Source organism: Oncorhynchus tshawytscha, linkage group LG13 (assembly GCF_018296145.1).
Source record: "Oncorhynchus tshawytscha isolate Ot180627B linkage group LG13, Otsh_v2.0, whole genome shotgun sequence".
NCBI classification, from domain to species: Eukaryota; Metazoa; Chordata; class Actinopteri; order Salmoniformes; family Salmonidae; genus Oncorhynchus; species Oncorhynchus tshawytscha.
In genome coordinates, this window is record NC_056441.1 from 35,931,993 (window position 1) to 36,074,493 (window position 142,501).

The window sequence follows — 142,501 nt, forward strand, 5'->3', positions numbered from 1 at the left end:
GGTAGCTACCCTGCTTCACCCGTGTTACGGTCAACTCCGTGACCAACTGGGTTACGGTCAACTCTGTGACCAACTGGGTTACGGTCAACTCTGTGACCAACTGGGTTACGGTCAACTTGTGACCAACTGGGTTACGGTCAACTTGTGACCAACTGGGTTACGGTCAACTTGTGACCAACTGGGTTACGGTCAACTCTGTGACCAACTGGGTTACGGTCAACTCTGTGACCAACTGGGTTATGGTCAACTCGTGACCAACTGGGTTACGGTCAACTCTGTGACCAACTGGGTTATGGTCAACTCGTGACCAACTGGGTTATGGTCAACTCTGTGACCAACTGGGTTATGGTCAACTCTGTGACCAACTGGGTTATGGTCAACTCGTGACCAACTGGGTTATGGTCAACTCTGTGACCAACTGGGTTATGGTCAACTCGTGACCAACTGGGTTATGGTCAACTCTGTGACCAACTGGGTTATGGTCAACTCTGTGACCAACTGGGTTATGGTCAACTCTGTGACCAACTGGGTTATGGTCAACTCGTGACCAACTGGGTTATGGTCAACTCGTGACCAACTGGGTTAAGGTCAACTCTGTGAGCAACTACAATTCAGAGAATTCATTAAAACGGTGTTCATAAATTGGATGTCCTCAAAATATGTAGGAAATAAGTAGAACAAACAATAAAATCTCTGTACGTCTCCTTCCATCTCAGGCTACCTTTCCCATAGCCGCTTCCTGAACGACAGCGAGATCCTCACTGCATCCGGTGACACCACTTGTTGCCTGTGGGATCTGGAGACTGGCAAGCAGAAGGTGATCTACAAGAGCCACGTGGGTGACTGTATGTGTCTGGCCTTGTCACCAGACCAGAACACTTTCATCTCAGGGGCCTGTGACTCCAGCGCCAAGCTGTGGGACATAAGAGATGGTGGCTGCAAGCAGACCTTCATTGGCCACACGAGTGACATTAATGCCATTGCGGTGAGCACATAAATCCTGGTCAGAATGACTCTTCTTTTTCTAAAAATTTTAGTGACCTTAACCCAACAACTAGCGACCTCATCAATGTGTTGGGTTGCAGTTACAAGATCCTGGGTTCAAGCTCCGGTTGAGACTACCCCCCCGACTACAATATAAGCAAAACATGCTGAAATAGCCCTCTCCTCTTCTTTTTTCCCCCTACCCCAGTTCTACCCTAGTGGCACTGCAGTTATCACGGGATCCGATGACTGCACCCTCAAAATGTATGACCTCCGTGCCGACCAGGAGGTCAATGGCTACCAGGACGCTGCGTTGAATGCAGGCGTCACGTCAGTCTCCCTCTCCAGCTCTGGACGCCTCATCTTCGCCGGCTACGACAACTTCAACTGCAACATCTGGGATTCCCTGAAGGCCGAGAAAGTCGGTGAGTAAAAGTGGGAGAGAAAAGAGCGGGAGAGAGGGGAGGGGACTGAGGGGATATGTGGGGGAAAAAAGAGAGTAGAGGCAGAGAAAACCGAAGGGAGAACAGTCAATGTAAACAGAGGGAGGCAGACCAAGAGATAGATGGCATAAGTGGGTGGTTGAAACAGAGGCAATGAAAGGGAGAAAGTGGATTGTTAAAAAAAAAAGTCTGGATGAGATGTTTGTGGAGGCAGTCAATTAAAGAAATACGGGTGAAAAAGGAATATAAAATAGAACTGCATAATTTGCATCAGTGTGTATGACTTCTCCTCTCATCTCTCTCTCTCTCTCTCTCTCTCCCTCTCTCTCTCTCTCTCTCTCTCTCTCCTCTCTCTCTCTCTCTCTGTCTCTCTCTCTCCCCCCTCTCCCCCTCTCTCTCTCTCTCTCTCTCTCTCTCTCTCTCTCCCCCTCTCTCTCTCTCTCCCTCTCTCTCTCTCTCTCTCTCTCTCTCTCTCTCTCTCTCTCTCCCTCTCTCTCTCTCTCTCTCTCTCTCTCTCTCTCTCTCTCTCTCTCTCTCTCTCTCTCTCTCTCTCAGGTGTTCTATCTGGCCATGACAACAGAGTGAGCTGCATTGGGGTGCCAGACGATGGCTTGGGTATCTGCACAGGATCCTGGGATAGCTTCCTGAAGATCTGGAACTGAGCTGGTGCTCCAGAGGCGACATTAGGAGAGGGAGAGGGGGGATGGATGGAACTCGAGGAGGAGAGGAGAAGGGGGGACGGTTGGAACTAGAGGAGGAGAGGAGAAGGGGGGAATCACAAGCCTGAGAAATAAGGATGCTCATTTTGGGATTGGGGAGATACCAGGAGGAGGATGTTTGCCATAACATTTCACGTCATTTGTAACCGCTAGATCTTCCCTTCTCTTGCTCCCTCTTTCTCAGCTATGTGTTGAAATGTGGGAGGTGGTGAATGGGACTTCATAGAACATGCTGCATAAATGGCATCGACAACAGCACAAGATGCAGTCCCGCCGCATGTACACCAGAGTTTTGAAGTTATGGTTGACACTAACAATATCTAGACAATGACAAACACCAAAAAAAATAGGATATTTGAAGTCATTACTTGAAATAACAAATTAATAAAATAAAATAAATGCTCTACTTGTGTCTAAGGTGAGAAATATAATGCACATCAGTAACGATTTAGTATTACGGATACATTTTTATTGTTTTGAGATCTTTGATTAATAAAGCCCGCAGATAGTAGCTGAAAGTTGATATGTACATTTATTTGTGTGATTTCTGTTTGGTCATACATATCCGATGTATGTGTCCCACAGGAATATGACTATCGCCATTTTGGACCTATGATGACACATGCTAACCAGCAGCACCCTCTGACTTTGCCCCAAAAAGGCTGCAATCACCAGGCAAATCCATGATGTAAAAACAAAATGCAACGCCTGTATTATACTTCAGGGAAAAGCGCTGTTGAGGTGTTACATATCAGATACCAATACATTCCCTCCCAACTGCATTTTGTAGCACATTTACACATCTGCAGTATCTATGTAAAAAAAAATGGATTGCTTGTTGAAAAACCTTTCTAATAAACATTGACTTCTGCATTAACACCATGTCTGTGTATTTGTGCTTTGATGGTCAACCATTTAGAAACAAGTTTGTCTCAAAGTTTGTCATCTGCAAACCTCTTGCTGGAGGACTTATTGTAGAAAAACATGCCCGGGGCATGAATCGAGTCCCATCACTGTCCTCCAAGAGTTGCTGAATTGTCTCTTCCCTAAAGTCTGGTTTATTGCAAGGTATATGTAGAGCAGGGTTTCCGTTATGTAAATGTGGCATGGGACATTTGACCGGCAGCATTTCAATTTACCGGACCCATGTGCATTTGGTGCGTAACGTGATTAGTGTGTCCACCCACGTTGCTCAGAATGACAGAAATCACATTTAGATTATGATAATCACTCTCAACAGAACAGCCAAGTCGAGGATGCAACGACGAGTGTCCTTACCGTGAATTTTGAAGATGTTAGAATCAGTGGAGGCGCCTCAGAGGAGGAGGACCATCCTAATCATTAAATTTCATAAAAATGTTAAAACATTTCAAAAGTTATTTTTTTAGATAAAACTATACTATATGATGCGTTGTGTTTTGAAGTCCACAAGTGAAGGGAAAAGGTGAGAGGAGGAGAGCGCAGAGATGCGAGAAGGAATACAATGTGGCTGCTATGAAAGTGAACTGTGTTTTTGTGTGACCAGGGGTGTATTCAATCTGCCGATTCTGTTGAAAAACGTTTCTAAAATGGAAGCAAATGGAATGAAACGGGGATAAACATACCTGCATTTGTCCAATAGAAACTCTCATTTGCTACAGTTGGACTAATGATTACGCCCTAGATCAGCTAGATGCAGGCAAGAGTGTGCAAGGAGGTATTGAATGTGTCACTGTCTGTCCATGTGTCACTGTCACCTCCAATTTTTCTCTCGACCTGTGTGCACCTACGTTGTAAACTTCCATTCATAGGCTAGGTTGTAGCTACCTCATGATGGGTATAGGGAAAATTAGAGTATCATGTAGTAGCCTAAACCTATCCATGTTACATTGAACTGGGTGAATGGAATATGAATGACAGCCATCCAATATACTGTAATAGAAATAAGGCTATGCTCATGAAAAAAAAGTGTCCTCCCTCATCTTAAACAGCACCGACCGCCACTGGTTAGAGTAACTTTTCCTCAGCCAACAAGAGGATTAAAGAAAAGCATTGTGTGAGTTTGAAGTTTGGGGAAGCACATTTTCACCTTAAAAATGCACCTTTATAATAGAGCATTCCATGCATTATCGCATTTGCAAACGTGTGTAAAATAGCCTACTATTCGTAATGTAATGAGTAGATTGGATAATCCTAATTTAACAATATAACTCAATCACTGTTCACAAAAAAAGACTGTGTAATGCATGGCTGAGTTTGTATAGTGGAGAGACCTGGGCTATCGGCTCTATCAGATACTTTTCTTCTTTCTTTCCATGTGGAAAAACACATTTCATGCAATTCTACTGCACTTTATATGACCGGAGAATATTTTTTGAATAATACAATTACAGGGTAGCCCACTCTGTTGACACTGACAAAGGTCAATGAAAACGTTTTTGTCCGTATAATAGGCCTATGAGACGGGGAGACAAATATAATATGACGTCCATCTAAACTGTCCAAATACAAACTTTTAACTGGCACTGAACCAACAATGATAATGAGTGAATATGCACAGTGCCCACTCACCAGACCACCAGGCGTGAGCCAGGTGCCCCGGTCTGGCTCACAAAACAAAAGTGATGTAGGTTAAGCACGTGAAGTAATGAGCAGGGTTCTGTGTTTTCATGTCCAAAAGTGATTGATTTGGATAAAAGCAATTTATCTGCCTTCCCAATAAAACGAGTTTGCACGTTTCTGAACAGTGCAACATACTGCATTGTTGACAACATGACCGAGCAGGGAGCGCCTCCCTCACCGTTTTCGCCCAGTCATGTGACTGGCCATAGCCCAGTTCAACTTTTGGGCAGCTTAATCGAATTCCCTCACTGTTGTTGTAAGAGTCGAATAGGGCAGTTGCTTAGAGAAAAGACAGGAGGAGATCTACTATTGGAGGTATTAATGTTATTGTGGAGAATTGAGAGACTGGGTGTCGTAGTGAAATTCTTCTGGATCCCAGAACATTCGGGTGTGGAAGGGAATGAAATTGTAGACCAGTTAGTCAAAAGAGCTTTGAGTCGAGATATAATTGTTCCACTGGGTAGAGGTGAGGTGAAATCAAATCAACATCAAATCAAATTTGATTGGTCACATACACGTGTTTAGCAGATGTTATTGCGGGTGTAGCGAAATGCTTGTGTTTCTAGCTCTAACAGTGCAGTAATATCTAACAATTAATATCTAACCATTTCACAACAATACACACAAATCCAAAGTAAAGGAATGGAATTTAGAATATTATCAGGTATGATGGTAAGACGCAGATGCAGACGTCGAATGAATGCAGACGTATTGTTCACGTCGAATGAACAATAGTTTAATGTTCCAACAGGAGCAGGCAATAGACAGGTCAAGGCAGGCAGCGGTCAGTAAACCAACGGTGGGGTAACGGTACTGGGTGGGGCAACGGTACTGGGCGGCAGGCAGGCTCAGGGTCAGGGTAAGGCAGAGGTCGGTAATCCAGGGGGGCAAAGGTACAGGTCGGCAGGCAGGCTCAGGCAGAGTGGTCAGGCAGGCGGGCTCGGAGTCAGGACAGGCAAGTGTCATACCAGGTGGTGATGCAACCGGTCAGGATGCTCTCGATGGTGCAGGACCATCCTAATCATTAAACTTTTTGAGGATCTGAGGACCCATACCAAATCTTTTCAGTCTCCTGAGGGGAAAAGGTGTTGTCGTGCCCTCTTCACGACTGTCTTGTTGTGTTTGGACCATAATAGTTTGTTGGTGATGTGGATTCCAAGGAACTTGAAACTCTCGACCCGCTCCATTACAGCCCCGTCGATGTTAATGGGTGCCTGTTAGGCCTGTCTTTTCCTGTAGCCCGCGATCAGCTCCTTTGTCTTGCTCACATTGAGGGAGAGGTTGTTGTCCTGGCACCACACTGCCAGGCCTCTGACCTCCTGTTGAAGAGAGGGAAAGATTGAACTGTAGGGTCATTGAGGTTGGACGGGGTTGGACAAGGGTTGGAAAGGATTTGGGGGATGGGGGATGGGGGAGGGTCTATTAGAAGTCAGTAGGACTCTTTTTTATTTTCTCAGAAGTACTGAGTTAGAAGTGTTGTCAACCGTGATTGACCACACACTCCAGCACATTAGGTGGCACCTTTGACGTTTGTTTGCAAAGCCCCATTATATCATAGAAGAAGAAGAAGAAAAAGAAGAAGAAGAAGACGGGGGTAGGGGTGCTCATGTTTCTGGGGTTCCAAAGTGTCCGGTGCGAGAGAGGAAGGTTGAAGTGGCCAGAGTCAGAGTAGTGCAGAGGATGTTGAAGGCTGATGCAGTGAAGAAAGTAGAGCAGGATGGGTCAAGGGTGAGGGATCCTATTGAGTAGTAGATTTGAGGGATAGGGTAACGAGTGAGTTATGCTTCAGTAAAGTTGGCTTCTTAGCGTTCATAGCAATCACAGAGAAAAGATGTTGTGGTGGCAGCTGGGGTATATGAGATTTGACATCAGAAGAGTTACAGGGTGTGTTGAGGGGTAGTTTCCCATCCTCCCAGGCCGTTGGCATGGTGCAGAAGCAGATAGTGTAAAGGTAATGGAATGGGGGTGGTGGGTTTTAGTGTAGGTGGTAGCTGCAGTAAAATAGGCTACCTGTTTACATGTAAGTATTTTATTGCAGAAGAGGTGATTTGTATTTTTATGAAATAGTGTTATTTAGGTGTAGGGTTAGTTGTTGGGGCAAGTTTTTCCTTTTAGGGACAGGAATAATTAAATTAATTTGACTGGCCTCACACTTTGGTACAGTAGGTGGCGGTGTATGCACCTTTAAATTGGATGCGATCCGCAAACCAATCCCAAAGAAGAAGAAAAAGACAGCTTCCGTTTGCCCGCTGTTCGTATCAAAAGCATCACCTCCTAGGCCCGTGTCGTCGTTTTTCTAGTATCATCTACCGCCCAGCCATCATGTCGTCCAGAACATTTTTCGTAGGAGGAAACTGGAAGATGAACGGTGACAAGAAAAGCCTGGGCGACCTCATAACGACCCTGAACACCGCAAGCCTCCACGATGAAACCGGTATACAATGTTTTTTTGTCTCAAAGTATCTTGTCTAGAATTAACCCTAATACGTTGTTTACAGTTCATTCTGACTGATACCAATATCCAATACTTGCATGTAAAGAGTAAATGTGAAATATTTTTTTAACACTATGCGTCAAACGACACCATAACATTGTAGTTTCGTGACATGTATATTTTGACCGCTCCATCCATGCAGGGTTGTTGGCCTAGCGCAAGCTGTGCTCATTGGCCTGAGCATAGTTTATCATATCTGAGTGCATCGATGACACCTGGGCTTTGAATTCCCAATAAGCCTGCTTGTCTGTAATGCCTTTTGACTTGAGAGTGACTGGCTGAACACTGGTCCTGAGTCAATTTGACCACAGTCCTAATCATCTGTCACTTGCAAAGAAACCTTATGCTTGGCCAGTGTTTATGGGATAGGCCAGGGTTCCCCAACTGGTGGGCCGAATTTGGCCCGCGGGTGATTTTTCATGGGTCCCCATGTTTTCAGATTTAATTAAAAAAAAAATGTATGTCATTGTTGGCCATGAAGACTAAAATCTAGAGGTTGACCGATTATGATTTTAATGCTGATACCGGTTTATTGAGCTATATATATATATATATATATATATATATATATATATATATATATATATATATATATATATATATATATATATATTTTGTAATAATGACAATTACAACGATACTGAATGAACAAGGAACACTTAAAAAAAAAAAAAAAAAAAAAACTTAAATCAAATTTAGTCTCAAATAAATAGGGAAACATGTTCAATTTGGTTTAAATAATGCAAAAACACAGTGTTGAAGAAGTACGTAAAAGTGCAATATGTGCCATGTAAAAAAGATAACGTTTAAGTTCCTTGCTCAGAATGTGAGAGCATATGAAAGCTGGTGGTTCAATATTCCCAGTTCTTCAATATTCCCAGGTAAGAAGTTTTAGGTTGTAGTTATTATAGGAATTATGACGCGTCGACTATTTCTGTCTATACCATTTGTATTTCATATACCTTGACTATTGGATGTTCTTATAGGCCCTTTAGTATTGCCAGCGTAATCTCTGGAGTTAATAGGCTTGAAGTCATAAACAGAGCTGTGCTTCAAGCATTGCTAAACACTGCTGGCAAACGCAGTAAAGTGTTGTATGAATGAATGCTTACGAGCCTGCTGCTGCTTATCACCGCTCAGACTGCTATCACATATCAAATCATAGACCTAATTATAATATAATAAACACAGAAATACAATAAACACAGAAATACGAGCCTTAGGTCATTAATATGGTCAAATCCGGAAACTATAATTTCAAAAACAAAACGTTTATTCTTTCAGTGAAATACGGAACCGTTCCGTATCTTATCGAACGGGTGGCAACCCTAAGTCTAAATATTGCTGTTCAATGTTATGTCATAATTATGTAAAAATCTGGCAAATTAATTATGGTCTTTGTTAGGAAGAAATGGTCGCATATACCCTGACTCTGCTTGCACTGAATGCAAGAGAAGGGACACAATTTCCCTAGTTAATATTGCCTGCTAACATGAATTTCTTAACTAAATATCCAGGTTTAAAAAAACATACTTCTGTGTATTGATTTTAAAAAATGCATTGATGTTTATGGTTAGGTACATTTGTGCAATGATTGTGTTTTTTTCGCAAATGCGCTTTTGTTAAATCATCACCCGTACAGAAGTGGCCGTACAGAATATACAGCCTCTGCAGAAGTCAGGGCTTTCATACTTCTTAAAAAAAAAATAATAATAATAATTTAACTAGGTAGGTCAGTTAACAACAAATTCTTATTTACAATGACAGCCTACCAAAAGGCCTCTTTTGTCCTATATTTTTTTATTTAAAACGCATCACGACAAGAGACAATGCAACACTACATAAAGAGAGACATTAGACCGCAACATAACATGGCAGAAACACATGACAACACAGCATGGTAGCAGCACAACATGACAACATGGTAGCAGCACAACATGGTAGCAGCACAAAACAGACATTGTTGGGCACAGACAAAGGGCAAGAAGGTAGAGACAACAGTACATCATGCAAAGCAGCCACAACTGTCAGTAACAGTGTCCATGATTGGGTCTTTGAATGAAGAGATTGAGATAAAACTGTCCCGTTTGAGTGTTTGTTGCAACTTGTTCCAGCCACTAGCTGCAGCCAACTGAATAGACAAGCAACCCCGGGATGTGGGTGCTTTGGGGACCTTTTAACAGAATGTGACTGACAGAACAGAAGCACCTACATCCCGGGGTTGCTTGTCTATGTGGAGGATGAGTGCTGCGGTAGATATCTCAGATAGGGGGGGATGAGGCCTAAGAGGATTTTATAAATAAGCAACAACCAGTTTGTCTTGTGACGGGTATACAGAGATGACCAGTTTACAGAAGAGTATAGAGTGCAGTAATGTGTCCTATAAGGAGCATTGGTGGCAAATCTGATGGCCAAATGGTAAAGAACATCTAGCCTCTCGGGAGCACCTTTACCTGCCGATCTAGAAATTACGTCTCCATAATCTAGCATGGGTAGGATGGTCATCTGAATCAGGGTTAGTTTTGCAGCTGGGGTTAAAGAGAAGCGATTACGATAGAAGAAACAGTCTAGATTGAACTTTAGGCTGCAGCTTTGATATGTGCTGAGAGAAGGACAGTGCACCGTGTAGCCATACTCCCAAGTATTTGTATGAGGTGACCACCTCAAGCTCTAAACCCTCAGAGGTAGTAATAACACCTGTGGGGAGAGAGGGGCAATCTTCTTACCAAACCACATGACCTTTGTTTTGGAGGTGTTCAGAACAAGGTTAAGGGCAGAGAAACTTGTTGGACACGAAGAAAGCTTTGCAGAGCTGTTGTGAAAGAAGTTGTCTAGGTGAGTTTGTGTTTATACAGGACCTCCAGCCCCCACCTACCGTCAACCAGTCATGTCAATGCGAAGCTATAAGGTGCCCTCCGCATAGTCAAAACATTTGGGAGGCGTACAACGATGCGGTACGGAGCTCCGTTTGGCCTCCGGAGGCTCTGCGATTGCATCACACCCTCTGTACGCAGCCTACAGATTGCATTTCTGGGGCAAGGATGAATTGGCTTTTAAAGTGCCTCTCAACTGATGACTATGTGGGCGATGAAACTATGGAAAGCCCTTCATTTCCAAGCGAAGTGGGCGGAGGACTGTTTGGGCGACGCGAGCATGGGCAAGGGACGTGAACTGGGTTGGACCAAAGTTGGGGAAAGCTGAACTTTATGCAAATACTTTGTGACATCACTAGGGTTGCACATTTGTGGAATATTCAGAGGTAGAAACTTTCTATGGGAATAAATGCAAATTAATACCATTTTAAATGTAGATTTATTTTGCATTGGACATATTTACCATATCATAAAGAGACAGAAACATAAACCTTTTACCTTAAGTAGACATAATTGTAAATGTTTAAGTCCTTCCAATATAAATAACAATTTAGTTACGAATTGAACTTTAATTAAATTAGTTGACTCTTCATATGGGATGATTTCACTGAACAACAAAAGAAAGGGAATATTGAATGATCCCCAATGATCCAACGCATCTCCCAAAAACGTTTTCAACATGCATCTGTAAAATGATAGTCTAGAAACTAAAGCTTTGGTTATCTTCCTCTCAGGCTTCCATGTCTTCTCCCTGGACCTCCTCAATGTCTACCTCTTGAACATCAGACTCTAAGGCCTCATTTTCACTGTCACTTTCTTTTTCATCAATTTTTCAACCCTTGTATTGGTCAGCCTGTTGCATGCTTTGGTGTGTGTGTGTTCCCAAACAAGGACCAGTTGCACTCTGAGGTGGCTGATATTGGTGGGATTTGGATGATGATGGAGGCAACAGGAGAAAGAGCCTAAGATTCACAAAGGCCCTTCCACCAGGTGGCTGATGAGATATGTTGGCACGACTGCCATATTGCATCTCTATCCCAAAGACCTTGGTTGGAAGTGTACTTCGTCAGACTGCCAAGAAACTTGCCCTCTTCCAAGCCAAGGTGGCCAGACACGGTAGTGATGACACCATAGGTCTTGTTTATCTATGCACCAGACAGGATGCTCTTGCCAGCATTCTTGGGTCCAACATGTACGCTGCGGCGTATATGGACTTCAGGCAGAAGTCTTCACGCTTTTTGATGCATTTCAGAACTGCAGTTTTTGCAATAGTCTGCTTTCTCAATGATTTGCTTGATCTTCACTTGAACTCTGCATCCAGCAAATTAGTATATAAAGCATGTCTGATTGGAGGGGTGTATGCTGGGCGAAGAACATAAAAAAATCTCTTCCGATACACATTGTCTGTGAGCATCAATGTCAACCAGTTGCATACACAGCTTGAGCAAGACATTCATTAGTATTTATCTGACTACATTCCTCCATTGAGTCAAAAAAAACTTCTGATTTCAGGAGGACCATGAGCTGTTGCTATCGATAAGGTGTCTGATTAATAATTTTCACCTCGAATAGAAGTAGAGGGACTTTTGTCAGAGGTTACTTGTTGTGAGCGCTGAAGGAACTTTATGTACTTGGCCAGATGATTCTGCATCTTTGTTGCATTCTTCACATATGATTTGGCACAGTATTTGCAAATGTACACAACTTTTTCTTCTACATTGGCTGCAGTGAAATGTCTCCACACATCAGATAGTGCCCGTGGCATTTTCCTGTAAACATTAGAAAAAGAAGTTTAAACATTTACACTATTCTGTGTACAGATAAATAGTTAAGCAGTTAGATTAAACAACTCCTTTGTAAGATAAATGTTTTAAAATGAAAGGGAACACTAAAATAACACATCCTAGATCTGAATGAATGAAATATTCTTATTAAATACTTTTTTCTTTACATAGTTGAATGTACTGACAACAGAATCACACAAATTATCAATGGAAATCAAATTTATCAACCCATGGAGGTCTGGATTTGGAGTCGCACTCAAAATTAAAGTGGAAAACCACACTACAGACTGATCCAACTTTGATGTAATCTCCTTAAAACAAGTCAAAATTAGGCTCAGTAGTGTGTGTGGCCTCCACGTGCCTGTATGACCTCCCTACAAGCCTGGGCAAGCTCCTGATGAGGTGGCGGATGGTCTCCTGAGGGATCTCCTCCCAGACCTGGACTAAAGCATCCTACAACTCCTGGACAGTCTGTGGTGCAATGTGGCGTTGGTGGATGGAGCGAGACATGATGTCCCAGATGTGCTCAATTGGATTCAGGTCTGGGGAACGGGCGGGCCAGTCCATAGCATCAATGCCTTCCTCTTGCAGGAACTGCTGACACACTCCAGCCACATGAGGTCTAGCATTGTCTTGCATTAGGAGGAACCCAGGGCCAACCGCACCAGAACATGGTCTCACAAGGGGTCTGAGGATCTCATCTCGGTACCTAATGGCAGTCAGGCTACCTCTGGCGAGCACATGGAGGGCTGTGCGGCCCCCCAAAGAAATGCCACCCCACACCATGACTGACCCACCGCCAAACCGGTCATACTGGAGGATGTTGCAGGCAGCAGAACATTCTCCAAGGAGTCTCCAGACTGTCATGTCTGTCACATGGGCTCAGTGTGAACCTGCTTTCATCTGTGAGGAGCACAGGGCGCCAGTGGCGAATTTGCCAATCTTGGTGTTCTCTGTCAAATGCCAAACGTCCTGCACAGTGTTGGGCTGTAAGCACAACCCCCACCTGTGGACGTCGGGCCCTCATACCACCCTCATGGAGTCTGTTTCTGACCGTTTGAGCACATTTGACACATGCACATTTGTGGCCTGCTGGAGGTCATTTTGCAGGGCTCTGGCAGTGCTCCTCCTGCTCTTCCTTGCACAAAGGCGGAGGTAGCGGTCCTGCTGCTGGGTTGTTGCCCTCCTACGGCCTCCTCCACGTCTCCTGATGTACTGGCCTGTCTCCTGGTAGCGCCTCCATGCTCTGGACACTACGCTGACAGACACAGCAAACCTTCTTGCCACAGCTCGCATTGATGTGCCATCCTGGATGAGCTGCACTACCTGAGCCACTTGTGTGGGTTGTAGACTCCATCTCATGCTACCACTAGAGTGAAAGCACCGCCAGCATTCAAAAGTGACCAAAACATCAGCCAGGAAGCATAGGAACTGAGAAGTGGTCTGTGGTTATCACCTGCAGAACCACCCCTTTATTGGGGGTGTCTTGCTAATTGCCTATAATTTCCACCTGTTGTCTATTCCATTTGCACAACAGCATGTGACATTTATTGTCAATCAGTGTTGCTTCCTAAGTGGACAGTTTGACTTCACAGAAGTGTTATTGACTTGGAGTTACATTGTGTTTAAGTGTTCCCTTTATTTTTTTGAGCAGTGTATATTCACCCCACCCAGTATTGTAATCAAAACTTACCAGAAAGCATGTGGTCCTTGGCTCAGACAGTATAGTAGTGTGGGCTCAATAGCATCTCATTAGTGTGCAAGATTTTGAGAATCAGCTGTACATGTGATGGAAGAATGCACTGTGCATGCAGAGGGTTGCAATTCCATTTAATTGGGGATAGTTTAACCAAAATATACCACAAGACCTAGAATTTCCTTAAGTGTATCCCACAAAAAAGGTTCACTGTTATAAGCAAACTTCTTTTATGAATTTAAGCAAAATACCCGGGCTTAACTTCCCATGGAAAAATTACAGAAATATACCGGAGAGTTTCCAACCCTTTGCAACCCTAGATGTGACAAATGCAATTTGATTTGATTTCTTCTGATGTTCTCCTAACTCCTCCTACTGTCTCCCTCTCTTGTCTCCTCACCCCCACCGTTGTCTCCCTCTTATACACTCACACAGAGGTGGTGTGTGGCGCTCCCACCGTCTACCTCGACTTTGCCCGCTCGAACCTGGATGCCAGGATCGGTGTGGCCGCACAGAACTGCTACAAAGTCGCCAAGGGGGCTTTCACTGGCGAGATCAGGTAAGGCTCCACACTTGCGTATGACGACACGTCTTCCACTTTGAGACAGAATCTGTGACAGAAAACTTGTTAAAGATGGCCTCCTTATTGGGCGATTTATTTATTTTTCGGTTCTCAGATTGTTCCTGGTTGTTCCTGTAAAAGGAACTTCATTGGGAAAAAAAAAAAGTATCATAATGAAATTGGCCTATTTAGACCTAACCATGCGTCCTGTAAGATCCTATGTTCTGTGGACCGTACATGATACAGACAACATCTTGGCGTTATTATACTCCTTATAGTTTTAGACATATGTATTTTTGAATCTAGACATACTCCATATTTTCACATTAATATTACTCATTTTCACCCAGCTACTTTTCCCACCAGAGATGCGTTTCCATCAAACAGACTTGTTGCGGATAAAAGGCTGTGCGTGAACACGTAGTGCACATAAACATTTTTCCCGTTAAATTCCTATGTACCGAATGTGAAAAATACCAGTTAAATGGGTTTCCGTGGCATTTTCAACTCTACCGATGGTTTCGTCACAACAGATGTTGCGTTATGTAGCGAATGTGCTCACTCTGGTCTTGATATGTGCTCTCTAGCCAACAGCTGGCCGATACAGTGAGGGTAGGCTACTCTACATGATGGCATTTAATTATGGATATGAGCGAGATCATTTTTATTTGTCAAATGCCAGCCAAGCATGGATCATCATGTCACCAGAGTAAGACCCTGGATATTTATTGGTAAGGAGCATCGTGCTCATTACCGTGCACTTTCACCACGCTGTGAGGTTGACCACGACTTATTTAATCTGTAGCCTAATAAATGTTTTTTTTTTTTTCCTGAGTCCTAGTGGGAGGAGCTCTTGACTCTTAGTTTACTTCGACATGATGGTTATTACATCAATATTTGCGCAAAAAGGCATATCCACCTCTATTTCTCGCTCATTTTATTTAACAGAAACCAGATCCTTCACCATGTCTGTTGGCATTTCTAAAATTGTAACGGCATTTCATGTTTCCATCTGCCCGGTCGTGACTTTTTTTCCCCATGCGTCAGGTAATTAATCCACATGAAATGGTTTGCCTGCAACCTGTTTAGTGAATTTGAGGGCTCTACAGTGCGACCATTATACTCACAATATTAAAAATAGATGTGTGCGAACTGAAAAAGTAAAGTATGAGCACATGCGCGACTTATGATTTCATAACAACAAAGTATTTCTGCCGTTTGTTTCATAAGTGGTAGCTAATCACACAAAGAACCATAGAAATAAGATTGGTTTCTTATTTCTATGCCAGGAACTACGTAGGGTCCCATATATCCCACCTGGCGTGCAGCAACAGTGCCTGGACCGCAGCAACAGTGCCTGGGGTGCTGTGCACACTGAGTGAAGTTGGTTGAATTTACCCAAAAGTCTACTAAAGTGACTTGTTGCTTGGCTATTTACATTATTTTGTTCATACACTAGGTTGTTATTCATAATTTGAAGAGCAGGCATTGTGGCTATTCATATTTTGCAGTAAAACTGTAAATAAGAAAATCTCAAGAGTAGACAGGTTAAAGGTGCAATATGTAGAAATCGATCTGGCATTTCCTGGCTGCTAGAATCCTAATAGTTAGCCTAATTTCAGTTTGTGACAAAAACAAGCTCTCATTATGCAGAGAATCTTTGTACCATCTAAACCGCTGTGAAATATATTTTCCAGAACCCAAAATATTGTATTTTCAGTTTGAAGCTGGTGTACAAAACCGCAAGTTAAAGATGCAAAAACGTACGAATGGGAAGCATGGAAATGGCGCACCTAGAACACATCTACCGCTTCTTAGACTTGCTTTCAATGCAAATGACAGATCTATAACTCACATTTTTATGTGAATTTGGTCTGGTTGCCAAAAAAAGTGACATACTGCAGCTTTAAATGTTTTAATGTGCTTTTACTTAGAAAATAGTCCTGATCATATAGGCCTAGACAATATCCAAAATAACTACAAATACACTGAATTCATACATTTCCTGTAATTTAAATGGTAAAGTCATGTCCTTCTACAAACAATGCCACAACTGTTTCCAATCTGGATGGTACATTTGATAATGTATTAAATTTTGCGGTGTTTTTCAGATGCAATCGAGGCATTAGAATGTACCAGAGGCCACCAAAATATAGGTCATTTGGCCCGGGAAGGCCTGGCTCACAGCCCTCCTTTAGGATTGCACATTCAGCAAGTCACCAGCAGAGGGAGTTACCTTTTTTGAATCCATTTTCCCATTCACTGTGTTGATGGTGCACATAACATTGATCATACCTTCAGACTTAGCAGAGAGCCCGCACTGGAAATGGGATGTACCTGTAGAGTGTATTGTTCCAAACAATACCTTTTAAAATGAGCACAATCAAAACGGGTAGTTGACAATTCCCACATTGAACAAATGAATGTGAAAATGTAATTTCAGAATCAAAAATGGCCACTTTCATCATGATTTAAAAAAAAATACAAATGGTTTGATACAAATGTAATAAAGCATTTCAAACATCCTTCCTCCCAATGATGTTTGTGAGAATTGCCAGAAAAATATGAGATACCAAAAATGTACTTTGTGCTATTTTCAATTAAATCTACCATTAGTGGATGTATTGAGTCTCCCTCTCTCGCTTCCTCAGCCCTGCGATGATAAAGGACTGTGGTGTGGAGTGGGTGATTCTGGGCCACTCGGAGAGGCGTCATGTGTTCGGGGAGAGCGACGAGCTGATTGGTCAGAAGGTGGCCCACGCCCTGGAGAGTGACCTGGGGGTGATCGCCTGCATCGGAGAGAAGCTGGAGGAGAGGGAGGCTGGAACCACAGAGGATGTGGTGTACGCCCAGACCCAGGCCATTGCAGGTAACAGCTGGGATCGAACCCTGGGTCTGATGTGCGTCACAGGACTGTTAGTCCTGTGACTAACACGGTAATCTTTCTTGTGATACACCACACCAGCACATGATGTACAGTACATACCCATTGTTTTCTCCACTGAATCATTCCGTGTGATTTAAAAAAAATGTATTTTTAATGTCCATGAAAGCTCAATTGTATCTCTTCTACCCACTCTAGATTCAGTTATCCAGCTCCGCATAGCACTGTTGCGCACCTTCCAATTTTTTTTCCAAAACCTTCCAATTTCGGTTTAAGTGGAAAATGTTAGTCTCAAAGGGTACATTTGGGGGAATTTTGTGCCTGTTATTCAGGAGGTAGTCAAAGGGGTTGGCAGTAGTTCACTAAACGGTGGTGTTGCATGAATGGAACCCTTGCCTGAGACCTAAAAATTGGTTTACCTACCTTGCCTTATCATTATCTTACCATTATCTACATACAGTGCCGTCCATTATCTTGATAATAAGCTGTTGTGTTGTAGACAACGTGAAGGACTGGAGCAAAGTGGTGCTGGCTTACGAGCCTGTGTGGGCCATCGGTACCGGCAAGACGGCCTCACCCGAGCAGGTACGACTCATCACCGTTTCTTAACAATATTGACTTATTTCCATACGTTGTGCATACTTTACTATGTTATTTAATAGTTACAAGCCGCTCTGTGGGGGGATGCATATTGGTTTTGCCCTCCCCACTCAGACCACACCCAGACAGTCCTAGAAAAATTATTGCTTGAGGAATTGCTCTTTGCTATGAAGACGTTTGTTTTCAATTTTTTTTAAATAATAAAATCACAGTAAAGTACTTAATTGTTAACCAGGAATGATTTGATATTGAGATGGCTGCATTGGACCTTTTCAATCTTTATTTATCCAGGATAGTCTCAGAGAATCTATTTCTCAAGAGACCCGGTCCAAGAGAGATCTGGTTCAAGTGTGCATGAACCTATTTACTATACAGTGCATTCAGAAAATATCCATACCCCTTTTACTTTTTCCATATTTTGTTATTTTAGACTTAATCTAAAATTGATTTAAATATTTTTCCCTCAATCTACACATAATACCCCATAATGACGAAGCGAAAACATGTTTTTAGAAATGTTTGCACATTTTTTTTTTTTTTTTAAATGTACACAACTCATTACATTTACATAAGTATTCACACACTTCACTCAGTACTTTTTTGAAGGACCTTCGGCAGTGATTACAGCCTTGAGTCTTCTTGGGTATGACACTACAAGCTTGGCACACCTGTATTTGGGGAGGTTCTCTTATCTGCAGATCCTCTCAAGCTCTGTCAGGTTGGATGGGGAGTGTTGCTGCACAGCTATTTTCAGGTCTCTCCAGAGATGATCGATTGGGTTCAAGTCCGGGCTCTGGCTGGGCCACTCAAGGACATTGAGACTCGTCCCAAAGCCACTCATGCGTTGCCTTGGCTGTGTGCTTAGGGTCGTTGTTCTGTTGGAAGGTGAACCTTGACCCCAATCTGAGCTCCTGAGTGCTCTGGAGCAGCTTCTCTCTGTACGTTGCTCCGTTCATCTTTCCCTCGATCCTGACTAGTCTCCCAGTCCCTGCCGCTGAAAAATATCCCCACAGCGTGATGCTGCCATCACCATGCTTCACCGTAGGGATGGTGCCAGGTTTCCTCCAGACGTGATGCTTGGCATTCAGGACAGTTGAATCTTGATTTTCATCAGACGAGAGAATCTTGTTTCTCATTGTCTGAGAGTCCTTTAGGTGACTTTTTGCAAACTAAGCAGGCTGTTATGTGCCTTTTACCGAGGAGTGGCTACCGTCTGGCCACTCTACCATTAAGGCATGACTGGTGGTGTGCTGCCGAGATGGTTGTCCTTCTGGAAGGTTCTCATGTCCACAGAGGAGCTCTGGAGCTCTGTCAGAGTGACAAAGGTCGTGACCAAGGCTCTTCTCCCCCGATTGCTCAGTTTGGCCGGGCGGCCAGCTCTAGGAAGAGTCTTGGTGGTTCTAAACTTCTTCCATTTAAGAATGTTGACGGCCACTGTGTTCTTGGGGACCTTCAATACTGCATTCATTTTTTTGGTACCTTCCCCAGATCGGTGCCTCGACACAATCCTGTCTCGGAGCTCTACAGACAATTCCTTCGACCTCATGGCTTGGTTTTTGCTCTGACATGGACTGTCAACTGTAGGACCTTTTTATATAGACAGGTGTGTGTCTTTCCAAATCATGTCCAATCAATTGAATTTACCACAGGTGGACTCCAATGAAGTTGTAGAAACATCTCAAGGATGATCAATAGAAACGGGACGCACCTGAGCTTAATTTCAAGTCTCATAACAAAGGGTCTGAATACTTATGTAAATAGGTTAATTGTTTTTTATGTTTAATAAAGGTGCAAACATTTCTAAACCTGTTTTTTTGCTTTTGCTTTGTCATTGAGGTATTGTGTGTAGATTGATGAGGAAAAACATTTCATAATAAGAATGTAACGTAACAAAATGTGGAAAAGGTCCAGGGGTCTGAATACTTTCCAAAAACACTGTACATTTGTGTGTGTGTGTGTGTATTTCTCGTCTCGCGCCAGGCCCAGGAGGTGCATGAGAAACTGAGGGAGTGGATCAGGGCCAACGTCTCTGAGGCCGTGGCCGACTCTGTCCGCATCATCTACGGAGGTCAGTATGGGACACCCTGTACCCAGCGCTGGGAACCTTATCTTATCAGAGGGTCTCTTCCATTCTCTACAAGGCTGCTGATAGCTAAGAGATAATCCCCAGAGACACTGTTCCTAATGGAAATGTAAAGTATGTATTAGGCTGAGTAGAGATGGGGACAATTAACACTGACAATCAAATGGAGTTTAGAGCATGTATAACGTATAACATTACTTTGGTGGGTATGTACATTGGTATCTTGAGAATGATATTAATTAGTGTTCCTAAACCTTTGCTATGCAAGAATTTCATCAGTTTTTTTATAATATATGTACAGACACATGCTTGTGAAGTTATTTTGTTTATCCAAAGTCCCTCCCTTCTCCTCCAGGCTCAGTTACAGGGGCCAACTGCAAAGAGCTGGGCTCCCAAAACGACGTGGACGGCTTCCTGGTTGGCGGAGCCTCCCTCAAGCCAGAGTTTGTTGACATCATCAACGCGCGTGCCTAGAGCGCACAAGAGCAACCTAACCTGCTGCTAGTAGTGTTCTGTGACTGTCCCTCTTCCCAGAGTCTCTGTGTGACAATGTCTTACCTGTGTTTTTGTGTCTGTCAACAAGGGACTATTTGACTCACTTTGTACTACACTGTAGTTTAGGCCCGCCACAGTAAAAGTCTCCATTGGTTGATGCAGATGGTATTCTATGTGTTGAGGATGGGACTTTTTACATTGGAACGGCCCTTTGGATGCAAGTTCCTAACAACTGCTATATCAGTATACATTCTAAAATGTATTCTTCTGATATATTAATAAGCACTGCACTTGATGTTCCACACTGGATATGTGTTCACTCACAACTGTAGAGGGACCAGTACTTAGTGTATTGCTAGTGACTGTACAAGTTGCATTAGTCACTAGAAGCAGTCATGCACGCGCTTGGTTTAGTCCTGCCCTTTCTCTCCTATTGGTTGAAGCACATGTCAATAACTTTTTCCAGCAAAAGACTGTCAAGACAAACCCACAAGGCTGAAGACTACTTGAATAAATGGTTTAGTCTGTGCTGTGAACTTGCCTGTGTTCTCCCTCCTTTGAGTCTGTCCTCCGTTTCTGTGGCTTTTTATTGTCATGGTGTCGACCTTGAGGCATTGCATCATTTATTAGAGCCAACTGAAGTCTCTCCAGTTACTGCATGACTCTAGTAGAAATGACTCCTTCCATCCACCAAAAGCACACTGGATAATCCTTTCTTATAAACAAAACGATTGAAAAGGAAAAGGTGGAACAATCACTCACTATTAAGATGTATTTCTGTTTAAACAATTTAAAAGCTTGATGTTTCAGCCATCAAATGCCTCCATCAGAACCTTTACAATGATTGTGTTTTGTCTGCACCTCTACTCACCTGGTTGAGCACCCTCCACTTCTTTCCATTCTAAACAATCAGGATTTTAGTTTTTCCTATATTCATTTAGCAGCAGTGTGCTGCTTATAAGATCAGAGTAACAAGTTAAATATCTTCCTCAGAGAAACCTCCAAGGTAACTAGCAAGTTGTCTTGTAATCCTGAAAGTGTATTCAACCCAATTTAAAGGGATACTTTGAGAATTTTGTCTACTTCCCCAGAGAGGTGAACTCGTAGATACCATTTTTATGTCTCTGCGTTCAGATTGAAGGAAGCTGCTAACTAGTGTAGCACAAATGCTTACTAGGGTTAGCGCAATGACTGGAAGTCTTTGGGGAACCACTAGCTGTTCCTGTAGACTTCCAGTCATTGCGCTAACGCTAGTTAGCATTTGCTCATGAAACTACCTCCAATGGTTGCATTTACACAGGCAGCCCAAACTCCCTTCAAAGGGCTTCATTGCTAACATCCTGAAATATCCCTTCTTGATATTTTAGAATTGTTAGCTAAGATACAGTAACTTTACACTAGCTAAATAGTTTACAAAATGGTATAATCAATTCACTTGCCAAACATCAGGAAGTGTTTGTCATCTGTTCTGTATTTACATGGGAAAGTTGTGTGTGTGTGGGATAGTCGGAGCATACTGTGGCATCCAGCACCGTAAATTGGGAACTACACGTACAGCACACAGAATGTGCATTGGTTGTAGAACCAGAAAAGGTTTTAACATCAGTAATTTACATTTGTGTGTAGGAAGAGATTGCCCCCAAATGCTGATCTGTCATTTTTGTATAGCAAAAGCGGGGGCGGTTGTAAGCCGATCCTAGATTTGTTAAACACTTTATTAATACAAAAAAAGAGAATGTCAGTGTGGTTGAAACTGTAAATTACCATTTTATTTCACACATGTCCTTTCATGACAGGCTTTCTGTCTTTCAACACAGCAATTCTGTTGCCAGGGTAACCAAAGGAAAGCAGAAACGGGGACAAGCATGGAGGAACAGGCCAATTCCTGCAAACATAGCAACACCAGGAGAGCCTTTTGAAGTAACCAAGAAACAACAACAAAAACGAGGGATGACTGCAGAGCCAGGAAAGGAAAGTGGAGAAGAGGACGAAGGAGGGAGAGCGCCGTTTTGGGTCGTCATGGGTGAATGAGAGCAAACAACTGCAAAATACAACGCATGTTCTTTTTATTCTCAGTCAGCCTGTAGTTAGTGTGTCCTTGTCAGCCATCAGTCGGAGTGTTGCTTTTTTTTGTATACAGCGCTGTGTGTTTCATTTTCTCTTTGACGCCCTTCAGGCTTCATATCTACACTTGTGTGTCTCTATGTGCACGTTTGTGTGTGTCGGTCGGTCTCTTTATATCTTGATCTGTCCATCTGTCTTTGTGTCTCCAAGTAACTGTGCATCTGGTTGGCGGCGATGTGTCGGTCTGTCTGGTCTCACAGGGCAGTGGGGTTTCTGAAGTTATAGCCTGCAAAGCGAGCTTGATCCCCCAACTCCTCCTCGATCCTAAAGAGACCAACAGAATGGACAAGGAGGGAAAATTAAAAAAAACGGTAAATGCATGTGAACAGAATTTGAATCTGACATCCATTTGCTCAAGGTAAAAGCCTGGGCAATCTGATCCTAGATCTGTGGTTAGGTTAGGGGGTGACTTCTACCTGCAGCTATAAACCCAGTGATCAGGGAGTTATAGTAGCTGTTAATGCTGCTGTGGGTGGGCATTCAGATCCTAGATCTGTGGTTACATACACCTCCACCCGCAACTATTAACCCTGTGATCATCATGGGAGATGTTATTAGGGGGTCATGCAATCTGATTCTAGATCTGTAACTCCTAACTGGAACCATTAACCCAGTGGCCAGGGTGTTATAATGGCTGCTAATGGTGCTGTGATTGGGTAAGAGGCCCTCCCTCCCCTGTCCTGTTAAGAGCCCAATGGGATTACACTGAGCGGATCCTAGGTGCTCTCCGTGCTCTGACTGGCTCTCACACATGGGGTGACACCGGCGTGTCGTTAGCATGCGCGTCACAGCAATTAGCTTGGCGACGCTTGTTTAGAATGGGATATGTGGGAATATGCTCTTGGCTACACTCTGGGCTACGGTCTTATATGTAGATACAGGACTAGATTCAGTTTACTGTAACTGAGTACTAACCTTGAACCATTGAGGGTGGATGGTGAAACTGACCTTAGATCAGTGTCTTGGGGCAACATTGTCCTTCTCCTATTCTTCCTTTTAGGGATTGTTGACCAGGAGCTTGTTGGTCTCTACATAGTCCAGCTATAGTATATGCTTGTGTAGCACGTGGGGATGTGTGAAACCTACTCCTCAGTCTGAACTGTCCTGCTTGCGCCGCCTCATTTGAGACGCTGGAGGGAGGACGGTCACATGTGTTTTTGAGGCAGAGGTCCCGAGTTCGTGCCAGGTATGGGCCGAATCGGGAGAAAGGGGTACTCGAAGCAAGCAGCGTGACGTCCTTTACACTTACAGTTGAAGTTGAAGTCAGAAGTTTACATACACCAACACAGGTTGGAGTCCTTAAAACTAGTTTCTCAACCACTCCTCAAATTTCTTGTTAACAAACTATAGTTTTGGCAAGTCGGTTAGGACATCTACTTTGTGCATGACAAGTCATTTTTCCAACAATTGTTTACAGACAGATTATTTCACTTCACTGTATCACAATTCCAGTGTTTCAGAAGTTTACATACACTAAGTTGACTGTACCTTTAAACAGCTTGGAAAATTCCAGAAAATTATGTCATGGCTCTAGAAGCTTCTGAAAGGCTAATTGACATCATTTGAGTCAATTGGAGGTGTACCTATGGATGTATTTCAAGGTCTACCTTCAAACTCAGTGCCTCTTTGCTTGACATCATAGGAAAATCAAAAGAAATCAGCCAAGATCTCAAAAAAATTGTAGACCTCCACACATCTGGTTCATCCTTGGGAGCAATTTCCAAATACCTGAAGGTACCACGTTCATCTGTACAAACAATAGTACGCAAATATAAACACCATGGGACCAAGCAGGCCATCATACCGCTCAGGAAGGAGACGCGTTCTGTCTCCTAGAGATGAACGTACTTTGGTGCAGAAAATGCAAATCAATCCCAGAACAACAGCAAAGGATCTTGTGAAGATGCTGGAGGAAACAGGTACAAAAGTATCTGTATCCACAGTAAAACGAGTCCTATATCGACATAACCTGAAAGTCCGCTCAGCAAGGAAGAAGCCACTGCTCCAAAACGGCCATAAAAAAGCCAGACTATGGTTTGCAACTGCACATGGGGACAAAGTACTTTTTGGAGAAATGTCCTCTGGTCTGATGAAACAAAAATAGAATGGTTTGCCCATAATGACCATCGTTATATTTGGAGGAAAAAGGAGGTGAAGAACATCATCCCAACCGTGAAGCACAGGGGTGACAGCATCATGTTGTGGGGTGCTTTGCTGCAGAAGGGACTGGGGCACTTCACAAAATAGATGGCATCATGAGGAGGAAACTATGTGGATATATTGAAGTAACATCTCAAGATCCCATTCTATGGTTTTTACTAGTTTTTCATGTTGTTTGTCTGTCATTTTTGTAATGACTTGGTGCTACCTATCTTGGTCAGGACGCTCTTGAAAAAGAGATTTGAAATCTCAATTAGCCCTTCCTGGTTAAATAAAGGTTAAATAAAACATTTAAATTTAAAAAGTCATCAGTCAGGAAGTTAAAGCTTGGTCGCAAATGGGTCTTCCAAATGGACATTGACCCCAAGCATACTTCCAAAAGTTGTGGCAAAATGGCTTAAGGACAACAAAGTCAAGGTATTGGAGTTGCCATCACAAAGCCCTGACCTCAATCCCATAGACAATTTATGGGCAGAACTTAAAAAGCGTGTGTGAGCAAGGAGGCCTACAAACCTGACTCAGTTACACCAGCTCTGTCATGAGGAATGGGCCAAAATTCACCCAACTTGTGAGAAGCTTGTGGAAAGCTACCCGAAATGTTTGACCCAAGTTAAAAATTGTAAAAGCAATGATACTAAATACTAATTGTATATGTAAACTTCTTACCCACTGGGAATGTGATGAAAGAAATAAAAGATTAAATAAATAATTCTCGACTATTATTCTGACATTTCACATTCTTAAAATAAAGTGGTGATCCTAACTGATCTAAGACAGCAAATTTTACTAGGATTAAATGTCAGGAATTGTGAAAAACCGAGTTCAAATGTATTTGGCTAAGGTGTATGTAAACTTCCGACTTCAACTGTACATGCAAAAATACACATACAAGTATATTATCATTCCTTTCCGATGCAGTATTTATTATGGAAAGATGATGATTTATGGTTGAGGTGCAGTATGCTTTCACAAGAAGCAATAGAAGCCACTGAGTACAATTTGGAGGGATAGCTAAAGAGGATCATGTTTGACCACTGACCTCATGAGCTGGTTGTACTTGGCCAGCCTTTCAGATCTACATGGGGCTCCTGTCTTAATCTGAGAGAGAGAGAGAGAGAGAGAGAGAGAGTGAGAGAGAGAGACATAATTAGAACAGATTTAGTGAAAGCAATACAATGTTGTGGTCAGATTTGTATAATGGTTGGGGTCTTCTGTATGGGATGCTCTGCATGTCTTTTTGAGTGAGCGAGTGCGTGTGTACCTGTCCAGTGCAGAGCCCCACCACCAGGTCAGCGATGAAAGTGTCCTCTGTCTCTCCTGAACGGTGACTGACCATCACCCCCCAGCCATTGGCCTGGGCTAGCTTACACCTGAGAGAGAGAGAGAGAGAGACAAAGGTGGGGGCTCGGAGACAAAAGGGAGGGAGAGTAAGATTAGAATAAGCATGAGGGTACTAAAAGGAGATGAAAGTAAATGTATGATTGATGGCTATATTAATACATTTTAATTGAACGACTTTGAATGACTGTTGGCTGTACTTACGGCCAAGATTATTGACAACAGTTATAGATGATGGATAGCTGTAAAATGTCAATGATTGATGGCTATGAGTGTTGTAACATTTGACAAGTATATACAGTGGTGCAAAAAAGTATTTAGTCAGACACCAATTGTGCAAGTTCTCCCACTTAAAAAGATGAGAGGCCTGTAATTTTCATCATAGGTACACTTCAACTATGACAGACAAAATGAGGGAAAAAATGTTCAGAAAATCACATTGTAGGATTTTTAATGAATTTATTTGCAAATTATGGTGGAAAATAAGTATTTGGTCAATAACAAAAGTTTATCTCAATACTTTGTTATATACCCTTTGTTGGCAATGACAGAGGTCAAACGTTTTCTGTAAGTCTTCACAAGGTTTTCACACACTGTTACTGGTATTTTGGCCCATTCCTCCATGCAGATCTCCTCTAGAGCAGTGATGTTTTGGGGCTGTTGCTGGGCAACACGGACTTTCAACTCCCTCCAAAGATTTTCTATAGGGTTGAGATCTGGAGACTGGCTAGGCCACTCCAGGACCTTGAAATGCTTCTTACGAAGCCACTCCTTCGTTGCCCGGGCAGTGTGTTTGGGATCATTGTCATGCTGAAGACCCAGCCACATTTCATCTTCAATGCTCTTGCTGATGGTAGGCTTTGTTACTTTGGTCCCAGCACTCTGCAGGTCATTCACTAGGTCCCCCTGTGTGGTTCTGGGATTTTTGCTCACCGTTCTTGTGATCATTTTGACCCCACGGAGTGAGATCTTGCGTGGAGCCCCAGATCGAGGGAGATTATCAGTGGTCTTGTATGTCTTCCATTTCCTAATAATTGCTCCCACAGTTGATTTCTTCAAACCAAGCTGCTTACTTATTGCAGATTCAGTCTTCCCAGCCTGGTGCAGGTCTACAATTTTGTTTCTGGTGTCCTTTGACAGCTCTTTGGTCTTGGCCATAGTGGAGTTTGGAGTGTGACTGTTTGAGGTTGTGGACAGGTGTCTTTTAGACTGATAACAAGTTCAAACAGCTGCCTTTAATACAGGTAACGAGTGGAGGACAGAGGAGCCTCTTAAAGAAGAAGTTACAGGTCTGTGAGAACCAGAAATCTTGCTTGTTTGTAGGTGACCAAATACTTATTTTCCACCATAATTTGCAAATAAATTCATTAAAAATCCTACAATGTGATTTTCTGGATTTCTTTTTCTCATTTTTTCTGTCATAGTTGAAGTGTACCTATGATGAAAATTACAGGCCTCTCTCATCTTTTTAAGTGGGAGAACTTGCACAATTGGTGGCTGACTAAATACTTTTTTGCCCCACTGTAGATGGAAGTAAAGTGTTGGCTATATTAAATATGGCTGATTGATGATCATACAAATGTAAAAATAAAGCTCATTATTTTCTTAATTCAATTATCTTTTATTTAAGTAGGTAACTGCCATTGAGATTGGCATCTCTTTTTCAAGGACTCCCAACCTGGCCAAGAGACAGACTTGATGACTACGGCTACATAAATGTGCATGACTGACGTCACACTTTACTTGAACCCTACCTACGTCATAAGGACTACATAACCTTGTTAAAGATCATCGTAGTGTTTCTCCTATATATTACCAGTTAATCTCTTTTTCAAGGACAACTTAGCCCTGCCTAGTGACTGAGATTGACAGATTGACTTGATAATTGACATCTATATATCAAAGTGATTTAGTGACCGGTCATGTGATGTGGGGTCATGTGATGTGGGTCACTTACGCCTGGATGGCTTCAGTGACAGAGCCGATCTGGTTGACTTTGAGCAGTAGGCAGTTGCAGGCCCGCTTCTCGGCAGCCTTCTCTATCCTCTTGGGATTGGTCACCGTCAGGTCGTCCCCGACAACCTGGATGCCCACGGAAGCCGTGAGGCGGGACCAGGCGGCCCAGTCATCCTGATCAAACGGGTCCTCGATGGACACCACTACAAAGAGGATAAGGGGAGAAGGGTTTAGTGGAGTGCACACTCAGTTAGGACGTGTACTCAGTCGTGGTTTGGAACAGAGGTTTTTCTATAGGGAGCAAAGTCGTAGACAGCCATAGTGTTGTAAGAGGAAATGTGTCGTGGGATCTTTCAACGTGAAGGTAGATATGACCTTGAACTTCTCTTTTGAATGTAAATGTAGGATCAGCCTGTTGCCTCTATAATTGTATTTACATTTTTTTCCCATAAATAGTGGGTATATTGTCCATACCTGCGCACAGCCCACACTGGTGAGTGTAGGCTATACGCAGGTATAAACCATACACCCACCCCCTTTTTCTCCCCAATTTCGTAGTATCCAATTATAAGTAGTTACTATCTTGTCTCATCGCTACAACTTCCGTACGGGCTCGGGAGAGACGAAGGTCGAAAGTCATGCATCCTCCGAAACACAAACCAACCAAGCCGCACTGCTTCTTAACACAGCGCCTACCTGGGTAGTCGTTAACGAAGCCTTGGTAGATGTCTGACAGCTCCTCTCCGCTGATGTGCCTGTCAGCGTCCGGAGGAGACTTGAAGTCCAGGTCGTACTTCCCCTTGCGGTAGAACTCGGACGCCGCCACATCCATCCCGATCACCACCTTATCCGTGAAGCCCGCTTTCTCGATGGCTGTCTTTATCAGCTCCAACGCTGAGGGGAGAGACGGAAAGAGGGAGGGGAGAGATGGGAGGAAAGAAAGGCGATAAGTGATGGGCGGAGGTAGAGAACGAGAGAGGAAGGCTGTACGGGTAGACTCTACCTAGCCTGTGAACCACTCTGTTTCTGCTCTGGCCTACTTGTCTTGTTGCTTGTTTGGTGACATGATACTGCTGTGTTGCTGAATGCAGAAATAGTCAAGTATCCAGGCTAGAGTGTTGGTCGAGAGTGAGTCAGAAAGGTTGCAAGACTACACACACCATTCTGTTCTCGATACTTGAGAGATACTACAGAGCAAAATCTATTCTAAGAGCCTACAGTTGACAGTCCTTTAGGCTTTTCACACTTCTTTTTGATCTTGCCAGGGTTTCAACTTCCTGTCACACCTAGCTACTTCTTCAATAGTGGGATCGCGGTATCACTTTTTCCCCAAGGCCCAGGGTTATCTCGCTCTCTCACTTACTCACACGCTCCTCACACGCTCGCTCACTCACTCACACGCTCACACACTCACTCACTCACACACCTTGGCTGTTGGGAAATGTGAGAGAAGAAAGTCTTGAGGAGGACACATTGTGACAAACATACAGATGGGCAGACACTGTACCAGAGGCAGGTTGGAAACTCATTAAAGCATACCACCTTGGATTTATGATTTTATCTCTAACACTATTTTAGATTTATTGCTGCTGTTGTCCCATAGACATTGCAGCAAAGACTAGATTGTGGGTGAAACGATTTGTCTATTGGTGTAAATGCCCATACAAGAATGTGGGCAACCAAAATATTAATATTGGTACAGTCCACTATTTTCAGTGCCCCCAACTATGGCTGTGGTGGCCACGGAATTTCGTCAGCCGGTGATTGTCAAGGAAATAACTGTCGGTCTCGCTGTAATTGACCGTTAATTAACAAACACATTTAGCATCTCCAGGCTTCCACACACAGCCTACAAGCCACTGATGCAGACCTTTGGAACATCTACATTTTAAAAAGTCTAATAAATCCATGTAATATAGCCTACACCTTCACAATAAACCCATTATTTATTTTAGACAGGTCTAAAGAAGCATGATATGAAGACAATTTCATCTATTTCAGAAGAACAGAATAGCATAGCAGTTGTCCTTATGTTAGGTCCTGATCTGGCTATGCCAAATGGCTGTGGGCTACATTAGTTCATTTAGCAGACAAGATTTTCTTAGAATTCCATGGCATTATTTTATAGTATGAAGTATACAATTGAACAAAGCTGAATAAAAGAGAAAGATATTTTCTCCAAACTATTTGAGGGAGTGCGCACATGCGACTATTCTTTGTTGAGCGGTTAACTTAGAAATAGGTACTCCTATATGCCTAATTTAGAGTAATGTAACTTTAGTTGTTCTACAAACGTTTTGATTGGTAATACATTGTAAGACTGCATGATGAGACTCTTAATTATGATTTGAAAAATCATCCGGCCGTGATTGGGAGTCCCATAGGGCAGCGCACAATTGGCCCAGCGTCGTCCGAGTTTGGCCTGGATAGGCCGTCATTGTAAATAAGAATTTGTTCTTATCCGAGTTGCCTAGTTAAATAAAGGTTAAATAAAATAAAAACATTTGGCTATTTCTTCACATTATAAGCGCAGCAATGTGTACACGACAGTAGGCTATAAGCATTAGCGGGAAAACAGCATTATCAAAATGTGATTATGCATGTAATGCTTTTATTATAAAGGTGCATGTGAATTTTGTTAAATAGCAAATGGGAGGACCGCTTCTGCCTTGATTATTTTTCATGCCATCTAGGTAGGCTATACTCCTGTTGTAAAGATAAGCAATGGTGCTTAGTATTAGGAAAGTTGAGAAATAAACATAGTAGGCCTAGCTGATTGGACCCTCCTCTTTTTAATAGAGGCCATCACACGCGCAATTGCATAGTCTATAGAAATGTTGAGCAACATGAGCTGTCATTAAGTGTTTGATTAGATAGTCGATGGCATTTGCATTGATGTCAGAGTGATTAGAGGGACAGTAGAGTGCTGAGTACCAGGCAGTTAGCAAATTTGCTACTAATGACCATCAACAGCATTAGAGCTTGGAGAAGCCTAATTACCGTGACTAAACGGTGCAACAGTCCTACCCCCAAGAGCATGTATCATTTAAACCCTGGTTAAAGTGTTACCAGAGTCGTGTTCAATGGGGCACACAGCAAAATGTTTTGAAACAGAAAACAAAAACGGAGTAGTCCATACTGCTTTCTTATGTTTGGTACGTAATGAACATGACCCAAGATAGAGGTAAAGTGCCATGGATATCCTATGGTTGGATTTGTACCGTAGATGTCTTGCTCGGGTACGAAGGTGAACTGTACTTCCGGCGCCGACAGAGATGGCCGCCTCGCTTCGCGTTCCTAGGAAACTATGCAGTTTTTTGTTTTTTTACGTGTTATTTCTTACACTAGTACCCCAGGTCATCTTAGGTTTCTTTACATACAGCCGAGAAGAACTACTGAATATAAGATCAGCGTCAACTCACCATCAGTACGACCAAGAATATGTTTTTCGCGATGCGGATCCTGTGTTCTGCCTTACAACCAGTGTAACGGAGTGGATCACATGCAGCGACCAAAAAAAAAAAACGACTCAGAAAAAGAGGGAAACGAAGCGGTCTTCTGGTCAGACTCCGGAGACGGGCACACCGTGCACCACTCCCTAGCATTCTTCTTGCCAATGTCCAGTCTCTTGACAACAAGGTTGATGAAATCCGAGCAAGGGTAGCATTCCAGAGGGACATCAGAGACTGTAACGTTCTCTGCTTCACGGAAACATGGCTAACTGGAGAGACGCAATCCGAAGCGGTGCAGCCAGCGGGTTTCTCCACGCATCGCGCCGACAGAAACAAACATCTTTCTGGTAAGAAGACAGGCGGGGGCGTATGCCTTATGGCCAACGTGACATGGTGTGATGAAAGAAACATACAGGAACTCAAATCCTTCTGTTCACCTGATTTAGAATTCCTCACAATCAAATGTAGACCGCATTATCTACCAAGAGAATTCTCTTCGATTATAATCACAGCCGTATATATCCTCCCCCAAGCAGACACATCGATGGCTCTGAACGAACTTTATTTAACTCTCTGCAAACTGGAAACGATTTATCCGGAGGCTGCATTCATTGTAGCTGGGGATTTTAACAAGGCTAATCTGAAAACAAGACTCCCTAAATTTTATCAGCATATCGATTGCGCAACCAGGGGTGGAAAGACCCTGGATCATTGTTACTCTAACTTCCGCGACGCATATAAGGCCCTGCCCCGCCCCCTTTCGGAAAAGCTGACCACGACTCCATTTTGTTGATCCCTGCCTACAGACAGAAACTAAAACAAGAAGCTCCCACGCTGAGGTCTGTCCAACGCTGGTCCGACCAAGCTGACTCCACACTCCAAGACTGCTTCCATCACGTGGACTGGGAGATGTTTCGTATTGCGTCAGACAACAACATTGACGAATACGCTGATACGGTGTGCGAGTTCATTAGAACGTGCGTTGAAGATGTCGTTCCCATAGCAACGATTAAAACATTCCCTAACCAGAAACCGTGGATTGACCACTGCTTTTAATCAGGGCAAGGTGTCTGGTAACATGACTGAATACAAACAGTGCAGCTCTTCCCTCCGCAAGGCTATCAAACAAGCTAAGCGCCAGTACAGAGACAAAGTAGAATCTCAATTCAACGGCTCAGACACAAGAGGTATGTGGCAGGGTCTACAGTCAAACACGGACTACAGGAAGAAACCCAGCCCAGTCACGGACCAGGATGTCTTGCTCCCAGGCAGACTAAATAACTTTTTTGCCCGCTTTGAGGACAATACAGTGCCACTGACACGGCCTGCAACGGAAACATGCGGTCTCTCCTTCACTGCAGCCGAAGTGAGTAAGACATTTAAACGTGTTAACCCTCGCAAGGCTGCAGGCCCAGACGGCATCCCCAGCCGCGCCCTCAGAGCATGCGCAGACCAGCTGGCCGGTGTGTTTACGGACATATTCAATCAATCCCTATACCAGTCTGCTGTTCCCACATGCTTCAAGAGGGCCACCATTGTTCCTGTTCCCAAGAAAGCTAAGGTAACTGAGCTAAACGACTACCGCCCGTAGCACTCACATCCGTCATCATGAAGTGCTTTGAGAGACTAGTCAAGGACCATATCACCTCCACCCTACCTGACACCCTTGACCCACTTCAATTTGCTTACCGCCCAAATAGGTCCACAGACGATGCAATCTCAACCACACTGCACACTGCCCTAACCCATCTGGACAAGAGGAATACCTATGTGAGAATGCTGTTCATCGACTACAGCTCGGCATTCAACACCATAGTACCCTCCAAGCTCGTCATCAAGCTCGAGACCCTGGGTCTCGACCCCGCCCTGTGCAACTGGGTACTGGACTTCCTGACGGGCCGCCCCCAGGTGGTGAGGGTAGGCAACAACATCTCCTCCCCGCTGATCCTCAACACTGGGGCCCCACAAGGGTGCGTTCTGAGCCCTCTCCTGTACTCCCTGTTCACCCACGACTGCGTGGCCATGCACGCCTCCAACTCAATCATCAAGTTTGCGGACGACACAACAGTGGTAGGCTTGATTACCAACAACGACGAGACGGCCTACAGGGAGGAGGTGAGGGCCCTCGGAGTGTGGTGTCAGGAAAATAACCTCACACTCAACGTCAACAAAACTAAGGAGATGATTGTGGACTTCAGGAAACAGCAGAGGGAACACCCCCCATCCACATCGATGGAACAGTAGTGGAGAGGGTAGCAAGTTTTAAGTTCCTCGGCATACACATCACAGACAAACTGAATTGGTCCACTCACACAGACAGCATCGTGAGGAAGGCGCAGCAGCGCCTCTTCAACCTCAGGAGGCTGAAGAAATTCGGCTTGTCACCAAAAGCACTCACAAACTTCTACAGATGCACAATCGAGAGCATCCTGGCGGGCTGTATCACCGCCTGGTATGGCAACTGCACCGCCCTCAACCGTAAGGCTCTCCAGAGGGTAGTGAGGTCTGCACAACGCATCACCGGGGGCAAACTACCTGCCCTCCAGGACACCTACACCACCCGATGCTACAGGAAGGCCATAAAGATCATCAAGGACATCAACCACCCGAGCCACTGCCTGTTCACCCCGCTGTCATCCAGAAGGCGAGGTCAGTACAGGTGCATCAAAGCTGGGACCGAGAGACTGAAAAACAGCTTCTATCTCAAGGCCATCAGACTGTTAAACAGCCACCACTAACATTGAGTGGCTACTGCCAACACACTGTTAATGACACTGACTCTACTCCAGCCACTTTAATCATGGGAATTGATGGGAAATGATGTAAATATATCACTAGCCACTTTAAACAATGCTACCCTATATAATGTTACTTACCCTACATTGTTCATCTCATATGCATACGTTGATACTGTACTCTATATCATCGACTGCATCCTTATGTAATACATGTATCACTAGCCACTTTAACTATGCCACTTGGTTTACATACTTATCTCATATGTATATACTGTACTCGATATCATCTACTGTATCTTGCCTATGCTGCTCTGTACCATCACTCATTCATATATCCTTATGTACATATTCTTTATCCCCTTACACTGTGTATAAGACAGTTTTTTTTGGAATTGTTAGTTAGATTACTTGCTCGTTATTACTGCATTGTCGGAACTAGAAGCACAAGCATTTCACTACACTCGCATTAACATCTGCTAACCATGTGTATGTGACAAATAAAATTTGATTTGATTTGATTTGGGTAATCCAACGTTTTAACCATTAAATCAACTATAAAATCCCTGTAGACCGAGGGTGACAACTGCGCTTACAGGTCACAAGACTGTGTTTCAAAATTAACTCTGCTGCACTTACCCTCACTGTTCTCCAGGATATTGGGGGCAAACCCCCCCTCGTCGCCCACGTTGGTAGCGTCCTGGCCGTACTTCTCCTGGATCACCCCCCTGAGCGTGTGGTACAGCTCGGAGCCCACCCGAAGCGCGTCCCTGAAAGACTCCGCCCCGACAGGAAGTACCATGAACTCCTGCATGGCTAGCTTGTTGCCCGCGTGGGAGCCTCCGTTGATCACGTTGAACGCCTAGGAAGGAGATAAGGGGAATTAGCAGTTAGGTCAATACCCATGTTCAGCAGATACTGGTACAGTTTCTAATTTCCTATATACAGCATCTGTTGTTTTTATCATACATACCATTATGGTAAAACCATTCACACAATGACTGTTTCAGTGTTGAATCATCGTTATTATGCTTCTGCTACACCTTCTCTGGTATAACCGTTATATAAGTAGTATCTTACTGGAACTGGCAGCACCAGCTCTGTGTTTCCTGCCAGGTCAGCGATGTGACGGTACAGGGGGACCTCTTTTTCTGCTGCACCAGCCTTGCAGATGGCCAGGGAGACTCCCAGGATAGCATTAGCACCAAACTGAGCTGTCGACGAGGAAGGAAATGTGACAAATTTCAAAAAGGTCTACCAAAATCCGGGTTCAGACAAAAGCCCATTCTCTCAGTTGATGGTGGACCTGAATTGATTGGGGGATACATCTTGACACATCTGATCTGTTTCTTTGGTAGGAACCGGGAGACTCACACTTGTTCTCTGTGCCGTCCATTTCAATCATCGTGTTGTCCAGTTGCTCCTGCTCCACAACACTGATACCCTATGGGACACGTCATTTTTACAACTCATTTATAAGCATATTAAAACGTTCATTAATATTGGTAAGTCATCGGGGACCAATTCTCTAATTCAACAAATGGATGGATGACCCGCGACATATCTGCACACAAGAAATATCTCATATTTGCAGCCACCTATGAGCCAAACCCTCAAAAGTACATATCATAGATATAACCGATTGGATTGTATAGAATCAGAGGTACACCATCATTGAGTTGCAAGATGTTCAGCTTATTTCTATATCTACGTTCTACAGCCGCAGCCCAATGTCTCTCTCATCTGCAAATCAATATGCACTCACACGAAAACATGACTGTCACCCTAGCTGACAAAACACGTCCAAATCACAGTCCCCAACTCACCGATGCTATGAGAGCAGGAGCCAGAGTGTCATTGATGTGGCCCACTGCCTTGAGCACACCTAGAGCAGAGAAAGAAGGCAGATGGGGGAAAGGAAGGACAAACATCATTCTGTTTACTCCAGCATTAGATGCACGTGCGCACACACACAAACAAACCTTTGCCCCTGTAGCGGCTCTTGTCTCCATCCCTCAGCTCTAGAGCCTCATAGATGCCTGTGGACGCTCCACTGGGCACTGCAGCCCTGAAAAGACCTGAGAGAGACAGAGAGAGAGGAAGGGAGGTGTAAGAGATGGCAACAGAGAGAGTGACGTTAGAGGGGAATGATCCGGGAAATCGTACGAGGCCTTGGACGGCGACGCTCTTCAGAATTTTATTGTAGCTTTTGGCTAATCTTAAGGCTCTTTGTACAGTGCGATACTATGCTTTGTAGACAGGCTTGAGAGGGGTCACCTTTCTCTGTGCACAGGTCCACCTCCACAGTGGGGTTTCCCCGGGAGTCTAGGATCTCCCTCGCAACGATGCTGACAATCGACATCCTGTGAAAGAGAGAGAAGGGGGAGAGAGAGAGAAGGGGGAGAGAGAGAGAAGGGGGAGAGAGAGAGAAGGGGGAGAGAGAGAGAGAAGGGGGGAGAGAGAGAGGGGGAGAGAGGGGGGGGAGAGAGAGAGAAGGGGGAGAGAGAGAGAGAGGGGGGAGAGGGAGAGAAGGGGGGAAAGAGGGGGGAGAGAGAGAAGGGGGGAGAGAGAGAAGGGGGAGAGAGAGAAGGGGGGAGAGAAAGCGAGAGAGATCAAGTGCCTCTATTTTTACCATTGCATTTGCACATACAGTAAGGAAGTGCATAATGGGAGTGCAAACGAAGTGTGCAGAGAGTGACATTACGGTTGCTGTAAACCATCATGATTTATGAAAGAGTTTCCCCATGTGAAGTTGGAATTGAATAGATTTTACAATGCTTCATGTACCAGGAGGTCAGATGGAGCTATTACCACGATAAAAGGACCAGACTAAAATCTATTCCCATGATGCTAAAACATGGCTCACTCAGACACTATGTCGCTATCAGGTGTGGAATCTGTGGACGGTCGGTGACTCGAGCGAAACGACGACATGGTTCCTAGTCACTTGGCCCACGACTCCATGAGACACAGGGAATCCGTCACCGCCATTGGTCAAGATTGGACTGTCGGCGCCCACCATGTCAAGCATTACCCAGAATAATAAGCCCTTGTACACTTACAGCTCTATTCCATGACAACCCCCCTCATTCTGTCAGCCATTACCGTGTAAAAATGGATGAACGTCGCTGTATGTTTTGCACTGAAATGTTTGTGGTGTTTGTGGTATACGTACCTTTCAGCCCTGTACTTTTCAGCGACTATGAATGTATTTAACCTTATGTTCTTCATTTAAATGCTTGTGATTTAATGGTGCCACAATATGCATAAATCCCTATCCACTTTCAGCCAATCAGCCCCATCCATTATCGTGGCTCATATATATGAATGCAGCTGTAAGTTATATAAGCCCTCCCTCCCAGCAGTGTGCAGCATGAGGACACCCATGTCCACACCGCACCTCCTGAAGATTGCAGTGCTCAGCACAAATACTCAGGGACAGAGTGATAAGAGGGGGGGAGAGAGGGAGGGGTGAGGCGATGGGGAGAAAAAGAGATAAATCATTAAATCCCTCCTTTTGGCTGAAGAAGAGAGGAGATTCAGAGATGGAGGGATGGAGGAGGAGAGAGGGACGGTTGGGTAAAAAAGGAGAGCAGGAAGGAAGAGAGAGAGGGACGCAGAAGGATAATTTTTGCAGGAGTGGCACCGATTGCACACATGCCAACACGGACGCATGGAGAGCAGTCTAACGCATGGCACACACACACACACTTTTGCAGACGTTGACACTATCCCTCTTCCTCTCTCACACATTCACTGTACATATATACACACACACAGTTGTACACATACTGATACAGACATTCAAGGTTCTCTCCCTCCCCTTCACTGTCTCTCGGGCACACATACAGACGTGTAGAGCTTCTCCTTTCCTCTCCCTGCCTCACACACTCACACACTAGCTCAAACACAATCACATTTTCTCCATACACACACACACACAGATCATGCACTGAGGCAACTTCATTAGAACCCAGACACAAATGCTCTAACACAAAACTGACACACACACACTCACAGTGAATCAATATAACACCTCGAACCCAGAGCCAGGCAGGGCTGGCACATTAGTTAGCATACACAACCATAATGCCTCACATACAAAACTAAGCAAGCAGCATCATCACCATCATCATCATCACCGCCACCTACTCCAACCCAGCACATCTCTGCTACTGGGAGGCAATCAATACAAGATGCAGGAATAATAAATCAGGGGATGACAGCCTGGAGAATGAAGAAAAGAGAGTGGAAGAGGGAGAGAAGAGAATGAGGATGTTCCATCGTTTACCTGCCGTTTGTGTGTTTCCGCCTAATAGGGAAAGCCAGAAAATAATGGAGAGACGGATGAGAGAGGGAGAGAAACAGAGAGAGGGAGGGGGAGAGCAGAGGAGGAAAACAGAGGGTGGGGGTCAAATGTGTGACAGAAGGGGGAGGGGATGACGGGATGACTCACAAAAAGACGCTGAGAAAAGAGGAGCGAAAGAGGGAAGAGAGTGGGGAGGGTTGATTCATTAGACAGAAAGAGGGAAGAGAGTGGGGAGGGTTGATTCATTAGACAGAAAGAGGGAAGAGAGTGGGGAGTGTTGATTCATTAGACAGAAAGAGGGAAGAGAGTGGGGAGGGTTGATTCATCAGACAGAAAGAGGGAAGAGAGTGGGGAGGGTTGATTCATTAGACAGAAAGAGGGAAGAGAGTGGGGAGGGTTGATTCATTAGACAGAAAGAGGGAAGAGAGTGGGGAGGGTTGATTCATTAGACAGAAAGAGGGAAGAGAGTGGGGAGTGTTGATTCATTAGACAGAAAGAGGGAAGAGAGTGGGGAGTGTTGATTCATTAGACAGAAAGAGGGAAGAGAGTGGGGAGTGTTGATTCATCAGACAGAAAGAGGGAAGAGAGTGGGGAGTGTTGATTCATTAGACAGAAAGAGGGAAGAGAGTGGGGAGGGTTGATTCATTAGACAGAAAGAGGGAAGAGAGTGGGGAGTGTTGATTCATTAGACAGAAAGAGGGAAGAGAGTGGGGAGTGTTGATTCATTAGACAGAAAGAGGGAAGAGAGTGGGGAGTGTTGATTCATTAGACAGAAAGAGGGAAGAGAGTGGGGAGGGTTGATTCATTAGACAGAAAGAGGGAAGAGAGTGGGGAGGGTTGATTCATTAGACAGAAAGAGGGAAGAGAGTGGGGAGGGTTGATTCATCAGACAGAAAGAGGGAAGAGAGTGGGGAGGGTTGATTCATTAGACAGAAAGAGGGAAGAGAGTGGGGAGGGTTGATTCATCAGACAGAAAGAGGGAAGAGAGTGGGGAGGGTTGATTCATCAGACAGAAAGAGGGAAGAGAGTGGGGAGGGTTGATTCATTAGACAGAAAGAGGGAAGAGAGTGGGGAGGGTTGATTCATTAGACAGAAAGAGGGAAGAGAGTGGGGAGGGTTGATTCATTAGACAGAAAGAGGGAAGAGAGTGGGGAGTGTTGATTCATTAGACAGAAAGAGGGAAGAGAGTGGGGAGTGTTGATTCATTAGACAGAAAGAGGGAAGAGAGTGGGGAGTGTTGATTCATTAGACAGAAAGAGGGAAGAGAGTGGGGAGGGTTGATTCATTAGACAGAAAGAGGGAAGAGAGTGGGGAGGGTTGATTCATTAGACAGAAAGAGGGAAGAGAGTGGGGAGGGTTGATTCATTAGACAGAAAGAGGGAAGAGAGTGGGGAGTGTTGATTCATTAGACAGAAAGAGGGAAGAGAGTGGGGAGGGTTGATTCATTAGACAGAAAGAGGGAAGAGAGTGGGGAGTGTTGATTCATTAGACAGAAAGAGGGAAGAGAGTGGGGAGGGTTGATTCATTAGACAGAAAGAGGGAAGAGAGTGGGGAGTGTTGATTCATTAGACAGAAAGAGGGAAGAGAGTGGGGAGTGTTGATTCATTAGACAGAAAGAGGGAAGAGAGTGGGGAGTGTTGATTCATTAGACAGAAAGAGGGAAGAGAGTGGAGAGGGTTGATTCATTAGACAGAAAGAGGGAAGAGAGTGGGGAGTGTTGATTCATTAGACAGAAAGAGGGAAGAGAGTGGGGAGTGTTGATTCATTAGACAGAAAGAGGGAAGAGAGTGGGGAGTGTTGATTCATTAGACAGAAAGAGGGAAGAGAGTGGGGAGTGTTGATTCATTAGACAGAAAGAGGGAAGAGAGTGGGGAGTGTTGATTCATTAGACAGAAAGAGGGAAGAGAGTGGGGAGTGTTGATTCATTAGACAGAAAGAGGGAAGAGAGTGGGGAGTGTTGATTCATTAGACAGAAAGAGGGAAGAGAGTGGGGAGTGTTGATTCATTAGACAGAAAGAGGGAAGAGAGTGGGGAGTGTTGATTCATTAGACAGAAAGAGGGAAGAGAGTGGGGAGTGTTGATTCATTAGACAGAAAGAGGGAAGAGAGTGGGGAGTGTTGATTCATTAGACAGAAAGAGGGAAGAGAGTGGGGAGGGTTGATTCATTAGACAGAAAGAGGGAAGAGAGTGGGGAGTGTTGATTCATTAGACAGAAAGAGGGAAGAGAGTGGGGAGGGTTGATTCATCAGACAGAAAGAGGGAAGAGAGTGGGTAGGGTTGATTCATTAGACAGAAAGAGGGAAGAGAGTGGGGAGGGCTGATTCATCAGACAGAAAGAGGGAAGAGAGTGGGTAGGGTTGATTCATTAGACAGAAAGAGGGAAGAGAGTGGGGAGGGTTGATTCATTAGACAGAAAGAGGGATGGAGGAGAGGTGGATTGGAGAGAAAAAGATGGGGTGCCGCCTTTTGAACTGCAAATCAGCTGTAAAAGATAGAGGGGAAGGAAGAAGTGGTCTGTCTACCCCCTTCTCGCTCTCTCATCTCTCATTACCTCTGTCCCTCTCACCTCTCTCATATTTCTTTCCCGCTCTCATCTCTCGTTACCTCTCATCTGTCTCTTTCTTTCATGATGCTGTAAAGGCTGTGTAGTCGGTATACAAGGCACCGTTCATATACTGTACACCATTGCATCATCTATACTAAACACTGGCTCAGCAATGATGCACCTACAGCGTATACCACTTCTTATATATGACTAACTGTATAGGCACTAAACAGTGAACGGTAATGTTGCACTGTTACAGCATCAAAGTGGATTTGGAAACATTGAATGTATTTCCCATTCTATAGTATATATCGAAATCACTACTATTATCTTGTTTGAAAAATGTTTGTAAACTGTAAGAGAACAATTACACGTAAGAAATACCAACGCATTTCAAATGTATTTTGCTTTAAGATGTGCCTATACTCAAAACCATCCATGAAAAGTAATGCCCTTCAAAATGGCAATTTGTTGAGTACTGGAAGAGTTGAATGTTTTAGGACTGCATGACGGTTATACAGACAGACAGGCGGTGTGGGTGAAACAGCGTGTGTGTGTTTGTCTGCACATTTATTTATTTATTTTTACTCTTTAAAAAAAAATCTAACCTTTACTTAACAAGCCAAGTCAATTATTAAGAACAAATTCTTATTTACAATGGCAGCCTACCCCGGCCAGACTTGGCCAATTGTCCGTCGCCCTATGGGACTCCCAATCCCGGCCGGATGTGATACAGCCTGGAATCGAACCAGGGACTGTAGTGATGCCTATTGCACTGAGATGCAGTGCCTTAGGCCGCTGCGCCACTAGGGAGCACGTGCGTGTGTGCACATTCCTGTGTATGTGCATTTGTGTGTGCATTCCTGTGCATGCATGTACGTGGTGTGGTGTGGGTGTGTATGCCTAGACAGAGGAGAGTGAGAGATATATAATTCTATAATTAAATGGCCAAGTAAAAATGGGATTATCTTTGTAATACAACAACAACAATGTCCTTGACACCCATCTCACTCGGAAAGAGAGAGAACTGTACGGGGAAAGTGCCTCTATCCAACTGCTATTTTAATCATGGTTGATTGACAACATTTCCTCCGCCCTCTGGTCACACCTCTGGTTCTTCAACCTCTGTTTAAGTCCACACAGCTGTTCCTGTCCCATCCTCCTTCCTCTCATTTCCTATTGCAATGTTTGTGTGGGGAGTGTGAATGTGAGGGTGGGGTTGTTCTGTATGTGTGTGTGTCTGTCATTTGTGAGGAGAGAGGGAGCCAGAGTAGGTGCAGATGTCAGGTGAGGCACAGGGATGTATGGGAGGCCAGTGGACAGAGAGCCAGTGTGTCAGTGAGGGGAGTCTGCATGGACTCCTCTCCAAAGGCATTGTGTGTGTGTGTGTGTGTGTGTGTTAATGCATTGGCGTTAACGCTCTAGCTTCTAACCATCCTCTATCGCTTCCAGATTCATGTCGAGATTCACCGACACATTACTTTCTATAGGTGGATTCTGGATGACGAGAGGGGTGTGCCAACAGCTGTTCAGTGTGTAGGCCTATGCATGGGTAGATTTGTTTGCAGGTGTATCGAAAAATGTGTGGACTGCAGAATTCCTATACTACCTCATTTATGAGATACACTACACTAGCTCCACATTGTCCAGATGTCTTATGTCCTTCTCGTTTGTTTTCTGCCTTGAACTGTGCCTTCATATCAGGGGTCTAAAGCGGCTTCCTGCTCCTCCTGTCTCTGTATCCTTCGTTGTGATCTGGAAATTGGATTGATAAAAGCAATATGGTGGATGTGGTCTATGAGCCAATGGCTGTCGCTTGTCTAGTTCTTTTAAATCAGTTCAGATATACAGTGCCTTCGGGAAAGTATTCAGACCCCTTGACTTTTTCCACATTTTGTTACGTTTTACAGCCTTGTTCTATAATTGATTGAATAGTTTTTTCCCCCACATCAATCTAAATCAAATCAAAGTTTATCTGTCACATGCGCCGAATACAACAGGTGTAAACCTTACAGTGAAATGCTTACTTACGAGCCCCTTAACCAACAGAGCAGTTAAGAAAAATATGTGTTCAGTAAAAAATAGGTAAGTAAAAAATAAAAGTAACAAATAATTAAAGAGCAGCAGTAAAATAACAGTAGCGAGGCTATAAACAGGGGGTCATAAACAGAGAGTAGCAGCAGTGTAAAAGGGGGGGGGGGCGGCAATACAAATAGTCTGGGTAGCCATTTGTTTAGCTGTTCAGCAGTCTTATGGCTTGGGGGTAGAAGCTGTTAAGAAGCCTTTTGGACCTAGACTTGGCACTCTGGTACCGCTTGCCGTGCGGTAGCAGAGAGAACAGTCTACGACTAGGGTGGCTGGAGTCTTTGACCATTTTTAGGGCCTTCCTCTGACACCGCCTGGTATAGAGGTCCTGGATGGCAGGAAGCTTGGCCCCAGTGAAGTACTGGGCCGTACGCACTACCCTCTGTAGTGCCTTGCGGTCGGAGGCCGAGCAGTTGCCATAACAGGCAGTGATGCAACCAGTCAGGATGCTCTCGATGGTGCAGCTGTACAACTTTGAGGATAGGCTTTGTTGAAAGCTTCACGGCTGTCTTGGTGTGTTTGTCTACACACAATACCCCATAATGACAAAGCAAGCACTACAGGTTTTTAGAAATTTTAGCTAATTTATTAAAAATAAAAAACTGAAATATCACGTTTACATAAGTATTCAGACCCTTTACTCAGTACTTTGTTGATAGCACCTTTGGCAACAATTACAGCCTTGAGTCTTCTTGGCTATGACGCAACAAGCTTAGCACACCTGTATTTGGGGAGTTTCTCCCATTCCTCTCTGCAGATCCTCTCAAGCTCTGTCAAGTTGGATGGGGAGCGTTGCTGCACAGCTATTTTCAGGTCTCTCCAGTGATGTTCGATCAGGCTCAAGTCCGGGCTCTGGCTGGGCCACTCAAGGACATTCAGAGACTTGTCCCAAAGCCACTCCTGCATTGTCTTGGCTGCGTACTTAGGGTCGTTGACCTGTTGGAAGGTGAATCTTCGGCCCAGTCTGAGGTCCTGAGCGCTCTGGTTTTCATCAAGGATCTCTCTGTACTTTGCTCCGTTCATCTTTCACTCGATCCTGACTAGTCTCCAAGTCCATGCAGCTAAAAAACATCCCCACAGCATGATGCTGCCACCACCATGCTTCACCGTAGGGATGGTGCCAGGTTTCCTCCAGAAGTGACACTTGGCATTCAGGCCAAAGAGTTCAATCTTGGTTTCATCAGACCAGAGAATCTTGTTGTTTGAATGTGGTTTCTCATGGTCAGAGTCCTGTAGGTGCTTTTTGGCAATCTCCAAGCGGGCTGTCATGTGGCTTTTACTGAAGAGTGGCTTCCATCTGGCCACTCTACCATAAAGGCCTGATTGGTGGAGTGCTGTAGAGATGGTTGTCCTTCTGGAAGTTTCTCCCATCTCCACAGAGGAACTCTGGAGCTCTGTCAGAGTGACCATCGGGTTCTTGGTCACCTCCCTGACCGAGGCCCTTCTTCCCCGATTGTTCAGTTTGGCCGGGCGGACAGCTCTAGGAAGAGTCTTGGTGGTTTCAAACTTTTTCCATTTAATAACGATGGAGGCCACTGTGTCCTTGGGGACCTTCAATGCTGCAGAAAGGTTTTGGTGCCCTTCCCCAGATCTGTGCCTTGACACAATCCTGTCTCGGGGCGCTACGGACAATTCCTTCAACATAATGGCTTGGTTTTTGCTCTGACATAGACTGTGTCAACTGTGGGACCTTATATAGACTGGTGTGTGCCTTTCCAAATCATGTCCAATCAATTGAATTTACCACAGGTGGACTCCAATCAAGTTGTAGAAACAACTCAAGGGTGATCAATGGAAACAGGACGCACCTGAGCTCAATTTCAAGTCTCATAGCAAATGGTCCTAATACTTTTGTAAATACGGTATTTATATTTTTTATTTGTAATACATTTGCAAAAAAGTTCTAAACTTATTTTCACTTTGTCATAATGGGGTATTGTGTGTAGATTGCTAAGGATTTTTTTATTTGATCAATTTTAGAATAAAGCTGTAACGTAACAAAATGTGGAAAAGGACAAGGAGTCTGAATACTTTCCGAAGGCACTGTAGGAAAGGTGACAAGGAGAGCTTAGGACACCACTTTAGAGACTATTGACTTTTGGACAGAGTGTGTAGTCTGGAGACTGTTGTACCCACCCTTTGCTGCTACCACACAGCTTCCCATACTTCAGTGCCCTCTTGTGGTCATCTTCCCATTGCTGCCTGAGACAGTCCAACCTAATGTAGCGTCCCTGTATGTCAGCAATCCTGTATGGGTTGGCATGGGTAGCCTCAAGCTTAGAAAGTCGGGCCAGTACCCGAAGGCTTGCCGGTTTGAATCCTAGGGCAGACAAGAAAAAAAGTGGAGAGAGAGAGAGAGATGGCATTTAGACATCAGGTGCCAACTACTGCCATTGTGCCCTTGAGAAAATGCACAATAAAGATCTATTATATAATGCATCAAGAGGTCTGAATGTTATGGTAGGTACAGGACAGGTATCAGGCTTGTCTTGTAGCTGCAGGTTCATGCCTCATCCCTGCTATTCTCCTGATGACTCACACTAAATTTGTTCGCTACATACTTTAGTCAGAGACTGCCATCGTTGAAATTGTTGGTGGTGAGAAAGGGAACGAAGGGTGTTGTAAGAAAACAAAGTCATCAGAGATTGGATTGTCTCTAACTAATCAGAGTATCAAAGCCTATGACAAATTTTCATACTGCCGCTTTACCCGGTTTCCACTAGATAGCACAGCCACAAAGTCCCAAAATTGGCTATATCTCAGTAATTCATGAAAACAAAAATGTGCTTAATGATCTTAATTTAAGGTTGGGGTTAGGCAAAAGGTTAGCAGTGTGGTTAAGTTTAGGGTAAGGTTTAAAATCACATTCTAAAGCTGCAATATAACTTTTTGGGTGCGACCAACCAAATACACATAGATATGTGAGTTATAGACCTGTTATTCTCATTGAAAGCAAGTCTAAGACGCGTAGAGCTGTTCTATGTGCACTATTTCTATACTTCCTGCGCTTGAGATTCAATTTTGTCATCTTCAAACAGCTGGATATACAATATTTTTGGTTACTGAAAATATATTTTAGAGCGGTTTAGATGGTACAATGACTGTCTACACATTGGTTGTTTTGTCACAAACTGAAATTAGGCAAACTTAGAATTTTAGCCACCAGGAAACGGCGAATGCACCTTTAATATAAATTGTAGAAATAGGCGGGTATAGGAAAAAAACATGTTGTTGATCAAATTCGACACTCATCAACTGCAATACAAAAACTCCTTGCATGGTGAGCGAAAAAATAAAAAAAAACACCTGCTGGAGAAGACCAACAAAAGACAGATTTTGGATCCATTTATCCCTCTCACTTCACCTCTTCCTCTCTGGTGAAGTGTTGGGGGTTACCATAGAGAATGATAGAGAACTCTAGTAGCCAAAAAGCTATTTTAGTAAGAGCAGCGCCATTGAGGGCTTCCACCATTTTAATGTAGTCAACTGAGTGGGACTTCTAGCTTCATTGGCTGATCCCTCCAGATGACCCGGTTGGAATCATGTCCAATCGGGTCATCATGCTCAAGATGGCGCCGACAGAGAGGGCTGCCTTGCTTCTAGTCCTTCTAGTACTTTGCAGTATTTTGCTTTTTTTATGTATTATTTACGTATGTGGCAGGGTCTACAGACAATCACAGACTACAAAAGGAAAACCAGCCACGTCATTGACACCGACATCTTGCTTCCAGACAAACTAAACACCTTCTTTGCCCGCTTTGAGGATAATACAGTGCCACCAGCGCGGCCCGCTACCAAGGACTGTGGGCTCTCTTTCTCCATGGCCGACATGAGTAAGACATTTAAATGTGTTAACCCTCACAAGGCTGCCAACCCAGATGGCATCCCTAGCCGCGTCCTCAGAGCATGCGCAGACCAGCTGGCTGGTGTGTTTACAGACATATTCAATCTCTCCCTATCCCAGTCGGTTGTCCCCACATGCTTCAAGATGGCCACCATTGTTCCTGTACCCAAGAATGCAAAGGTAACTGAACTAAATGACTATCGCCCTGTAGCACTCACTTCTGTCATCATTTAGTGCTTTTAGAGACTAGTCAAGGATCATATCACCTCCACCTTACCTGTCACCCTAGACCCACTTCAATTTGCTTCCCCCCCAATAGGTCCACAGACTTTGCAATCGCCACCACACTACACACTGCCCTATCCCATCTGGACAATAGGAATACCCATGTAAGAATGCTGTTCATTGCATAGCTCAGCATTCAACACCATAGTACCCTTCAAGCTCATCATTAAGCTTGAGGCCCTGGGTCTCAACCCCACCCTGTGCAATTGGGTCCTGGACTTTCTGACGGGCCGCCCCCCAGGTGGTTAAGGTTGGAAACAACATCTCCACCTCGCTTGATCCTCGACACTGGGGCCCCACAAGGGTGCGTGCTCAGCCCCCTCCTGTACTCCCTCTTCACCCATGACTGCGTGGCCATGCACACCTCCAACTCAATCATCAAGTTTGCAGATTTTTTTATTTTTTAAATTTTATTTCACCTTTATTTAACCAGGTAGGCCAGTTGTGAACAAGTTCTCATTTGCAACTGCGACCTGGCCAAGATAAAGCATAGCAGTGTGAGCAGACAACACAGAGAGTTACACATGGAGTAAACAATTAACAAGTCAATAACACAGTAGAAAACAAAGGGGGGAGTCTATATACAATGTGTGCAAAATGCATGAGGAGGTAGGCGAATAATTACAATTTTGCAGATTAACACTGGAGTGATAAATGATCAGATGGTCATGTACAGGTAGAGATATTGGTGTGCAAAAGAGCAAGTAAATAAATAAAAACAGTATGGGGATGAGGTAGGTGAAAATGGGTGGGCTATTTACCAATAGACTATGTACAGCAGCAGCGATCGGTTAGCTGCTCAGATAGCTGATGTTTGAAGTTGGTGAGGGAGATAAAAGTCTCCAACTTCAGCGATTTTTGCAATTCGTTCCAGTCACAGGCAGCAGAGTACTGGAACGAAAGGCGGCCAAATGAGGTGTTGGCTTTAGGGATGATCAGTGAGATACACCTGCTGGAGCGCGTGCTACGGATGGGTGTTGCCATCGTGACCAGTGAACTGAGATAAGGCGGAGCTTTACCTAGCATGGACTTGTAGATGACCTGGAGCCAGTGGGTCTGGCGACGAATATGTAATGAGGGCCAGCCGACTAGAGCATACAGGTCGCAGTGGTGGGTGGTATAAGGTGCTTTAGTGACAAAACGGATGGCACTGTGATAGACTGCATCCAGTTTGCTGAGTAGAGTGTTGGAAGCCATTTTGTAGATGACATCGCCGAAGTCGAGGATCGGAAGGATAGTCAGTTTTACTAGGGTAAGCTTGGCGGCGTGAGTGAAGGAGGCTTTGTTGCGGAATAGAAAGCCGACTCTTGATTTGATTTTCGATTGGAGATGTTTGATATTAGTCTGGAAGGAGAGTTTGCAGTCTAGCCAGACACCTAGGTACTTATAGATGTCCACATATTCAAGGTCGGAACCATCCAGGGTGGTGATGCTAGTCGGGCATGCGGGTGCAGGCAGCGATCGGTTGAAAAGCATGCATTTGGTTTTACTAGCGTTTAAGAGCAGTTGGAGGCCACGGAAGGAGTGTTGTATGGCATTGAAGCTTGTTTGGAGGTTAGATAGCACAGTGTCCAATGACGGGCCGAAAGTATATAGAATGGTGTCGTCTGCGTAGAGGTGGATCAGGGAATCGCCCGCAGCAAGAGCAACATCATTGATATATACAGAGAAAAGAGTCGGCCCGAGAATTGAACCCTGTGGCACCCCCATAGAGACTGCCAGAGGACCGGACAGCATGCCCTCCGATTTGACACACTGAACTCTGTCTGCAAAGTAATTGGTGAACCAGGCAAGGCAGTCATCCGAAAAACCGAGGCTACTGAGTCTGCCGATAAGAATTTGGTGATTGACAGAGTCGAAAGCCTTGGCAAGGTCAATGAAGACGGCTGCACAGTACTGTCTTTTATCGATGGCGGTTATGATATCGTTTAGTACCTTGAGTGTTGCTGAGGTGCACCCGTGACCGGCTCGGAAACCAGATTGCACAGCGGAGAAGGTACGGTGGGATTCGAGATGGTCAGTGACCTGTTTGTTGACTTGGCTTTCGAAGACCTTAGATAGGCAGGGCAGGATGGATATAGGTCTGTAACAGTTTGGGTCCAGGGTGTCTCCCCCTTTGATGAGGGGGATGACTGCGGCAGCTTTCCAATCCTTGGGGATCTCAGACGATGACACAACAGTAGTAGGCTTGATTACCAACAACGACGAGTCAGCCTACAGGGAGGTGGTGGAGGCTCTCGGAGTATGGTGTCAGGAAAATAACCTCTCACTCAATGTCAACAAAACAAAGGAGATGATCGTGGATTTCAGGAAACAGCAGAGGAACCACCCCCCTATCCACACCGATGGGACAGCAGTGGAGAAGGTGGAAAGTTAAGTTCCTCTGTGTACACATCACAGACAAACTGAAATGGTTCACCCACACAGACAGTGTGGTGAAGAAGGCACAACAGCACCTCTTCATCCTCAGGAGGCTGAAAAAATGTGGCTTGTCACCTAAAACCCTCACAAACTTTTACAGATGCACAATTGAGAGCATCCTGTCGGGCTGTATCACCGCTAGGTATGTCAACTGCACCACCCACAACTGCAGGGCTCTCCAGAGAACAACGCATCACCAGGGGCAAACTACCTGCCCTCCAGGCCACCTACTGCACCCGATGTCACAGGAAGGCCAAAAAGATCATCAAGGACAATAACTACCCGAGCCTCTGCCTATTAACCCTGGCTACCATCCAGAAGGCGAGGTCAGTACTGGTGCATCACAGCTGGGACCGAGAGACTGAAAAACAGCTTCTATCTCAAGGCCATCAGACTGATAAACAGCCATCACTAAACACAGAGATGCTGCTGCCACTTCAATAATGCCACTTTAATAATGTTTACTTATCTTGCATTATTCATCTCATATGTATATACTGTATTATATTATATCTTAGCCTATGCCGCTCTATCATTGCTCATCCATATATTTATATATTCTTATTCCATTCCTTTACTTACATTTGTTGTGTTATTGTTAGATATTACTTATTAGATGTTACTGCACTGTCAAACTAGAAGCAGAAGCATTTCGCTAATAGTTTAGTTTGGCAGCTGGCAATAACATAACACTCGCAATAACATCTGCTAATCATGTGTATGTGACCAATAAGATTTGATGGTCCAATAGTTAAGAAGAAAAATAACTACTTTAAAATGGAGATAGCCTCAACGGCCACTGCCCATGCTGTCACAGATGCTATAATGTCACAGACACAAAAATGTGTCCTCTATCTATCTCTATGGGAGATCCAAACTACTTGTGTGGGTGTGGCCTAGCATTTGGCCGGAACAAGGAATCTGGATTGCCAGGCAAGCGATCCTCCCCAAAATTCACTATGCTCACAAGTAACCCACTGTTTAAAAAAATGCGTTATTCACTCCTGCTAGAATAACATTCAGTCGTGCTTACTCGCCTCACCTAGCTCAAATCTCCTGTGGCATGACTCAGTTCCGGGCTTGCTCTGAACCTGAACGTTTACAGACTCTCAATGTGCACTGATCAGTAAATCAATACCGCAGATTCATTAATTATGTTAAGTGAAAAACGTTTTGCCAATGTCAATCCCTCTCCATTGAAGATCACCTACCTGCCCTAATAAAAGATTTTCAAGGTTGTCTTGCCAAGGACAATGTATGTAGTCTCTTTGGAGGATGTCTCTCTCTTTGGCTCTCTAGATTTTCTTATATAACTAAACGGGAGGGTAGATCAAATGTAGAAGATATACTCACTAAATGCCATATGATGAGCCACAGATGAACCTCAAGAATATTGGAGGCTGTGTTGAATGAAACGCCTCCTTTACAGTGATCATGTGTATGAATCCCGGATGTGACAACGCCTGTGTTGGATTGATACGGTAGCGAAACTTTTGCAATCTAAGTCTGATTTGAGATAAATCGCGAAATGTATATTATGTAGAAAGAGTACATATTTACATTTGGAACAACTTAGTGTATGTATTTATTTTTAAACAACGGCATTAGCAGTTGACACCTAGCTAACCAGCTTGCTAAGAAGTGTTGTTAGCTTGTTAGCTGCTAAGAACGTTAGCTATCTTTTGTTTGTTGTTTTTAACTAGTTAACGTTACGTGCTATGTGTCTACATAGCAGCTTGGGAAAATAGCATTCGTTTTTGTTTACTTTTACTTCATTGTTTAAAAAAAAGACATGGCACTGAAAATGATTGAGGCGAAACGGTTTTACAGGCCTCGTCTGGAATTTAGCTAGCTAACAAGCTAACGTTAGCCTAGCGACCTATGATAGGTAACGTTAGCCAAATATAAAACGCTCTGTTTAGTCGGTTTGGCAAGCTCTAGTTGAGATTTAGTATGATTCAAACTTTACATGTGTTTTCCCCCCTTTTTTTATTGGCTAGTTCGCTTGCTACCTTCACCTTACCTCGAACATTTGTATGCGGAAGTGACAGCCAGTAACCTTAACGTTAGCTAGCTAACAGTAGCTAGTAAGCAACAATGTAGCAATTAGCAAGGTTTGAAAGTGCTACAAAAAAGTTGGTTAGCTATAATTGTGCCCACATTATCCATGCATGTTATGGTACAGTAAATAACCATTTTTTAGGAAATAACTTGCTTCTAACGTTAGAGGTTGGCTAGCATATTTCCCAGTGTTTGCTTGCCTGCAATCCTCGTGTGATAGTTAACGTTAAGGCGGATACATTGTCATATTTTTTTTGATTCGTATGTTTTTTTGGAAAGCATTTAGAACTAGCATTGTTGTTAATTACTTATGTCATACTCCCAACCGTCAAAATAATCACAAGACCCTCATTGATGAAATGGTGATGTAAATAAGAGATACTCTATATAATGACGAGATGGTCTTGTCTCTGCTCTAAGAGACCATTTATGCTTGTTCTGAAAGTGTGTTCGGCGGAGCCGTATGGGTGGTGTGACGCAATTCCTGGGCCTCTGGAGGCACTCTTCCGCATCGCCTTGGCCTCTCAAATTGTGTAACAATGCGGAGGGCTCGGTATTGCTCCGCATTGACATGATTAGGTGAGGGCGGGAGGTCCTGTATCAATACAAAGTCACTTCCTTGACAACAGCTCTGCGCTGCTCCATGACGCGCAAAAAAATATGTTTGGCCTGACTTCTGCGGAGGCCGCATTAAAGTAAATGCTATACGGCCATTGCAGAAAGCGTATTGACCATGTAGCGCATTTAACAATACGAGTCGTTGCTCAGCAACATACTGGTCATAGGGCCTTGTGCTGTGAACGGTGTATTACTGTCTGACAGCCTATTGTGTGCACTTGAGCGATCTAGATGGTTGGAATTCTTACCACTTGTTATTCACAAACACACTGTTGGGTCTGTGGCCAATGAGTCATACAATGGTTGTGTCTGCTCTCACTCTTGTGCCCACCCTCTCATGATGTATTATCTTGCCTCTCTCTCTCTCTCTCAATATATTTTATACTTAGTGAGATAAACCAATGACACATACCTCTAATCTAAATTATGACTACAGCTACCAAAAATACATTTGCAGATTTTTTTGTCTTCCCTGATTGGTCTGAAGTTTCACCAGCATCAATCAGTACATTTAACCCTGTGTCTGTCTGTCTCCCTCCATCCATACAGATGCAGACCATAAAGTGTGTGGTAGTGGGTGACGGTGCAGTGGGAAAGACCTGCCTGTTGATCTCCTACACCACCAACAAGTTCCCCTCGGAATACGTCCCCACGGTGAGTGGCACTGATTGGAGTGTTGTCAAGAAAGGTCTTTGAGCGGGGCGTGGCCAAGTGTTGGGGTTTGTCAAGTGTCTAGACTAGGGGGTGTGCAACAGGAGCTGCTGCAGTTTGTGCCATTTGTTCCAGACCATTTTCTAACACATTTCTGTTTCAACTAATCAAATTTAAACCGCTATTGAATGAATCCAGTGTGTGTAGTGCTGGGCGGGAGCAAAAGCCTCCACACACTGTCTGTAATTCTTGATCTGTGCAGAATCTCACATTTAGAATCACGTATAGAATGGGTTTTGATAAGAGAAGGTATTTGTTTTGTAGCTGAAAAGACTCTACTTTATGGAAGTGGTTATGGACCAAAAAGCAGTCGGGCTACAAGCCTTTTCACCTTTATTTGACCTTTATTTAACTAGGCAAGTCCGTTAAGAACAAATTTGTATTTTCAATGATGGCCTAGGAACAGTGGGTCAACTGCCTTGTTCAGGGGCAGAACGACAGATTTGTACCATGTCAGCTCGGGGATTCAAACTTGCAACCAGGTAGCTGGCCGCTAAACTGGCTTAGTAATCAAAAACATTTTAGTCAGTCAATTAGCACATGTCAGCTATCAGTGACTGACATAACAAGATAAACTGCTGATGCACAAACAAATTTAGAAATTGCACCTTGTGTTCTACTATTCTAACTCTCAACATTAAGTTGAAACTTCGACTAAGCACCCCCCCCCCCCAGCACTGTACTGGGGTGCTGCAGACATTGTGTGATGAGTAGCTATTTTTATCAAGCCCATCTTTCTCTCTGGCAGTAATCAGCACAGTGATGTACCAGAGCCTGGCAGAGAGAGCCTGGCAGAGAGAGTCTGTCGACTCAGTCCTCTACGTCCAGTCAGGTCCAACTGGGTGTGTTCATGTTGGCCTGTGGTGTTAGGCCTGGCTCTGTCCAAACACATTATCGTCATGGTGATCAGAGATGTGTTTCTGACTTTGCTTGGATGCTCTTCAATGTGTGCTGCCTGCCGCGCCTTTCCACTGCATGCCCCAACGCCTCACTGTTTTTATGTCTAAACTTGAACTTCCCGTTAAAAGCGCAGCCTCCCATGGTTTCTCAACCCAATAACGGATAAGCAGACCAATGGTGTGTGGCAGACTGAAGTCCATGGTTGCATCTTAATAGTCAAAAGGGGCCTCCTCGCTTTCGTCTTTCAGCGCTGGTGTATAAAAACACATGAGAGGTGAAGGAAATAAGCCTATGATAGATTGCTTTCACCTCTCCAATTCTTTCATATTCTGGCAGTATTCAATAGTGTTGTCATAATACCAGAAATTTGACTTTGATTCCAGGTTACAATCAATACCATCACGATACTCAATACCGAAACGATACTACAGCAAAAAGAGACGGCATATTAGCCAAAGTGCACAGATGGAAAAACAATCTGTTTTCTTTCCATTTGGAACTTATTTTATTGTACTGATCAACAACATTGGCATAAAAGAAGCAATCTCTTATTTTATCAAAGTGTGCTCTTTAAGACCTAATGACATCATTCACACACACACACACACAGTGAGAGAAACGTGACTGAGGCGAGGAAGACGAAGTGAATGGGTAAATAGTTTTTTAAATTTTAGTTTTTTTACTTCGTCCGGTGTCCTGGCTCGGCAAGCTTTGCTCATTTCGACCATCCCATTGATCCTGAGGAGAAATCTGCACAAACCCGGGGTACCGGGCCATGCAAAACAAACTTGCCCAATGAATAACGTTTTTTGGATATGACTGTATGGTTTTTGGTGACAATCAGCTTTGAAATAAGCATATTGTGTGTTATGGTTTGCGTATTATCACAAACAAAGTTCTAGGGTAGTGAATTGATGTGAGCTTCAGCTGGAAGCTAGCAAGAAAAGTTGCTCTGAATAGCTGGAAGCTACCGGTATCTTCTTGCATTGTGACGTGTTCTAGTCTGGAATGAACTTTGTTTTGCGAACAGTAATTAACAGTTGCAAGATTTCTACATGCCGTGTTGCTTTATTGAAGTGTGTTAGCTCCACACACTTCCTGCACAGATGTTAACATGATGCAGCCCAGACTCCCAGCGAGTGCAGGGATTCCTCAGGACAGGCTAGAGCTAGCAATGACTAAGTGGAGCAGACACGGTGTGCTCGCGCTAGAAGGTGACATCAGCTTCGCTGATAGACAGACTTGATCCTCTCTCAATCAGTAGAACCTCTTTTCATGTTCTAGTATCAAAAAAGTACAAAGGTTTCGGTATACAGTGTAGCACTAGTGTTCAATCATATTCAGTGCAGTTAAAGGAAAGGTGACAAAGAGAGGAAGACATATTAGACCATTGAGATGCACCCCAACTCTAGCAAGCATGACTTGTGGGTAGGGCTGTAAGGGTACACATATTCCTACCGAACCGTTCGGTACCAGGACCTCTGTTCGGTACGCACTGTGAACCCGAATTAATGCATTCCAAATTTAAATTTTTTTTTTTTTTTTTACTCTAGGTTTTGCCTATGCTGCGTTGTATGCCATTGACTTGTGAGTAAATCTGAGTGGGAAAAATGTATGGAATTCGATTAAAACAACTACAGCCTATGCGCACGTTGTAATTCAAATTTGAATCTTAATTGAAACTAACCTCTGAGGTGTAGCCGGGAACTCTGTAGATGGTGAGTGGTGGGAAGGATTAACCAGAATTTAAATCTGCAGTTTAGGAACATTTTGGCTTTCCAGTCAACTACAATGGCGATGGACAGAGTTGTGGATAAAAAGCTAATATTATGTTCTCCACTGCTCAACGAGAATAGCCTATGCAGAGTGGGGCGTGTAGCTTGCTTTTGTCGGCCAATCACAAGTCATCAAAGTGCCAAGTCATCAAAGCGCCAAGTCATAGAGCCTCCGTGTGTGGCAAAGCAAGTTAGGAGATGATCTAATCAATGAAAGATGGAATTAGTTCAAATGAGAAGTATATGCTATGTGTTATTTGTAACTAACTGTAGGACAGGAAGAAAGTGCATGCAGACTCAATTAGCCTAGCTAGCTATTTTAGCCAACTAGCTTCTCTCGGTTTGATGCAGTCGAGAGGTACTACGTAATTATATTGGATGATAAATAACCTAGCTATGACAAGCTAGAAGTTGGTCTACTCGCGCAAGTCGGCTCGGTTGGTTGCTGCCTCTCCCTCCTTCCTTGCTCCCGTTTCACTTCCTTGCTCCCGATCACAAGACACACACCGCATGGTTTGTCCTCCGCCTACTCTCCTTCACGCTGTATCAGCTCTGGTTAATAAAATAGCTTACAAGTGGACTTTTCTGCTGCTTCCCTCACTCTGATCCGACCACGTCTATACAGAACTGGTCATCCTCGGGTCTGTTCGGAAAAGGTCTCTGTATTGAAAAATATATTTATGCACATTTGTCTTGGTGGGAATGCCCCAGGTCCATTTCGGAATGTGTCCAACTTTTTAGAACTCTACTTGATGGCTAAAAGACAATGCCAGGAACATTGTGAATGATGTCACAGAAACTGTGCCACAAATAGGGTGCTTTTGAATTTTGCTAACTAAAGTAACTGTTGGAATTTTATTTTTCTGCTGTACCGAAAACTGAACCGTGACCCCAAAACAGCAACAGGTGGGTTTGGTGAACCATTACACCCCTACTTGTGGGTGCATCTCAATGGTCTGAAATAGCTTCCTCTCCTTGTTGCCTGGGGAGGCTCAAACTCAAGTGTAAGAATGGACTAGGATGAGGCCTGAGATGAAACAGGGAGTGGACAGCCAGGGAAGAAGGTAAATTGGTGGTTTCGTGACTACACAGGGCAGGAATGTCAGGAATCTCCCACCCAAATTGAGGGAATGACCCTCAAGTTCCACACTATAAAGACAAACATGTACACTAAAGTAATAGTAGTTAACACTGTTATTAATTCCCAGGTGACAGCCATAAGACTCCTTTCAAATAGAACACCTAAAAATGGCAGCAGTGATTTAGTGTTTCACGCTAGTCTACATTTTCCAAAGCAACGTCAAGAACTCCCTACAGCAATTTGTCACTTTCTGGAACCCACCTATGTAATGGTGGGAGAAACACTGGTTGGTTTAAGAGACGATGTGTTTTGAGCACAGGGTTACAATTTTCCTTCAAAGTTTTCTGACCTACACAAAAAGCTTGAAAATGATACCGCCCGTGAACCTGCCCTTCGGTAGTCACTGTCTACGCAGTATTGTGCGACGGAGACAAAAAAAACGAGAAATGGCAATGCAATTCAGCACGAAGCACAGTGGTTTCATCAGCACATTATAGATGAGCTGAGTCAGACAGTTCCTCATTTTTACTGAACAGTATGTGACTTTGTCTATACAGGGAGTCCCCTAAAGAGGAACAAGAACGCTGTGAAACATTCTGATACCCTACGTACGCAACACAAGCACGCTACGCAAAATGGCATTATTGCGCCAAGTTATGAATGACTGGGCTGCACGAGTCTACGTAGTTTCTCTACGCAATACCATTTTGTGTAGCTACTTGTAGTTCTTCCATGCGTACATGTGGTATAAATCAGGGCTTACTTAGTTGACGACATGGTTCCCTTTGACCACTTACCACTGTAAGTACCATACACTGTTCTGTCAAGGGAACCAAAGTGAGGGGTTTTCATGTGTATGTATGTACATACAGTTGATGTCAGAAGTTTACATACACCTTAGCCAAATACATTTAAACTCAGTTTTTCACAATTCCTAACATTTAATCCTAGTAAAAATTCCCTGTCTTAGGTCAGTTAGGATCACCACTTTATTTTAAGAATGTGAAATGTCAGAGTAATAGTAGAGAGAATGATTTATTTTATTTCTTTCATCACATTCCCAGTGAGTCAGAAGTTTACATACACTTAATTAGTATTTGGTGGCATTGCCTTTAAATTGTTTAACTTGGGTCAAAAGTTTCAGGTAGCCTTCCACAAGCTTCCCACAATAAGTTTGGTGAATTTTGGCCCATTCCTCCTGACAGAGCTGGTGTAACTGAGTCAGGTTTGTAGGCCTCCTTGAATGCACACACTTTTTCAGTTCTGCCCACAAATTGTCTATGGGATTGAGGTCAGGGCTTTGTGATGGCCACCCCAATACCTTGACTTTGTTGTCCTTAAGCCATTTTGCCACAACTTTGGAAGTATGCTTGGGGTCATTGTCCATTTGGAAGACCCATTTGCGTCCAAGCTGACTGATGTCTTGAGATGTTGCTTCAATATATCCACATAATTGTCCTTCCTCATGATGCCGTCTCTTTAGTGAAGTGCACCAGTCTCTCCTGCAGCAAAGCACCCCCACGATATGGGATGGTGTTCTTCGGCTTGGAAGCCTCCCCCTTTTTCCTCCAAACATAACAATGGTCATTATGGCCAAACAGTTCTATTTTTGTTTCATCAGACCAGAGGACATGGGTGGGTGGGATATACAGTGCCTTGCGGAAGTATTCGGCCCCCTTGAACTTTGCGACCTTTTGCCACATTTCAGGCTTCAAACATAAAGATATAAAACTGTATTTTTTTGTGAAGAATCAACAACAAGTGGGACACAATCATGAAGTGGAACAACATTTATTGGATATTTCAAACTTTTTTAACAAATCAAAAACTGAAAAATTGGGCGTGCAAAATTATTCAGCCCCTTTACTTTCAGTGCAGAAAACTCTCTCTCCAGAAGTTCAGTGAGGATCTCTGAATGATCCAATGTTGACCTAAATGACTAATGATGATAAATACAATCCACCTGTGTGTAATCAAGTCTCCGTATAAATTCACCTGCACTGTGATAGTCTCAGAGGTCCGTTAAAAGTGCAGAGAGCATCATGAAGAACAAGGAACACACCAGGCAGGTCCAAGATACTGCCATTTCTTAAAGATATCCATAAAAAGTGTCGTTTAAAGTTTGCCACAAGCCACCTGGGAGACACACCAAACATGTGGAAGAAGGTGCTCTGGTCAGATGAAACCAAAATTGAACTTTTTGGCAACAATGCAAAACATTATGTTTGGCGTAAAAGCAACACAGTTCATCACCCTGAACACACCATCCCCACTGTCAAACATGGTGGTGGCAGCATCATGGTTTGGGCCTGCTTTTCTTCAGCAGGGACAGGGAAGATGGTTAAAATTGATGGGAAGATGGATGGAGCCAAATACAGGACCATTCTGGAAGAAAACCTGATGGAGTCTGTAAAAGACCTGAGACTGGGACAGAGATTTGTCTTCCAACAAGACAATGATCCAAAACATAAAGCAAAATCTACAATGGAATGGTTCAAAAATAAACATATCCAGGTGTTAGAATGGCCAAGTCAAAGTCCAGACCTTAATCCAATCGAGAATCTGTGGAAAGAACTGAAAACTGCTGTTCACAAATGCTCTCCATCCAACCTCACTGAGCTCGAGCTGTTTTGCAAGGAGGAATGGGAAAAAATTTCAGTCTCTCGATGTGCAAAACTGATGGAGACATACCCCAAGCGACTTACAGCTGTAATCGCAGCAAAAAATGGCGCTACAAAGTATTAACTTAAGGGGGCTGAATAATTTTGCACGCCCAATTTTTCAGTTTTTGATTTGTTAAAAAAGTTTGAAATATCCAATAAATGTCGTTCCACTTCATGATTGTGTCCCACTTGTTGTTGATTCTTCACAAACATACAGTTTTATATCTTTATGTTTGAAGCCTGAAATGTGGCAAAAGGTCGCAAAGTTCAAGGGGGCCGAATACTTTCGCAAGGCACTGTAAGTTACGAAAATAGGTTATGAAACAGCATAACCATATTCCTGTATCCACACCTGTACCATATAGATTCAGTAGTTGTAAAGATGGGGAGAGGTCTGTCCATAATAAAGAGGTGCTCTGCTTTTTGACACTACACTCCAAAAAGCAAGTCCAGTTATTGTTATTGTCCAGTCATATGGTCAAGTGCTTCAAAGAAAGACATAGTTAAGCTCCAGCTGGCCCAGAACGTCTGGCTCCTCATTGTAATCAGAGGGTTAATATAAATACTACGCATGCCAGTCTCTCTTGGCTGAGAGTTGAGGAAAGACTGACTCCGTGACTTCCTGGTTTTTATAAGAAACATTCATGTGTTGGAAATTCCTAATTGTTTGCATAGTCAACTTACACACAGCACTAACTCACACACTTACCCCACCACACATGCCACCAGGGGTCTTTTCAAAGTCCCCAGTCCCAGAACAATTTCAAGGAAACGTACAGTATTTTAAGTGAACTGCAAACCTGTTTTTAAAAAGAAACAAATAAAGTAACACCTCACGGCACAACGCCTCTCCCCATGTGACCTACTTGTGTGTATGTATTTGTAACTGATGGATGCACACACACACACACACACACACATCGCTCATCCATATATTATATTCTTATTCATTATTTTACACACACGTGTGTGTGTGTGTGTGTGTAAGGTAGTTGTTGTGAAATTGTTAGATTACTTGTTAGATATTACTGCTCGGTCGGAACTAGAAGCACAAGCATTTTGCTACACTCGCATTAACATCTACTAACTATGTGTATGTGACCAATTAAAATTTGATTTGATGTAAACCAAACCAACACACATACACACACATACATACATACACACTACATGTAAATGTATTTAAATTGTAAAGTCTTTCGTCTGTATTCAAATTGGTACATTAGTACTTCCGGCGCCGACAGAGATGGCCGCCTCGCTTCGCGTTCCTAGGAAACTATGCAGTTTTTTGTTTTTTTACGTGTTATTTCTTACACTAGTACCCCAGGTCATCTTAGGTTTCTTTACATACAGCCGACAAGAACTACTGAATATAAGATCAGCGTCAACTCACCATCAGTACGACCAAGAATATGTTTTTCGCGATGCGGATCCTGAGTTCTGCCTTACAACCAGTGTAACCGAGTGGATCACATGCAGCGACCAAAAAAAAAAAAACGACTCAGAAAAAGAGGGAAACGAAGCGGTCTTCTGGTCAGACTCCGGAGACGGGCACATCGTGCACCACTCCCCAGCATTCTTCTTGCCAATGTCCAGTCTCTTGACAACAAGGTTGATGAAATCCGAGCAAGGGTAGCATTCCAGAGGGACATCAGAGACTGTAACGTTCTCTGCTTCACGGAAACATGGCTCACTGGAGAGACGCAATCCGAAGCGGTGCAGCCAGCGGGTTTCTCCACGCATCGCGCCGACAGAAACAAACATCTCTCTGGTAAGAAGACGGGCGGGGGCGTATGCCTTATGGCCAACGTGACATGGTGTGATGAAGGAAACATACAGGAACTCAAATCCTTCTGTTCACCTGATTTAGAATTCCTCACAATCAAATGTAGACCGCATTATCTACCAAGAGAATTCTCTTCGATTATAATCACAGCCGTATATATCCCCCCCCAAGCAGACACATCGATGGCTCTGAACGAACTTTATTTAACTCTCTGCAAACTGGAAACGATTTATCCGGAGGCTGCATTCATTGTAGCTGGGGATTTTAACAAGGCTAATCTGAAAACAAGACTCCCTAAATTTTATCAGCATATTGATTGCGCAACCAGGGGTGGAAAGACCCTGGATCATTGTTACTCTAACTTCCGCGACGCATATAAGGCCATGCCCCGCCCCCTTTCGGAAAAGCTGACCACGACTCCATTTTGTTGATCCCTGCCTACAGACAGAAACTAAAACAAGAAGCTCCCACGCTGAGGTCTGTCCAACGCTGGTCCGACCAAGCTGACTCCACACTCCAAGACTGCTTCCATCACGTGGACTGGGAGATGTTTCGTATTGCGTCAGACAACAACATTGACGAATACGCTGATACGGTGTGCGAGTTCATTAGAACGTGCGTTGAAGATGTCGTTCCCATAGCAACGATTAAAACATTCCCTAACCAGAAACCGTGGATTGATGGCAGCATTCGTGTGAAACTGAAGGCACGAACCACTGCTTTTAATCAGGGCAAGGTGTCTGGTAACATGACTGAATACAAACAGTGCAGCTATTCCCTCCGCAAGGCTATCAAACAAGCTAAGCGCCAGTACAGAGACAAAGTAGAATCTCAATTCAACGGCTCAGACACAAGAGGTATGTGGCAGGGTCTACAATCAATCACGGACTACAGGAAGAAACCCAGCCCAGTCACGGACCAGGATGTCTTGCTCCCAGGCAGACTAAATAACTTTTTGCCCGCTTTGAGGACAATACAGTGCCACTGACACGGCCTGCAACGGAATCATGCGGTCTCTCCTTCACTGCAGCCGAAGTGAGTAAGACATTTAAACGTGTTAACCCTCGCAAGGCTGCAGGCCCAGACGGCATCCCCAGCCGCGCCCTCAGAGCATGCGCAGACCAGCTGGCCGGTGTGTTTACGGACATATTCAACCAATCCCTATACCAGTCTGCTGTTCCCACATGCTTCAAGAGGGCCACCATTGTTCCTGTTCCCAAGAAAGCTAAGGTAACTGAGCTAAACGACTACCGCCCCGTAGCACTCACATCCGTCATCATGAAGTGCTTTGAGAGACTAGTCAAGGACCATATCACCTCCACCCTACCTGACACCCTTGACCCACTCCAATTTGCTTACCGCCCAAATAGGTCCACAGACGATGCAATCTCAACCACACTGCACACTGCCCTAACCCATCTGGACAAGAGGAATACCTATGTGAGAATGCTGTTCATCGACTACAGCTCGGCATTCAACACCATAGTACCCTCCAAGCTCGTCATCAAGCTCGAGACCCTGGGTCTCGACCCCGCCCTGTGCAACTGGGTACTGGACTTCCTGACGGGCCGCCCCCAGGTGGTGAGGGTAGGCAACAACATCTCCTCCCCGCTGATCCTCAACACTGGGGCCCCACAAGGGTGCGTTCTGAGCCCCCTCCTGTACTCCCTGTTCACCCACGACTGCGTGGCCATGCACGCCTCCAACTCAATCATCAAGTTTGCGGACGACACAACAGTGGTAGGCTTGATTACCAACAACGACGAGACGGCCTACAGGGAGGAGGTGAGGGCCCTCGGAGTGTGGTGTCAGGAAAATAACCTCACACTCAACGTCAACAAAACTAAGGAGATGATTGTGGACTTCAGGAAACAGCAGAGGGAACACCCCCATCCACATCGATGGAACAGTAGTGGAGAGGGTAGCAAGTTTTAAGTTCCTCGGCATACACATCACAGACAAACTGAACTGGTCCACTCACACAGACAGCATCGTGAGGAAGGCGCAGCAGCGCCTCTTCAACCTCAGGAGGCTGAAGAAATTCGGCTTGTCACCAAAAGCACTCACAAACTTCTACAGTTGCACAATCGAGAGCATCCTGGCGGGCTGTATCACCGCCTGGTATGGCAACTGCACCGCCCTCAACCGTAAGGCTCTCAGAGGGTAGTGAGGTCTGCACAACGCATCACCGGGGCAAACTACCTGCCCTCCAGGACACCTACACCACCCGATGCTACAGGAAGGCCATAAAGATCATCAAGGACATCAACCACCCGAGCCACTGCCTGTTCACCCCGCTGTCATCCAGAAGGCGAGGTCAGTACAGGTGCATCAAAGCTGGGACCGAGAGACTGAAAAACAGCTTCTATCTCAAGGCCATCAGACTGTTAAACAGCCACCACTAACATTGAGTGGCTACTGCCAACACACTGTCAATGACACTGACTCTACTCCAGCCACTTTAATCATGGGAATTGATGGGAAATTATGTAAATATATCACTAGCCACTTTAAACAATGCTACCTTATATAATGTTACTTACCCTACATTGTTCATCTCATATGCATACGTTGATACTGTACTCTATATCATCGACTGCATCCTTATGTAATACATGTATCACTAGCCACTTTAACTATGCCACTTGGTTTACATACTTATCTCATATGTATATACTGTACTCGATATCATCTACTGTATCTTGCCTATGCTGCTCTGTACCATCACTCATTCATATATCCTTATGTACATATTCTTTATCCCCTTACACTGTGTATAAGACAGTAGTTTTTTTTTTTTGGAATTGTTAGTTAGATTACTTGCTCGTTATTACTGCATTGTCGGAACTAGAAGCACAAGCATTTCGCTACACTCGCATTAACATCTGCTAACCATGTGTATGTGACAAATAAAATTTGATTTGATTTGATTTGATTAGATTTGAAATGGTCACATACACGTGTTTAGCAGATGTTATTGCGGGTGTAGCGAAATACTTGTGTATATCTCCAACAGTGCAGTAATATCTAACAATTTCACAAAAGCACACACAAATCTAAAGTACAGGGATGGTAATGTATTTTTCGTTATGTGTCGGACCCCATTGAGACTAGCTGTCAGCTAATGGAGATCCTAATCAATGAATTGATGTAGGCCTACTGTGAGTCCAACCATCTGACAGGTGTGGCATATCAAGAAGCTGATTTAAAACGGCATGATCATTACACAGGTGCACCTTGTCCTGGGGACAATAGAAAGCCACTATAAAAATTTGCAGTTTTGTCACACAACACAATTCCACAGATGTCTCAAGTTTTGTGGGAGTGTGCAATTGGCATGCTGACTACAGGAATGTCCACCAGATCTGTTGCCAGATAATTGCATGTTAATTTATCTACCATAAGCCACCTTCAACGTCTTTTTTCGAGAATTTGGAAGTACGTCCAACCGGCCCTCACAACCGCAGACCATGTCTAACCATGCCAGCCTAGGACCTCCACATCCGGCTTCTTCGCCTGCGGGATCGTCTGAGACCAGCCACCCGGACAGCTGATGAACTGGACTGTTCTGACTTAGAATATGTGGACAACTACAAATACCTAGGTGTCTGGTTAGACTGTAAACTCTCCTTCCAGACTGACATTAAGCATCTCCAATACAAAATTAAATCTAGAATCGGCTTCCTATTTCGCAACAAAGCCTCCTTCACTCATGCTGCCAAACATACCCTTGTAAAACTGACTATCCTACCGATCCACTCTACCCAGCAAATTGGATGTAGTCTATCACAGTCCCATCCGTTTTGTCACCAAAGCCCCATATCCTACCCACCACTGCGACCTGTATGCTCTCGTTGGCTGGCCCTCGCTTCATATCCGTTACCAAACCCACTGGCTCCAGGTCATGAATAAGTTGTTTCTAGGTAAAGCCCTGCCTTATCTCAGCTCACTGGTCACCATAGCAGCACCCACTCGTAGCATGCGCTCCAGCAGGTATATCTCACTGGTCACCCCCAAAGCCAATTCCTCCTTTGGCCACCTTCCTTCCAATACTCTGCTGCCAATGACTGGAACGACCTGCAAAAATCACTGAAACTGGAGACTCATATCTCCCTCACTAGCTGTAAGCACCAGCTGTCAGAGCAGCTCACAGATCACTGCACCTGTACATAGCTCATCTGTAAATAGCCCATCCAACTACCTCATCCCCATACTGTTATTATTTTGCTCCTTTGCACCCCAGTATCTCTACTTGCACACATCTATCACTCCAGTGTTTAATTGCTATAATTAGTTTGCCACTATGGCCTATTTATTGCCTTACCTCCCTTATCCTACCTCATTTGCACACACTGTATATAGACTTTTTCTATTGTATTATTGACTGTGTTTGTTTATTCCATGCGTAACTCTCTGTTGTTGTTTGTGTCGCACTGCTTTGCTTTATCTTGGCACGGTCGCAGTTGTAAAGGAGAACTTGTTCTCAACTAGCCTACCTGGTTAAATAAAGGTGAAATAAAGGGTCTGAATACTTATGTAAATGTGATTTTTTTTAAAACTTTTATTAAATTTGCTAAAATTTATCAACTGTTTTTGCTTAGTCATTATGGGGTATTGTGTGTCGATTGAGGGGGTAAACGATTTAATATATTTTAGAATAAGGTTGAACGTAACAAAATGTGGAAAAGGTGAAGGGGTCTGAATACTTTCCGAATGCACTGTAGGCCTAGGCTATATATATGAATATGGATATATGAATATGGATATGAATATGGATACAGTGCTTAAAAGCCAAAGGCCTGTATTCTTGTTCAGGTGTCTCCAGAGATGTTCGATGGGATTCAACTCCGGGCTCTGGCTTGGCCACTCAAGGACATTCATGGACTTATATTTTGCTCCGTTCATCTTTCGCTCAAACCTGACTAGTGTCCCCAGTCACTGCTGCTGAAAAACATCCCCACAGCATGATCCTGCCACCACCATGCTTCACCGTAGGGATGGTGCCATGTTTCCTCCAGATATGACGCTTAACATTCAGGCCAAATAGTTCAATCTTGTTACTCATGGTCTGAGCGTCTTTAGGTGCCTTTGGCAAACTCCAAGCGGGCTGTTGTGCCTTTTACTGAAGAGAGGCTTCCGTCTGGCCACTACCGTAAAGGCTTGATTGGTAGAGTGCTGCAGAGATGGTTGTCCTTCTGGAAGGTTCTTCCATCTCCACAGAGGAACTCTGGAGCTCTGTCGTGACTATCGGGTTCTTGGTCACCTCTTTGACCAAGGCCCTTCTCCCCCATTGCTCAATTTAGCCTGGCAGTCAGCTCTAGGAAGAGTCTTGGTGGTTCCAAACTTCATCCATTTAAGAACGATGGAGGCCAGTGTGTTCTTGGGGACCTTCAATGCTACAGAAATGTTTTGCCAGATCTGTGCCTCGACACAATCCTGTCTCGGAGCTCTAAGCACAATTCCTTCGACCTCATGGCTTGGTTTTTGCTCTGACATGCACTGTCAACTCAAGTGTGCACCTTTCCAAATAATGTCCAATGCATTTTTTGAACAAGGCTGTAACGTAACAAAATGTGGAAAAGTCCAGGGGTCTGAATACTTTCCGAATGCACCGTATGTAGCTGGCTATTTGGTTTGAAGTAATGCATCACGTTTAAAAAAAAATTGGAATTGACGACAACAACTGCATGCAATGTCCAGGGATGGCAGAGAAGGCTAAAGGACTGGTTCCTAACTACTATCCGTGTGGAGTCTTCTTTGAGCACTTTTTCAGCAGCCGTGGCATTACCCAGTTGCCACATTTTCGGCAATGGAGGACCAGTACCTGCAGAGAAGCGGCTCCTGCGGATGAACTGAAGGTCAGAGAACCCCGTGTTGGTGCCCTGACGAAACGCTCCGGGCCTGTATTTGTTTCTCCCTGGATGTACCAACGATGCCCTCCACTCAAGCTATACTGCCTTTCCAGCCCACTGCCTCAACTCCCTTACCATTATCCAGAACCGATTACTAGAGACTTTTCAATCGCCTTTAAAAATATACATATATATATTTTTAGGGATGACAATGGAAATAAGTCTGCCTTTTTTGTGATATCCCTGTTACTTTAAAAAAAAATGTATGCTGTGTATGATTTTTAAAAATATTTTTTACTGGAAAATAAATACTAAAATAAATAAATACTAAAATACCGTAATTGCTGGACTATTAAGCGCACCTGAATATAAACCGCACCCACTGAATTATTAAAAAATATGTATTTTGTACATAAATAAGCCGCACATGTCTATAAGCCGCAGGTGCCTACCGGTACATTGAAACAAATGAACTTTACACAGCCTTTAAACGAAACACGGCTTTGTAACAAAAATAAATAGGCTTTAACGAAACACGGCTTGTAACAAAAATTAAAACAGTAGCCTACCAAGCCTCCTCCTGTGCACTGAAACCACTGAAGTCATCTCCTTCGGTGTCGGAGTTGAATAGCCTCAGAATTGCTTCATCCGATGTTGGATCGTTTTCATTGTCGCTCTCGTCACTTTCATCCGGAGGCAAATACCCCGCTGAGCTCATGCTGCCCCTTCAACACGCAGCAGTCCAGCCTTTCGAAACCCGTTGATGATAGTGGATTTTTTGACAGTGCTCCTAGCTGTCAGGACCCATTGGCAGACTTGACCATAAGATGCTCTTCGCCTGCGGCCCGTTTTAGTGAAGGATTTCTCCCCACTTGTCATCCAAGCCTCCCACTGAACACGGAGCGCCACCTTAAATGCACGATTTACACTGATGTCGAGTGGCTGCAAATACTTTGGGCCATCTGCTTTTCTTCCCTCTGAAAGGTTTGTTGTCTTTTTGCACTGAGTCAGTTCCTCACGCTGCTGTTTACAAAGTCTTATAATCGACTCATTAAGGCCAAGCTCCCATGCAGAAGCTCTATTTCTTTTTCCAACAGCCAGATCGATCGCCTTCAACTTGAAAGCTGCATCATATGCATTTCTCCGTGTCTTTGCCATGATGAGGGTGACAAAATGACTACCGTAATCAGAATGATGGGAAGTTTGAGCGTGCTCGATTTACGTCACATTATGTGACGGTGCTCAGTTTTTTGGCGGCGGCATGAGTCTTGCGAAAGCGGGAAAAATCCATAAATTAGCCGCGTCATTGTATAAACCGCGAGGTTCAAAGTGTGGGAATAAAGTAGCGGCTTATAGTCCGGAAATTACGGTAAATATAAAATCAATGATCCTTGATCCTCTATCTGTCTCTTCCTCAGGTGTTTGATAACTATGCAGTGACAGTGATGATCGGAGGGGAGCCCTACACTCTGGGGCTGTTCGATACAGCAGGTAAAACAAAATGGCCGCTCTCTCTCACTCTCACTCTCTCTCTACGTGAGCGCTTCCTAACTACAGTGTCTTGAGCCTCGACTTGTAATACCTTCTTCTCACTCACCATGGTCTGCCTGTTTTACTTTCACACGGTGCTTACGGATCCTGTTTCTCTCCAGGCATCTAAGCATTTAACATTGCATGGGTAACTAGCCTATGTAGTTATAGCATTTACCATCGTGTCTAAACAAGTTTTTGTGTTTGTGGGTTAGTCTGCTTGTGTTAGTCCACCAAGCTCAAATATAAACTAGATCATGTAGAGTCCATTGTGTAGTTGTGTTATTTAGACTTTTCCTTGCATATGAAAGGTATCCTTGACGTAAAATCCCCAAAAATGTTGCTGTCTCTCTGTCGCCCTCCCCAGGTCAGGAGGACTATGACAGACTGCGACCACTCAGCTACCCTCAGACAGATGTCTTCCTGGTGTGCTTCTCTGTTGTATCACCTTCCTCTTTTGAGAATGTCCGTGAGAAGGTGTGTGTGGAATACAACTTTATTGTCCATTTGCTAGAACATAAATTTGTTTTCTGCCCTTCCCAACACCCCCAAAACACAACACACACACACGTGTGACTTGTGTTTTCAAGCCCATGTCTTTACACCTAGGTTTCTCTGTAAACATAGCATTGTGTGTGTTTTGTTAGTTGGGGTTAATGTTCTTTTTCTCCCCTTTGCCATGATGACAGCTTTGTGCACTCTTGGCATTCTCTCAACCAGCTTCATGAGGTAGTCACCTGGAATGCTTTTCTAACAGTCTTGAAGGAGTTCCCATATATGCTTAGTATTTGTTGGCTGCTTTTCCTTCTCTCTTCAGTCCAACTCATCCCAAACCATCTCAATTGGGTTGAGGTCGGGTGATTGTGGAAGCCAGGTCATCTGATGCAGCACTCCATCAGTCTCCTTCTTGGTCAAATAGCCCTTACACAGCCTGGAGGTGTGTTGTGTCATTGTCCTGTTGAAAAACAAATGATAGTCCCACTAAGCGCAAACCAGATGGGATGGCGTATCGCTGCAGAATGCTGTGGTAGCCATACTGGTTAAGTGTGCCTTGAATTCTAAATAAATCATTGACAGTGTCACCAGCAAAGCACCATCACATCACCTCCTCCATGCTTCAAGGTGGGAATCGCACATGCGGAGATCATCCGTTCACCAACTCCGCGTCTCACAAAGACACAGCGGGTCTTTGCAGCAATTCGAAGGCCTGATTCACGCAGTCTCCTCGGAACAGTTGATGTTGATATGTCTTTTACTTGAACTATGTGAAGCATTTATTTATTTGGGCTGCAATAATTGCCGATTTCTAATGAACTTATCCTCTGCAGCAAACTCTGGGTCTTCCTTTCCTGTGGCTGTCCTCATGAGAGCCACTTTCATCAGTGCTTGATGGTTTTTGCGACTGCACTTGAAGAAACTTGAAGTTCTTGACATTTTCTCGATTGACTGACCTTCATGTGTCGTGCTGTCATTTTTCTTGGTTTTATTTGAGCTGCTCCATACAAGATCTCACCCCGTGGGGTCAAAATGTTCACAAGAACGGTGAGCAAAAATCCCAGAACCACACGGGGGGACCTATTGAATGACCTGCAGAGAGCTGGGACCAAAGTAACAAAGCCTACCATCAGCAAGGGCATTGAAGATGAAACGTGGCTGGGTCTTTCAGCATGACAATGATCCCAAACACACCGCCCGGGCAACGAAGGAGTGGCTTCGTAAGAAGCATTTCAAGGTCCTGGAGTGGCCTAGCCAGTCTCCAGATCTCAACCCCATAGAAAATCTTTGGAGGGAGTTGAAAGTCTGTGTTGCAACAGCCCCAAAACATCACTGCTCTAGAGGAGATCTGCATGGAGGAATGGGCCAAAATACCAGCACCAGTGTGTGAAAACCTTGTGAAGACTTACAGAAAACGTTTGACCTCTGTCATTGCCAACAAAGGGTATATAACAAAGTATTGAAATAAACTTTTGTTTTTGACCAAATACTTATTTTCCACCATAATTTGCAAATCAATTCATTAAAAATCCTAATGTAATTTTCTGGATTTTTTTTCTTCTCATTTTGTCTGTCATAGTTGAAGTGTACCTATGATGAAAATTACAGGCCTCATCTTTTTAAGTGGGAGAACTTGAAAAATTGGTGGCTGACTAAATACTTTTTTGCCCCACTGTATTACCCAGGATCAAAACCTGGGTGTGATCCTAATATGCCCCCCCCCCCTTCTCCCACAGTGGGTCCCAGAGATCTCCCACCATTGTCCGCGTACACCCTTCCTGCTGGTGGGCACCCAGATGGACCTGAGGGACGACAGCAACACAGTGGAGAAGCTGGCTAAGAACAAGCAGCGGCCCCTGGCCCCTGAGAGCGGAGACAAGCTGTGCCGGGACCTCCGGGCCGTCAAATACGTTGAGTGCTCCGCCCTCACCCAGGTGTGTGTGTGTGTGTGTGTGTGTGTGTGTGTACACATGTGGGCAAGAGAGACAATCTCTATCTACTGAGTCTCTGGCCCTCATTCAGGTAAAACAGGAAATGGTGGGTGTAAGTGACTTGAATGGTTTCTGAAAAGTAACTTCCTCTCACTCTGTCGACCTCTGTCCTTCGTTGTCTTGATGTCATACTTTCTCACTAGGAACTACTAGCGGATGATGGCGACTGTTGACAGCCTTTCATAGTGCAACTGTGGACATTGTGAAACTAGAATAGTGGATCAATGAGTAAATTGACTTCTCTCTCTCTCTCTCTCAGCGAGGTCTGAAGAACGTGTTTGATGAGGCCATCTTGGCCGCGCTGGAGCCGCCAGAGACCAAGCCCAAGAAACGCTGCACACTCTTATAAGATATTTTAAATTGGGCCAAAGAGCCAGGGGAAAGACCAGACAGGGGGAGACAGGCAGACACAGAGAACAGACAAAGCTGGGAGGGGTGTAAAGGGAGGGAGAAAGAGAGGACGAGTGAGACATTTGTTTAATAGTGCCTTCAGCGATACAGGTGGGGAGGGGTGACGTTGCGTGGATAGGTAACAGAGAACTAGAAATACATCCTAATATGTAATAGAATGTATATCTATGTTTCTTGTAACAAGCTGATCAATTCTCTTCCAGACCAGAAAAGTCCTTCTTAAAAGGAGACTGACAGAGCAATATAGGGAAGAGACAAGGTTTTGAAACCTCTATTGCCTTAAAGTTACAGTACAAACAAAATAAGTTAGACAAAAGGAGGAAGAGACCATGTGGAGTTTATTTTGTGTTTGATGATACTTAAAAACTGACTGGAAAAATGTGCTTAATCTGTGCAATCTAGACACACACAGGCGCCAGTGCTTTACTCCCTTCAACCCACAACTGAACTCTTCTTCTTCACACACTATCTGACATCACTGTTCCCATGGAAACTACAAGCGCTTTTTATTCCTCTTGGGATTTCACTGCCCCCTAACATGAACTGAATTTCCACTTGCTTCCTTTTTTTTTGACATTTATTGTTTTAGAGATGATGGTATATTAATGACGATAATAAGAGTATTTTTTTGCCCCTTTATTTCCGGGGACACCCCTAGTGGTTAGCGGTTTGGACAATTGTTTTTTAAAAATGTGTTTTTAAAAAAAAAATGTATGGTTGTGTGCCAATGTGTTGAGTGTCACTGGTTTCATTTGACATAACAATCATAATATGCCTCTAATGACTACGTAGCTGGTTGTGATGTCAGTAGTAATAACAGCAAATAGCAATAATGGTTATGAGTAACAGTAATAGCTGTATTGATGCATCATCCAGTTGTTTGAAATAAAAAATAACTTGAAAATGGTCTCTAACTTTGAACTCTTCTCAATTTCCCCATAAAGCATACTATAATTAAACAATAAGGCCCGAGGGGTTGTGGTATATGGCCAATATACCACGGCTAAGGGCTGTTCTTATGCACGATGCAACACAGAGTGCTAGGACACAGCCCTTAGCTGTGGTATATTGGCCATATATCACAATACCCAGAGGTGCCTTCTTGCTATTATAAGCTGGTTACCAATGTAATTAGAGCAGTAAAAATAAATGTTTTGTTTTGTCATACCCATGATATACAGTCTGATATACCACGGCTTCCAGCCAATCAGCTTTCAGGGCTCGACCCCACCCAGTTTATAATATAATATTTTGTACAGTGCCTTCTGAATGTATTCAGACCCCTTGACTTTTCCACATTTTGTTACGTTACAGCCTTATTCTAAAATTGATTAAATATTTAAAATATCTGCAATCTACACACAATACCCCATAATGACAGCAAAAACAGGTTTTTAGACATTCTTGCAAATGTATTAGAAATAGTAAACAGATACCTTATTTACATAAGTATTCAGATCCTTTGCTATGAGACTCGAAATTGAGCTCAGGTGTATCCTGTTTCCATGGATCATCATTGATGTTTCTACAACTTCATTGGAGTCTACCTGTTGTAAATGCAATTGATTGGACATGATTTCGAAAGGCACACCTGTCTATATAAGGTCCCAGAGTTGACAGTGCATGTCAGAGCAAAAACCAAGCCATGAGGTCAAAGGAATTGTCCGTAGAGCTCCGAGACAGGATTGTTTCGAGCCACAGGGTCTGGGGAAGGGTACCAACAAATTTCTGCAACATTGAAGGTCCCAAAGAACACAGTGGCCTCCATCATTCTTAAATGGAAGAAGTTTGGAATCAGCAAGACTCTTCCTAGAGCTGGCTGCCTGGCCAAACTGAGAAATTGGGGAGAAGGGCCTTGGTCAGGGAGGTGACCAAGAACCCATTGGTCACTCTGACAAATCTCCAGAGTTCCTCTGTGGAGATGGAAGAAGGTTCCAGAAGGACAACAGTCTCTGCAGCACTCCACCAATCTGGCCTTTATTGTAGAGTGGCCAGACAGAAGCCACTACTCAGTAGAAGGCACAGGCCATCCCGCTTGGAGTTTGCCAAAAGGCACCTAAAGGACTTTCAGACAATGAGAAACAACATTCTCTGGTCTGATGAAACGAAGATTAAACTCTTTGGCCTGAATGCCAAGTGTCACATCTGGAGGAAACCTGGCACCATACCTATGGTGAAGCATGGGGGTAGCAGCCTCAAGCTGTGGGGATGGTTTTCAGCGGCAGGGACTGGGAGACTAGTCAGGATCGAGGGAAAGATGAATGGAGCAAATTGCAGAGAGATCCTTGACGAAAACCGTCTCTATAACGCTCAGGACCTCAGACTGGGGTGAAGTTCACCTTCCAACAGGACAACGACCCTAAGTTCTCTGGATGTCCTTGAGTGGCCCAGCCAGAGCCCGGACTTGACCCCGATCGAACATCTCTGGAGAGACCTGAAAATAGCTGTGCAGCGACGCTCCCCTCCAACCTGACAGCGCTTGAGAGGATCTTCAGAGAAGAATGGGAGAAACTCCCCAAATACAGGTGTGCCAAGCTTTTACCGTCATACCCAAGAAGACTCAAGGCTGTAATTGTTGCCAAAGGTGCTTCAACAAAGTTCTGAGTAAATGGTCTGAGTACTTATGTAAATGTCATATTTCAGTTTCTTCTTTTTTATAAATTTGCAAAAAAGATCTAAAAAGCTGTGCTTTGTCATTATGGGGTATTGTGTGTAGATTGAAAACCATTTAATCAATTTTAGAATAAGGCTGTAACGTAAAAGTGGAAAAAGTCAAGGGGTCTAGATACTTTCCGAATGCACTGTATATACACTACTTTTGTCCTTCTAGACAGAGTTCTTCTGTCCGGTGTCTGTGTTTTTTCCCATCTTAATCTTTTCTTTTTATTGGCCAGTCTGAGATATGGCTTTTTTTTTGCAACTCTGCCTAGAAGGCAGGATCCCGTAGTCGCCTCTTCACTGTTGACGTTGAGACTGGTGTTTTGCGGGTACTATTCAATGAAGCTGCCAGTTGAGGACTTGTGAGGCGTCTGTTTCTCAAACTAGACACTCTAATGTACTTGTCCTCTTGCTCAGCTGTGCACTGGGGCCTCCCACTCCTCTTTCTATTCTGGTTAGAGCCAGTTTGTGCTGTTCTGTGAAGGGAGTAGTACACAGCGTTGTACTAGATCTTCAGTTTCTTGGCAATTTCTCGCATGGAATATCCTTCATTTCTCAGAACAAGAATAGACTGACTTGTTTCAGAAGAAAGCTCTTGTTTCTGGCCATTTTGAGCCTGTAATCAAATCAAAGTTTATTTGTCACGTGCGCCGAATACTTACAGTGAAATGCTTACTTACAGGCTCTAACCAATAGTGCGGAAAAAGGTGTGTGTGTAGGTAAGTAAAGAAATAAAACAATAGTAAAAAGACATTTGAAAATAAGAGTAGAAGGGCTATATACAGACACTGGTTCGTCAGGCTTATTGAGGTAGTCTGTACATCCCGTCAGTTGAGGATGCCTGGTCATTCTTTAAAAGTAACTTCCTCACCATTTTAGATAAGCATGCTCCGTTCAAAAAATGCAGAACTAAGAACAGATACAGTCCTTGGTTCACCCCAGACCTGACTGCCCTCGACCAGCACAAAAACATCCTGTGGCAGACTGCAATAGCATCGAATAGTCCCCGTGATATGCAACTGTTCAGGGAAGTCCGGAACCAATACACGCAGTCAGTCAGGAAAGCTAAGGCCAGCTTCTTCAGGCAGAAGTTTGCATCCTGTAGCTCCAACTCCAAAAAGTTCTGGGACACTGTGAAGTCCATGGAGAACAAGAGCACCTCCTCCCAGCTGCCCACTGCACTGAGGCTAGGTAACACGGTCACCACCGATAAATCCATGATTATCGAAAACTTCAATAAGCATTTCTCAACGGCTGGCCATGCCTTCCGCCTGGCTACTCCAACCTCGGCCAACAGCTCCTCCCCCGGCAGCTCCTCGCCCAAGCCTCTCCAAGTTCTCCTTTACCCAAATCCAGATAGCAGATGTTCTGAAAGAGCTGCAAAACCTGGACCCGTACAAATCAGCTGGGCTTGACAATCTGGACCCCCTATTTCTGAAACTATCCGCCGCCATTGTCGCAACCCCTATTACCAGCCTGTTCAACCTCTCTTTCATATCGTCTGAGATCCCCAAGGATTGGAAAGCTGCCGCAGTCATCCCCCTCTCTTCAAAGGGGGAGACACCCTGGACCCAAACTGTTACAGACCTATATCCATCCTGCCCTGCCTATCTAAGGTCTTCGAAAGCCAAGTCAACAAACAGGTCACTGACCATCTCGAATCCCACCGTACCTTCTCCGCTGTGCAATCTGGCTTCCGAGCCGGTCACGGGTGCACCTCAGCCACACTCAAGGTACTAAACGATATCATAACCGCCATCGATAAAAGACAGTACTGTGCAGCCGTCTTCATCGACCTTGCCAAGGCTTTCGACTCTGTCAATCACCATATTCTCATCGGCAGACTCAGTAGCCTCGGTTTTTCGGATGACTGCCTTGCCTGGTTCACCAATTACTTTGCAGACAGAGTTCAGTGTGTCAAATCGGAGGGCATGCTGTCCGGTCCTCTGGCAGTCTCTATGGGGGTACCACAGGGTTCAATTCTCGGGCCGACTCTTTTCTCTGTGTATATCAATGATGTTGCTCTTGCTGCGGGCGATTCCCTGATCCACCTCTACGCAGACGACACCATTCTATATACTTTCGGCCCGTCATTGGACACTGTGCTATCTAACCTCCAAACAAGCTTCAATGCCATACAACACTCCTTCCGTGGCCTCCAACTCCTCTTAAACGCTAGTAAAACCAAATGCATGCTTTTCAACCGATCGCTGCCTGCACCCGCATGCCCGACTAGCATCACCACCCTGGATGGTTCCGACCTTGAATATGTGGACATCTATAAGTACCTAGGTGTCTGGCTAGACTGCAAACTCTCCTTCCAGACTCATATCAAACACCTCCAATCAAAAATCAAATCAAGAGTCGGCTTTCTATTCCGCAACAAAGCCTCCTTCACTCACGCCGCCAAGCTTACCCTAGTAAAACTGACTATCCTACCAATCCTCGACTTCGGCGATGTCATCTACAAAATGGCTTCCAACACTCTACTCAGCAAACTGGATGCAGTATATCACAGTGCCATCCGTTTTGTCACTAAAGCACCTTATACCACCCACCACTGCGACTTGTATGCTCTAGTCGGCTGGCCCTCGCTACATATTCGTCGCCAGACCCACTGGCTCCAGGTCATCTACAAGTCCATGCTAGGTAAAGCTCCGCCTTATCTCAGTTCACTGGTCACGATGGCAACACCCATCCGTAGCACGCGCTCCAGCAGGTGTATCTCACTGATCATCCCTAAAGCCAACACCTCATTTGGCCGCCTTTCGTTCCAGTACTCTGCTGCCTGTGACTGGAACGAATTGCAAAAATCGCTGAAGTTGGAGACTTTTATCTCCCTCACCAACTTCAAACATCAGCTATCTGAGCAGCTAACCGATCGCTGCAGCTGTACATAGTCTATTGGTAAATAGCCCACCCATTTTCACCTACCTCATCCCCATACTGTTTTTATTTATTTACTTTTCTGCTCTTTTGCACACCAATATCTCTACCTGTACATGACCATCTGATCATATATCACTCCAGTGTTAATCTGCAAAATTGTAACTATTCGTCTACCTCCTCATGCCTTTTGCACACATTGTACATTGTATATAGACTCCCCCTTTGTTTTCTACTGTGTTATTGACTTGTTAATTTGTTTATTCCATGTGTAACTCTGTGTTGTCTGCTCACACTGCTATGCTTTATCTTGGCCAGGTCGCAGTTGTAAATGAGAACTTGTTCTCAACTAGCCTACCTGGTTAAATAAAGGTGAAATAAAAAAATAAAAAAAACATGTAGGTATGGTTAAAGTGACTATGCATATATGATGAACAAAGAGCAGCAGTAGCGTATAAAGAGGGGTTGGCGGGTGGTGGGACACAATGCAGATAGCCCACAAATGTGTGGCGGGAGGTAGGATGTATAGTTAAAGGTGAACCCACAAATGTTGATGCTCCAGATACTCAACTAGTCTCAAGATGGACAGTTGCATTGCTTATTTTATCAGCATAATAGTTTTCAGCTGTGCTAACATAATTGCAAAAGGGTTTTCTAATGATCAATTAGACTTTTAAAAAGATAAACTTGGATTAGCTAACACAATGTGCCATTGGAACACAGGAGTGATGGTTGCTGATGGCCCTCTGTACGCCTATGTAGATATTCCATGTAAAATCTGCCGATTCCAGCTAAAATTAGTCATTTACTACATTAGCAATGTCTACACTGTATTTCTGATCAATTTTATGTTATTTTAATGGGCAAAAAATGTGCTTTTCTTTCAAAAACAAGGACATTTCTTAGTGACCCCAAACTTTTGAACAGTAGTGTATGCATGTGTGTGTATATACAGTTGAAGTCGGAAGTTTACATACAGTTAGGTTGGAGTCATTAAAACTCGTTTTTCAACCACTCCACAAATTTCTTGGCAACAAACTATCATTTTGGCAAATCGGTTAGGACATCTACTTTGTGCATGACACAAATAATTTTTCCAACAACTGTTTACAGATAGATTATTTCACTTATAATTCATTGTATCACAATTCCAGTGGGTCAGAAGTTTACATACACTAAGTTGACTATGCCTTTAAACAGCTTGGAAAATTCAAGAAGATGATGTCATGGCTTTAGAAGATTCTGATAGGATAATTAACATCATTTGAGTCAATTGGAGGTGTACCTGTGGATGTATTTCAAGGTCTACCTTCAAACTCAGTGCCTCTTTGCTTGACATCATGGGAAAATCAAAAGAAATCAGCCAAGACCTCAGAAAAAAATTGCAGACCTCCACAAGTCTGGTTCATCCTTGGGAGCAATTTCCAAACGCCTGGAGGTACCACATTCATCTGTACAAACAATGGTACGCAAGTATAAACACCATGGGACCATGCAGCCGTCATACCGCTCAGGAAGGAGATGCGTTCTGTCTCCTAGAGATGAACGTACTTTGGTGCGAAAAGTGCAAATCAATCCCAGAACAACAGCAAAGGACCTTGTGAAGATGCTGGAGGAAACGGGTACAAAGGTATCTATTTTCACAGTAAAACGAATCCTATATCGACAACCTGACAGGCCACTCAGCAAGGAAGAAGCCACTGCTCCAAAACCGCCATAAAAAAAGCCAGACTACGGTTTGCAACTGCACATGGGGACAAAGATAGTACTTTTTGGAGAAATGTCCTCTGGTCTGATGAAACAAAAATAGAACCGTTTGGCTATAATGACCATTGTTAAACCTGACTCAGTTACACCAGCTCTGTCAGGAGGAATGGGCCAAAATTCACCCAACTTATTGTGGGAAGCTTGTGGAAGGCTACCTCAAACTTCTGACCCAAGTTATTAAACAATTTAAAGGCAATGCTACCAAATACTAATTGAGTGTATGTAAACTTTTGACTCACTGGGAATGTGATAAAAGAAATAAAAGCTGAAATAAATCATTCTCTCCACTATTATTCTGACATTTCACATTTGTAAAATAAAGTGGTAATCCTAACTGTCCTAAAACAGGGAATTTTTACTAGGATTAAATGTCAGGAATTGTGAAAAACTGAGTTTAAATGTATTTGGCGAAGGTGTATGTTAACTTCTGACTTCAACTGTATCTATGTATGTATACTGGAGGGAAGGCTGGGGACTATTTCTGTCTTTAATAAAGCCCTTTTGTGGGGAAAAACTCATTCTTATTTTCTGGGCCTGGCTCCCCAGTGGTTGTGCCTGGCTCACAAGTGGGTAGGCCTATGTCCTCCCAGGTCACCCCTGCTGAGTCATGTGAAATCAATAAATTAGGGCCTAATGAATTCATTTCAATTGACTGATTTCCTTATATGAACTGTAACTCAATAAAATCTTTGAAATTGGTGCATGTTGTGTTTATATGTTTGCTCAGTGTGTATGTACAGTGCATTCATTAAGTGTTCAGACCTCTTGACTTTTTCCACATTTTATTCTAAAATGGCTTAAATTGTATTTTTCCCACAGCAATCTACACACAATACCCCATAATGACAAAAGCAATAACAGGTTCTTTGAAATTTTGTCAAGAAAAAAAATATGTACATAACTATAACAGACCCTTTACTCAGTACTTTGTTGAAGCACCTTTGGCAGCGGTTACAGTCTTGAGTCTTCTTGGGTATGACGCTATTAGCTTGGCACACCTGTATTCGGGGAGTTTCTCGAACTCTTCTCTGCTTTCTTCTAACTCTTCTAACTTTCACTGAATCCAGAGCAAGCAATTGCAAACACTTCTGAGAAACAGAAGATGTATCGAAAAACAAACATGCAATGTCCTTCGATACGTTTATCTGCCCTGGGCTGTTTAATCATTTCCATATGGCGCAAAGGAGAGCCCTGCTCATCATGGGGGATTAATGAGGGTCTGTAGCAAAGTCTGCAGGCTTTAACGTATGTATTTTATGCATGATTTTTCATTCATATTAAATGGAAACAACCGTCCTAACCAGTATCGTTTTCCCAGAGATGAATAGCGCTGAGACAAGTTGATGAAACCAGTGGAACCCGTATTTGAAGTGGTTGGACAAAGTGAATGAATACGAATGTACACGAGACACCCCTCCGTTGGAAGGTTGAGGGTTACTTTGTTACATCTTATTGCCACTAGAGGGAGGTATGCCATCTGTTTTGAGCGGAGCTCATCACTCAAGTCCCATTTTGATTGGTGATCTAAAATGGATCTCGTTTCAATGAAACGAAGTGATGAAATGAAGAACCACTGGCTTTAGAGTCTCCATGTGGGAAACAGTAGTGGAGAGATTTGAGCAGAGCAAAATGGGAGTGTGTTGGCTTGTGTGATTTGATTAAGTGAAAAGAATAGTTCTTCGAGTGAGTTTCCTTGAAACAAAGATCATCTTTAGCGTTAAAGATCAATGTTCATCCATTGCATAGTGCATACCAATGGAATGATCTTACTGGTAAATATGAGCTTTAGGTTTTTGGCGAAACTCAACCCTGGATGGCAAATACATCGGGGAACCTAACTCCGCGAGTAATTGAGTAAGCAAAGAGCCACAAAAGGCCTCCACTGACAAATGAAGGTCCCAGTTCACCTCCATATCTTCAACAGAATGATGTGTAGTGCTATCTTATGTCACAGTCAATGTGTATCAGTCTGACATACTGGTCTCTAGTCTCTTTCACCGTACCTCCCTCCCAGACGGGTTTCCCTCCATTACTAAGCTAAACTAGAGCCCCTGTACTTTATTTGACATGTTCTTCTCTTTTGTGAATTGAACGTCTTCTAACGTCACAATAGGGCCATTGAAGGTAAAGTCTCTTGTCTTTTTTAAAATGTTTTTTTATTTTTATTTAACTCGGCAAGTCATTTAAGAACATATTCTTATTTATACAATTGAGGGGCCTACCTCTGGCCAAACCATCCCCTAACCCGGACGACGCTGGGCCAATTGTGCGCCGCCCTATGGGACTCTCGAGCACAGCCTGATGTGAGATACAGCCGGTCCTCACAAGTGAGGCTACACTCAAGATCTCTGTCCTAACGTAAGCCTCTTAACAGCCTGCACCCACTCCTACTGTGGGCCTACGTGTAAATCGTTGGGAATGCAAAGTGCTCAATATAATCACATCCTGTCATCAGTGAGTGTAGAACCTATACTCTTACCAACCCTGTATCTTCAGTTGGTGCATTTCTAAAGCATCGCTCGAGATTACTGTGTCTCTGTTATCCAGAGACAACGGTCCGGAGAGTCACTCGCCACACAGCCCAAGTGTCTTGATGTGGTTGTGTCTGGTCCACTTAGTGAATGCTCCCATGGGCTACTTCACCTACAAAAACATGTATTGATAGTGGCCTTTCTGTGACTTGTGTAGGACAACCAACTACCTGTCAAATACAATCCAGAGAAGTACAGATGTCAGCTCCCTTTTATAACTAAGTCGATGAGCCTGATGTTAAGGATTCAAGAAGGGTCTGGTGAAATAAGGGTTCCTGAGCTATCCACAGAGAAATTAGACGTGTCAGCCTTCTTGTGTGGTCATGTGGGTGGAGTTAGCCGGTGTCACATTGTCTGCTGTGTGTCCCACACTGCCCGAGTCAGATTGGTTAGCGCATATTATGGGATGGCAATTTGACCTCATTATAAGAATGTTGTCAGGGGCAACAGTGGGTGGGGGGGAGCAGAAGAGAGGAATTATGGGATAGAAACCTGACCTCTCGGTTTGCCTAAACAAAAGGTACGTCCCAAAAATATTGGGAAATTGAAATGGCATATCTCTCTTGCATCCGAAGGACAGTATCTGTTTACATCGGTGATATATACAATATACACGTTCATAAAAACATACATGGAGACATTTACACATACACGGTTAACAATAGCATATACATTTCACCTATGGTAAATACTCATTGTTTACAGTCTGTATGTGAACTGCCTAAAGGCTCATGCGTTGGTTTGTATGTCGAAAGTACAGTCAAGCGTCACAGTCCCTCTATCTCTGACATAACCGGTTACCATGCATACTGTGACGGCGAGGCGGCCCAACGGTGATATTATGGGATGTTCTTTGTTTTGTCACTACGATGGTGGGGGAAGGGAGGGGGGGTGGTAGAGATAATGGTGATGTGTGTAAGGCCTCTTGAGTGGAACTGGGAGCAAAGAGAAAGCAACCTTTCTCTGGATGTAAGGACTCAGTCAGATCTCCATGGCATTCTTATAATAGGGCCCATTACACCATTTACCCATTCAGCCTCTATGACCGTTGCCCATCTCCCTTAGGTGATTCTCAGGTTGACACAGCCCCCAAATATCACAAACAACCTGAGGAAATCACACAGATTGCGACGTGCGCATGGTACACCTATGCCAACGCTTTGAAAATGGGGCCCGATGTAGCCTATAGCCTTGGTGTGTGCATACATTCGACCATACTGTGGTTGTATAAAGGCTGCCTGAGAAAGATACAATAATAAGAGAGAAGAACCCTTGACCATGATGAAGTTCGTTGCAGACGTCACGGGCAGCACGCAGTGTATTTTGAGCTCTGGGGCTCCTGTGTGCCCCCAGTTTCAGTAACAAAAAAATGGAAGACTCTGTAAGGAGTGCGTATGAGACAGTAGTGAGACAGAGCTGGGGAAGGCGAATTAACACTCCGATTATTATGGAGTGGCAGCGGATATGGGGGAGGGGGAAGGGAGGGAGGGATGGTGGGCAGCAGCTCTGCATATTATGGTGTGCCGGGCGTTGTTAGGCGGGGGAGGGGTGGGGGCGGGAACTAAGGCAGGGGGTGAGAGGGGGGAGGCGGGGTGGTGTGAAAGGGAAGAGGGAAGGGGGGATTAGGGAGGGAGGGGGTGGTTGGTTGAATATTATGGTCTGGCCTAGGCCTGTTTTTGAGTGTTGTGCTGTAGGCCTCCCTCCTCCCTGCCTGAGAATGTGTCGGTGTTACCAAGGGAGCCCTGAGTACGCATCGAGATCAAGGCTCCACTACATGTTGCTTATTATGGGATGTTTATCCTCAGGTGTGGGTTGAATAAAAAAGGAGACAGACCTGAGAGACAGAGAGGGACTAAGACGAGAGACATTTGTCTGTCTGGGAAACTCAGTCTGGGCTTGTGGGAAGAAATCTGCCAAAGTACATCTTCTGCTCATACTGTCTCACTATTCTTCACATAGACCTTGAGCAAAGGTTGGAGATCTTTTCTCTATGAAACCAGGATGTATATATTCATACATTCGCCCCATTGATAAGAACAAAGGAAAAATGTTAACAAGCCAATGAAATGGAATGTACAATAGCAGGGTGAAACCTTGACACTGAATTTCAGAAGTTATATTGACCAGAAAGAGACATCATCATTGCACTGGTTTTCAGAGTTCTTGTACCACAGGTGAAATTGAATTTGACATCAACGGTATTCTATTCCTTGGCTATCTGTCTCTACTATTGTCCTATCTCCATAGATTCATTCAGATGAATTACATCCGTCCTATTTTTGAAGACACATACAGCTCAGGATGTTGGAAATGAATGATCATAATGGCTATGCAAATAGGTAGGCTATACCTATTTTTGTCTGTCAAACAGGGCATATTGTTCTGTTTTCACAATGCAGTATGTGCATTGACTCGTTAGCAAGCCAATACCTCCTATGTGCACGCCATCACATGTGTTTACCTGTCCGACTGTCCGTCAAGCAGTTGCTTTCTTATCTGTCTGCCGGTGTGCTTTCTGCTTATATCAGTGGGTGTGTATGATCATATCCATATGAACTCCTTTGCCTAGTGACAGTGTAACATTAAAGGATCTCTGGAATGGAGAGGGTGTGGAGGGAGGGGGGACTGGTGGGGGGGGTGAAGGAGTATTATGGTCTGTATTTTGGCTTACGTGGTAATCTGACCCCGCCTGTAAACCCCACCCCCTCACGGGTGCTTATCTCCATAGCGACAACTGGGACAGGAAGGAATATTATGGTCTGTACCTTCTTTTTACTCTGAAATTATATTATGGGATGTTTAGTGGTGCGTCCCCCGGTGTGGGGGAGGGGCAGGCTGCATGCGGGTATCCTTGACAACCACCCCATATCCTTATGATTGGTGATTATGGGATGTTACCCCCACCGCCCCCTCCCTGCACACACAAACACTATGTCCACAGTGAAAGAGAGGAAGGGGGAGGGGAGGAAAGAGAGAGAGAGCAAGTAAGATAGAAGAGATAGAGAATGTGCTTGTGCTTCATTTCCGCTGTTCTTTGTGCCGGCACTCTGCCTCACCATGAGAGAGAGAGAGCAAGAAACCAGGAAGAAGTGAGAGAGAGAGAGAGAGAGAGAGAGAGAGAGAGAGAGAGAGAGAGAGAGAGAGAGAGAGAGAGAGAGAGAGAGAGGAAGAGAGAGAGAGAGAGAGAGAAAAGAAACCAGGAAGAGGTGGGAGAGAGAGAGCAAGAAACCAGGAAGAGGTGGGAGAGAGAGAGAGAGAGAGAGCAAGAAACCAGGAAGAGGTGGGAGAGAGAGAGAGAGAGCAAGAAACCAGGAAGAGGAGAGAGAGAGAAAGAGAGAGAGAGAGAGAGAGAGGGGGAGAGAGAGAGAGAGAAAGAGAGAGAGAGAGAGAGAGAGAGAGAGAGGGGGAGAGAGAGAGAGAGAGAGAGAGAGAGAGAGAGAGAGAGAGAGAGAGAGGGGGAGAGAGAGAGAGAGAGAGAGAGAGAGAGAGAGAGAGAGAGAGAGAGAGAGAGAGAGAAAATGAAGGTGTGCTGAGTGAGAGTGGAACTGTAGGCTAAAAGAGAGAGAGTGAAAGGGGCCTAGAAAGAACTGCAGTGAATCCATCAATCACATGCTTACTTACGGGCTCTTCCCCCCCAATACAGAGAGAAAATAAATAAATAATAACTACATGAGGAATAAATACACAATAAGTAATGACAACTTGGCTATATACATGGGGTACCAGTAGGGTCAATGCAGATAGTCTGGGTAGCTATTGGTTAACTATTTAACTAACTACTTAGCAGGAGTCTGACCATTTTTAGGGCCTTCCTCTGACAGTGCCTGGTATAGAGGTCCTGAATGGCAGGGAGCTCGGCCCCAGTGATGTACTAGTCCATACGTACTACTCGGTTGCGCCTTGCGGTCACTTTCAATGGTGCAGCTGTAGAACTTTGAGGAACTGAGGGACCATGCCAAATCTTTTCAGCCTAAGGGGGAAGAGGTGTTGTTGTGCCCTCTTCACGACTGTGTTGGTGTATGATGATTCCTTAGTTATGTGGACACTGAGGAACTTGAAGATCTCGACCTGCTCCACTACAGCCCCATCGATGTGGATGAGGGCGTTCTTGACCCTCCGTTTTCTGTAGTCCACGATCAGCTCCTTTGTCTTGCTGACGTCGAGGGAGAGGTTGCTGTCCTGGCACTACACTGCCAGGTCTCTGACTTCCTCCCTGTAGGCTGTCTCATCGTCGTCAGTGATCAGGAATACCACCGTTGTGTTGTCGGCTAACCTTAATGATGATGTTGGAGTTGTGCGCGGCCATGCAGTCGTGGGTAAACAGGGAGAACAGGAGTGGACTAAGCACACACCCCTGAGGGGCCCCTATGCTGAGGGTCAGCGTGGCAGGGTGTGTTGTGTCCTACCATCACCACCTGTGGGCAGCCAGTCAGGAAGTCCAGGATCCAGTTACAGAGGGAGGTGTTTAATCCCAGGGTCCTTAGCTTAGTTTTTATTTATTTTTATTTCACCTTTATTTAACCAGGTAGGCCAGTTGAGAACAAGTTCTCATTTACAACTGCGACCTGGCCAAGATAAAGCAAAGCAGTGAGACAAAAACAACAACACAGACACATAAACAAACGTACAGTCAATAACACAAAATAAAATTAAAATAGAACATTCTATGTACAGCGTGTGCAAATGTAGAAGAGTAGGGAGGTAGGCAATAAATAGGCCATAGAGGTGAAAATAATTACAATTTAGCATTAATACTGGAGTGATAGATGTGCAGATGATGATGTGCAAGTAGAGATACTGGGGTGCAAAAGAGCAAGAGGATAAGTAATAATATGGGGATGAGGTAGTTGGGTGTGCTATTTACAGATTGGCTGTGTACAGGTACAGTGATCGGTAAGCTGCTCTGACAGCTGATGCTTAAAGTTAGACTCCAGCTTCAGAGATTTTTGCAATTCGTTCCAGTGATGAGCTAAGGGCGAGAGAGAGGGTTGAAGGATAGACAGAAAGACTGTGGAAGGTACCATTGGAAATGGATTGTGTCAAAAACTAAATGTAGGCCTAGAGATTATACAATTCTAACATAAGGTATTGATATACTTGAATATCTGTCCACTTACACAACCCAGAATCTGATCTGGAAAAGTACATGGCTGAAGGTTCATACACAAATCATATCCACACGGGTGGGGTGAAATCATTTAAATTCAAGGCCATTCAAGAAAACTCATTCAAATTCAATTCATGACTTGAAGAATAATAGGATATGTCAGAATGGGAAATGTTCCATTTCAGTTCACTTCCTGAATAGGCTGGAGTTTAATTAGAATGGTTTGAACCCTGACTATATCAGTAATTAATAAAACCGTAACCCCTTTAATTTATGTACATTTCGGGATGGATTTCTGTGAAGGTTTACGCTTTGGCCGTGCTAAATGCGGTGTTTCACACAAACTACATTTGCCACAATGCAACACACATGGTGGTAGATGCAGTCTGTCTTTTTGCCAGTACTGAAAAAGGCCCATTGCATCACTTATGAGCTAATTGCATAAGCCTGCATTTCATATCCACATTGTACATTATCAATGCTTTGGCTTAGCTTTATATGCAGTACTTTGCACTCTAATAACCATGCAGTGCGAAGCACTACAGAATCATGTTAGGATTCAAACAATTTTCCCACCATTGAGTGCAATACAGTATAGGCCTTCACAAGACCTACTTCGCAGACCCTGGGTCTCAGCCTTTGGTTACGCTTTCTAGGCTAGATCTAGGAAGATACAGAGGTCTGATTGAGACATAGCTTTGAAATAAGGCTTCATTAGTCTGTGTCTATGATGCATGGTGACCTATCAATATACCTAAGGCCATCATTACAGCAGGGTTTCCCTGAGTTAATGGCACTTCTGTTTTGCCTTTGTGTCTGCTTTGACTGGAAACAACATGTTTTTATTTGACTCATGGTGGTTTGGTTTGTGTGTAGATTAAATAATGGGGGTAGAGCAAATCATTGGAATCATTCAATGGTTTTCAAGTGGGTCTCCCCAAGTTCACAGTAGAGCGTTTACCTCAGTGTGCCCTGTGGTGACCCTCCACAAGGAATGTAATGGTTTATAAGTGTTCATATGGCTCCTATATATCATATGCGTCTGCATGCTTTGTGTCAGTAGATGCTGAAATATGCTCCTAGGCTGTACAGTACAGTGTCTCTACATACATGTAGATTGTGACACAGAAGTTACATGCAGTCATGTGGAGGAGTTGCCATGTGACGTCTTTTTTTCATCCCTCTCTCTTTTTGGAGTTATGCTTATTGTGGGATGTCAGTGACTATGCTCATTATTATTATGGGATGTTGGGTGGGGGTGAGTGTTCCCATAGTAACGTTGGTTGCTAGGGGGGCACGGAGGAATGGGGAAGAGACTCCATGTGAGGGAGGAGGGGGGTGGATTATTATGGTCTGTATGTTGCAAGGTAACTATGCAGAGTGGGGGAGGGGTGTGTGTGTGTGTGTGTGTGTGTGTGTGTGGGGGGGTTATTATGGGATGTCTGCCCCCTGATCTCTTTGTGTGTGTGTGCGCGGGTGTTTAATGCGAGAGAGGGAGACGGCGACGTCGTGTGCATCGCCAGGCAACATAAGACAAATACTGCATTTTAATTATTGGAACTAACGTTAGCTAGCTATTGTAACCCAAAATAGAAAAACTGTTAAAAGAAAGGCAAACGTCTCCTTTCGTTGTTTCTGTTTTCAAACAGTGGAACCATTCAACTTGTGAGTAACGTTACTGTAGTTTGTTTAGAATTGTATTTGTGATATTGGACCATTCAAAAATCTAATTCAAACAATTGAAATTCGTCATTTATTGATATGTTTTGGGACGAATATGTGACTCGTTTCTGAACCTAGCCGGTGATTGAGCTGGAGTTAGCGGGCTAGCTAACCAAGTGTGGGACGGAAAACTAGTAGCACGACGATGGCATGTCTAATGGCTAACTAGCTAGCTATAATGTAGCGAGACTACGCATAGATTGAAAGGCTGGTAGTCTTGAGTAGCCTAGTGTTGGCTAAAACAATTGACATCAGAAGTTATTTCACCTACTTAAGAGGCAATTTATGTATTTATATTGTTCAATGCATGTAATCAGTTCTGAATATTCACTTCAATTTTCTTGTTTCTTTTTTATTTCCACCTCCTTGCCGACCTGTCCTACCCGACTCCACGCTCCACCTGGACGGACTCAATACTGGGACAGGACTCTGGAGGCAACACGGAATTAAACTTTTTTTTAAAAGTTAGCTAACTAAATTTTAAAGTTAGCTAGCATTATGTCTGGTAGCGAGGACGATAGGGATGATTTTGGAGCCCCAGAGGATCGGCCTCTAATGCAAGGTAGGACCACTTCAACAAATGTTTATGGCAACGGAAATTAACTTATCAAAATGTTATATACTTTATGTAAATAATGCGAGTTAATCGTAAAACTGAGCCAAAGATGTAAAGAACTTGAAGGTGACGTGAATTTGAATATGGATAACTAGCTAACATACAAGTAGGTTGTTAGTTGATACTGGTTAGTTAACTTGTCAGGTTGTGGTAAGCTAACGTTATTTAAGCAAGAAGAATCACAGTGTTTACGGTTAGTTGGTCAACTAGTTATGGAAAAGTTAACTAACTAGCTAAGTAGTTGCAGGAACAGTGGACACCAGCCTCTAAGCTGTGCTAGTTGAGTGACTGACTACTGTAGCTAGCCGGCTAACGCGTTAGCCTAGCTTGCGTGTGCTAACAATGCTAGTTGACGTTTTGTTTCGGTTTTTATTGCAAGCCGTAGCCGTTGAAATGTAAGTTTGCAAAACGGACAGATGTTTTCCCGTACGGAAGCAATTTACAGAACTTCAACTTTTGGCTACACAAATCATGCCGACCCACCGGCATATTCTTGCGGCCTAGCAAATGTTACCGGTATTTTTACGTGCCCGATGACAAGATGGAGCCAGCCAGTTAGCTTGAAAGATGGCAGATGACGACGGCGACTTTCTCCTCCTATCATCGGGTGCTTGGTAGCGCCGCTTTGCGTGGTAGAAACAAATGCAGCCAATTCACTCTGTCTGTACATTTTACGGAACGTGTCATTGCATTTGACTTATATAACGTAGATGGCTACATTAGCTGGCGAAGGACAATAAAACCGTTAGGCTAGCTGACTACTTTGTTTACTACACAACAGGTTTGGATATGACGGCAATGCATATCCCATTAGAATCCTCGATGGGGAAGTTAAGGCGATGGATTTTTCCGATTTTAGACATAGCAGGCGTCGCCAGGCCACCTTTTAGATAGTCGTTAGTAAAAATTAAAAATAAACATTTTTTTTGCATTCAAACCTCTCACATGTGAAAATCATTGACCATATATAAACCCGACTCTAATCCAAATAATAACTTGGAGGAGCCATCTTTTCCAATTTGTTTGTGGGACATCAAATTCTACAACCATAACCCAGATAATGATGATATGGCATTCAGGTGGCATTTAATTAGACACCCAGCACCCCTCATTTTGACTTACAGACAGCTTATCACATGTCAGACCATGGCTACTTGGTGCTGATTTCAATGCCAACAGCCATTTGCTTACATCTACCATGAGCAATTACATAATAGGCCTTGGAACCCGATTCCATATGACTTTGCAGCTATCAAGGTTGCAAGGATATTCAATTGACCTTCTTTGTTACAGCTATTATTAAGCTGTGTCTCTGACCTCATTGCAGATGAGGAAGAGGAGATGTCAGAGAATGAGGCCCCGAAGGTGAAGAAGAAGAAGGCCAAAAAGAGCCGGGAGAACAAAAGCAGCAAGAGGCGGACCTCTCGCAGAGAGGTAGGCTACAGTGACATGACCACGTCTCTAATCATATCTGTACGTTCTTGGGACGCACCATGTTCCATTTGTCTGCCAGTGGAGGGACCTGCCACCTGTCGGAAGCCAATGGGTTACTCATAAGCCCCCCCCATGTGTCCTCTCCAGGATGTGCCAATGAGCTCCCCGAGCCCATGGAGACCCCCGAGGTGGACAGGGACGAGGAGCGAGCGGCGCCCCGCTCTGACAGCGAGGGCAGCGACTACAACCCAGGGAAGAAGAAGAAGAAGAACAGGGGGAGCACCTCCAAGGAGAAGAAGAGGAGCAGCACCAGCACTGACAGAAACGGCGGAGGAAAGGACAAGAGGAAGGACCCTGAACCCGAGGAAGAGGAGGATGAGGACGACGACGACGATAGCTTGGTGAGTTTTTTTTAGTTCGAGGGTGGAGAGAGTTGTGGAGGGGGGAGATGCCATTAAAGTTGACCAAATAATATTTAATGGTGTTAATTGAATTGTCATTATGCAACTAAAACTCGGAGCTCCCGAGAAAGTGATTGAATAAGCTACTTGTAACCCCTAGATGTAGATAAGTTATCAATACTTCCATGCTGAGTTGACTACCACTAGGGTGACTGGTAGTGGTAAGTGCACTTATGCAAGGACATACTGTCACCGTGGCAACACCAAACTACCTGCCATTGGCCCTTTGTCAAGGCAAGCTCTTGCCACATGGTATAACTGCATGCGGCTTAAAATAACCGATGGTCCCAAATGGTGGGAGGAAAGTGCTTTTGTCCAAAGCCGTGTGAGAGTTAACAAAGGCCCAGTAGCTATTGAACACAATGGCAACACTCAGAGGGCAAGAAATAGTCCCACCACAATAGACCAGTCAGTAAAGAAAAAACTGGAAAGAACCACATTTTAAGCAAACGTTCATGTTGAATTGTCTCATCTAGGAGCCTAAGACGTCGTCCCAGCTCCTGGATGACTGGGGAATGGAGGACATTGACCACGTCTTCAGCGACGAGGACTACCGCTCCCTCACCAACTACAAGGCCTTCAGTCAATATGTCCGGTAAATGAGATTGTCCTTGTCAATGCTTGCTGCATGAATTATATATTAAGCTTTTTCACCCCACTTTTTGCTCTCTCAAATATTTTGTCTCCTTTCTCCCCCTGATCTCGTCTACCGTTTCACTCTTTTTCCGTATTTTTTGTTGTCCTCATTAATCACCATCCACCCCCATCTCTCCCTCAGACCGCTCATCGCGGCCAAGAACCCCAAGATTGCCGTGTCCAAGATGATGATGGTACTGGGTGCCAAGTGGCGTGAGTTCAGCACCAACAATCCCCTGAGAGGCTCCGCCGCCGCTACTGCAGCCCTGGCCGCCGCCAACGTGTCTGCCGCCGTGGAGAGCATGGTGGCGGAGGTCACTCCCGCCCCGGTCGCCGAGCCCCAGCCACCGGTCGCCCCGCCTCTGAAAAAGGCCAAGACCAAAGAGGGCAAAGGTCCTAATGCTCGTAAGAAGTCCAGGCCCACCCCCAAGCCCGCAGAGAAGAAGAAAGTGGCTACAAAGAAGGTAGCTCCGCTCAAGATCAAACTAGGAGGCTTCAACAGCAAGAGGAAACGCTCCTCGGTAAGTGCTTGGAACATCGCGTCGCAATGCATATAGAATTGTGAGAATCGCAATACATATCGTATCAGGACATAAGTATCGTAAGGTCCCTGGCAGTTCCCAGCCCCACTGTTTAGTCACCTCTTTCTTGGCTCATATTGGCTTCGTTGTTGATGACAAAAATGTTTTTGTCATTTGGCATAGAGGCCTTCAACCTAGACACATTTCTCCTTACAACGAAGTTCCTAACCATTCTTTATCTGGCTGTTCCTATCAGAGTGAAGAGGATGAGCCTGACGTGGAGAGTGACTTTGACGACGCCAGCATGAACAGCGTGTCCGTGTCAGACGGCTCCAACAGCCGCAGCAGCCGATCCAAGAAGCCCAAGAGCAAGCCCAAGAAGAAGAAGGGTCTGTACTCTGCAGGTGTGTGTGTGTCTCTTTCATGGCTCTGATACATATCTCAACCCCAAGAAGTTGTGTTTCATCCATGGCTGTGATGCAGTATGTCTCAAACCCAATTTAAAAGTGGCCTTGAGTTGCTAGACTCCACAGCTGTAGTTTGGATGTGTGTGCATGTCCAATTAGCTTTGACTCAGCCAGTACCACTCAGTCTTACTGAGCCACTAGAAGATTGTACGTTTTCAGCAGGGCAGCATGTTCTGCCTTTACAAAAAAAATAGTTTGTCACACACTGATGTATTCAGTAGACAAACTCTTCCGTCAGAGTATCGATACATATCGCCCAGGAGTTTGAAATGCTTCCTAGATTGCATATGAATGACTCCACCTACACAGTAAAAGGGAGCGATGAACAGCAATGTCCGTTCCCTAACGTTTCATTCTACAGCACTTTTATAAAATGCATTCTGATTGATTAAAATGTGCGTTCCTCACAATATGTAACCGCTAAAGTGTTATAGCCTCGCTGGTATTTCAATAGGGTGCTTGTCAAACAACAAAAATGTTGAGCATGCATTCCTTTTTTGGGTGTGGGGGGGTTATTCAGGGAATGTACCGTATCTAAGTTTGAGTTGCTCTCACCCACTTCTGTCCTTTTGTTCCTTCCCTCCAGTCGAGGAGGACGGTGACGGTTATGAGACGGACCACCAGGACTACTGTGAGGTGTGCCAGCAGGGAGGGGAGATCATTCTGTGCGACACCTGTCCCCGGGCCTACCACATGGTGTGCCTGGACCCCGACATGGAGAACGCCCCAGAGGGCACCTGGAGCTGCCCACACTGCGTGAGTGACACCTTCCTTAGCCAATGAACGGCTCTGTGGAGTAAGTGACCGGGCAATATGGTACTGGTCAGCCAACCAGAATGATCAATCGGAGTGACAACAAAATACAGAGGAGTCTGGTCGAGGGTAATGAGGAGCTATTGATATTGACAACCATTAGTCAATGGTCATAAACCGCTAGCTGGTAGTACTGTGGTATATGCTGGTACTGTTAGCTCTCAAATTGCTCAAGTGTGTAACCATCTTTGCTTCCCTACCGGTCAAACAGTTAACCCTTTCCAGTTGCTCAACGACAATCCACGTTAACCCCTTCCCTCTCCCATCCACAGGAGAAGGAGGGCAAACAGTGGGAGGCGCGGGAGGAGGGCTCAGAAGAAGAGGAGGAGGAGGTGGAGGCAGAGCCGGAGGAGGACGACCACCACATGGAGTTCTGCAGGGTGTGTAAGGATGGTGGCGAGCTGCTCTGCTGCGACTCCTGTCCCTCCTCCTACCACATCCACTGTCTCAACCCGCCCCTGCCTGAGATCCCCAACGGAGAGTGGATCTGCCCACGCTGCACTGTGAGTGAACCATGAGTCAATCAATGGGGTGGGACTCAGAGGGTGATTGACACGGGGCACAGCCAGTTACACATGGTAAAGTGAATTCTACTTCCCAAATTTAAACCTAGCTCCCTACCCCCTTGGGTAGTGTATTGGGAAAACAAAACGACTAAATGGTTCAACACAATGAATGTAACATTACCTAACTTATCTGTAGACGAGGAGTTTTCACCATGTCGTTATGATCCGTTTGTCCTGAAAAGCGAGTGGGTTTAAAGACATTTGACCTCTTCACTGATGCTTTCCTCCCCTCCCCAGTGTCCACCCATGAAGGGCAAGGTGCAGAAGATTCTGACGTGGCGCTGGGGCGACCCCCCTCCGCCCACGCCCATCCCCCGCCCCCCAGACCTCCCGGCTGACCAGCCCGACCCCGCCCCTCTGGCCGGGCGCCCTGAGAGGGAGTTCTTCGCCAAGTGGAGCAACATGTCCTACTGGCACTGCTCCTGGGTGTCTGAGCTGCAGGTATGTACACACACACACACAGGTACGCAGGCTTACGCTCGGCCACCACGTTGCAGGCAATCGCACCCATACACACCTACCCTCATTTTGAGTTGTTGCTCATCTTAGTTTTGCTTTTCAGAGGGGCGGCGCACACTGAAACAAACACACACAAGAAATGTTCAGGCGCTCGCTTCTTTGTCACTGAAATGGATTAGAGAGGAGCGTTGTCGCACCAACGTTCGACAACCCACACCCACACACTTCTCCCTCTCACCCACCTTTTCCCTGCCTCCAGTTGGAGCTGCACTGTCAGGTGATGTTCAGGAACTACCAGAGGAAGAACGACATGGACGAGCCGCCTTCAGTAGACTTTGGCGAGGGCGACGAGGAAAAGAGCACGAAGAGGAAGGCCAAGGACCCGCTCTACGCCAAGATGGAGGAGAAGTACTACCGCTTTGGCATCAAGATCGCCTGGATGATGATTCACCGCATACTCAACCACAGGTCAGATGAGACTCCCGGACTGGCTGCTAAATGGGGTTCAAATGTGTTTTTGGTCTCATTGAGAGTTAACATTTCCAAAATAGCAGCAGATTTTGAGTAGCAAGGCCAGACTCATAGTCTTACACTTTGTGAATGAGTGTCTAGTCCCTTCAATGGAAAGGAGAACTCCTGCACACTTGATGAAATCTGCATGTTGTTTTTGTCAGGTAAAGGGTTTCTCCTTGTGATGCAAATGTCTCATGGGTCAAAGCAATCATTTCAACCAATCAGTTGCAGATACCTTTGGTCATGTAGTATATGTGGACATCTGCTTGTCGAACATCCCATTTCCAAAATCATGGGCATTAATATGGAGTTGGTGCCCGCCTCGCTGAGATAACAGCCTCCACTCTTCTGGGAAGGCTTTCCACTAGATGTGGGGACTTGCTTCCATTCAGCCACAAAGGCATTCGTGAGGTCGGGCAGTGATGTTGCTCTAGCAGGGCAGAAATGTGGAAAGGTGGCATCCTTTGACAGTGCCATGTTGAAAGTCACTGAGTTCTTCAGTAAGACCATTCTACTGCCAATGTTTGTCCATGGAGATTGGATGGCTGTGTGCCTGATTTTTATACTTCTGTCAGCAACGGGTGTGGCTGAAATAGCCGAATCCACTAATTTGAAGTGGTGTCCACATACTTTTGAACGTCTATGCATGCATCCATCCATGCATGCATGCCTACTGGATTTAATTGGCAATGTTGCTAACCAAGTTTTGTCTGTTTGTGAGCTGTAGTCAGGACAAGAAGAATAACGTACACTACCTCATCAAGTGGAAAGACCTGGCCTACGACCAGGCCACCTGGGAGGCTGAGGACATGGACATCCCAGAGTTTGACGTCTTCAGACAGCAGTACTGGAACCACAGGTAACTAATGTATTACTGCCACCTACTCTACATTGTATAGGTGGAATGGAGAAGGAGTTTCTTCTTCGTCTGTTTCCGAGGGTAACAATGTTCTTTCTCGTCTGTTTCAGGGAGCTGATGATGGGCGACGAGGGTAAACCAGGGAAGAAGATCAAGGTGAAAGGCAAGACGAAGAGGATGGACCGGCCTCCTGAGAATCCTGTCGTTGATGTAAGTGTTGACTGTTGTCATTTTTATTGGATTGGCGACACGGCTTGTCTTTTATCAGAGATATGGTTTCTCGTGACTTACCAGGTATTCCTGGTCGTCATAAATTGCTCCGTATCTTACTGTTAAAATGGACTTTTAGCATCTCTTTTTCTGCGGCTTTATGTTATGTCAAACACATGATAAATCCCTTATGGTGCATATTTCCCGCTTAGTGGTGTGTCTTGACATCAACAGTGACTCACTGTTCTTCTCTATCTTCCCCCTCTTCAGCCCACCATCAAGTTTGAGCGGCAGCCTGATTACCTGGACAGTACGGGGGGCAACCTGCACCCCTACCAGCTGGAGGGTCTCAACTGGCTGCGTTTCTCCTGGGCACAGGGCACAGACACTATTCTGGCTGACGAGATGGGACTGGGCAAGACTGTGCAGACTGCCGTGTTCCTCTACTCACTCTACAAAGAGGTGTGTGTGTGTGTGTGTGTGGGAGAATAAGGGTGAAAGTGGATATGGGTCTTTCTGTTTACTAGGGTACCAGGGAGGATTTCCATTGCTGGATAACTTGTTACAGCTGTTGACAAGTCATTGATAAAAATCTGCCATTTTTTCCCTCCCATGTCATTACATTAATATATACGGGGGAACCATGACTCAGTAAAATTCCTGAGGTGATTTAAACCCTATGTTTAACCCTTTTTCGTGGTTGCCGTCTTGATGGATTTGTCCAAAATCATGACAAAACATCACTTTTCTGTCCTTGCGTTTTCATATAACATACACTACATAGCCTAAAGTATATGGACACCCTTTCAAATGAGTGAATTTGGCTATTTCAGCCACACCTTTTGCTTACAGGCGTATAAAATCGAGCACACAGCCATACAATCTCATAGAACAACGGGCAGCAAAATGGCCTTTACTGAAGAGCTCAGTGACTTTCAACATGGCACCTTTCCAACAAGTCAGTTTGTCGAATTTCTTCCCTGTTAGAGCTGCCCCGGTCAACTGTAAACATCTAGTAGCAACATTTTTTTTTTTTTTTAACCTTTTATTTAACTAGGCAAGTCATGTAAGAACAAAATCTTTTTTGCAATAACGGCCAAACCAGGACAACGCTGGGCCAATTGTGCGCTGTTTTATGGGACTCCCAATCACGGCCGAATGTGATGCAACAATGGCTCAGCCGTGAAGTGATGGGCCACACAAGCTCACAGAACGGGACAGCCGAGTGCTGGAGTGCGTAACAATCGTCTGTCCTCGATGGCAACACTCACTACTGAGTTCCGAACTGCCTTTGGAAGCAACGTCAGCACTCAAACTGTTCCTCGGGAGCTTCATGAAATTGGTTTCCATGGCTGAGCAGCCTCACACAAGCCTAAGATCACCATGCGCAATGCCAAGTGTCGGCTGGAATGGTGTAAAGTGCACCACTATTGGACTCTGGAGCAGTGGAAGCTCGTTCTCTGGAGTGAGGAATCATGCTTCACCATTTGGCAGTCATAAGGACGAATCTGGGTTTTGCGGATGCCAGGAGAACACTACCTGCCCCAATGTGTTGTGCCTACTGTAAAGTTTAGTGGAGGAGGAATAATGGTCTGGGGCTGTTTTTCATGGTTCGGGCTAGGCCCCTTAGTTCCAGTGAAGAGAGATCTTAACGCTACAGCGTACAATGACATTCTAAACAATTCTGTGCTTCCAACTTTGTGGCAACAGTTTGGGGAAGGCCCTTTCCTGTTTCAGCATGACAATGGCCTGCACAGACCAATGACATCAACCCCATCAAACACTTTTGGTGGCATCCTACCTCACTAATGCTCTTGTGGCTGAATGGAAGCAAGTCCCCGCAGCAATGTTCCAACATCTAGTGGAAAGCCTTCCCAGAAGAGTAGAGGCTGTTTATAGCAGCAAAGTGGGGGACCACCCCCGTATTACTGCCCATGATTTTGAATGAGATGTTTGACGAGCGGGTGTCCACATACTATTGGCCATTTAGTGGATATTGAACATTTTAATCCGTATATTAGGCCCACATGTACAATTTTGTAAACTATTGAGGTCCTTAAATTACAATTAAATGTTTGAAGAAGTCCTTGAATTTGACTTGCCAATGTCTGTATGAGCCCTGCTTAAAGGATGTATAGTCCTAGGCCTATGTTGTTGCCTAGGTGGAGTTATGGGCCAATTTGCATATTCCTCTAAGTACACACGTGGAACTGTATCCATTTTTTAAATTTGTGTTTCATACCATTTTGAAATGTTAACCCCAACATCACACATTGGCCCCATTTTATTTATAGAAAGACGCATGTTCAACTATAGTTTCTTCTGTTTTACATGTTGATAAATGTCATTGTTTAATTTTTGTTGTTATTTTTTATAAGGCCAAATGGTAGCCATTATTTCAACAGGAACTGATCAGAAATGCCAACCAGGCAGCCTTTAGACCAATACCAACCAGCCCAGCCAGTTTGTATAATATGTCAGGTGAAATCTGACGACATATAGCTTGAGCTTTGTGTTAACACTCTTTTGTGGTGATCACGTGGAGACTACTGCCACCTATTGATCGGAGTGTAGAATGCAATGTCTTTGACGACACAATATTTTAACATTAGAATGATAGAACTTTAAATGTTACATGAGAAATTATATTTTATCAAGTTAAATTAGCTGTGGTTCAGTTAGTAGAGCATGGCACTTGCAACACCAATGGTAGTGTGTTTGATTCCCGCTGGGGCCACCCATACAAATGATCTTATTTTCATTAACTTTTTTTCTTTCCCCCTTATAGGGTCACTCCAAGGGCCCGTTCCTGGTGAGCGCCCCCCTGTCTACCATCATTAACTGGGAAAGAGAGTTTGAGATGTGGGCCCCGGACATGTACGTGGTGACCTACGTAGGAGACAAGGACAGCAGAGCCGTCATCCGAGAGAACGAGTTCTCCTTCGAGAACAACGCCATCCGCGGAGGCAAGAGGGCTTCTAAGATGAAGGTGAGAATTACGGGGGGAAATGTTTTTAAAAATAACCGATGAATTAGAACTGTTTATCGACAAAGGAGATATATTGACAATTTTATTTGAAATGTATCACTCCTTCAATGATATGCTGGTGTGTCACGTTTTTAACCGTTCCCCCTGTCGTGGCCTTGTAGAAAGACTCATCAGTGAAGTTCCATGTGCTGCTGACGTCCTATGAGTTGATCACCATCGACATGGCCATCCTAGGTTCCATAGATTGGGCCTGTCTGGTGGTCGATGAGGCCCACAGGCTCAAAAACAACCAGTCCAAGGTGAGAGATTAGAGTTGTGTTATGGGGGTAGTTTACCTGTTATGTGCAACATATTCCCTTATTCGGGAAAACTTATCAATTTGGAAGTATAAGGGCAATGAGGAATCCCAAATTCTATTTCTCATTAGTTGGATACCCTCATTGTACAATGAAACTCCAGCTAAACTGGTATGGCTGAAAGTACCATTGACAAATACAGAAGTGTTTCATTTTTAGATGAATAATACTCTTTCTCTCCCCTCCAGTTCTTCAGAGTGCTGAACAACTATCCTCTCCAGCACAAGCTGCTACTGACTGGTACACCTCTACAGAACAACCTGGAAGAGTTGTTCCACCTCCTCAACTTCCTCACGCCAGAGAGATTCAGGTGTGTGTGTGTGTGTACACACATTCTGTCCACATTACTTTCCCACTCAATCCCAACGACCACTTCACATCACCTGTATCACACCCCACTCATCTTAGACCAGCTATTTTAGAGTTAAACCTTTACTTACTTCCCTGCAACTTCCTCTCTCTGCGTAGTAACCTGGAGGGGTTCCTGGAAGAGTTTGCTGACATCGCCAAAGAGGACCAGATCAAGAAGCTGCACGACATGCTGGGACCCCACATGCTCAGGAGACTGAAGGCTGACGTCTTCAAACACATGCCCTCCAAGACGGAGCTCATCGTCAGGGTGGAGCTCAGCCCCATGCAGAAGTGAGTGAAAGTGCATGGAGGGATAGGGTGTGGTGAAGGGGTACATTTGAATAGTGGTTGACCCAGTTGTATGTGCTGTCTATCTTGGCTAAAACGGTGATGGGATCAAATATATAATTAGAATGATTAGTCGTCATCCATAGACTGTTACTTAAAAGCAATCTTCCCTTGGGATACTCAACTCACGAGAACTGTACAATATAATTGGACTGTGGAAGGGGTATTAATTGTGGATTTAAAAAATATATATATATCTTTTTAGGAAGTACTACAAATTCATCCTCACCCGTAACTTTGAGGCCCTGAACACGCGCAGTGGTGGAAATCAAGTATCCCTGCTCAACGTGGTGATGGACCTCAAGAAGTGCTGCAATCACCCCTACCTCTTCCCTGTGGCTGCCATGGTATGACCCACTTATTAATACATTTGAATGGGAATGGACCATGCTATTGTGATGGCTAAGTGGGGTAGTGGTGTATTCATTTTGTATATACAATCCTAGATACTATTTGCGTCAAAAGCATTTTCATGATATGCATTATAACTTTTGTAGTATTTTCCTGTAAGGCTCTATATAGCTGGAGCTCTGACTCTTGATTGGTTCCCCACCCCAAACAGGAAGCCCCAAAGATGCCCAATGGGATGTACGACGGTAGCGCCCTCACTAAGTCTGCCGGGAAACTGACGCTAATGCAAAAGATGATGAGGAAGCTGAAAGACGGCGGGCACAGAGTACTCATCTTCTCTCAGGTTAGTTAACCAACACACACGCACATTATCAATATTTTATTTGAGTCCACGAATCACATTACGTCAAGAAGGTTCCAAACATTTCAAATGTCTTGGATACGAAAAGCACACACCTCACACGGGCCCATTCACTCCCTCTGTCGTAGATGACCAAGATGCTTGACCTGCTGGAGGACTTCCTGGAGAACGAGGGCTACAAGTACGAGCGTATCGACGGCAGCATCACCGGGGGCATGAGACAGGAGGCCATCGACAGATTCAATGGTGAGGCTCACCCCACACTAACTTCCTCATTCAGTCTCTAACTAGATCACTATGTATACTGCAATTTCAGAGTGACTATTATATAGTTGAAGTCTTCAGATCTAAATTAGGTGTATATATCCTATCATTGTTTTAATATCAAGAAGGATTTATATACAGTACCAGTCAAAATGTGGACACGCCTACTCATTTCAGGGTTTTTCTTTAGTTTGACTATTTTCTACATTGTAGAATAATAGTGAAGACATCAAAATTATGAAATAACGCATTTGGAATCTTGTAGTTAACCAAAAAGTGTTAAACAAATCAAAATATGTTATTTTAGATTCTTCAAAGTAGCCACCCTTTATCCTTGAGGACAGCTTTGCACACTCAACCAGCTTCAGGAGCTAGTCACCTGGAATGCTTTTTCAACACTCTTCAAGGAGTTCCCACATATGCTGAGCACTTGTTGGCTGTTTTTCCTTCACTCTGCAGTCCAACTCATCCCAAATCACCTCAATTGGGTTGAGGTCATGGGATTGTGGAGGTCAGATCATCTGATGTAGCACTCTATCACTCTGCTTGATCAAATAGCCCTCACACAGCCTGGAGGTGTGTTGGGTCATTGTTCTGTTGAAAAACAAATGATAGTCCCACTAAAAGCAAACCAGATGGGATGGCGTATCGCTGCAGAAAGCTGTGGTAGCCATGCTGGTTAAGTGTGTCTTGGAATTCTAAATAAATCATTGACAGTGTCACCAGAAAGGTACCCTCACACATCACACCTCCTCCGTGCTTCACGGTGGGAACCACACATGCGGAGATCATCCGTTCACCTACTCTGTGTCTCACAAAGACAAGGCGGTTGGAACCAAAAATCTCAAATTTGGAGTCAACAGACCAAAGGACACATTTCCATTGCTTGTGTTTCTTGGCCCAAGCAAGTCTCTTATTATTATTGGTGTCCTTTAGTAGTGGTTTCTTTGTAGCAATTTGACCATGAAGGCCTGATTCACAGTCTCTTCTGAACAGTTGATGTTGAGATGTGTCTGTTATTTGAACTCTGTGAAGCATTTATTTGGGCTGCAATTTCTGAGGCTGGTAAACTCTAATGAACTTATCCTCTGCAGCAGAGGTAACTCTGGTTCTTCCTTTCCTGTGGCGGTCCTCATGAGAGCCAGTTTCATCATAGCGCTTGATGGTTTTTTGCAACTGCACTTGAAGAAACTTGAAAAGTTCTTGAAATGTTCTGGATAGACTGACCTTCATGTCTTAAAGTAATGATGGACTGTCGTTTCTCTTTGCTTATTTGAGCTGTTCTTGCCATAATATGGACTTGGTCTTTTACAAAATAGGGCTATCTTCTGTATACCAACCCTACCTTGTCACAACACAACTGATTGGCTCAAACGCATTAAGAGGGAAAGAAATTCCACAAATTAATTTAAGAATACAAACCTGTTAATTGAAATGCATTCCAGGTGACTGCGTCATGAAGCCGGTTGAGAGAATGCCAAGAGTGTGCAAAGCTGTCATCAAGGCAAATATAAAATATATTTTGATTTGTTTAACACTTTTTTTTTTTTTTTTTTGGTTACTACATGATTCCATATGTGTTATTTTGTCGTTTTGATGTCTTCACTATTATTCTACAATATAAAGAAAAACCCTTGAAGGTGTGTCCAAACTTTTGACTGATACTGTTTATTTGAAGTGTTAATTTGTATTATTATCAAATGAAATGACATTTATGGTGAAACATTTTGAATGACCTAGTCTGCAGAACTATTAGGCTACTCCTATTCTTACAGTAAGCTATTTTACATTCATCAGCCTTACGTTTTCTGAAGCTCCTGATTTAGTTCTTTATTTCAATTGTGCGGGAATAGACAACCTAGATGGCGAAATGTTCCGCCGTCTGATATCAATGTACGATTATCTAAAGCGCTGTTTTATTCTTGTGGGGTTTTCGTTGAAATCGGGCTTGTTTTAGTACGCAGGTGCATGCAATCTCAAGTTAATTTGGTCTTAAGAATACTAGCGATTTAAAACAGGGCTCCAAAGAAGTTCTGAGTCTTTGTTGCAATAGTTTTTGGGGGAATTGGTTATCCTCCCTGATTGTCTAGAGTAATCCCTGTAAAGTGAATGATTATAGAGAGAAAGCAAGTGATTTGATGTAAATATAGATAGTTATTGATGTAGAAAGTGATAGATATATACGTATAGTGATTTGGTCTGAGTGGTTGATCTGTTTTGTTCCTTAGCTCCGGGAGCGCTGCAGTTTGCCTTCCTGCTGTCGACGAGAGCTGGAGGTCTGGGTATCAACCTGGCCACCGCCGACACCGTCATCATCTACGACTCCGACTGGAACCCCCACAACGACATCCAGGTCACACACTTGGAACCATCACACACCGGCCCAATCTCAAATAAAGCCCAATGATCTTCGAGAATTTGATTAGTAGAAGTACTATGGTGAACGTTCCACCTAGCCTGTCAGAGGGCAAGGTGGAGCTATTACCATATTGCTTACACCTGTCAAATCCAAGTGCTTATGGATCAGTTTATGATTGGGCCATTCACCATCTCCTTGTTCTCTATTATATCAACTTTAATTAAGGTGGTTGCAAGGATGAAAGGGTCATACTGTTTGTCTCTGTCTTCCTCATCTCAGGCGTTCAGCAGAGCTCACCGTATCGGACAGAACAAGAAGGTGATGATCTACCGCTTCGTCACAAAGGCCTCTGTGGAGGAGAGGATCACTCAGGTAAAGAGGCTGTCCCCTCTCCTGCAACATCACAATGACCTCTTCACGACGCAACACAGCCGCCTGTATCATAGAATTGCTAACTTGTTGTTGGATCCAATGAATGTCATGTGTGTGTGTGTGTGGAAGCGAGCCTCGTCTGTCGTGGGTGCGACTCATTACATTTCCTTGGCTCATACGGGCAGGAAGAATGTCGACACAGACATTGAAACGTCCCACGTTCCCTCCCTCTCCAGGTAGCCAAGAAGAAGATGATGTTGACCCACCTGGTGGTGCGTCCTGGTCTGGGCTCCAAGACGGGCTCCATGTCCAAACAGGAGCTGGACGACATCCTCAAATTCGGCACGGAGGAGCTGTTCAAGGACGAGCTTGGAAAGGGTGACAAAGAAGGTATAAAAAAAATAACCGGCTCCTGCTGTTGTAAACATGGATGGAGTGGATAGTTGTTCATCTGTCAAATCACTTCTCAGTTGTCTTGAAAGGGAGCAATGAAACGTTGTCTTATTGTATATTTTTTATTTCATTTTTTTACCTGCCCACAGCAGGTTACTGGAAGCGTGTTGCAGGTGAACAGAAAACAAGCAAATGCCAGCAGATACGAACAGTCAAATAAGATGATAGTTTGTTGGTTATTACTTATTCGTGCTTATTAGGTGAAATTATCAACATTTTGGGTAAACCGATGTGACGATGTCTAGAACAGATTTAGTTCAAGATAAGGTAATGACAATGTTTATAACACGTTCATCATAACGTTCTGATAATGTTTGGACCATGTTCTGAAAATGTTTAATTAATGTCCCTCAGGTGAGAACAAGGAGGAGGACAGCCAGGTGATCCACTACGATGACATGGCGGTGGACAGGTTGCTGGACAGGAACCAGGAGTCCGAAACCCCGGAGGAAACGGAGATCGGGAGCATGAACGAGTACCTCGGCTCCTTCAAGGTGGCCCAGTACGTGGTCAAGGACGAGGAGGAGGCGGTAAGTTGTGTTTTTGGGGGGGTCAAAAACGTCATTTGGCGGACACTTTGACCCAGAGTGACGTTTTACATTTTTAGAAGGTTGACTCCCAAGTGGCCTTGCTGTAGCCCAGACGTTGATCAATGACTCTCCTTTTGCCCCCCTCTCTCCTTTCACCTCTCTCCTTTCCCTCCCTCTCTCTCTCCTTTCCCTCCCTCTCTCTCTCCTTTCCCTCCCTCCCTCTCTCTCCTTTCCCTCCCTCTCTCCCTTTCCCTCCCTCCCTCTCTCTCCTTTCCCTCCCTCTCTCTCTCTTTCCCTCCCTCCCTCTCTCTCTCCTTTCCCTCCCTCTCTCTCTCCTTTCCTTTCCCTCCCCCTCTCTCTCCTTTCCTTTCCCTCAGGAGGAGGAAGTGCAGAGGGAGATCATCAAGCAGGAGGAGAGTGTCGACCCAGACTACTGGGAGAAGCTGCTCAGGCACCACTATGAGCAGCAGCAGGAGGACCTGGCCCGCAACCTGGGCAAGGGCAAGCGCATCCGCAAGCAGGTCAACTACAACGACGGCTCCCAGGAGGACCGAGGTAGTAGACGGGGTAACAACAACAAGCGCCAGCGCCATTACTTACTTACGCGTGTGTGTGTGTGTGTGAGAGAAAGAGTGGTGGGTGTGAGTTTCACTGGTGAAGTCTTAGTAACTGAGTGGTGTCAGGTGTTTGTGTTGGTTTGATTACTCCTCACCTCCTGCATGAGGTACGTCTCTCCAGTTGTGGTGGCAATTAGAATTTTCCTCCCATTTGCCTCACCTCTTCAGAAAGCCTCTGTGTCAGTTCTCAGAAAGCCTGGTAAATCTTCCGACACAAGCTCGTGATCTTCTATTCCCAGCAACAATCCAAGCTATTCAGAGTGACATTTAATGTGAGTGGGGTATCTGTTCCAAGTCCTAGTTAGTTTTCTGTTGGAATGGAAGCTTTCCTTGTTGACGCCTGAATACAATGCATTGCAATGGGCGTGACCTGCACTACCCACAATGCACCGCATGGCCACCATGATCTCAGGCCCCTCACCGAGAGGATGAAAATGGCCCTCTTTAATCCTAGAACCCTACGAGATTTGAAGAATGAGTTGGCGTGTGTGACTGAATTGCGGTTGTTTGTGTTTTGTACCCCTTCCCTGTTTTGAGTCGGGGAAACAGTACATCTCTTCTCGGCTCCTAACTGTACACATACTAACTTAAACAATGTCCCACATGTGGTTTGAGTCAGCTACTCACACTCGGGCACTGCTTGTGGGCAAGTTGACACATCATCCCCATATCTGTGATGTTGGTTTCCTTCTAGCGCTCTGTGCTTGGTCTGGTTGTCAACCTTTTACTCAAAGTCCACTTCCTTGTAGAATCTTCTCCCCCCCCTTAAATGTTCATCTTTTAATAAGTTCAAAGAAGTTTCTGGACTGTGTACTGAAATTGCGCCCCGTGTCTTCTGTCTCCAAGCAGATTGGCAGGATGACCAATCGGACAACAACTCGGACTACTCTGTGGCCTCCGAGGAGGGTGACGAGGACTTTGATGAGCGGGCAGAAGGTAAGCGAAAGTGTGTGTGGACAGATGGTGTGTGTGTGTTTGTGGTTTGTGAAGCTTAAGAGAATAACTTTTCATGTTTTCCTTTTTCTGGCGGTGCAGCCAACTCTCGCAGACCCAACAGGAAAGGCATGCGGGGCGACCGGGACAAGCCACTGCCCCCCCTGCTGGCCAGAGTGGGAGGCAACATTGAGGTCAGCTCTCAATGTCCATCGATCACTGCACTCTGAACCACTGCTCTGCGTGATCCTGAAATGTGTTTGCAATTTAGCTTATCTACAGATGGGCCGAACCAGCACTTGTCTCTTGGCATTCAATTGGCTTGTATAGAAATAGAGGTCAGGGGTCAATATGTTGACTAACCCTGCCTGTCTGGTGTTCAGGTGTTGGGCTTCAACGTTCGCCAGAGGAAGGCCTTCCTGAATGCAGTGATGCGTTATGGGATGCCTCCTCAGGACGCCTTCACCACCCAGTGGCTGGTCAGAGACCTGCGCGGGAAATCTGAGAAAGAGTTCAAGTGAGTAACTAACATGTTATAGTGTAAATCCACAATAGTAATGCCTTGATATTGGTTGAATTTGTCCTCTATATTTTGTTTTACATCGGATCCTCTCTCTCTCGCAGGGCGTACGTCTCCCTCTTCATGAGGCACCTGTGCGAGCCCGGCGCCGACGGAGCCGAGACCTTCGCCGACGGCGTCCCCCGCGAAGGGTTGTCGCGGCAACACGTACTCACCCGCATCGGTGTGATGTCGCTGATCCGCAAGAAGGTAGAGCCCAGCTCCTGGTTTGGGATAGTTGGGAGGAATTCAACTCCGCCGCCGTACGCTGAAGTGAGAGTGTAGCGTGTCCCTGACCGTGTTTCCCACCAGGTCCAGGAGTTCGAGCACGTCAACGGCCAGTGGTCCATGCCCTGGATGATGGAGCTGGAGGAGAGTAAAAAGGCTGCGGCCGCTGCAGCTGGAGCCCGCCCCGACTCCCCAGGGAAGACCCCCTCCACGGGCACGCCTGCAGACACGCAGCCCAACACGCCCGCCACAGGTACAGCCCGCTATGTACGCCTTCTTCCACAACCCTCTCCCCGGTCCTTGCTCTTCCTGCGTTTCCTAGGGCTAATCCGTCTTTCCCTGCTGTAGTGACCTATGGTCTGTAACCCAAAATCTCTGCAAGTGCGTCCCGCGTCTTTGCAGAGTGTAGGCCCTCTCCTGCGATGATGCTTTTAACCCCTGTTCCCCTCTGTGTGCTCGCCCTCCCCAGCCCCCAAAACTCCCTCCACTGGCACACCCGCAGACACGCAACCCAACACGCCTGCCCCAGGTAAACCAACTCTGTCCCCTCCCTCCCCCTGTCTTCCTCCACACCCTCTCACTGTTCCAGGACTCTTGACATGCAGAGTCAAACCACTGACTCAAGCGCTGCTGCTGCTATGCTGGTTTTAGTGAAACCACCCTGGAAAAAGTGGCGCTTGCTTGGGTGTGTAAAACGTGTAACTGTCAATCAGTGCTAGGAGATGTGGAAGGTGGATTAAGAGCTGATGTCCTGTCGGTTTAGCAGACGATCCTTCGAAGACGGAGGACGCCGTGAAGGATGGCGAGAAAGAGGAGAAGAAAGATGGCGAGGTGGAGAAGGAGGAGTCCAGAAAGACGGAAGACCCAGAGGTAAAGAATGATACACTTGATCCACATTGGTCAATAGACTAGAATAAGACAATGGCTGACCAAAGCCAACCAATCTATCATACTTGTACATGGGGTATTGATACCACAGTAAATATCATTGTTGTGAAGTTTGAGATGGAGCTCCTTGTCCAGAATGGTTCGTTTTTAGTAAGTTTTAAAACGTCTGTGCTGTTCTCTGTGCTTTCTGGTTCAACAAAATGTTCCTCTCTTTCAGGTAAATGCGATCCCCGATAACGAGGAGAAGACTCCGTCCCCTGAACCAAAAGAGAAAGATGAAGGAGAGCCCATGGAAACAGACAAGCCTACCAACGGAGAGGCGGAAAAGGAGAAGGACGGCGAGACTGCAGCGGAGACTGCTCCGGGAGGAGAGGAGACCAAGTCTCCAGCAGCAGAGGCCAAGATGGACGTGTCCGAGGTCAAATCGGAAGACTCCGAGGCCAAAGGTGATGGCGTAATAGAATATGGTTCAGCTCAATTTTTCCACAGTGCCATTTCTATTGCATTCTATTAGACGCTCGTTTTGGTGTTTGCTAATGTCCCCCCCCTTTTCTCTCCATCCCTCTGGATTTGCAGCAGAAGAGAAGAAAGAGAAGACGGAGAAGATGGATACCACTCCTGCCTCAGAGGAAAAGAAAGGTAGCTCCTCTCGCCATCATTCTCATTTTGCACTCGTCAATCCACAAACTGCAGTAAGGACATACTGTTGGTCCCGTGCCTTGTGTCGGTCCACGTTTCTGCTACACTCCGTTCTCTCACTCGCCCCGTTTTCAACCTCGTTCTGTCTGCAGAGCAAAAGGAGGAGAAGGATGGCGTGAAGGCGGAGGAGCTGGCCAAGCTGCAGAACGGGGATAGTGTGAAGGAGGGAGTGGCGGCCGGAGTCAGTGAGGAGAAGAAGAAAGCCAAGACGAGATTCATGTTCAACATCGCCGACGGAGGATTCACAGGTAAGAGAACTGGAGTGTCAAGAGGAGAAGCATGCACAGATCTCCGCACGTTCTCAACTGATTTTTGGTTGGTTTCATACATGGTTAAGCACTACTCTTGGACTAAATAGCATTTTCAATGGTCTCAATTGTTACTTCAGGGAATCACTCTTTTTCTCACCCTCCTACAGAGCTGCACTCCTTGTGGCAGAACGAGGAGAGGGCCGCCACCGTCACCAAGAAGACCAACGAGATCTGGCACCGTCGCCATGACTACTGGCTTCTGGCTGGCATCATACAGTATCCTTTTATACCACTGTTGACAAACTATGCTGCCCACCGTGGCTCTTTGCAAACAAACATCAGTGGTTTACGGTCACATTTTTCTCTTCAAAATGTAACCAGTGCAACGCTCATTGGAAAATTGCCTCCACAGTCTCAACAGATCTAATAACTATGGCCAGCTTCAAGTATTGGTTGATGGTCACATACATTAGGCCAATATTGGGTCATACCGCAAACAGTGGGGCCAGTCTGTTTTTGTTTATTTCCCTTGACTCTGGCGCCCCCTAGACACGGCTACGCGCGTTGGCAGGACATCCAGAACGACGTGAAGTTCGCCATCCTCAACGAGCCCTTCAAGGCTGAAATGAACCGAGGCAACTTCCTGGAGATAAAAAACAAGTTTCTGGCCAGGAGGTTCAAGGTATAAAGGCCTTTATTAGCCATGGACATTTATAAGCTACCTCTTCTTATACACCACCCCCCTCCCAGGCCTGTTTGTCAGCAGTTCTCATTCTCACTCGTATCGCGTAAAGTTTTGTTGTGCTCCATGTACACACTGCTCACTTTGTATTGCTCTATTCTCATCCACCCCTCTGCTTCCCCATCTCCTCTCATCCCTCCTCCCCCTAGCTGCTGGAGCAGGCCCTGGTGATCGAGGAGCAGCTGCGCCGGGCGGCCTACCTCAACATGTCGGAGGACCCTTCCCACCCCTCCATGGCCCTCAACACGCGCTTCAGCGAGGTGGAGTGTCTGGCCGAGTCCCACCAACACCTCAGCAAGGAGTCCATGTCGGGGAACAAGCCCGCCAACGCCGTCCTGCACAAAGGTAAGCTAGCCAGCTGGAACTCGCCTAGTACGCCCGGTTCGAGTTCATTAGGTCACGCTGTCGAAAAAATGTTTGGCAACGGAAAATTCAAATGGATCCTATGGTGCCTCCCCATTTTTAACTTTGTTTCTGACCGTTTTGTGCCTACTGAACGTGACCCTGTGCAAAGGAATAGGAAGGATAGCGTCTTTGCTGACAAACAGACCGTAATACATTTATCAACCTAACATAAAGTACCTTGAGGCTTAGTTGAAGATTTGTAAAGATAATAATAATAGATGTATTTTATACAGCGCTTTTCATTCCAAGTAAGAAAGGAAGTAACTTAACAGGAAGGAGCATAATGGTAGAGCCAGGCAGGGAGGTAGAGATGTCATTCATTGGGCACCTCGTCGCCTTCCATAGTCACAGTTCCTCCTCCGTAGATAGGCTGGATCGTCCACTACTGAGATGTGGCACCCACCTGGATGACGCTTTGGCGACTGTAAAAGCACCAGTAAGACCACCACACCTCAGCAGTGGTCCAGAAAAGCCCCCTACAGAGCGAGCTTCTGCATCTCCGCACACCGCTGTCCACTTGCCTCTAAGAACTGGGGCATGAGGCAAAAAGCCAATGCTGTTGATCTGGTGTTGCTGAGTCATTCAAATCATACTACAAGCTAGCTAGTTAGCCAAGCCAAATATAAACTGACTTACCATAATCAGTCCTGCATTTCTGAGGGTCAGCACCAGATATTACAGTTCATCTATAAACATTCTATAAACCTCTACAGTCCTGATCGGCACAGCAGAAGATGATGCGTCCAAGCTTGAAACCACGGCCCTTTATGTGTGTATATATACAGTACCAGTCAAAAGTTTGGACACACCTACTCATTCAAGGGTTTTTCTGAATTTTTCTATTTAGAATAATAGTGAAGACATCAAACTACAAAATGGCACACATGGAATCATGTTGTAACCAAAAATGTGTTAAACAAATCTAAATATATTTAGATTCTTCAAAGTAGCCACCCTTTGCCTTGATGACCGCTTTGCACACTCTTGGCATTCTCTCAACCAACTTCACCCGGAATGTTTTTCCAACAGTCTTGAAGGAGTTCCCATATATGCTTAGTATTTGTTGGCTGCTTTTCCTTCACTCTGCGGTCCAACTCATCCCAAATCATCACATTTGGGTTGAAGTCATGGGATTGTGGAGGCCAGGTCATCTGATGCAGCACTCCGTCACTCTCCTTCTTGGTAAAATAGCTGTTACACAGCCTGGAGGTGTGTTGGATCATTGTCCTGTTGAAAAACAAATGATAGTCCCACTTAAGCACAAACCAGATGGGATGGCGTATCGCTGCAGAATGCTGTGATAGCCATGCTGGTTAAGTGTGCCTTGAATTCTAAATAAATCATTGACAGTGTCACCAGCAAAGCACCCCTACACCATCACACCTCCTCCATGCTTCACGGTGGGAATCACACATGCAGAGATCATCCGTTCATCTACTCTGTGTCTCACAAAGACAAGGCGGTTGGAACCAAAAATCTAACATTTGGAGTCATCAGACCAAAGGACACATTTCCACTGGTCTAATTTCCATTGCTTGTGTTTTTGGGCCCAAGCAAGTCTCTTATTATTATTATTGGTGTAATTTAGTAGTGGTTTCTTTGCAGCAATTCGACCATAAAGGCCTGATTCACTCAGTCTCTGAACAGTTGATGTTGAGATGTGTCTGTTAAATGAACTCTGAAGCATTTATTTGGGCTGCAATTTCTGAGGCTGGTAACTCTCATTAACTTATCCTCTGCGGCAGAGGTAACTCTGGGTCTTCCTTTCCTGTGGCGGTCCTCATGAGAGCCAGTTTCATCCTAGCGCTTGATGGTTTTTGTGACTGCACTTGGAAGAAACTTTCAAAGTCCTTAATGTTCCGGATTGACTGACCGTCTTGTCTTAAAGTAGTGATGGACTGTCGTTTCTCTTTGCTTGTTTGAGCTGTTCTTGCCATAATATGAACTTGGTATTTTACCAAATAGGGTTATCTTCTGTATACCACCCCTACCTTGTTACAACACAACTGATTGGCTCAAATGCATTAAGAAGGAAAGAAATTCCACAAATGTACTTTTAAGAAGGCACAACTGTTAATTGAAATGCATTCCAGGTGACGACCTCATGAAGCTGGTTGAGAGAATGCCAAGTGTGCAAAACTCAGTTGGCTACTTTAAGGAATCTATAATACACTGCTCAAAAAAATAAAGGGAACACTAAAATAACACATCCTAGATCTGAATGAATAAAATATTCTTATTAAATACTTTTTTCTTTACATAGTTGAATGTGCTGACAACAAAATCACACAAAAATTATCAATGGAAATCAAATGTATCAACCCATGGAGGTCTGGATTTGGAGTCACACTCAAAATTAAAGTGGAATTACAGGCTGATCCAACTTTGATATAATGTCCTTAATAAGTCAAAATGAGGCTCAGTAATGTGTGTGGCCTCCACGTGCCTGTATGACCTCCCTACAACGCCAGGGCATGCTCCTGATGAGGTGGCGGATGGTCTCCTGAGGGATCTCCTCCCAGACCTGGACTAAAGCATCCGCCAACTCCTGGACAGTCTGTGGTGCAACGTGGCGTTGGTGGATGGAGCGAGACATGATGTCCCAGATGTGCTCAATTGGATTTAGGTCTGGGGAACGGGCAGGCCAGTCCATAGCATCAATGCCTTCCTCTTGCAGGAACTGCTGACACACTCCAGCCACATGAGGTCTAGCATTGTCTTGCATTAGGAGGAACCCAGGGCCAACCGCACCAGCATATGGTCTCACAAGGGGTCTGAGGATCTCATCTCGGTACCTAATGGCAGTCAGGCTACCTCTGGCGAGCACATGGAGGGCTGTGCAGCCCCCCAAAGAAATGCCACCCCACACCATGACTGACCCACCGCTAAACCGGTCATGCTGGAGGATGTTGCAGGCAGCAGAACATTCTCCACGGTGTCTCCAGACTCTGTCACATGTGCTCAGTGTGAACCTGCTTTCATCTGTGAAGAGCACAGGGCGCCAGTGGCGAATTTGCCAATCTTTGTGTTCTCTGGCAAATGCCAAACGTCCTGCATGGTGTTGGGCTGTAAGCACAACCCCCACCTGTGGACGTCGGGCCCTCATACCACCCTCATGGAGTCTGTTTCTGACCATTTGAGCAGACACATGCACATTTGTGGCCTGCTGGAGGTCATTTTGCAGGGCTCTGGCAGTGCTCCTCCTTGCACAAAGGCGGAGGTAGCGGTCCTGCTGCTGGGTTGTTGCCCTCCTACGGCCTCCTCCACGTCTCCTGATGTACTGGCCTGTCTCCTGGTAGCGCCTCCATGCTCTGGACACTACGCTGACAGACACAGCAAACCTTCTTGCCACAGCTCGCATTGATGTGCCATCCTGGATGAGCTGCACTACCTGAGCCACTTGTGTGGGTTGTAGACTCCGTCTCATGCTACCACTAGAGTGAAAGCACCGCCAGCATTCAAAAGTGACCAAAACATCAGCCAGGAAGCATAGGAACTGAGAAGTGGTCTGTGGTCACCACCTGCAGAACCAGTCCTTTATTGGGGGTGTCTTGCTAATTGCCTATAATTTCCACCTGTTGTCTATTCAATTTGCACAACAGCATGTGAAATGTATTGTCAATCAGTGTTGCTTCCTAAGTGGACAGTTTGATTTCACAGAAGTGTGATTGACTTGGAGTTACATTGTGTTTAAGTGTTCCCTTTATTTTTTTGAGCAGTGTATATTTTGATTTAACACTTTTTTTTGGTTACTACAGGATTCCCGCATGTGTTATTTCCAAATGTTTACGTCTTTATTCTACAATGCAGAATTTTTTTTTTAAATAAAGAAAAACCCTTTAATGAGTAGGTGTCAACTTTTGACTGGTACTATACAGTGCCTTGCGAAAGTATTCGGCCCCCTTGAACTTTGCGACCTTTTGCCACATTTCAGGCTTCAAACATAAAGATATAAAACTGTATTTTTTTGTGAAGAATCAACAACAAGTGGGACGACATTTATTGGATATTTCACTTTTTTTTAACAAATCAAAAACTGAAAAATTGGGCGTGCAAAATTATTCAGCCCCTTTACTTTCAGTGCAGCAAACTCTCTCTCCAGAAGTTCAGTGAGGATCTCTGAATGATCCAATGTTGACCTAAATGACTAATGATGATAAATACAATCCACCTGTGTGTAATCAAGTCTCCGTATAAATGCACCTGCACTGTGATTGTCTCAGAGGTCCGTTAAAAGCGCAGAGAGCATCATGAAGAACAAGGAACACACCAGGCAGGTCCGAGATACTGTTGTGAAGAAGTTTAAAGCCGGATTTGGATACAAAAAGATTTCCCAAGCTTTAAACATCCCAAGGAGCACTGTGCAAGCGATAATATTGAAATGGAAGGAGTATCAGACCACTGCAAATCTACCAAGACCTGGCCGTCCCTCTAAACTTTCAGCTCATACAAGGAGAAGACTGATCAGAGATGCAGCCAAGAGGCCCATGATCACTCTGGATGAACTGCAGAGATCTACAGCTGAGGTGGGAGACTCTGTCCATAGGACAACAATCAGTCGTATATTGCACAAATCTGGCCTTTATGGAAGAGTGGCAAGAAGAAAGCCATTTCTTAAAGATATCCATAAAAAGTGTCGTTTAAAGTTTGCCACAAGCCACCTGGGAGACACACCAAACATGTGGAAGAAGGTGCTCTGGTCAGATGAAACCAAAATTGAACTTTTTGGCAACAAAGCAAAATGTTATGTTTGGTGTAAAAGCAACACAGCTCATCACCCTGAACACACCATCCTCACTGTCAAACATGGTGGTGGCAGCATCAGCATACTTTTCTTCAGCAGGGACAGGGAAGATGGTTAAAATTGATGGGAAGATGGATGGAGCCAAATACAGGACCATTCTGGAAGAAAACCTGATGGAGTCTGCAAAAGACCTGAGACTGGGACGGATATTTGTCTTCCAACAAGACAATGATCCAAAACATAAAGCAAAATCTACAATGGAATGGTTCAAAAATAAACATAGCCAGGTGTTAGAATGGCCAAGTCAAAGTCCAGACCTGAATCCAATCGAGAATCTGTGGAAAGAACTGAAAACTGCTGTTCACAAATGCTCTCCATCCAACCTCACTGAGCTTGAGCTGTTTTGCAAGGAGGAATGGGAAAACATTTCAGTCTCTCGATGTGCAAAACTGATAGAGACATACCCCAAGCGACTTACAGCTGTAATCGCAGCAAAAGGTGGCGCTACAAAGTATTAACTTAAGGGGCTGAATAATTTTGCACGCCCAATTTTTCAGTTTTTGATTTGTTAAAAAAGTTTGAAATATCCAATAAATGTCGTTCCACTTCATGATTGTGTCCCACTTGTTGTTGATTCTTCACAAAAAAATAGTTTTATATCTTTATGTTTGAAGCCTGAAATGTGGCAAAAGGTCGCAAAGTTCAAGGGGGCCGAATACTTTCGCAAGGCACTGTATATATGTGTGTGCATTCATAAAGTAATCAGACCCCTTGACTTGTTCCACATTTTTGTTATGTTACTGCCTTATTCTAAAATGTAGTAAATAGACCCCCCCCCCCTATTCTACACGCAATACCATCTAATCACACAGCAACAACATTTTTGCAAATGTATAAAAAGTTTAAAAATGTCACATTTACATAAGTATTCAGACCCTTTACTCAGTACTTTGTTGAAGTAACTTTGGTAGACTCGAGTCTTCTTGGGTATGATGCTACAAGCTTGGCACATCTGTTTTTCGGGAGTTTCTCACTTCTCTGCAGATCCTCTCTCAAGCTCTGTCAGGTTGGATGGGGAGCTTCGCTGCACAGCTATTTTCAGGTCTCTCCAGTGATCAAGTCTGGGCTCTGGCTGGTGCCACTCAAGGACATTTAGAGACTTGTCCCGAAGCCACTCCTGCATTGTCTTGGCTGTGTGCTAAGTGTCACTGTGTGCTTAGTGTCACCCCAGTCTGAGGTCCTGAGCGCTCTGGAGAAGCTTTTCATCAAGGATTTCTCTGTACTTTGCTCTGTTCATCTTTCCCTCTATCCTGACTAGTCTCCCAGTCCCTGCCGCTGAAAAATATCCCCACAGCATGATGCTGCCACCACCATGCTTCACCGTAGGGATGGTGCCAGGTTTCTTCCGGATGTGACCCTTGACATTCAGGCCAAAGAGTTCAATCTTGGTTTCATCAGACTAGAGAATCTGGTTTCTCATTGCCTGAGAGTATTTAGGTGCCTTTTGTCAAACTCCAAGCGGGCTGTCATGTGCCTTTTTACTGAGGAGTGGCATCCGTCTGGCCACTCTACCATAAAGGCCTGATTGGTGGAGTGCTGCACAGATGGTTGTCCTTCTGGAAGATTCTCCAATTTCCACAGAGGAACTCTGGAGCCATGTCAGAGTGACTGTTGGGTTCTTTGTCACCTCCCTGACCAAGGCCCTTCTCCCCCGATTGCTCAGTTTGACCTGGCAGCCAGCTCTAGGAAGAGTCTTGGTGGTTCCAAACTTCTTACATTTAAGAATGATGGTGGACACTGTTCTTGGGGACCTTCAATACTCCATACATTTTTTTTTTTGGTACCCTTCCCCAGATCTGTGCCTCGACACAATCCTGTCGCGAATCTCTACGGACAATTCCTTCGACCTCATGGCTTGGTTTTTAATCTGACATGCACTGTCAACTGTGGGACCTTAAATGGATAGGTGTTGCCTTTCCAAATCATGTCCAGTCAATTGAATTTACCACAGGTGGACTCCAAGTTGTAGAAGCGTCAAGGATGATCAATGGAAACAGGATGCACCTGAGCTCAATTTCGAGGCTCATAGCAAAGGGTCTGAATAATTATGTAAATAAATAAGGTATTTCTGCTTTTCTTTTTTCATATAAATACATTTGCAGCAATTTCTAAACCTGTCTTTTGCTTTGTCATTATGGGATATTGTGTATAGATTGATGAGGAACATTAATCACTTTTAGAACAAGGCTGTAATGTAAGAGCATTTGGAGAATACTTTCTGAATACACTGTATATAGGCATATGTATGTTGGCAAGCACTTCCAGGTTCTCATTCTCTCTTTCCCCTCTCAGTGCTGAAACAGCTGGAGGAGCTGCTCAGTGACATGAAAGCCGACGTGACCCGTCTCCCGGCAACCATCGCCCGGATACCCCCGGTCGCAGTGAGACTCCAGATGTCCGAGAGGAACATCCTCAGCCGCCTGGCCAGCAGAGGCCCCGAACCACAGCCTCAACAACCGCAGGTAAGCGCCCACCCCAATGAGGGATGTGTGAATGTTTTGTGCACAAGTCTTGTTCACGTTTTGTAATGTTCTTGTTGCGTTCTTTCTCCTACAGCTGTCGCAACAGTAGCCTGGCTTAGCCCCCCTTGAACCTCACCACCTCTACATTCCTGATCGGCACAGCAGACGATGATGCGCCCAAGCTTGAAACCACGGCCCTTTATATAATATGGACTTGCAGCGTTCCTACAGGCTGACTCCTGGACACTGTGGAAATAATAGCTATTTTAATTTTTCCTTTTGTTTTGACTTTATTAATATTATTGATATAATGTTATTATGATGTTTTTTTTGGGACCTAAATAAAAATGTAATAAAGGTTTTTGTTTGTTTTTTTATCATGTGATTTTGTGTGTGTGTGTGTGTGTGTGTGTGTGTGTGTGGTTGGAGGGAATGATTCAATTGTGTATAAGCAAGTCTATTGAAAATATACAGAACAGGGTGAGTAAAATGGTCAGAGTGGGGTATTCTCTCATTTATGTCTGGAAGTAGCTGGCCAAAGTTAGCTTGGGTGCTTGACTGCCGTGAAGTCAAGAACACTCCGATCAACCCTGCTCCTCGGCCAGAGCGTCCAGCGTGCGCTCTAAAAGCTATGATTTTATGAAGGCTTACAAAGGCCCAGAGTGCACTCTGGCACTTCAGAGTGAATATATGAACGCTCATTAAGTAGATTTTGGTTTTGGGTTTTGATTTTGGGAATAAGAGATTTGAAAGTCTAGGTTTGAGATCAAATATGTCACCAATTGCTGTTCCAAAATAAATTTGAATGTCAGATCTTTTACCTAATAGTGGTGCTCTAAACATGCACAAATTCCCATTGGAACACAGCCACTTTAAAAGTGCAGGGCTTGTGCAACGTGCCACACCTTCATCTCACAGGAAGCATATATATGTGAGGAGAAAGCTGAAAGCTCCATCTATCCATTGATGTAAATATATCCTCTAGCCGATTCCCAGTTCGTCCACTAGATAGCAATAGGAGATCACATGTCTCTTGGCCACTTGAAACCAGCTGCATCTGGTTTGTGTGAGTCACTGTCCCAAAATGTCTGAACTTATTTCTCAGCATGGGGGGTTCTTATGACAGTAGTAGGATTTGCTATCGATTTCCCAAAAAACAATGCCTGTAGCTTTCAAATAATATGTAACTTTCTATTTTCAAAACAACCGCTCAGAGTTTGACTTGTTAATCGGGTTCACTTTATTTTTAGAAATTTGATTAAAATCTGATCCCATTTATGCAGAAATACAGAAAATCCTAAAGGGTTCACAAACTTTTCCCTTGCCACTGTAACTCTGCTGGCTAGGTTAATTTACTAACTGTGTTATAGATAGTGGTGGCGGCATCAGAGTCAAACTACTTGGAACTTGTCCAAACTCTTCTAGATGACCCAAAAAAGAGGGAACACTTCTTCCAGGTTGGTGTGAGAACAATATTTCTAAAACAGACATTTAAATCAAGGAGGTAAACTAAACCGCAGTGCATGCGCAGTCTATTCCACTGAAATCTTACTCAGTGCTGCTGAACCTCAACTTGTATGCATTACAGAGGAAATGTGCCATAACGACGGCGGGTGATTGCTTCTGACCAAAACACCAGTTGTAATTTGATGTTCTGTCTTCGAGTATGTTATACAGAGGAATCCGGCCCCATGTTTGACACATACCTGATGTGGGAGTTCCTCTCCAGACTGGAGAAGCTGCTTCCAACACCAGCATTTCAACAGGTAGGTTCAATTTGGGAAGAGAGAATTGTGGCAGTCTTGAATTTCTGATGTCTTTGTCTGGTAGTACTAACAGGAAGTTGCCCCACTGTGTATTATGTTGTCATATTGCTGAGTGTACCATAGATTCTTGTTACTTGGTCAATTGAATTTGTGGCACATTTTAAAACCACCTCCCCTTCTCAGACAGCATCCTGGCTCAGACCTGCCCCCTCTATGCTGAAGGAGTGTGCACAGTCTGTGACTCAACCTCAGCCTTTGAAGACTCTCCTCCAACACCACAGATGCCATGGCCATTTGTTTGCTAATGGTAGGCTTTTTTTCCCAGCTCTGTTTTCATAAGTGGCAAATAAGATGTATTACATTTGAATCATAGTTGCATACCACCTGCTAGAGACTCACACATGTCAGCCACAGTTGAAAAGCTCCCACTAATCAATGACACTTGTTATACCGGCTGCAGACAACATGTGTCTGGAAGACTGATGGAGTGGTTTAGATCTGTAAGACATGCCTCTGTTAATGTTAGCAGTCAAACAATTCCCACAATGGACATTTGACAGCGTGGAGAGTGTAGTTGCATTCCTTTTCAGAGAAATTAGGCAATTATGTTTTTGTTTGGAAAATACCAATATTGGGCCTCCCGAGTGGTGCAGCGATCTAAGGCACTGCCTCACAGCGCTAGAGGCATCACTACAGACCCGGGTTCGATCCCAGGCTTTAGCACAACCAGCCGTGATCGGGAGTCACATAGGGCGGCGCACAATTGGCCCAGCTTTGTCCATGTTAGGTGACGGTTTGGCCGGGAGTGCTTTACTTGGCTTATCATGCTCTAGCAACTCCTTGTGGCAGGTCGGGCGCCTGCAGGCTGACCTCGGTCATCAGGTGAACAGTGTGTCCTCCGACACCTTGGTGTGGCTGGCTTCCGAGTTAAGCGGGCGGGTGTTAAGAGGCGCGGTTTGGCGCGTAATGTTTCGAGGGACGCATGACTCGACCTTTGCCTCACGAGTCCATTGGGGAGTTGCAGCGAGGAGACAATTGGTCAGAAAAAGGGGGTAAAGATTAAAAATAATAAAAAGAAAAGACAAATATTTGATTGTGTATGTTTTCTTTTTCCTTTCAGGTCATTCATCTTGTGTCGATGATTGCTTCCTCTCTTCTCTGTCTCACTCGCTCTCAGAGGGTGGAAGTGTCAAATTACAATAGAGGACATGAAGAACAGCTACAGACAAACACTGAGGAACCCTAGCAGTAGTGGCATTCCTAATATGCCTGGTTCCAAGGAAACTGTCAAGGTTTCAGATGGAGTCATGTCTTCAGATCAGGATGAAGGGCCTTCTGTGGATGTCGAGTCGGAGCATCTATATGAGGAAATGGTTTCGAGAAAAGCGAAACTCAAGACACTCACCAGGGAGCAAACGGTAGAAAGAAAGGGCCATGAGGTGTTTCACAGTCCTCAACGTCACAGTATGAATATTGGAAGTAAAAAACCCTGTTGCCAGGTGGTTGACGACATGTGATTTAGACCTTAAGCCCGTAGTGCTGCTGACCCAACTTGATGACAATGTTCTGATGACAGGATGACAATGTTCTGATGACATTTCTCCAAAATGTACAATCTTTGTCCCCATGTGCTGTTGCAAACCGTAGTCTGGCTTTTTTGTGGCGGTTTTGGAGCAGTGGCTTCTTCCTTGCTGAGCGGCCTTTCAGGTTGTGCCGATATAGGACTCGTTTTACTGTGGATATAGATACTTTTGTACCCGTTTCCTCCAGCATCTTTACAAGGTCCTTTGCTGCTGTTCTGGGATTGATTTACACTTTTCGCAGCAAAGTACGTTAATCTCTAGGAGACAAAACGCTTCTCCTTCCTGAGCGGTATGACGGCTGCATGGTCCCATGGTGTTTATACTTGCATACTATTGTTTGTACAGATGAACGTGGCACCTCCAGGCGTTTGGAAATTGCTCCCAAGGATAAACCAGACTTGTGGAGATCTACATTTTGTTTTCTGAGGTCTTGGCAGGTTTCTTTTGATTTTCCCATGATGTCAAGCAAAGAGGCACTGAGTTTGAAGGTAGGCCCTGAAATACATCCACAGGTACACCTCCAATTGACTCAAATAATGTCAATTAGCTGATCAGAAGCTTCTAAAACCATGACATCATTTTCTGGAATTTTCCAAGCTGTTTAAAGGAACAGTCAACTTAGTGTATGTAAACTTCTGACCCACTGGAATTGTGATACAGTGAATTATAAGTGAAATAATCTGTCTGTAAACAATTGTTGGAAAAATGACTTGTGTCAAGCACAAAGTAGATGTCCTAACCAACTTGCCAAAACTATAGTTTGTTGCCAAGAAATTTGTGGTGGTTGAAAAATGAGTTTTAATGACTCCAACCTAAGTGTATGTAAACCTCCGACTTCAACTGTATCTCTCTGTAGTTCTCTCTGTTAATCTTTCCCATAAAACATAGAACCACAGTCCCTGCCGCTCGCAGTCCCTGCCACTGAAAAACATCCCCACAGCATGTTTCCTCCAGACGTGACGCTTGGCATTCAGGCCAAAGAGTTCAGCCTTGGTTTCATCAGACCAGAGAATCTTGTCTCTCATGGTCTGAGAGTCCTTTAGGTGAATGTTGGCAAACTCCAAGCGGGCTGTCGTGCCTTTTACTGAGGAGTGGCTTCAGGAAGGTTCTCCAATCTACACAGAGGAACGCTGGAACTCTGTCAGAGTGACCATTGGGTTCTTGGTCACCTCCCTGACCGAGGCCCTTCTCCCCCGATTGCTCAGTTTGGCCGTGCGACCAGCTCTAGGAAGAGTCTTGGTGGTTCCAAACTTCTTACATTTAAGAATGATGGAGGCCACTGTGTTATTGGAGACCTTCAATGCTGCAGAGATGTTGTGGTACCCTTCCCCAGATCGGTGCCTCGACACAATCCTGTTTCGGAGCTCTACAGACAATTCCTTCGACCGCATGGCTTGGTTTTTTGCTCTGACATGCACTCTCAACTGTCGTACCATATATAGACAGGTGTGTGCCTTTCCAAATCATGTCCAATCAATTTAATTTACTACAGGTGGACTCCAATCAAGTTGTAGAAACACCTCAAGGATGATCAATGCAAACAGGATGCACCTGAGCTCAATTCCGAGTCTCATCGGAAAAGGTCTGAATACTTATGTAAATAAGGTATTTCTGTTTAACTTTTTTTCAATTTCTAAACCTGTTTTCGCTTTGTCATTACGGGGTATTGTGTGTAGATTGATGAGGAGAAATAAATAATTTTATCAATTTTACAATACAACTAATGTTACAAAATGTAGAAAAAGTCAAGGTCTGAATACTTTCCGAATGCATAATGTACAACAATACAGCAGTTTGTTAATATCAAAAGTGTCACTATCTCAACAAAATACAATATTGTATCGATATTAACCGGTTTTGTATCTGTACTGACCATTTCAGGTGTGGCAATTTCTGCGTATTTTCCACTTTTCCAAATCAATGGATGCACAATTCGAAAATCATATGATACAATCCAGATACAATCCGGTTTTGACACTTCTTGACCACATTTAGATTTTCAGAGTTTAGCTCATTCTCAAGCAGAGGCACACATGATAAAGAATCTCAGCTCAGTGACCATAAGGTCAGTTGATCCTCTTAAAGGGGCAGTGCAGTCCAAAATGTGATTTTCATGTGGTTCATATATACTGTATTTGTTTCTACAGTATGAGGTTGGAATAATACTGAACTTGTGAAAATGATAATGCCCTTTTAGTGTAAGAGCTGTTTTAAAAAGAACACCTGAAATGTCTTATTTTGCAAGGCAGTGGGTTTGGACTGCCTGGCGACATCACCAGACGGTATAAGTTAACAGACCAGTTTGCCCACCTGCCAATAATAGCTATACATCAGATTACATGTCCCTCCCATTAGGCTCCAATTAAACACAAGAATGGAGCTATATACAGGGAGTACCAGTACCAGATCCATGTGCAGAGAGGTATGAGGTATTTGAGGTAGATATGTACATGAAGTCAGGGTAAAGTGACTAGGCATCAGGATAGATAATAATACAAGTAAAATAAAAACAGCAAAAGATGAGTGTAATGTGAGGGAGTGTCAATGTAGTGTGTGTGTGAATATCAAGTAAAGTCTCGTAAGTGTGCATAGGATCAGTACAAGATAGTCAGTGCAAATAGTTTGTGTACCATTCATTGACTATATAGCAGTATGGCTATTTAGCAGTCTTATGGCTTGGGGTTAGAAGTTGTCTTGGAGCCTGTTGGTCCAAGAGCCGACGCTCTGGGAACATAGCCACAGGAAGCAGTTTGGGGGTGTTGCAACTTTTTTCCCCGCCTGCACTACAGATGGCTATCTCGGTCCGATTATACAGGACTAGTAAAGGCCCAGTGCACTACTGCAGCACCCCTACTTCCTGCGGCTATGTCCCGGAAGGTAGCAGAGTGAACAGTGTATGGCTTGGGTGGATTCTTCGGGCCTCCCTCTGACATATAGGTCCTGGATGTCAGGGAGCTCGCCCCGGTAACACACCTCCGTGTCAAGGTTTTCAGAAGGCTCTCCTTCAGAGAAGTTTTCAAAGTACATAATATACATAAAATGTGGAGCAGAAATGCTTCCCGGTAATGTGGAATTATGTCAGACATCACCTGTTCTACAGAAAACATTTGCTATGATTGGATTGATACTATCTACTTGGCTGTTTTGCAGAGAAACGGCCAACGGATGCTGTCCTTCGGCAAGTCCGTTTGTATTCCTTTGGTTCTATTTCCTAACATCTTTCGATATGGCAATATTCAGATACGCAGGAGGACTTCAAAGAGGACCACCTGGAACTCGACCATTGCTTCTTGTAGATGACGTCATGTTTGGAAGTATCCCACCACTTTGTTTAGGCGACCAAAGGTATTGAATGTAGCTACTAACACTGATATTAACCATGTGCTAACTTACTAGATTCTGTAGGCTACCATCAACAAAACTAATTCAACATTGTCGACAATGGCACTGGCAGACGATGTCGAATGGCCATGGTCGCCGGAGGAGACAAAGGCGCTGATCTCCGTATGGTCAGACGAACAGAATATTCTGAAAATGGAGCAAACGTGTAGAAACAAACATGTTTACAGGGAAATTTCGGAGCGGCTAAATGACCTTGGTGTCAAACGGACGTGGAAGCAGTGTCAAAATAAGATGAAGGCCTTGAAGTGGAGATACAGACAAACCCGCTTAGACCCAAGCAGTAGTGACCGAACAACCTTTCCATTATTTTCCGAACTGGACGAATTCCTCGCCGCCATGCCTGATCTGACTGAGTCCAAGGAAACTGGCGACGAGGAAGATGGTAAGCAAAGGTTAAATGTGTAGTTTTCAGTGACACACCATCATCGCTAATTGCTTTCTTGAACTATGTATGGATATAAATTACAAAAAAATGGAGTAATATTATTTTATATTTCATCAAGATTTTCAAGAGTTTTGTTGTCGCCGGGTAAGTGTCTGAATTATAGTGTGTGAGCGATGTCACAATTTAGGCCAGGATATGGGTGGGTATAATTTGTAGAACGTCTAAAGTACAAGGTTGCCAACAAACAACGCATACAACGTAGCTTGATCAATACACTTAGATAAGCTTAGTTTAGCCTATTTTTAACGTTTGTCCAGAGTGAGGACAGAAAGTTTTAGGAATAAACGTGGCGAGTGAAACACGTAATTCAATAGCCCACTCACTACCCGGTATCTTATTCTGCCGCTATACAACTTTGTATTTACTTAGTTTTTGGAACGTTCCACAAATTATACCCACCCTTGTCACTTGGTTAGAATGGAAATTCGTCCTCAGCCTTTCCCAACACCCCCGGACACACAGGTCCAATACTGACGTTTTTTAAAATCGAAATATCAAAGTGCCTGGATTAGGACCTGCGCTGCTTCTTGTGTTAGGTATAGTCATACTCAACCCATGTTGTAGAGCATGAACCTGCAGGAGCGAATTACTGCTTTTATGTTTGCAGTGAACAACAGGGTGTTGTCCAGGTTCTTTGCACTCTGGGTGGGGGACACTGTGGAGTTGTCAACCGTGATGGAGAGGTCTTGAAGAGGGCAGGCCTTCCCCAGGAGGAAGAGCAGCTCCATCTAGTTGAGATTGAGGTGGGTGTCCGGGGGGGAGAAAAGACCTAGTGTCATCCACATAGCAATGAAAGGAGAGACCGTGTGACAATATGACTGAGCCAAGTGACTTGGTGTATAGAGAGAAGAGGAGAGGGCCTAGAACCAAGCCCTGGTCACCTGATAGGAGCGGCCTGCCATGTAGGATGCAATCAAAGAGCCTGAGACGCCCAGCCCTGGTGGTCCACAGTGTCAAAGGCAGAGGATACATCTAGGGGGATGAGAACAGAGGAGAGAGAGTCAGCTTTGGCAGCGCTGAGAGCCTCTGTTACACAGAGAAGAGCTGTCTCCGGTTGAGTGACTCCTTGAAGTTTGACCGCTTCGGGTCGAGAAGATCGTTCTGAGAGAGAGTTGGTCAGAGAAAGTATGCTTAAGTGTTTTGGAAGGAAAAGAAAGAAGGGATACCTGTCTGTAGTTTTTTAAGTCAGAGGAGACGAGTGTTGGTTTCGTGAGGAGCGGATGTCGTGTCAACCTTTTCAATGGGATTGACCATGTTGTCCGCAGAAAGGGGGGTGATGATTAAGGAAACAGGAGAAGGTGGAAAAGAGTATCCTAGCGTTAGAGGCAGAAGCTTGACATTTTGAAAATAGAAAGTGGCTTTAGCAATGGATACAGAGGAAGAGAAGCTAGAGAGGAGGGAGGGAAAGAATGACCGGTCCTCTGTAAGTTTAGTTTTCCTCCACTTTCACTCAGCTGCCAACCACCCTGTTCTGTAAGCTTGCAATGAGTCACTCAGCCACAGAGGGGAGGGCCAAGCTGGCTGGGAGGAAAGGGGACAGTGTGAGCAGTGGAGGCTGGTGGGAGGAGCTGTAGGAGGATGGGCTCTTTCTTTTGGCTGGAATGGAATAAAAGGAACGGAGTCAAGCACGTGGTTTCCATATGTTTGATACCGTTCCATTTATTCCACTCCAGCCAATACAATGAGCCCATCCCCCTGTAGCTCCTCCCACCAGTCTCCACTGAGTGCAAGTCATAGGATGCGAAAAGGGAGGGGAGTAGGGTGGAAGAGGCAGAATCAGGATACAGGAGGGAGAAGGATTTACCAGAAGGTAGATATGATAGGATAGAAGAGGAGATAGTAGTGTGAGAGAGAGAGAGAGCGAAGATTGTGACAGTGCATTACCATCTGGGTATCTGGGGGTGGGTTTCAGTGAGATTAGTAGGCAAAAGTATTGCCTGCCTTGTGAGTGGGAAGGGACTGGGAAAGGGTGAGGTCAAAAGAGGCAAGGATGGGAAAGAGAGCATTGAAATAAATTAATTGAAGCCAGACGTTGGGAGGTTGAAGTCGCCGAGTACGAAGAGTGGTGAGCCATTGTCAAGAAATGAGTATATCATGGTGACAAATTCCATCCCACCAAAACAGGCTGAAATTTCAGGTGTTATTTTCATACAGCTTTTACACTAAAGGGCATTATCATAATTTTCACATTGTCACAGTATTATTCCTACCTCAGTGTGGAAATATACACTGAGGATACAAAACATTAAGAACACTTGCTCATTCCATGACAGACTGACCAGGTGAAAGCTATGATCCCTAAATGATGTCACTTGTTTAATCCACTTTTCTTTTGGTTTAAGCCTTGTGACAATTGAGACAGATTGTGTATGTGGGCCATTCAGAGGGTGAATGGGCAAGACAAAAGATTGAAGTGCCTTTGAACGGGGTATGGTAGTAGGTGCCAGGCTCTTCGGTTTGTGTCAAGAACTGCAATGTTGCTGGGTTTTTCACACTCAACAGTTTCCCTTGTGTATCAAGAATGGTGCATCAATATTAGAAAGGTGTTCTTAATGTTTGATATACTGATATATACTGAACAAAAATATAAATGCAACATGCAACAATTTCATGAGATTTACTGTGTTGTTCCCCACAAATGTGCTTCATTACAGACAGCAATACTCGTCAGTTTTATCAGCTGTCCGTGGTAGAGGTCGACCGATTAATCGGGATGGCCGATTAATTAGGGCCAATTTCAAGTTTTGGTAATCGGTATTTTTGGACACTGATTTGCCTATTTATTTATTATGATTTTTTATTACACCTTTATTTAACTAGGCAAGTCAATTAAGAACACATTCTTATTTTCAATAACGGCCTAGGAACGGTGGGTTAACTGCCTTGTTCAGGGGCAGAACGACAGATTTTTACCTTGTCAGCTCGGGGATTTGTTTTTGCAACCTTCCAGTTACTAGTCCAACTCTCTAACCACCTGTGTTACATTGCACTCCACAAGGAGCCTGCGTGGCAGGCTGACTAACTGTTACGCGAGGGCAGCAAGAAGCCAAGGTAAGTTGCTAGCTAGCATTAAACATATCTTTTAAAAAACAATCAATCTTAACATAATCACTAGTTAACTACACATGGTTGATGATATTACTAGTTTATCTAGTGTGTCCTGCATTGCATATAATCGATGCGGTGCCTGTTAATTTCTCATCGAATCACAGCCTACTTTGACAAACGGGTGATGATTTAACAAGCGCATTAGCGAAAAAAGCACTGTCGTTGCACCAATGTATCTAACCATAAACATCAATGCCTTTCTTTAAAATCAATACACAAGTATATATTTTTAAGGGTAGATGCAGCATTTTGGGTCACCTGGCTCATTGCGAACTGTGTGAAGTCCATTTATTCCTAACAAAGGCCGTAATTAATTTGCCAGAATTGTATATAATTATGACATAACATTGAAGGTTGTACAATGTAAGAGCAATATTTAGACTTAGGGATGCCATCCGTTAGGTAAAATACGGAATGGTTCCGTATTTCACTGAAAGAATAAGCATTTTATTTTTGAAATTATAGTTTCCGGATTTGACCATGTTAATGACCTAAGGCTCGTATTTCTGTGTGTTATTATGTTATAATTACGTCTATGATTTGATATTTGATAGAGCAGTCTGACTGAGCAGCAGCAGGCTCGTAAGCACTCATTCAAACAGCATTTTCCTGCGTCTGCCAGCAGCTCTTCGCAATGCTTCAAGCATTGCGCTGTTTATGACTTCAAGCCTATCAACTCCCGAGATTAGGCTGGTGTAACCGATGTGAAATGGCTAGCTAGTTAGCGGGGTGCGTGCTAATAGCATTTCAAACGTCACTCGCTCTGAGACTTGGAGTAGTTGTTCCCCTTGCTCTGCAAGGGCCGCGACTTTTGTGGATCGATGGGTAACGATGCTTCGAGGGTGGCTGTTGTCGATGTGTTCCTGGTTCGAGCCCAGGTAGGGGCAAGGAGAGGGATGGAAGCTATACTATTACACTGGCAATACTAAAGTGCCTATAAGAATATCCAATAGTCAAAGGTATATGAAATACAAATGGTATAGAGAGAAATATTCCTATAATCTCAACCTAAAACTTCTTACCTGGGAATATTGAAGACTCATGTTAAAAGGAACCACCAGCTTTCATATGTTCTCATGTTCTGAGCAATGAACTTAAACGTTAGCTTTTTTTACATGGCACATATTGCACTTTTACTTTCTTCTCCAACACTTTGTTTTTGCATTATTTAAACCAAATTGAACATGTTTCATTATTTATTTGAGGCTACATTTATGCATTATATTAAGTTAAAATAAGTGTTTATTCAGTATTGTTGTAATTGTCATTATTGCAAATAAATAAATGTAAAAAAAAATAATTGCCCGATTAATCGGTAGCAGCTTTTTTGGTCCTCCAATAATCGGTATCGGCGTTGAAAAATCATAATCGGTCGACCTCTAGTCCGTGGTTTCACATAGTCTGCAGTTGTGAGGCCCGGTTGGAAGTACTGTCAAATTCTCTAAAATGTAAGTTGGAGGTGGCATATGGCAGAGAAATGAACATTCAATTATCTGGCAACAGCTCTGGTGGACCTTCCTGCAGTCAGCATGGCATTTGCATGTTCCCTCAACTTGAGACACCTGTGGCGTTGTGTGACAACTGCACATTTTATTGGCCTTATTGTCCCCAGCACAAGGTGCACCTGTGTAATGATCATAATGTTTAATCAGCTTCTTGATATGCCAAACCTATCAGGTGGATGGATGGAGAAATGCTCACGAACAGGGATGTAAACAAATTTGTGCACAAAATTGGCGACAAGTAAGCTTTTTGTGAGGGATCTTTATTTTCAGCTCATGAAACATGAGACCAACACTTTACATGTTGTGTTTCATATTTTTTTTCAGTATATAAAACAGTTTTCGACTGCACTGGGCCTTGGCACAGGGTGCAGCGCCTCTGGATTGAGAACAGTTGTGGGGGGGGGGCTAAGTGCCTTGCTCAAGAACACAACAGCAGGGCCCAGTTTTTCAAAACTAGTTTTAGAAATCAAATTTAATTAAATGTTAGAATGGGGTATTTCAACACAGAAAAATGTGATGCTGATTCTCAGAATAGGGATTCATATTTGGTAATCCAATCTGACCTTTTATTCAGGAATAAATGTTGTTTTTGCATTTTTCAAAACCCAAAGGCTGAGATTAGGATTGTTTTGATGCCGTTAATCTTGATCCTGCTGGAAGGGTGGCTACAGCATGGATTTAGAAAGTTGAATGGCACCACAAGCAAGATATTTTCAATTTAATGAAGGTTGGGAGGTTTGAATGATTATTATTTTTTTCTTCATCTGAAAACCAAAGCTTCATTATGTTATTTACTGCAGTATAGGTACAGTATGTGGTCAGTTGTTATATTGAGAAGTATCAAATAAAGGCATGTACTTACATGTAAGTGGAATGCAGGCTCTATTTAAACAAACAAAAAAATCTTAGTTACCTATATTCATGTAGGCTCAAGTCTGTTTCACTATGAAAGTGGAGAAGTAGTTAGGATAAATAACCTGTCCAGTGGAAGGTAAATCTCTAGGCTACTGCCACCCACATTTAGCTAGCCAGCAACAAAACATCATGGGGATGTGTGAGATCTGCTCATCTGTACACTGCAATTTCAAAAAAGTGTGACCTGGAACGTCAACAAAGCATTTCTTTCCTACCAGGTCGTCCTCTTCCTCTGTCGTCTCTGCGTCTTCTGGTTCCTCCACTGCGGCTGGTGTCCGCAGCTCTATGGCAAGTTGTTCAGCGCAGAGACACAATGGACTACGGGTTGGTGGAGGAGTTTGTGACCACTGTGTTGGAGATAACCCCTGATCTGATGAGTTACAGAGAGAAAGCCCAGCTCGTTATGGGACTGCAAGCACAGGTGAGAAATTAAGAGGGGTGTGGTTGAGGTAGAAAATTGGGTGACCTTGTGTTGTCAAAATCCCCCTACAGAAATCGATGTTTGTTTCGTCCTCTACAGTATTTATTATTCTACCAGGTAAGCTGACTGAGAACACGGTCTCATTTGCAGCAACGACCTGGGGAATAGTTAAAGTGGAGAGGAGGGGGATGAATGAGCCAATTGTAAACTGGGGATTATTAGGTGACCGTGATGGTTTAAAGGCCAGATTGGGTATTTAGCCAGGACACCGGGGTTAACACCCCTAAATCAAATCAAATCAAATTTTATTTGTCACATACACATGGTTAGCAGATGTTAATGCGAGTGTAGCGAAATGCTTGTGCTTCTAGTTCCGACAATGCAGTAATAACAAACAAGTAATCTAACTAACAATTCTAAAAAACTACTGTCTTATACACAGTGTAAGGGGATAAAGAATATGTACATAAGGATATATGAATGAGTGATGGTACAGAGCAGCATAGGCAAGATACAGTAGATGATATCGAGTACAGTATATACATATGAGATGAGTATGTAAACCAAGTGGCATAGTTAAAGTGGCTAGTGATACATGTATTACATAAGGATGCAGTCGATGATATAGAGTACAGTATATACGTATGCATATGAGATGAATAATGTAAGTAACATTATATAAGGTAGCATTGGCACTTATCTTACGATAAGTGCCATGGGATCTTTAATGACCTCAGAGTCAGGACACCCGTTTAACATTCCATCCGAAAGACTGCACCCTACACAGGGCAGTGTCCCCAATCACTGCCCTGGGGGATTGGGAGTTTTTTTAGACCAGAGGAAAGAGTGCCTCCTACTGGCCCTCCAACACCACTTCCAGCAGCATCTGGTCTCCCATCCAGGGACTGACCAGGACCAACCCTGCTTAGCTTCAGAAGCAAGCCAGCAGTGGTATGCAGGGTAGTATGCTGCTGACTAAAGTAAGGGCCCTTACAACACTACCATATTTCTATGACTAAGTGAAGGTATGCCGTATAACTGATTTACAATGGGCTTTGCAGGAGGTAAGGCAGGTTGCGCTAGTCCCACATGGCCAATCATATTAGCCGCACACTCTGATCATGCCGCCTGTTGTCAAGGTCTGGATGGATAGGCGCAGGAGAAGGACTAGTCGGATAAGTCATTTTATCAAATAACAACAACATTAATTGTTGCAAGACACTAAACAGAAGCTTTCTATGCTGTATTGTATTGACGTTTTGATTTAGCTCGCACGCTAGGTGCCCCTGCTAGCCAAACAGCTGTGGTCCTCTCAATGAAAATAAGCACCTTGTGGGCGTAGCCAATATGACGACGGAGTGACGTGGCTTCTCTTAATACAGGCTTCGGCTGTACTTTAGGATATACCACCGACTGTAATATTCCTACATCGTATTCACTGCCAGATTGGTTTGCGTCCAAAATGTTTCAGTGTTACCTGTTTGTTGACAGCTGGTTCTGGAGTTGTGTCGCTCTGATCATTCAGCCGACCCGGAGACCATCCAGCCACACCTGAGCAGGATGAGGACCTGCATCATCACTCATAGAGAAAAGGAGGTGAGTGCCAGTCTGTGATCAAGACTTGTAACTCTGCCGGCCAGGTTAATTGACCTACTGTGTTATGTATACTTTCTGTAGATAGATACAGAGGTGGAGGCATCAGAGTCAAACTTCTTGGAACTTGTCCAAACTCTTCTAGATGACCCACTTGAGAGGGAACACTTCTTCCAGGTTGGTGTGAGAACAATATTTCTGCTAAACTGACATTGAAATCAAGGAGGTAAACTGAACCGCAGTGTGTGTATGCACAATCTTGTCCTCATTCTGAATGGTGTGGCTGTTGAACAAGTTGAGGAGACTAAATGACTTGGCGTTACCTTAGATAGTAAACTGTCATGGTCAAAACATACAGATTCAACGGCTGTAAAGATGGGGAGAGGTCTGTCCGTAATAAAGAGGTGCTCTGCTTTTTTGACACCACACTCCAAAAAGCAAGTCCTGCAGGCTCTAGTTTTGTCTTAACGTGATTATTGTCCAGTCATATGGTCAACTGCTGCAAAGAAAGACCTCGTTAAGCTGCAGCTGTCCCAGAACAGAGCGGTACGTCTTAGGTACGTCAGAGGGCTAATATAAATACTATTCATGCCAGTCTCTCTTGGCTAAGAGTTGAGGAGAGACTGACTGAATCACTTGTGTTGAACATTCATGTTAACATAATCAACAGCACTGACACGCACACAGTTCCCCCACCAGACATGTCACCAGGTATCTTTTCACACTCCCCAAATCCAGAACAAATCAAATTCAGGAAAGCGGACAGTGTTATATAGTGCCGTTACTGCATGGAGCTCCCTTCCATCTCATATTGCTTAAATGAACAGCAAACCTGGTTAAAAAAAACCTAGCTAAAGCAACACCTCGCGGCGCAACGCCTCTCCCCTATTGGACCTCGATAGTTTGTGTGTATGTATTGATATGTAGGCTACGTGTGCCGATTTTAAGATGTATGTAGTTTTGTCCTTGAGCTGTTCTTGTCTATTAATGTTCTGTATTATGTCACGTTTCAACAGCTAATGAGGATCCTAATAAAATACAAAAAATGGTATTCCATTGAAATCCTCATCACTCCCACTACTCAGTACTGCCGGATCGCAACTTGTAGCTAATATTGAGTTGACGTTGTTAGGTTCTGAACAAACGGAGTTAAAAACTCAAACGGACAACTTAGAAAAATCTCAAACCAAGTTTATTCACCCACTGGGTCATACAGCTGTGAAGACGAGGCATGATTACACAAGCACATGTATTTATAACCTTCTAATAGGCGGGGTCAACTCTTTGCACGTCTAGACAGCCAATACTTCTCTGTTGCTAGGCAGGACCTTAATTGGGTCCTCTCACTGCCGGACGCTAGAACCTTTGTGTGCGTGGAAGTGAAGGTATGTGAGAGGACTGTAGTAGGAGGGTTGTTGTGGTGGGCCCCTCTGCCCCCCCCCAAGAGGTTTCCTCTCACTTCATCAGTTGACTTGACAATCCTCGCTCCTCCCGCAGCTGGCCTGCCTTATCAGTCTTAACTATTGCCCTTTGCCTCCCTCCTTAGAAACAAGAAGTTCAATCAATAAGTTCTAGTATGGAAACATGAAGAAGTATATTTCAAGCTAGAATCCAACAACGTACAGCTACTAATGATGTCAATAGGATGCCTCACACTCAATTAACAATGCATTTCATCTGTTGCACACCACTCAGATGCACTTTAATGTGTCTTCTAGGAAGTTTTTCCAGAAGAATTTGGCCCCATGTATGACACGGCACTGCAGACTCTGATGTGGGAGTTCCTCTCCAGGCTGGAGAAACTGCTCCCAACACCAACATTTCAACAGGTATGGGCAATTTGGGAAGAGCCGGCGGTGTCAGCCTTGGCCGATGTTTGAATTGATGTTGTCATATTGCTGAGTGTACCATACATTCTTGTTGTTATTTGGTCAATTGAATTTGTTGCACATTTTAAAACCACCTCCCGTTCTCAGACTGCATCCTGGCTCAGACCTGCCCCCTCTATGCTGAAGGAGTGTGCACAGTCTGTGACTCAACCTCAGCCTTTGAAGACTCTCCTCCAACACCACAGATGCCATGGCCATTTGTTCGCTAATGGTAGGCTTTTTTTTCCCCCAGCTCTGTTTTCATAACAGTAGAAAATAAATGTTTTGTAACATTTTTAAATCATGTTTGTAACCACCTGCTCAGAGACGAACAGGCCTGCTACACTGGACATGTAAAGTTTGCAGAGCGTGAGATGTTCCTGGTGTTTGGAAGGAAACCTGGGCGGAAGCAGCGTGGCTCTGCATTCATTTACGCTTGATATGTTCTTTTCAAGATATCGATTTGGTAAAGAGCTGAGGCATGGGGCTGGGAAGATTAAATCATTCATATTCCTAAACAGAGTTACGGATGCAAGGACTGACCATCCGTGATACCAAAATAGTTTTAACCATGTTTTGAGGCTATACGGTGTTTTACATTTGAGTTTTTTACAAACAATCTTATATTTGGGGTTTCTGATAGGGGTATGTCAGTTGAACTAAGCTCATGAAGCATTTATAAGTTATATTCTTCAAGAATCAATGGGTATGTAATGGATTTAAAGGTATAAAAAAAACATGTCGCAATCACAATAAGACATTTTATTGTTCTCTCTTTTCCACTATTTCAGCTCATTCATCTTGTGCTGATGATCGCATCCTCTCTTCACTGTCTCACACGTTCTCAGAGAGGGTGGAAATGGACATTGATGAAGCACGGTCACATAGCCAGTCTGTAGCCACATGTGCACCCAGAAAAGAAAGGGACACTTTGATAGAGCAAGATCATGCAGAGAAGCCGCTGGGGTTGAGTTTGGACACGGTTAAGAAGGCAGTGGAAATGACAGATAGAAGGAACAAAGAATGGGGAGAGGAGAACTATGAGGAGAGACTGCAGCATCAGTTGGCTTATAATGTTTTACAGGTCGAGGTTGTCGATGGAGAAGACATGTCCTCAACGTCATCGATAATAGCAGACGACGTCGGACAGACCTGGACCCCAAAGGAAACGGAAGCGCTGATCTCTGTATGGTCAAAGAAACCGATTCTTCAGGAGATGGAACGGAGTTACAGAGAAAAACATGTGTACGGCGACATTTCAGAGCAGGTGAAGGAGCTTGGCGTCAAAAGGACTCGGAAGCAGTGTCAAACAAAGATAAAGGACATGAAGCACAGCTACAGACGAGCACTGAGGAACCCAAGCAGTAGTGGCCGAGCGACCTGTCCGTTCTTTTCTGAACTGCACACCTTTCTCACCGCCACGCCTGATGCAACTGATACCCAGTTGGCTGAGTCGAAGGAAACGGTCAAGGTTTCGGATCCAGAAGTCATGTTCTGCGATCAGGATGAAGGGCCTTCTGTGGATGTCAAGTTAGAGAATCTACACGAGGAAATGGCTTCCGGAAAGGAGACGCACAAGACACTCACCGGAGTGAGAGCAGACGCGAGGAAAAGGGATGAGGCTTTTCACAGCCCTCAGAGTGACAGCAGGGTGAAAATCGGAGGAATATCCCACCGTTGCGAACAGATGGTCGAAGACGCGTCAGATTTGGACCTTCAGCCCGTAGTGATGTTGACGCAACTTGACGAGACCCTTCTGATGACCGGTGAGTAAAACATTTTGATATATCACTTAAAACAATATATTAATTTATGGACGTTTTACGTGTGTGGAAAATGTCATTCCAAGTCTCAAGTTAGGGGTGAGTGACTACCTTCTGTATCCTCCTCTCAACACCAGGTGGTGATCCTCGTCCTGCTTCCCATACCATGGGGCAGTCTTCGAAAAGAAGCAAGCGCGCCAAAATATGCTCCTTTTGTGGGAAGAGTTTTGTTGAAGCAAAGGATTTGACAACCCACATGAGATCTCACACTGAGCAGAGCCCTCACCAGTGCACCCAGTGTGGGGAAGGCTTTGACCATCCGGACGATTTACAAAAACATTGGCAGAATGATTGTGAGGAGATGATGAAACAGGAGGTCAATGAACATCAGCATGGAAACGACAGGATCTCGGGAGAGTCCAGTAATGCAAGTACTGATCCAAAAACATGCCATCTATGCCATGAGACCTTTGAATTTCAGTATGTGTTGAAAAACCGTCTTATTGTGTTTCACAAAGGCAAAAGCCTTTATAAGTGTCCTCTGTGTATGAAGGGTTTTGGGTACCTCCGTAATTTGGAGAAACACCAGAGTAAAAAAAGAGGTCGTCCTACAAGTGATGCCGTCAAAAAAAGGAAGGAGTTGGGGTCAAATGGAAATGTTGCCGGACTGAACTCGACCCCCAACAAGTGCCCTGACGTCTTCAAGTGCTCCTTTTGTGAAGAGATCTTTTCTCGGTGCATGGACCTGAAGAGCCACTACAGTCGTACTCATCAATTTACGGGACCGTTCCCCTGCCCTTCTTGTCAGACAACTTTTGTTTCGTTAACTGAGCTGCGCTTACATCAGAGAAATGAGTCCACTCCTTACCAATGCTCTGTGTGCCAGCGCTCATTCTTATCACTCGACAAGCTGACTGTTCATAAGAGAATTCACACAGGGGAAAAACCATACCTCTGTGCTGAGTGTGGAAAAAGTTTCCGGGATGCAAAAACCCTGGAAGAACACTCTAAGATTCATGTTGAGGGAGAACTCCACACCTGCTCCCATTGTGGGAAAAGTTTCAAGCGAAAAGAACTATTGAAACAACACATGTTAAATCACAGAGATGCCGCTTTCATCTGCCCAGACTGTGGGAAGAAGTTTTTTCGGTTGGTATGGTTAAGAAGGCATATGTTAATCCACACTGGCGAGAGACCGTTCCTCTGTGATCTCTGCGGGAAAGGTTTCAAATCTACAGTTGAATTGAGATTGCACACCCGGACACACACTGGAGAACGGCCATTCAAGTGCCCAGAATGTGGAACAAGTTTTAAGCAAAAGTGTCATCTGCAGATACATCGGCGGACACACACAGGGGAGCGGCCGTATCCGTGCACCGTGTGCGATAAACGCTTTTATGTCAGCAAAGATAGAAAACGACATATGCTCATCCATACTGGAGAGAAGCCGTTCAAATGTCAAGTGTGTGGCATGGCGTTCAACCGTAAAGGGCATTTGAGGGTACACCAACAAACCAAGAGGTGTTCATATAGGCACACAAGTCCCCTACGTAACACATCATTATAATAAGTGGTTTCCTGACTGACAGAACTAGACCTGTTCCTGTAAGCCACATTTTAAGATGTGCGTCCCGTCAAGTAATAATATGAAGTTAAGAAAAAGTATTTTACAAAGTGACAACAGGAATATAAACCACGGAGTAGTAGCCTATGTTTGTTTTTTGTTACAATGATGGATTTTGTATTTTTTTTTAATTAAAAGGACTTTATGTATGTGACTGTTATTAAATAGTTTTTTAAAGGCATGGGCATAGCGTTTGGTTATTTTAGTTATTTAGTTGGGTCATTCCTAGTCTGCGGTGCCTTTTGGACCTTCTAACTTTTGAGGGAAAAGTATCTTTAGATTTTTTTGTTGTATTCTATCAGAAAAATGACATGTTTGACTTTATGAAAAACATATTGGTCAAGCTTGGGCACTTAAATGTTTAGGTGCATTTTCCAACCGGTTAGGTACATAATCCTAATAGTGTCAACATAACTGGAAATTTGGAGCCTAAATTAGCCATAGCTCTGTGAGGGAGCAAGATTGAGGGAGCATAATGGTGAACACTTGAACCGGATTTTAACTTCCCTATCAAACGTTTTAACATTTTGAGGAATTTGAGTGGGACATATAGAATAACAACATGGAAAAATAGATAAGTGTTTATTGATTTAGCTTTGCAACATTGTTTTCCCACCCAAAAGTATGACACTTCCTGAATAGAGAGAAATAGTAAATATTGGTGTCGTTTTGTAGGCACTAACTCCATGGTTCTTGGACAATGCCTATGGGGAGAAATTAATGGCGTCTTTTGTAGGGGTTTTGGATAAACACCCAAAATAAGGTCTGTGGTAAACACAGGCTTAGGAGATCTGACCCGTTTTTGTTCTATGAGATAATCTTCGTCAGCTAACTAGACTTTAAGGTTTAATAAACAAAACATATATAAGATCTCCTAAGCCTGTGTTAACCTCCAACCTTATTATCAGCATTTAACCAAAAACCCTATTCTTTCCCCATTTTAATTTTCCCCCATAGGAATGTCAGACCTCGCCACTTCTATAGAATACATGTAGTATGATCAAATTGAACTCCGTGTGCAGATATTGATACAATCATCTGGACTGTTTTACAGAGACATTTCAATCAAACTTGATTCGGTAAATTAGTCCGTATTCCTTTCCATTTATTACATCTTTGGCACTATTCAGACACGCAGCACGACTGCAAAGAAGACCACCTGGAACTCGACCACGGGTCCTTGTAGATGACGTCAATACGTCACGCCTGGAAGTAGCCAGCCAAAGAGGGAGTAGTCCACTGTTCAGGCGACCGAAGCGTTTGAATTTAGCTAGGTACTACCACTAATATTAACCTTGTACTATCTACTGTAGGCGATTATCAACTCAACAATGTCATTGGCAGACGATGTCGGATGGACATGGTCCCCGGAGGAGACAAAGGCGCTGATCTCCGTATGGTCAAACGAACAGATTCTTCTGAAGATGGAGCAAACGTACAGAAACAAACATGTTTACAGCGAAATTTCGGAGCGGCTAAAGGACCTTGGTGTCAAACGGACGTGGAAGCAGTGTCAAAATAAGATGAAGGCATTGAAGTGGAGATACAGAGAAACACTGAGGAACCCGAGTAGCAGCCGACCGTGTCCCTTCTTTTCTGAACTGCACGAATTTCTCGCCGCCATGCCTGACATGCCCGAGTCTAAGGAAACCGACGATGAGGAAGATAATGGTAAGCAAATTGAAATGAATAGTTTTCAGTGTCGCTATTGATGTGAAAATATCTGATGTGATTGGTCAAAAGACCAATTGGTGTAAAATAAAGTTGGTTGCCCGTCTAAACCCAGTCACACAGATCATCGTTTTCAAGAGTTTAAGGATGGATTTAGATGGGCAGCCCAATTCAGTTATTTTTTTCCCCCACTAATTGATATTTTGACCAATCACATCAGCTCTTCTCACAGCAACTCTTTTACAGAACTGATCTGATTGGTTAAAAGACCAATTCGTGAAAAATAAGATCAGAATTGGGCTGCCTGTCTAGAGATTGTAACCAAGCTTAATTGCGACCAGAAAAAGGTTCAAAAGAGAGAGCAGAGCGCTGGCTGGAGGACAAGCTTAGTTGAAATGGGAATTCGTCCTCTGTCTTTCCCAATATCCCCCAGACAACACACACACACACGTTGAGAGGCACAGTGTGCAGCACCCCTGGATGGAGAACAGCTGGGGGAGTTTAAGTGCCTTGCTCAAGAAAAAAACTGGGCCCTGCTGTTATCAAAATAAAATTCTGATCGGATTTGGGCAAGGTGGGGAGGTTTAAAAAATAAATAAAAAAACTGTCTGAAAATCAAAGCTTCATTATGTTAAATTGACTGTAGTATAGGTTAGTTGTTATATTGAGGAGTGTCAAATAAATGCATGTAAGCTATTATAAAAATAAAAAAATCTTAGTTACCTTCATTCATGTAGTTTACTCATTTCTGTTTCACTGACAGTGTAGATGTAGTAACAAACTGTCCAATAGATGGCAAGCTTCAAATCAAATCAAATTTTATTTGTCACATACACATGGTTAGCAGATGTTAATGCGAGTGTAGCGAAATGCTTGTGCTTCTAGTTCCGACAATGCAGTAATAACGAGCAAGTAATCTAACTAACAATTCCCAAAAAAACTACTGTCTTATACACAGTGTAAGGGGATAAAGAATATGTACATAAGGATATATGAATGAGTGATGGTACAGAGCAGCATAGGCAAGATACAGTAGATGATATCGAGTACAGTATATACATATGAGATAAGTATGTAAACCAAGTGGCATAGTTAAAGTGGCTAGTGATACATGTATTACATAAGGATGCAGTCGATGATATAGAGTACAGTATCAACGTATGCATATGAGATGAACAATGTAGGGTAAGTAACATTATATAAGGTAGCATTGTTTAAAGTGGCTAGTGATATATTTACATCATTTCCCATCAATTCCCATGATTAAAGTGGCTGGAGTATAGTCAGTGTCATTGACAGTGTGTTGGCAATAGCCACTCAATGTTAGTGGTGGCTGTTTAACAGTCTGATGGCCTTGAGATAGAAGCTGTTTTTCAGTCTCTCGGTCCCAGCTTTGATGCACCTGTACTGACCTCGCCTTCTGGATGACAGCGGGGTGAACAGGCAGTGGCTCGGGTGGTTGATGTCCTTGATGATCTTTATGGCCTTCCTGTAGCATCGGGTGGTAGCTTCTAGGCTACTGTATGGAGTGAGATAGCTGCCAAAAGGTTGAACATACACTACTGTTCAAAAGTTTGGGGTCACTTAGAAATGTCCTTGTTTTTAAAAGAAAAGCATTTTTTTTGTTCATTTAAAATAACATCAAATTTAACAGTAATACAGTGTAGACATTGTTGATGTTGTAAATTACTATTGTAGCTGACCTGTTGCACCCTCGACATCCACTGTGATTATTATTATTTGACCCTGCTGGTCATCTATGAACGTTTGAACATCTTGGCCATGTTCTGTTCATCTCCACCCGGCACAGCCAGAAGAGGACTGGACACCCCTCATAGCCTGGTTCCTCTCTAGGTTTCTTCCTAGGTTCTGGCCTTTCTTGGGAGTTTTTCCTAGCCACCGTAGTTCTACACCTGCATTGCTTGCTGTTTGGGGGTTTTAGGCTGGGTTTCTGTACAGCACTTTGAGATATCAGCTGATGTAAGAAGGGCTTTATAAATACATTTGATTGAAACAGGAGATTTTTTTTATGGAATATCTATATAGGTGTAGAGGCCCATTATCAGCAACCATCACTCCTGTGTTCCAATGGCATGTTGTGTTAGATAATCCAAGTTTAGCATTTTAAAAGGCTAATTGATCATTAGAAAACACTTTTGCAATTATGTTAGCACAGCTGAAAACTGTTGTACTGATTAAAGAAGCAATAAAACTGGCCTTTAGACTAGTTGAGTATCTGGAGCATCAGCACTTGAGGGTTTGATAACAGGCTCAAAAAGAACGTTCTTCTGAAACTCGGTAGTCTATTCTTGTTCTGAGAAATGAAGGCTATTCCATGTGAGAAATTGCCAAGAAACTGAAGATCGCATGCGCTACACTTTATTTGGCTAGTAGGCAAATAGTCCTACATGAGGCTATAATGACTCTATGACTGCATGCCTCCAGAAGGGGTGCTTATCCTAAGGCGCATGGTGCTGTGGTGCTGCATGGAGATCACAAGCTCTTCAACTGGGCAGCAGTGTGTCGATGGGGGGAGGAGCCTATACGGTGACTACCTAAGACCACTGCAACAGAGTTATTGTAAAATGTGGGAATAAACCTATGCCAGACTACGTTTAACCTCTCCTGTGTTATTTTCAAAGTCCGTGTGTTCATTACCCGATTCATATAAATCATGTCAAATTATTTTAACTTCATATTAACCCCTCCTACAGAATATGCTTTGGCAAAATGTAAATTTAGTGATGAAATCAATATAAAAAATATTCTAATATATTTTGAGTAGCAAAGACTCCAGTGTCCATACATAATTCATAGATTCACCAAACATCTATTATTGTTCCATGTTTTATTATTCCTGGTAGATACTACTGGTTATGATTCATTATTCCTGGTAGATACTACTGGTTATGATTGCAAACAGAGCCCAGAGAATGGGGTGGTGCAATACCGAGTTAGTCATATTTTGATAAGGTGCATGCATGGGTATGTCTACGTAATTTTTTAATACGGTGTTATGCTTGTTTGCGTGTGTTATGTTTGTTCGCGTAGCACCCCTCACAGACCGTTTGGTGTACGTTTTTTGTTGTTGTTGGTGAGACGAAACTGCCCAAACTCTGAAAGGTATTATTGTATATGTCAGAATTGCAACACAAGAATTGTTCAAGCCTGCAACGTTAGTCTGTAATCGTAACATGGCGTTAACATGTTCACAGATAAACATTTTGTGTTTACGTTTCACGCATGGCTTTTCTTACGATCGTAACGATACATACGCTCAACCTTTTGGCAGGTATTTCGCTCCATACTACTGCCACCCACTTTAGGCTACCCAGCAACAAAACCACATGATGTGTAAAAGTCCGATAGTCCGCAATCGCAATAAAGGTGGCTTGGAACGTCAACAAAGCGTTTCTTTCCTACCAGGTCGTCCTCTTCCTCTGTCGTCTCTGCGTCTTCTGGTTCCTCCACTGCGGCTGGTGTCCGCAGCTCTATGGCAAGTTGTTCAGCGCAGAGACACAATGGACTACGGGTTGGTGGAGGAGTTTGTGACCACTGTGTTGGAGATAACCCCTGATCTGATGAGTTACAGAGAGAAAGTCCAGCTCGTCATGGGACTGCGGGCACAGGTGAGAAATTAAGAGGGGGTGTGGTTGGGTGACATTTTCCGCATGTAGGGTTCCCTTGTAAAAGAGACCTTGGTTTCAATGGGACTCCCCATAAAGGTAAAAATAGAGAATCGCATCAGTTTATTGGTCGCGTCCATAGTTTAGAAGATGTTATAGCGGGTGCAGCGAATTGCATACAGTATGTTACTTGCTCGATGCAATAAAATGTCAAACAAGTACACAAATAATTCAAAAGGAATCCTGTCTAATCAATCAATGTTTGTTATATTTCACACACATGATCATTGTTGAGTCCTACAGTAAGGGCCCCTAAA

General features: G+C 44.2%; 7 protein-coding genes across 28 annotated transcripts in view; 6 read left to right on the forward strand and 1 right to left on the reverse strand.

The window, feature by feature from the left end:
* Window positions 1–3,021, forward strand: part of LOC112265914 (guanine nucleotide-binding protein G(I)/G(S)/G(T) subunit beta-3-like) — a 7,096-nt gene extending 4,075 nt beyond the window's left edge. The window contains exons 5-8 of the mRNA XM_042295612.1: window position 1; window positions 717–985; window positions 1,193–1,409; window positions 1,983–3,021. The exon at window position 1 is cut by the window's left edge and continues 156 nt beyond it. Of these exons, the coding sequence (XP_042151546.1) occupies window position 1; window positions 717–985; window positions 1,193–1,409; window positions 1,983–2,089 (594 nt within the window). The 3' untranslated portion in view covers window positions 2,090–3,021. The remainder of the gene's footprint in view (window positions 2–716; window positions 986–1,192; window positions 1,410–1,982) is intronic.
* Window positions 3,022–6,957: 3,936 nt separating this feature from the next.
* Window positions 6,958–20,754, forward strand: LOC112264816 (triosephosphate isomerase A). The gene is made up of 6 exons (XM_024441669.2): window positions 6,958–7,181; window positions 14,030–14,153; window positions 16,808–17,025; window positions 17,540–17,625; window positions 19,621–19,708; window positions 20,079–20,754. Exons 1-6 carry the CDS (start codon window positions 7,070–7,072, stop codon window positions 20,195–20,197), a joined length of 747 nt encoding a protein of 248 aa, XP_024297437.1. The 5' UTR covers window positions 6,958–7,069; the 3' UTR covers window positions 20,198–20,754.
* Window positions 20,755–21,965: 1,211 nt separating this feature from the next.
* Window positions 21,966–55,577, reverse strand: LOC112264817 (gamma-enolase). Of its 5 annotated transcripts, XM_024441672.2 has the most exons (14): window positions 50,684–50,813; window positions 45,059–45,242; window positions 42,447–42,592; window positions 36,261–36,346; window positions 35,966–36,061; window positions 35,810–35,868; window positions 35,358–35,427; window positions 35,064–35,197; window positions 34,623–34,845; window positions 28,493–28,690; window positions 27,798–27,999; window positions 25,764–25,872; window positions 25,542–25,600; window positions 21,966–22,606 (listed from the first exon to the last, which is right to left on the reverse strand). In XM_024441672.2, the coding sequence occupies exons 3-14, from the start codon at window positions 42,449–42,451 to the stop codon at window positions 22,537–22,539; spliced, it is 1,311 nt and encodes a 436-aa protein (XP_024297440.1). In that variant the 5' UTR covers window positions 42,452–42,592; window positions 45,059–45,242; window positions 50,684–50,813; the 3' UTR covers window positions 21,966–22,536. The 5 variants fall into 5 exon arrangements, 4 of the variants coding, with proteins under 4 accessions (XP_024297440.1, XP_024297438.1, XP_024297439.1 ...); XM_024441670.2 differs by lacking the exons at window positions 42,447–42,592; window positions 50,684–50,813 and adding an exon at window positions 55,450–55,574; XM_024441671.2 differs by lacking the exons at window positions 42,447–42,592; window positions 50,684–50,813 and adding an exon at window positions 50,826–50,917.
* On the forward strand, window positions 50,818–72,253 carry LOC112264818 (cell division control protein 42 homolog). Of its 3 annotated transcripts, none has more exons than XM_024441674.2 (6): window positions 50,818–50,953; window positions 52,701–52,805; window positions 68,338–68,410; window positions 68,817–68,926; window positions 70,681–70,878; window positions 71,195–72,253. In XM_024441674.2, the coding sequence occupies exons 2-6, from the start codon at window positions 52,701–52,703 to the stop codon at window positions 71,282–71,284; spliced, it is 576 nt and encodes a 191-aa protein (XP_024297442.1). In that variant the 5' UTR covers window positions 50,818–50,953; the 3' UTR covers window positions 71,285–72,253. The 3 variants fall into 3 exon arrangements, with proteins under 3 accessions (XP_024297442.1, XP_024297444.1, XP_024297443.1); XM_024441676.2 differs by having other exon boundaries at window positions 70,681–70,854; XM_024441675.2 differs by having other exon boundaries at window positions 50,919–51,049.
* Window positions 72,254–87,728: 15,475 nt separating this feature from the next.
* LOC112264819 (chromodomain-helicase-DNA-binding protein 4-like) lies at window positions 87,729–117,255 on the forward strand. Of its 15 annotated transcripts, none has more exons than XM_042295617.1 (42): window positions 87,729–87,960; window positions 88,443–88,579; window positions 89,961–90,067; window positions 90,215–90,468; window positions 91,005–91,123; window positions 91,307–91,685; window positions 91,942–92,089; window positions 92,739–92,908; window positions 93,238–93,468; window positions 93,769–93,972; window positions 94,250–94,458; window positions 95,231–95,362; window positions 95,473–95,572; window positions 95,843–96,034; window positions 98,361–98,561; window positions 98,723–98,860; window positions 99,106–99,227; window positions 99,386–99,559; window positions 99,822–99,963; window positions 100,179–100,310; window positions 100,457–100,574; window positions 102,821–102,945; window positions 103,231–103,323; window positions 103,560–103,713; window positions 103,866–103,889; window positions 104,131–104,306; window positions 104,684–104,873; window positions 105,773–105,859; window positions 105,959–106,050; window positions 106,240–106,373; window positions 106,481–106,625; window positions 106,728–106,896; window positions 107,113–107,172; window positions 107,407–107,513; window positions 107,749–107,977; window positions 108,108–108,170; window positions 108,323–108,478; window positions 108,649–108,757; window positions 109,031–109,163; window positions 109,373–109,568; window positions 116,725–116,894; window positions 116,989–117,255. In XM_042295617.1, exons 4-42 carry the CDS (start codon window positions 90,241–90,243, stop codon window positions 117,001–117,003), a joined length of 5,766 nt encoding a protein of 1,921 aa, XP_042151551.1. In that variant the 5' UTR covers window positions 87,729–87,960; window positions 88,443–88,579; window positions 89,961–90,067; window positions 90,215–90,240; the 3' UTR covers window positions 117,004–117,255. The 15 variants fall into 15 exon arrangements, with proteins under 15 accessions (XP_042151551.1, XP_042151554.1, XP_042151557.1 ...); XM_042295620.1 differs by having other exon boundaries at window positions 104,684–104,861; window positions 105,770–105,859; XM_042295623.1 differs by having other exon boundaries at window positions 104,684–104,861.
* A 5,973-nt stretch (window positions 117,256–123,228) lies between these two features.
* LOC112264820 (zinc finger protein 226) lies at window positions 123,229–137,068 on the forward strand. 2 transcript variants are annotated; one of them, XM_024441678.2, is made up of 8 exons: window positions 123,229–124,027; window positions 129,837–130,039; window positions 131,531–131,635; window positions 131,717–131,809; window positions 133,351–133,461; window positions 133,609–133,732; window positions 134,292–135,266; window positions 135,401–137,068. In XM_024441678.2, exons 1-8 carry the CDS (start codon window positions 123,685–123,687, stop codon window positions 136,828–136,830), a joined length of 3,384 nt encoding a protein of 1,127 aa, XP_024297446.2. In that variant the 5' UTR covers window positions 123,229–123,684; the 3' UTR covers window positions 136,831–137,068. The 2 variants fall into 2 exon arrangements, with proteins under 2 accessions (XP_024297446.2, XP_024297448.2); XM_024441680.2 differs by lacking the exon at window positions 123,229–124,027 and adding an exon at window positions 124,747–124,833.
* A 698-nt stretch (window positions 137,069–137,766) lies between these two features.
* LOC112266028 (zinc finger protein 808) overlaps window positions 137,767–142,501 on the forward strand; it is an 11,874-nt gene continuing 7,139 nt past the window's right edge. Inside the window, exons 1-2 of the mRNA XM_042295629.1 lie at window positions 137,767–138,558; window positions 141,985–142,187. Coding sequence (XP_042151563.1) covers window positions 138,219–138,558; window positions 141,985–142,187 — 543 coding nt within the window. The 5' untranslated portion in view covers window positions 137,767–138,218. The remainder of the gene's footprint in view (window positions 138,559–141,984; window positions 142,188–142,501) is intronic.

What these genes read in the sequence shown, in the direction of transcription:
- LOC112264817 (XM_024441670.2), bottom strand. Translation starts at nt 55,531, where the DNA reads ATGTTCCTAAACTGCAGATTTAAATTCTGGTTAATCCTTCCCACCACT. An exon ending in GGACGGCACAGAGAACAAGT is followed by an intron (nt 35,198 to 35,357) that starts GTGAGTCTCCCG and finishes CCTCGTCGACAG; the next exon opens with CTCAGTTTGGTGCTAATGCT. An exon ending in TGGGGCTCTGCACTGGACAG is followed by an intron (nt 25,601 to 25,763) that starts GTACACACGCAC and finishes TCTCTCTCTCAG; the next exon opens with ATTAAGACAGGAGCCCCATG.
- LOC112264820 (XM_024441678.2), top strand. Translation starts at nt 123,685, where the DNA reads ATGGCACTGGCAGACGATGTCGAATGGCCATGGTCGCCGGAGGAGACA. An exon ending in AACTGGCGACGAGGAAGATG is followed by an intron (nt 124,028 to 129,836) that starts GTAAGCAAAGGT and finishes CTTTCCTACCAG; the next exon opens with GTCGTCCTCTTCCTCTGTCG. An exon ending in TCACTCATAGAGAAAAGGAG is followed by an intron (nt 131,636 to 131,716) that starts GTGAGTGCCAGT and finishes TACTTTCTGTAG; the next exon opens with ATAGATACAGAGGTGGAGGC.
- LOC112264818 (XM_024441674.2), top strand. Translation starts at nt 52,701, where the DNA reads ATGCAGACCATAAAGTGTGTGGTAGTGGGTGACGGTGCAGTGGGAAAG. An exon ending in GGGGCTGTTCGATACAGCAG is followed by an intron (nt 68,411 to 68,816) that starts GTAAAACAAAAT and finishes CGCCCTCCCCAG; the next exon opens with GTCAGGAGGACTATGACAGA. An exon ending in TTGAGAATGTCCGTGAGAAG is followed by an intron (nt 68,927 to 70,680) that starts GTGTGTGTGGAA and finishes CTTCTCCCACAG; the next exon opens with TGGGTCCCAGAGATCTCCCA.
- LOC112264819 (XM_042295627.1), top strand. Translation starts at nt 88,516, where the DNA reads ATGTCTGGTAGCGAGGACGATAGGGATGATTTTGGAGCCCCAGAGGAT. An exon ending in TTCTGGCCAGGAGGTTCAAG is followed by an intron (nt 109,164 to 109,372) that starts GTATAAAGGCCT and finishes TCCTCCCCCTAG; the next exon opens with CTGCTGGAGCAGGCCCTGGT. An exon ending in CAACGCCGTCCTGCACAAAG is followed by an intron (nt 109,569 to 116,724) that starts GTAAGCTAGCCA and finishes TTCCCCTCTCAG; the next exon opens with TGCTGAAACAGCTGGAGGAG.
- LOC112264816 (XM_024441669.2), top strand. Translation starts at nt 7,070, where the DNA reads ATGTCGTCCAGAACATTTTTCGTAGGAGGAAACTGGAAGATGAACGGT. An exon ending in CCAGACCCAGGCCATTGCAG is followed by an intron (nt 17,026 to 17,539) that starts GTAACAGCTGGG and finishes GTTGTGTTGTAG; the next exon opens with ACAACGTGAAGGACTGGAGC. An exon ending in TGTCCGCATCATCTACGGAG is followed by an intron (nt 19,709 to 20,078) that starts GTCAGTATGGGA and finishes CTTCTCCTCCAG; the next exon opens with GCTCAGTTACAGGGGCCAAC.